At 32.2% G+C, this 144,179-nt stretch overlaps 10 protein-coding genes, 1 non-coding gene and 1 pseudogene across 16 annotated transcripts; 4 read left to right on the top strand and 8 right to left on the bottom strand.

Moving 5' to 3' along the window:
• Positions 1-33,711: 33,711 nt before the first annotated feature.
• Positions 33,712-41,303, top strand: LOC110667740 (transcription factor TCP4). Of its 2 annotated transcripts, XR_009148212.1 has the most exons (3): positions 33,712-36,742; positions 36,849-36,978; positions 40,634-41,303. XR_009148212.1 is itself a non-coding variant. In XM_021828699.2 (2 exons), exon 1 carries the CDS (start codon positions 35,409-35,411, stop codon positions 36,705-36,707), a length of 1,299 nt encoding a protein of 432 aa, XP_021684391.2. In that variant the 5' UTR covers positions 33,712-35,408; the 3' UTR covers positions 36,708-36,742; positions 36,849-37,214. The 2 variants fall into 2 exon arrangements, 1 of the variants encoding a protein (XP_021684391.2); XM_021828699.2 differs by lacking the exon at positions 40,634-41,303 and having other exon boundaries at positions 36,849-37,214.
• On the bottom strand, positions 40,392-44,672 carry LOC110667756 (protein IQ-DOMAIN 10). 2 transcript variants are annotated; one of them, XM_021828721.2, is made up of 6 exons: positions 44,437-44,672; positions 43,799-43,863; positions 43,509-43,682; positions 42,199-42,426; positions 40,990-41,103; positions 40,392-40,901 (listed from the first exon to the last, which is right to left on the bottom strand). In XM_021828721.2, exons 1-6 carry the CDS (start codon positions 44,459-44,461, stop codon positions 40,575-40,577), a joined length of 933 nt encoding a protein of 310 aa, XP_021684413.2. In that variant the 5' UTR covers positions 44,462-44,672; the 3' UTR covers positions 40,392-40,574. The 2 variants fall into 2 exon arrangements, with proteins under 2 accessions (XP_021684413.2, XP_021684414.2); XM_021828722.2 differs by having other exon boundaries at positions 43,799-43,890; positions 44,437-44,670.
• Positions 44,673-44,747: 75 nt separating this feature from the next.
• TRNAI-UAU (transfer RNA isoleucine (anticodon UAU)) lies at positions 44,748-44,821 on the bottom strand. The gene has a single exon. It is a non-coding gene; the product is annotated as a tRNA-Ile (tRNA).
• A 14,960-nt stretch (positions 44,822-59,781) lies between these two features.
• Positions 59,782-62,606, top strand: LOC110667654 (uncharacterized). 2 transcript variants are annotated; one of them, XM_021828566.2, is made up of 5 exons: positions 59,782-61,196; positions 61,278-61,391; positions 61,649-61,815; positions 62,004-62,214; positions 62,359-62,606. In XM_021828566.2, the coding sequence occupies exons 1-5, from the start codon at positions 60,618-60,620 to the stop codon at positions 62,377-62,379; spliced, it is 1,092 nt and encodes a 363-aa protein (XP_021684258.2). In that variant the 5' UTR covers positions 59,782-60,617; the 3' UTR covers positions 62,380-62,606. The 2 variants fall into 2 exon arrangements, with proteins under 2 accessions (XP_021684258.2, XP_021684257.2); XM_021828565.2 differs by having other exon boundaries at positions 59,784-61,196; positions 62,354-62,606.
• A 2,373-nt stretch (positions 62,607-64,979) lies between these two features.
• Positions 64,980-65,879, bottom strand: LOC131168942 (sodium/calcium exchanger NCL-like; annotated as a pseudogene).
• LOC131168914 (sodium/calcium exchanger NCL-like) lies at positions 65,876-66,633 on the bottom strand. Its single transcript, XM_058145513.1, has 2 exons — positions 66,502-66,633; positions 65,876-66,404 (listed from the first exon to the last, which is right to left on the bottom strand). Exons 1-2 carry the CDS (start codon positions 66,588-66,590, stop codon positions 66,104-66,106), a joined length of 390 nt encoding a protein of 129 aa, XP_058001496.1. The 5' UTR covers positions 66,591-66,633; the 3' UTR covers positions 65,876-66,103.
• An 8,438-nt stretch (positions 66,634-75,071) lies between these two features.
• On the bottom strand, positions 75,072-77,182 carry LOC110667657 (sodium/calcium exchanger NCL-like). Its single transcript, XM_058145512.1, has 3 exons — positions 76,723-77,182; positions 75,474-75,665; positions 75,072-75,335 (listed from the first exon to the last, which is right to left on the bottom strand). Exons 1-3 carry the CDS (start codon positions 77,123-77,125, stop codon positions 75,136-75,138), a joined length of 795 nt encoding a protein of 264 aa, XP_058001495.1. The 5' UTR covers positions 77,126-77,182; the 3' UTR covers positions 75,072-75,135.
• A 3,182-nt stretch (positions 77,183-80,364) lies between these two features.
• LOC110667741 (sodium/calcium exchanger NCL) lies at positions 80,365-106,519 on the bottom strand. The gene is made up of 7 exons (XM_021828701.2): positions 105,912-106,519; positions 85,465-85,656; positions 84,344-84,525; positions 82,122-82,267; positions 81,745-82,024; positions 81,349-81,669; positions 80,365-80,796 (listed from the first exon to the last, which is right to left on the bottom strand). Exons 1-7 carry the CDS (start codon positions 106,300-106,302, stop codon positions 80,548-80,550), a joined length of 1,761 nt encoding a protein of 586 aa, XP_021684393.2. The 5' UTR covers positions 106,303-106,519; the 3' UTR covers positions 80,365-80,547.
• Positions 106,520-111,731: 5,212 nt separating this feature from the next.
• LOC110667649 (glutamate receptor 2.8-like) lies at positions 111,732-116,153 on the top strand. Its single transcript, XM_058146425.1, has 5 exons — positions 111,732-111,972; positions 113,173-114,416; positions 114,550-114,862; positions 114,954-115,351; positions 115,470-116,153. The coding sequence occupies exons 1-5, from the start codon at positions 111,780-111,782 to the stop codon at positions 115,824-115,826; spliced, it is 2,505 nt and encodes an 834-aa protein (XP_058002408.1). The 5' UTR covers positions 111,732-111,779; the 3' UTR covers positions 115,827-116,153.
• An 8,362-nt stretch (positions 116,154-124,515) lies between these two features.
• Positions 124,516-128,281, top strand: LOC110667653 (glutamate receptor 2.8). 2 transcript variants are annotated; one of them, XM_058145511.1, is made up of 6 exons: positions 124,518-125,038; positions 125,128-125,334; positions 125,419-126,644; positions 126,827-127,136; positions 127,216-127,595; positions 127,697-128,281. In XM_058145511.1, the coding sequence occupies exons 2-6, from the start codon at positions 125,235-125,237 to the stop codon at positions 128,081-128,083; spliced, it is 2,403 nt and encodes an 800-aa protein (XP_058001494.1). In that variant the 5' UTR covers positions 124,518-125,038; positions 125,128-125,234; the 3' UTR covers positions 128,084-128,281. The 2 variants fall into 2 exon arrangements, with proteins under 2 accessions (XP_058001493.1, XP_058001494.1); XM_058145510.1 differs by having other exon boundaries at positions 124,516-125,334.
• A 685-nt stretch (positions 128,282-128,966) lies between these two features.
• LOC110667659 (basic leucine zipper 34-like) lies at positions 128,967-131,827 on the bottom strand. Its single transcript, XM_021828570.2, has 4 exons — positions 130,457-131,827; positions 130,179-130,269; positions 129,861-129,987; positions 128,967-129,576 (listed from the first exon to the last, which is right to left on the bottom strand). The coding sequence occupies exons 1-4, from the start codon at positions 131,101-131,103 to the stop codon at positions 129,419-129,421; spliced, it is 1,023 nt and encodes a 340-aa protein (XP_021684262.2). The 5' UTR covers positions 131,104-131,827; the 3' UTR covers positions 128,967-129,418.
• A 1,097-nt stretch (positions 131,828-132,924) lies between these two features.
• Positions 132,925-137,097, bottom strand: LOC110667742 (homogentisate 1,2-dioxygenase). Of its 2 annotated transcripts, none has more exons than XM_021828703.2 (9): positions 136,698-137,097; positions 136,351-136,581; positions 136,162-136,241; positions 134,958-135,125; positions 134,687-134,862; positions 134,508-134,577; positions 134,253-134,407; positions 133,650-133,733; positions 132,925-133,579 (listed from the first exon to the last, which is right to left on the bottom strand). In XM_021828703.2, the coding sequence occupies exons 1-9, from the start codon at positions 136,952-136,954 to the stop codon at positions 133,535-133,537; spliced, it is 1,266 nt and encodes a 421-aa protein (XP_021684395.2). In that variant the 5' UTR covers positions 136,955-137,097; the 3' UTR covers positions 132,925-133,534. The 2 variants fall into 2 exon arrangements, with proteins under 2 accessions (XP_021684395.2, XP_021684394.2); XM_021828702.2 differs by having other exon boundaries at positions 132,925-133,357; positions 136,698-137,095.
• Positions 137,098-144,179: the final 7,082 nt, after the last annotated feature.

The raw sequence follows: 144,179 nt of genomic DNA, 5'->3' as shown, positions 1-144,179 counted from the left end.
TATTTGATCCTGTATTTTGAAAAATATAATGTTGAGTCCCTGTGTTTTGCATCCGTTAAACTGTTTAGTCCATCAATCAAATTTTTTATTATTCATACTATTCAAACTACTATTTACTCCCTATATTTAAAGAAACTAATTAGTGGATTCCTGTATTTTGAAGAACACTACTATTAAGTCCTTATATTTTAGTGAAACTAATTAATTGATCCATGTATTTTGAAAAATATATTCTTAGATAAAAATATAAATTTTGTTATGTGAAGACCAAATTTAAATTTACTTTTTTTTTTAATTTTTAGTTCCTTAGACATTATTTTTGTATTTTCTCTGCAGAGAAATAATTTTCTTTGATTATTTAGAAATTTAAGAAAACTAATTAACTTTTTTATGTAGACAGCCTGTACCATTTTTATCAATAGATGAAAACAAAAAGAGAAATAAGGGGAAGAAGGATGTGGGTGCAGAGAAGAAGAAACATGGAAAGAGAGAAAAAAAGAAGAGTAAGAGAGAAATATGGGGGAGAGGATCAGGGTATTTGAGATATAAAAAATAATTATGGGACCAAATAGTTAATGGAGTCAAATTACATATACTAACTAACTTATTTTTCTAAAATATAGGGACTAACTAATTAGTTTCACTAAAATAGATGGACTAAATAATAGTTTTACTAGTATTGACTAACGAAAAAATTAACAGATAAACTAAATAGTTTAACGAAAGTAAAATATAGGAACTAAATATTATATTTTTCAAAATATAGGGACTAAGTAATTAGTTTCATTAAAATACAAGGACTAAAAAATAATTTAGTCAATAGAGTATTAGATGACATGTGCATTATGAATGGGTAAATTACTATTAATTTTAATGAAACTAACTATTTAGTCATGTATTTTGAAAAATATAATAATTAGTCCTTATATTTTGCTTTCTTTAAACTACTTATCCATCTGTTAATTTTTTTTTCCATTAGTCAGTACTAGTCAAAGTACTATATAATCCATCTATTTTAATAAAACTAATTATCTATATTTTGAAAAAACATATCTATTAGTCTCTGTAATTTGACTCTGTTAACTATTTAGTTTTATAGAGATTTTTTATACCTAAACTACCATAATCATCTTCCATTCATTTCTCTTTTATCTTCCTTATTACTCTCTCTTTTCATGTTTCTTCTCCTTTACACTCACACCCTTTTCCCTATTATTCTCTCTTTGATTCCTTAAATTTCTAAGTGATCAATGAAAATCATTTCTCAGTAGAGAAAACACAAAAATAATATCCAAGGATTTGGAATTTTAAAAAAATGTAAATTCAAATTTAATCTCCACATAGCAAAATTTCTATTTCTATCCAAGAATATATTTTTCAAAATAATGTAGTTTTCAAAATACATAGACAAACTAATTATTTTCACTAAAATAGATGGACTAAATAGTAGTATTTTTTAAAATAAATAGATCAACTAGTTAGTTTTCTTAAAAAAGAGGAATTAAATCATAGTTTGAATAGTATGAATAACGAAAAATTTAACAAAGAGACTGAATAGTTTAACCGAAGCAATACAAGGACTAAGTAGTATAATTTTCAAAATATAGGGATCAAATAATTAATTTTGTTAAAATATAAGGACAAAATAGTAATTTTTCTATTATGAATTACAATATATGATGTTAAAAGTGTTGCTTATAGCGGGAGTTTAAGTCCAAATGACCTTTGGAAATCTATATAGAGATCCATATATCTCAAGAAATTTTGATGATTTTTGTTTTTTCTCAAAAGGCAGTCATATTCAGCAATAATATCAATACTTGGCTAAGCCAAGACACAAAGCTAAAAAAAGGCCTGATTAATAGGCAAAATACAAATGAAGCACTAGCCCATAAATAACCCTAACCATGGCACAAAGAAGGTGTACAAGCCCAGCTCACAAAGGGGGAAATGTCGTCATTGGCAAGAAAAGGCTGCCATTAACAGTATAGGGCAATCATTAGATATCTTCACACACTGAGGAAAGCAAGTAAATATTATATAGAGATATGAGTAATTTAGAAATGTTTCATAATATGAAACATGCATGCATTTGATCACTGTGTTTATCCGAGATTAGATAGAAAAAAAATGTTACAAAATTAATATAATAATAAGCTCCATTGACATGTTTAGGCTATGATCATGATAGTATAAAGACTCCTGGGCCCAAGAGCAGCAAAATCCAGCAACTATATATAAATACACAAGTGGAATGTGGATTCCAGGTTGTTGGGGGTGGGACAGACACATGGAGCTGCAAAGACAGAACATAATAGAGAAAAAAAGAAAGAAAACATATGTTAGGCTAATGCTAAAAGAAGAATTGGGGCCAGACCATTTCTGTGTCATTGTCCCACAGCACATGACAATGAACAAGCAGCTTGGTTTGAGAGTTACTTGCATACAGACACCTTTTCATAACGAGCCCTTAATTGCCAACTGGTAACCCCACTAATTTCTTCCTTGCTTTCTCTCTTTGAATGAAAATTTTGATTGCATTTGAAGAAGTGGGGCCTTGATTGGATTTTGGCTGCATATAATTATTTTACATATGAGTTGTGATGCACAATAAATGAATTGGAGAGGAGAAAAATTAGAGTTTTAACCTAGATATAACCAAACAAAACTCTCTAAAAAATCAATGAATTTTAACTCAGTAATCAGAATCAATTATACCAAAACATAAATATATATATATATATATATATATATATATATATATATATATATATATAATGAAGTATATTGTTTTGTTGTATAACTTTCATAAAAATAGAGTTTTTCTTTACACCTTAAAAAGTTCATAAAGTCATATATTGATGTTGATCATGAAGGCAAGACTTGTATCAATTATGACATGTTGAATTTAGTTACCAATCAGTGTGGAAATTTGACAAGAAATTTCTTCAAACTTGACATCTATGGGTATGGCAATTCACATATAGAAGAAGTTAAAATTACTTAGTTTAGAGGCTACGCTACGCTACACTTCGGAGATGAATTTCTGGAGACAGCTATTGGATGGTTTTATTCCTTATCAACTTCAATTTTAATTTTCAAAATTTCTGGTTGTTAATTGCTAGATATAAATGGCCTAATTAAGAGCTCGAAAATTATTGATGTTGTCGTCATAAATTAAAACCTCTTTATTTTTGCTAAGTCAATATTTATTATCACAATCAAGTTAAAAAAAATCACTAATTCAATCGATTCAAGACGTCACAGTCTTATAAACAACTCAAAATTAAAGTTCATTGATATTATCATATTATTCATATATGTTGGAGCCAGCATAGCAAGTAACCTCCATATAACAAATCAGTGATCGATGATTCTCTGTATAGCTAACAAAAAGAAAATACTTTGCGAATACTTTATTCATTTTCAGGATTGTGATACGTTTGAAATGGTCATTTCCACTGCTTTCTTGCTTAAGATCTGGGCAAGATGGCATATATCTCATAAAGGAATTAGGTTATTCTCTCAATAGTTTAGATCAACCTCGTAGAACATGTTCATATCATATATTTCAATGATTTTATATATATATTACTTATAAGATGTTGGGGAATGTTGAATTGCGGTTTATGTGGTTTGTTGCCTTGTAGCGTGGAGCTGGGGGCTATGTAGTGGGCTGCATCAATGTGGAGTTTACTTTTCTTTCCTTGGGTGGAATTTGTGTTTAGTATTTAAGCATGGTTCTTGTTGTTTGCCGTGCTGGGGGCTTGTTCTTGTCTCCTTTAGCTTGTTGTTTGGAGTGCTTACATAAGGTTATTTAGGTCCTGTATTTTGTGTCTTGGTGTATTGTTTCTTCTTGATGTTTTTCACTTAGTATTTTTCTCTTTAGGTTGGATCTTTGGGGTGACCTATCAACAGGAGTTTAATTCAAAGATTCTATACTAAGTTTTTCTTGATTATAAATTTATTAATAAAAGTTTTTGCTCATAAAAAAAATTATAAAATGGATAACCACATTAGTAAATGATGAGCATGCTCTCTATTCCATTATTATAGTTTTATGAACCACAGAATAGATATTTTACTTCTTTTTTTATGAATCTTCTATGGTGTCATCTTCCACTAAGCCAAATTTTGATTATTAAAAGGGACTCGTCATTATTTTTATTTTTATTTTAAAAAATAAATTATGAGATAATATATTAATTCACGTTTATATATATATATATATATATATAAAGAATGGGGAAAGTGTAAAAAAAAAAAAAAAAAAAAAAAAAAATGAGAGAGTGTCTCGCTACTGGTGCTGCTTTTTCCTGGATAGATATACAAATACGAAATGGTTTCTTGGTTCTACTGATTTTGTTGGATCACGAGCCCTGCTTCTGTGAAAGGACAATGGAGTCCTCAGCTTTTTCAGCTTTACCGTTCTTTATTTTTTATTTATTTATTTTTTCACTTTCTTGCCAGGAAACTAAAGAGGGTAAGTTGTCTAGCCCAATGATGCGGTGGTCTTTTCTTCTTTTTCTTTTTAAAAAGACATTTACCATCAACTTAGCCTTTTACGCGGCTTCGAAGATCAATTTTCCTCCTATATTTTAATGGCGATCAATCAATTTTTTTGTCTTTTTTAAGAAAAACTTATGTTTAGGTATACGATAATTAAAATTAATGGTTGATTGTATCCAAAATTATAATAAATCTCACATATCCTTTAAAAAAAATCTCACATAAAATTTTTCCTGCTCTAAATTTAATAAATTTTCCCTGCTCTAAATTTAATTAATTGAGTTCAATTTGCATGCGAGTCACGTTGTATTTGCATATATATAAATTTCAATTAATACAAAATTTTAATTTATAATACAAAATTTTTTTCAACATTAAAAGTATTTTTAATTTACAATAATCAATTTTTCAATTATAAAATTTGTATGACTTTATTTTAAAAAAATAAATTGGCTTAAATATCTTTCAATACAAATTAAATCAACTTGTCTATTGATGCATGCATTTTAGATCATCATTTAGGTGTAATTTTTACACATAATTTATCCTTGTTCATAGCTATTATTATAGATATTAGTATATATTTAGTCAATTTTATAATTTTCACATTTCTTAGTTTAATTTTTGAAATTTCTTTGTTTTGTAGGTTAAATTTAGAGAAATTTGATGTATTTTGATCAGAGTAGCCATTTGAAAGAGATTAGAATTGAATTGCAAAAATTTTTGAAGTTGAGTAAAAAAATGGCCGAGAGCGACACAACCTGCAGCACAACCGAATTAGCTTATGTCGTTTTTATTGGAAATGGCTGACGTGACATTTTCGTTACTCTGACTTTTTACCTCACTTTCTCTGGAACCTTCCCCCTTTTTACCCATTCTAGGGCAGACCCCTAACCCATATAAAGTCTCCTTTATCATTTTCTTTCCATAGGGAGGAAGGGAGGCATTTTTTGGCAAGATTAGAAAGAGAGAAGGAGGGAGCACGGGATTCATTTTTCCAGCAGCAGCAGGAGCACGTTTCTGCACTTCTCTGCAGCAGATTCTTCTGCATTTTTCTGGGTTTTTCTATTCCTTAACTTAGATTTCCATTATTTCTTCATTTATACATTTGGGTTTGTCTTGAAACTATGAATAGTGAGTAGTTGTTTGAGATTCTAGAGATGGGTTTGTAAATATTGTTTTGTGTTGTGGTTTTGAACTGATTTAGCCATTTAAATGAAGATTGTTACATTTTGATTTATTGCTTGTGTGCTTATTGCCTTGCTTGATGAATGGGCCCTCATTAAGTTAAGCTTTAATCCTTAATAGATGGACTGAAAAGTGAATATTAGGGATAGATAATCTTGCAATAAACTTTATTTTCTTGGTGTTAGAGATAAGCTAAGAGGATTAAGGGGAGCTTTCTAAAATCAATTAGAGCATTAATTGGGTTTTTGTTAGATTTGAAATACCGTGAAAACAGGGTTTGATTTAATGAAAACCAACTTTGAGATGCTTGAAAAAGGTTTCAAAAATTTAAGAATTGATTTCCCTCAAAATTGCAATTATCATGTGTTTGGCTAAATTAGGGATAAACCACATGCAAACAATATTGAAAAATCTAATCTCTAGAATCACTTTAATTTTTATTGAATTTAGATTTAATTCCTCTTAATTTCATAAATAGCAATTTCAATTTAAATTTTGGTAATCTAGTTTAATTAATTTAGTTAATTGTTTGATTTAGTTTAAAATTCCTCAAATACCAATTTTAATTTCAAATTTCATTTTACATCTTTAAATTTTGTCATTCTAATTAGCCTATACTTTTATTTCCAATTTAAGCACAATTCCCTATGGGATCGATATCATTTTTAAAACTATACTACTGTGGCCCGTGCACTTGCGGACAACACACAGCCACCATCTATCAAAGTTTAATTTAGTAGCTAAAGAATATTACTTTTGTTAGGTTCGAATTCTCATCCTCCTAATATCTTAATAAGAAAAAAAAAATTCAAAAATCTTCCTCACCTATAGGCTCTCTCTCTCCATTCTCTCGTGTCTCTTCTTCGTCTACCCAATCCACATTATAAGAAATGTTAGATTTAACAGTAATTTACTTTAAAAGTATAAAATTTACTGTCATAAATTTATAATAATAATATATGAATTATTGAATATTAGTATCAATAATAATATCAATTGCTATCATGTATTTTTTATGTATCATTAAAAGTAATTATTCATATTGTTTATTATATATTGATTTTATAGGAACAAAATAATTTTGTTACAAAACTTCTGCTGCTAATTCTAATATTTGTTGCAATGCTAGCCCTTTGTTCTCCACCTCTACCCCTTTACCTACCCACCATCTCCATCTCTTTCTTTAGACTAAAGTTGACCATAATAGCTAGTTTTATTATACTAACATATCTAATTGTAATTAACTTAACATTTCAAATTAAAATTGTTCTAATTTCTTCTTCTGACAAAGTGATTAAGGTTCCGTTTATTTCACGGAAAATATTTTTCTAAAAAATATTTTTTCGTATTTTCTAGTATTTGAGAGCATTCAGAAAAATTGATCAACGCAAAATATTTTCTTGGTCAAAGAAAAAATAAGTTATTTTTAAGAAAAATGACTTTCATTTTTTAAAAGAGGAAGTCATTTTTCGTTTTCTAAATTTTAAAAATTTTATTAAGATGTGAATACGTTTATATATACATAAAATAAATAAATTTCATTAATTTACTATTACAACTAAATAATGAAAAATATTTAAATAAAAAATATTTTTTTAAAAATATTATTTATGAAAAATATTTTTCATATACAAGTCATTGTTAACATTTCTTCTTCTGATGAAGTGATTTGGATGGAAGAGATATCTTCCTCTCTTTTGCAAATTGCTTTTCATAATGTAAATGACTATTTAATTTGTTTCAATGCTATCAGTTTGGTTTGCACTAAAAAAATAAAACAAAATAAAATAAAATTGTTCCTTCAAAATATGAAAGAGCTTAAAAATAAGTAAAATAGCCTCTGCTAAAATAAAAGAACTTAATTATAAAATTAAGTAACATTATTTATCCTCGACAAAAATTAAGGGCATAACAATAAATCATATACATACAACTCCAATATATAGAAGAAAGTTTATAATTTCGAAAATTCTTACTTCGATCAAATTTATTATGGATCTAAAATATAAATATGTGTGATTCATGTATTAAATAGGTAAATATTACTATACATCTTGTATCTTAAATTCATGATAGATCGAATTTAGACAAAAAAAATCTTTATAATTATATATTTAATATTTACTATTAATAAATAAATCAGATGTTTTGTTCCATAATAATGACCATTATATATGGTTCAACATTTTATGTTTGTTTTTACTTCCTAAATTGTATTTTCTATAATTTTTTTTATTTTGTTAAGAATTTTACTTATCATAAAAAATTATTACAAAAAGAAATCTTTTTCGCGAAATATAATTTAATTGCATACTTCTAAATTTATATAGTCAAACATTGTAATTTTCTTTTTAATTTCAACATATGTAGCCAAAAAAGCAACAAATTCAAATATTAACTAACCAAATAGAGTCTAGCTAATTGCAAATAATTGAAAGAGCTTTTCATTGCTTGGTCGATCAATTTTGTGTCCCTATTTAATTATTTCAAAATTCAAGCAAATTGCAAATTGAATAAGAATTTATGATTTTTATGAATTCTTTTAATCTCTACGAAGAGTTGCCCGTAAAAAATTGTCACAATTTTACCCACTTACTAAATTTGTGATGTTCTCATCACAATTCATGCTATATTAATATTGCTATGTTATTCTGTATTATATTTTAATATTGTAATTTATCAGTATTATAAATGACTTTATCTCGTATTTATATACGAATAGTCCTTTTCTCATAAATCCACTAGCTCCATATAATTTTTTAATCTAAAGCGAGTTGATATCAATTACAACACCCTTTCTCTTCTTTATGTCCAAACAAATATGCTACCTTACCACTTATGTAAAAATATATATTTATAAGATGAAAATTCCAAATTAATCTTTAAATAATGAAAAAGACAACATCATAAATATATAATTTAAAACTCCAATAATTGCTGCATGTGCACATAAAATTATTTCAATAATGCAACAAATGCAATGTCGTTTTCAAACTAAAGTTCTCCAACCCTGCCAGCATTATTCAGATGGCAAATTGTACCTTCTGTTACGATTCAACCAATACGCATTTGTTAATTTCTACGTTGGTGAATAATAATCTGAAATTCAAAAATGCATTTTTATATAGAAGATGTGAAAGTAATATCTATAAAGAGAAGTAAAATAACTATACAAAAAAAATTAACTCTATATAAAAATAAAAAATAAAAACTCCAAAAAGTAGATATGTGACAATAGATATGAGTTTATTAAAAAATAAATCAAGGAAAAAAAAGAAAAAATTATTGCTGATTGATAATGATAATTTTAAATTAAATTAAAATTTAAAAGCTTAAAAGTGAAAACGGGGGAAGGAGAGAAATAGGTTTTTTTTTTTTTTAATTCTAAAGAAGCTATATCTCTTATTTCATAATACAATTCCACCATTTTTCCACTGGAATGATTTTGAGTGCGTACTTTAAGCAGAGGATGATGGAAAGAGGTCACAAAGGAAGGAGTCACTGAAATCTGATGATTAGATTAGATTATTCAACTAATTTACTTGGTAATGTTCTCCGACTATCACCAATCATTTGGCCACCGAGCAAGATTTACACATTATATATGTATGTTGCATGCTATGTGATGTTTAGTAACACCGGATATCATGGATGGATGACACGTGGATTGGTGTCAGAAGGTATAAGAGTTGCTGTATGTGCAAGGAGATGGTATATGGACAATCCCCATGTATCTGATCAATATCCGAAATGATAAAACTAACTGGTGCAAGACAAAGAAAAGTTAGAAGGCTAATAGGGTGTATCTCTCTGTAACATCCTCACTTTTACAACATTCGGAAAAATATTTAAACTAAAGTGAAAAACCATAATTAACTCAAATATTAATAAGAAAAATTTAGAAAAAATTTTAGAAATAAAATACAACCAAGTTAAATGAGTCGGTGCCCTAGCGATGGGTAACCTAGTAAGAAGTTGCGGTTCTCGCAACTAGGAGCCCTAGACCCGGGGGAAAAATTATGAAATAATTAGTGGGACTCCAGAAAAGGGTCATTGAGGTTTTTATGGCATTAGAATGCCAAGAAAATACTTAAAAATTTTTTTCAATCGGTACAGATAATTTTGGCTCGTTAAGCCAAACGAAGGGCATTTTGGTCATTTCGTCTTCAGAGATGATTTTTGGCCAACTTGTCCAGTTAAATAAATAATTTATATAACATAAAATATGAATAAATGTTGTTAAAAATTTAATTGAAATTAAATAGACAAGAAATTGAGAGAAAATGAACTTATGACATCATAATGATGTCATTAAAATTTTTCCAACCAATCCAATGTTGACACATGGTATAACTTTATTTAAAAGAGATAAAATGAGCTGAAAAATGAAAAAAAATCAGACCCTTCTCTCCCTATCTTCTTCTTGCGGTGACCTCTCCCACTATAGCCACCATTTTCAAGCTTTTGATAGCTTGATTTCCCTAGCTTTTGTCCTTCTAAACCCCATACTCCCAACACAAAAAAGTGTTCTTACATCTTGGAGAGTCTTTTGGGAGCAAAAAGAAAAAGAAAACAAGAACCCTAGCAAGTGGGAGACTTCACTCCATTAGAGGTTAGTGACCTAATTTTGGTTTTCAATTCAAATTCATGTTTAAGGACTTGAATGAGTGTAAATTACAAAGAAAATTTGTTGAATACCATTTGTATGCCAACCCATATTTTTGGCAGCCTTGGTTAGGGTAAGATGGTGATGATTTTTGTGAAGCTAACATGGTAGTGTGGCTGCCCTCAATATGTATCTCTTTAGTAGATTGATGAAATGCAATGATAAAGCATGATTTGTAATGTTTGAGTTAGGGTTTGGGGTGGAAAATGGGACTTTGATCATGTGATGATGGAAGTAGGTTTTAATGATCAATTAGTGACCATTTGGTTTGGTTTGAATCAAAAAATGAAGTGAATTGTGTAGTGGGATTTGGGTTTTGTGTGGCTGCCCTTGGTGACCTGCAGGACTGGGCATGAGTCCAGCAGGTTTGAGCAGCAATAACTTGAATTATAGAGGTTCAATTAGTGCAAGGCCAATTAGATATGAAACTAGACACATAATGGCACAACTTTAGTGAAGAAACCATGCCTAGAAAACTAAACCAAGTTGACCAAAAGTTTGCCCTAATCCGGGTGACCTGCATTCTGTCTGAGCAAAATGACTAAATGAATAGTGTTTAGTCATTTGGCCATAACTCAGTGTAGAAAGGTCCAATTGACCTAAAATTTTACCAGCACCAAGATGAGATATAGATCTACAACTTTCATGAAGAAACCTAACCCAAATTATGACCAGAACATATTCAAAAAGTGAGTTACAGTCACTGTTCCAAGTACTATAGATCTGGTCAGTCCAGAAATTCTGGACAAAATTTTAATCCGGCCAGTTATGGTTTTTGGGCCATAACTAGAGTTACAAAACTCCAAATGGAGTTATTCAAAAAAGGAAATGCAACTAGACAAATTAAGGAACAACTTTTATGTTGATCATTTTACCAAATTCCCACTACAAAAATGACTAATGGAACAGTAAAGACAAAGTATGAAAATTGAAAATTTTGTCCAATTAATATTAAGTTTAGAAATGGTATTGGTAACCAATACCAACAAATTTAGAATGCAAAATATGGTATGTTGGGAGTATTAGAACCAATGTACCTATTTTCTATGGAAAAGTCAATATTTTAGTTGACTAATGAAATAAATAGTAACACTAAAACTTGAATTTCAAGAATTGTGAAATTTAAAAATGTAATATGCCCTAGTATACCTAACAAGGTTGGTTTGGATAGCTTGGCATGCCAATAGGGTTCTGTTAGCAGTACTGCATATGGCTTTATGCCATTCTGTGTTTCATGGCTTCCCATGCTATTATGTGACATAATAGCCTTTGGCTATGTTATTTAAGTTGTTACACTCGGGTTTTATCCCTAATGATTATTACAGCTTATTAGCTGTTCTATTGCACACCGGAAGACACAATGTGACCGATGGTGTGATGATCCGAGGTACTTAGTACCCAGTGCCAGTTTACCCATTTATCCAGTCCAGTCAACTAGTATGGGTTGCTCGGGCAATGATAATAAATTTTACCAAATTCTAATCAAATAATACTGCAATAAATATCAGAAATTAAGTCTACCAAAAAATGTAATCATACATTCTGCATACTTATTTTTATTTTATTTTATATTGTCACCACTAAGCAGAATTGCTTAGCGCGTCGCTTTTGCCACAAGCAGGTACTAGAGACCTAGCTGGGGAGCCCAGCAGACATCAGACAGGGTGAGCCTTCAGAGCTACATCCGGAGTCTAGAGTCACCTCATCTCTGTAGTGCATATGGTAGGACATTAGGATTTTGGATAGCATTTTGTATTTTGTATTAGTTTTGGGATTGTAACTATAAACTCTTGAAATTATTTGATGATGTAAATATATGAAATTTCATATTATTGAAATTTTCTGTATATTATGTTGAGAAATATTATGAATGTGCTTCCAGTAATGAAGTAAAAAGAAAAATTTCTAAAAAATAGTGTTGTGATTTGAGATTGAGATTTTGAGATTGACTTGAAATGTGTATAATGGAGTTTGGATTTGGAAATTATATTGGAAGTGTTTTTAAACAGTTGGAAGTTTTTCCAATTATTTTCTATAAAATTTACGAAAAAATTCAGATTTATCAAAAATTGTGAATAAATGAATTAAAAAGGATAAATTGTAACTAAAATATAAATTAGTGCTCCGGCACACTGAGTGGCATAACTTGCTCGGCTACACTGTAGACGGGTAAGGGGTGTCACACTCTCTGTTAGCACTCTTGCTTAAATTAGTGGATGTCGAAGGACAGGTAATGAAAGCAATAAAAGTGAAGGAGAGAGTTAGGGTTCAATTGAATTACCTCAAACAGGTGAAGCTTTAAATATTGACCATTGACTTAATAGGGGAGTGTCAAATGTTGTGTTACGATTACTAGCTTAGTTGTAGTGTTCAATTTTAACGGCGTGATGCTTAGGGTTTTTCTCTAATCAAGTATCACATCTCATTTATTATAGCGATTATTGTGTCAGTGGTGATGTGTTTGCAGCCTGTGTGGCTTAATGACTATTTAGCCATTTAATGCCCTTGTCTCATAAGTAATAAATGACTCTTCATCTTTCAGTGAAAGCGTTTTACCTTCCAAATGTAGCTTAGCAAGACAGGCTTTCGATACCAATCAGTATCCCTCTCGAAGCGCTAGTAGTTTTCTTGCCTGATCTATCAACCCGTATAACCTCTCACCATTCGTCTAGTTTGTAATATTCGTACATGGACATAGTATCTATTGATTCATGTATATTTTATGTCTCATAAAAATCTAGATGTCGTTAATCTAAAAGTTGAATCCTTTTAAGTAAACCCACAAGCACCCAATGAATATTTTATTTGGTGGATCCTCACAACAAGATTAACAAGAATACATTCATATAAACAGATAAATGTTGAGGCGTTTTGAAGAGTGATAAATCACTATCTTGAAGGTATTAATTGCCCCCACTAAATTATTGCAAGGTTATGGCAATATACATTTAGGATACAATAAAGTCTGAAATCTACAGACATCAACTTCTAAATATTTTCCTTTAGAACTCTTTATACGAATCGAATTTAGAAAGACTAGAAAAGAAGAAGAAAAAATAGAATTAGTATATATCTGAATTGAAAAAATCATTCATATTTTTAGAGAATGAAAAGTTATGACACATTTTTCTAAATATACACATTTGTCTATTTCCAATAGATACAGCTGTTTATTTAAATCGGTATATCTTCCAACAGATATGATTATACTTGTTTATTAAAAGATACATCTACTTGTTAACAAATACATCTATTTGTAATTTATTTATAAAAATTAAAATAAGATAATTATTTTATTTCACACACACACGTGTCAAGTGCCATAATAAAATAATATATATATGATTCTATATATCTTTTCATTTTTTTCTTTTCACATAGTACAACAATGTGACAATTCTTTCTCTTTTTATTATCTAATGTACGAGCTATTTATAATAATTTTTCACTTAACTTGTATTGTTAGATCCCATTGTTTCATGCATAATAAAAATATCTTTCGATTTAAACTTTTCCTTAGTGTAAGCGGGTTGATATCAGTTATAATACCCTTTCTCTTCTTTATGTCCAAACAAATATGCTACGTTACCACTTATGTAAAAATATATATTTATAAGATGAAAATTCCAAATTAATCTTTAAATAATAAAAAAGACAATATCATAAATATATAATTTAATAGTCCAATAATTGCTACATGTGTACATAAAATGATTTCAACAATACAACAAATGCAATGTCGTTTTCAAACTAAAGTTCTCCAACCCTGCCAGCATTATTCAGATGGGAAATTGTACCTTCTGTTACGATTCAACCAGTACACATTTGTTAATTTCTATGTTGGTGAATAATAATCTGAAATTCATAAATGCATTTTTATATAGAAGATGTGAAAGTAATATCTATAAAGAGAAATAAAATAAGTATATAAATAAAAAAAGAAAAATAAAAACTCTAAAAAAAAGTAGATATGTGACAATAGATATGAGTTTATTAAAAAATAAATCAAGGGAAAAAAAAAAGGAAAAATTATCGCTGATTGATAATAATAATTTTAAATTAAATTAAAATTTAAAAGGTTAAAAGTGAAAATGAGGAAAGGAGAGAAAGAGGTGGATTTTTTTTTTTTTTTAATTCTACAGAGGCTATATCTCTTATATCATAATATAATTCCACCATTTCCACTGGAATAATATATTTTGAGTGCGTACTTTAAGCAGTGGATGATAGAAAGAGGTCACAAAGGAGTCACTGAAATCAGATGATTAGATTAGATTATTCAACTAATTTACTTGGTAATGTTCTTCAACTATCACCAATCATTTGGCCACCGAGTAAGATTTACACATTATACATGTATGTTGCATGCTATGTGATGTTTAGTAATACCGGGTATCGCGGATGGATGACACGTGAATTGGTGTCAGAAGGTATAAGAGTTGGTGTATGTGCAAGGAGATGGTATATGGACAATCCCTATGTATCCGATCAGTATCTGAAATGATAAAACTGACAGGGTATCATCTGAAAGGCAAAGAAAAGTTAGAAGACCAATAGGGTGTATCGCTCTGTTAGCACTCCTACTTAAATTAGTGAATGTCGAAGGATAAGTAATGAAAGCAATAAAGGTGAAGAAGAGAGTTAGGGTTCAATTGAATTACTTCAAAGACGTGAAATCTTAAATATTGACCATTAACTTAATAAGAGAATGCCAAATATTATGTTACAGTTACTAACTTAATTATAATGTTTAATTTTTTAGCGTGATGCTTAGGGTTTATCTCTAATCAAAGTATCTCCTCTCACTTGTTATAGCGATTATTGTATTAGTAATAATGTGTGTTTGCAGCCCGTGAGGCTTAATGACTGTTCAGCCATTTAATGCATTTGTCTCATAAGTAATAAATGACTCTTCATCTTTCAGTGGAAGTGTTTTATCTCTCAAACGTAGCTTAGCAAGTCGGGTTTTCGATACCAACCAGTATCCCTCTCAAAGCTTTAGTAGTTTTCTTGCCTGATTGGTCAACCCGTATAACCTCTCACCATTTGTCACGTGACCCTTTCTACTCTTTGAATAAGTCTAAGTAATTGATTTTTTGTTTTATTTGTTAATTAGTTGCCCTCTTTGCTGCTGTTGACTAGCAGAGTTTACTTCCATGTAAATAGCTATTCTGTTAGCTATACTGCTATTTAAGTGAATGAATAATCAAGTCCAAGGCAGGGAGAAATAACTTAAACGTTCTTTTGACGTTGAGGCCTTGGTTTCCTCCACTAAACCTACTTTACTTTTTTTTTTTTTTTCCCTTAAGCTCATATCAGAATAGGTTCAAGAAGTAAAAAACAGTTTGTACCAAAGTGGTATCAGAGCTCGGGAATGGACCAGAGAGTGGAACAATTAGAGCAAGTGGGAGGGAATTGCGAAGCGTCTAGAAGAGCTTTTTTCCCAACTGAATGTGCGAATGGATCGGTTAACTTCCCAATCTTCTCAAGGGAAGGGCATCGATTCGGATACAGCAACTCCAAAATCCAGGATACGACCTAACAGTTCCGGGGCTACCTCCTCTTATACGCCAAAGATGGTTAAATTGGACTTCCCACGCTTTGATGAAAAAGAAGATGCCACGAGTTGGGTTTGTCGCAGTTCTTCCAATTTCATCGAACCCCGATGAGGATAGAGTGGAAATAGCTTCCTTCCACATGATTGACGCCCAATTGTGGTATCAAGTCTTGTGAAGGGAAAATCCTTCTATTACTTGGGACGAATTTAAAGAGGATTTTACTCACGATGCAGCGCAAATCAACTAATGATTTTTGGTGAGTTAGCGAAATTACGCAGCAGGCAATCGTCAATCGACGTTGATTTGAAAAGCGCTAGCCAAGGTGGGAGATCTATCACGAGCTAGGCGGTGAGTTGTTTGGGTTGGCCCCTGCGATTCGGACAGACGTTCAAGCCAATCGGCGAAATCTTTATCGAAGCCATTGCGCTTGCTGTTTGAAGCAAGAAATTCAGGAAGGGATTCTCCGCCACTCGCACAATGCATCAGGCACCACGTCAAAGCCCAACTAATTCTCCTCAGCCGGCTACTGGTAACATCAAGAGACTGACTTGGGATGAGCTCAACGAACGGAAGAGATTGGGTCTGTGTTTCAAATGCAATGAGAAATTTGGGCTGGACATAGGTGTAAAAGCTTTTTCTATTCAAGTTCTTGAAGATAGCGATGATGATCTTGACATGGAAATAGAGGAGCACGATCCTCTGAAGAGATACCACCATCTCCTTACATGCGATTCTGGTTTTGAAGGACCGAAACAATGAGACTTCTGGAGCAGTTGAGAAATTGAAGGAATCATTCTTGTTGATTCGGCAAAGACTCATAATTTTGTGAGTGAAAGTTTATAAAAGAGCCGGGATTGAGCCGACTAATGCAAAGAAATTGAAGGTACAAGTAGCATCCGGGGAGGAATTAATAAGCCCAGGTAAATGTACACAAACACAAATACTCATTCAAGGAAGCACAGTAATTGTTGATTTGTACATTTTACGATGAGGGCTATGATGCGGTTTTAGGGACTCGGTGGTTGCGAACACTCGGTCCAATAATTTGGGATTTTTCAAACTTCTAATGGCATTTTTCGAATGGGAAGCATGTAATTTGGCTCTCAAATTCCAGAAAACCAGTTGTGTCGGTGAACACATGGAGCGACTTGTGAAGCTTCAAACGGGATTCCTATTGCAAATTACGGGAGTACACAATCTTGTTCAACGTGTTCCGCATCCCGAAATACAAGGTCTGTTGGAAGAATTTAAAGGAGTTTTGGCCAAACCAAAGGTGCCACCACAACGCCATGACCATAAAATTCCAGAAGACCGAACCGATTTGGTAAGACCTTACCGTTACCCCCATTATCAAAAATCCGAGATTGAAAAGATTGTGAAGGAGTTACTTACTGCTGGGATAATTCGGCCAAGCCAAAGTCCATATTCTGCCCCTGTTTTCTTGGTGAAGAAGGCAGATGGATCTTGGCGAATGTGCGTCGATTATCGGGAATTAAACAAAAATACGATCAAAGATAAATTTCCCATTCCTATTGTTGAAGAGGGATGAACTTGAGGGTGCTCAATTCTTCACCAAATTGGACCTCAGATCAGTTATTATCAAGTTCGAGTTAGCCCTCCAGACATTGGAAAAATAGCTTTCCGAACTCATCAAGGACATTACGAGTTTCTAGTAATGCCCTTCGGCCTCACCAACGCTCCATCAACGTTTCAGTCTTTGATGAATGAGGTATTCCAAAAATATTTGAGGAAATTTGTCCTTGTGTTCTTTGATGACATACTTATCTACAGTAAAACTTGGAGTGACCATATTCAACATTTAAGAATTGTATTTTCAATTTTGCAATCTCATCAATTATTTGTAAAAATTGAAAAGAGAAAGTTCGTACAAAGGGAAGTTAATTACCTTAGACATGTTAAAACTAATTGTGTAGATAATGTAGATCAAGCAAAGATAGAAGCTAATCAGAATAGGCCAAAGCCTTCATCACTGAAAGCTTTGAGGGGATTTCTGGGGCTGTGTGGTTATTACAGGAAATTTATTCAACATTTTGGGAAAATTCTGGTCCTTTAACCAACATGTTGAAGAAAGATGGGTTTCGGTGGTCATCCGCGTACGCGTAAGATGCATTCAATAAATTAAAAGTGGTGATGATGGTGCTCGATTTTGGCTCTACCGAATTTTAGTAAACCATTTATAATTGAATGCGATGCTTGGCTCGCATAGCGATACTTATGCGAGACGCCCAATTGCTTTCTTCAGTCAAGCTTTACATGGTAAGCACCTCCTTCTATCTACTTATGAGAAGGAAATGTTGGCACTGGTTTTAGCTGTGTAGAAATGGCGATCATACCTCCTCGGTCAGAAATTTATTGTTCGGACTGATCATCAGAGTTTGAAGCACTTGTGGAATCAAAATCACCATAATTGGTTGATGAAATTAATGGGGTTTGATTTCATTATACAATACAAGGGAGGCAAAGACAACATTGTTGCCGATGCTTTGTCTAGAAGGGAGGAATATGAGACTAATGGCGGGCAAGTTTTTGCAATCTCTTGTCCAATTCCACACTGGACAGATTCAATTAAGGAAGAAACTAATTCTCTTCCAGAATTGAAAGCAAAGGTGCAGCAAGTCCAAAAAGGAGAGGCACTGGGACCCTGGGAATATGTAGATGGCATCTTATTTTTCAAAGGAAGGATTTATTTGTCTAAAAATTCAGCTCTGATTCCTGATATTATTGAGCAATTCCACAACAGCACTCATGAAGGTTTTTTCAAGACCCTCCAGAGGATAAGGTCCACTTTTTACTCACCAAATCTTAAGAGTAAAGTGCGAACCTTTATAAGGGAATGCGATGTCTGTCAGCGACACAAAGTTGAAAACACTCTTCCGGCCGGGCTGCTACAACCACTTCCAATTCCTAACAGAATTTGGGAAGAAATTTCTATGGATTTTATTGATGGCCTACCGAATTCCAGTGGCAAGACTACCATATTTGTGGTCGTGGATAGACTTTCAAAATATGCCCATTTTGTTCCCATTTCCCATCCTTATACTGCTGTGACTATTGCTCAAGTATTTTTTGATCACATATTTAAGTTCCATGGAATGCCACTGTCCATTGTGTGCGATCGTGATCCAGCTTTTACTAGTTCATTTTGGAGTGAATTGTTTGAGCTCAATGGTACTGATTCAATTTCGCTTATCACCCACAAACCGATGGGCAGACAGAGGTGGTAAACCGAACATTGGAGATGTATCTCAGATGTTTTACAAGTTCCAAACCCAAATTATGGACTAAGTGGCTGTCGTGGGCGGAATATTGTTATAATACAAGTGTTCATTCTGTCACCAGAAAAACTCCATTTGAGGTAGTTTATGGGAGACCTCCACCTGTATTGCTTTCATATGTTATAAGGTTGGAACAAGAGTGGTTGACCGTGATCTTTGTGATTCAAGAACTCAAGGAAAAATACAATGGCCCAAAATCGAATGAAGCAAGTCTATGACTTAAAGCACCAAGAGAGAGAATTTGTGGGTGATTTAGTGTTCCTCGATGCATCCTTACAAGCAGAGGACTCTTGCTTTGAGAAAGAGTTACAAATTAGCGGCCAAGTATTATGGGCCCTTCAAGGTATTACAGAGAATTGGTGCTGTTGCCTATAAATTGGAACTGCCGGCCGGAACCAAGGTACACCCTGTGTTTCATGTATCTCTTCTCAAGAAGCATGTTGGAACTAAAAGCACAATACATTGCCATTCTTGGATGATGGTGGTGAATTAATTCCGCAACGTAAGCTATTTTAGGCAATGAGAACCAAAAGGAGGAAGCGAGAAGTCTTGATTCAGTGGCACAATTTATCTCCAGCTGAGGCAACTTGGGAGGAATTAAGTAAGATTAAACAGAAATTTCCAGATGCTTCTCTTGTGGACAAGAGAGTTGTTTAAGGGGAGGGGAATGTCACGTGACCCTTTCTACTCTTTGAATAAGTCTAAGTAATTGATTTTTTGTTTTATTTGTTAATTAGTTGCCCTTTTTGCTGCTGTTGACTAGCAGAGTTTACTTCCATGTAAATAGCTATTCTGTTAGCTATACTGCTATTTAAGTGAATGAATAATCAAGTCCAAGGCAGGGAGAAATAACTTAAACGTTCTTTTGACGTTGAGGCCTTGGTTTCCTCCATTAAACCTACTTTACCTTTTTTTTTTTTTTTTCCCTTAAGCTCATATCAGAATAGGTTCAAGAAGTAAAAAACAGTTTGTACCACCATTAGTCTGGCTTGTAGTATTCGTACATGGATACAGTGTCTACTGATTTGTGTATATTTTATGTCTCGTAAGAATCCACATGTCATTAATCTAAAAGTCGAATATTTTTAAGTAAACCCACAAGCACCCAATGAATATTCTATTTGTTGGATCCTCACAAGAAGATTGACAAGAATACATTCATATAAACAGATATAGTGACTATAACAAAAAAATATAAATAGATAAATTGCTTATAAAAAAAATATATGAACAGATAAATTAAAGGTGACAACAATAAAGCCCGGTTATTTAATTAAGTCCTAATATTATTACATGGCAGATATTATAATACTAACAGTATGCGAAGGCTTAAGAATAATAAAGCTAAATTTTTTTTTTTTGTGTTTTTTCAATTTTTAGCGTAATTTCATCTAATTTGTTCAATCGATTCTTCAATTTTATTTTCTGTTACTCATAATTCCTCCATTAAACTTAAATAACACATAAACTTCATTTTTAATATCAATATAAAATTTTCACTATTTGATCAAATTGATTGATTTTATTTATTCACTCTTTCTCTTTGCCATTACAAAATCTCGCCGTCATTTAATGCTATTTAATGAAAGTTTAATTAGTGAAAATAAAATTGATAGTTTAGTTGGCAAAAATTAGATAAAAATATAGCAACTTCAATAAAATTACTAAAATTAAAATTTTAGAAAAGGAATCCTATTTCACAATTCGTTAAAGGCCACAGCCAATTCAATTAATAAAATTTATATAGACTAAGGCCTGTTTGGTATTCCTATTGAAATTACTATTGGAAAAAATTTTTTTTTTAAATATACTAGTCAGAGAGTATTAAAAAATAATTAAAAATTAAATTTGATCAGTTTTAATTATAAGAATACTAAAATAATAAAATAATTTTTTTAAACTATTTTTCTATTTAAAATAATACTTTTATTCAGAAAAATAATTTCAGACTTTAAAACTCAATACCAAATAGGACTTAATTTATCCTCCAATAATCACTATTTATATCTTAATTTAGCTAGCTTTCAATGTTTGTAATCTATAACTTCTCTTAAACTTTGCTTAATAAGAATTAAAAATAAAGAAATAAACACATAATAATTAAAATTTTGTAAAAAAGTTTAATAGTCTATTATTATGAATTATCACTTTTTATATGAACTCAAATTTCAAATGAACAGTTAATCAATTGAGAACACGTTTTTGTTTTTCGCTCTTCCATTTAAATATCACTATTTTTATCATTGTTTTTTTGTTTTATGAGCACTTGAGATAATAGTGGGAATTGTTTTCAAAATTTATTAGACACTTTTTTTTTTCAATTGTTATAAAATTTAGATCAACTTTGTGGATTGACCTAGTGAACTAATAATCTGAACATAATACCAAGTTGGTTTTTTCATTGAACTAGACAAACAGTACACTTGAAAAAAATCAAATGACCCGGTGATTAAACCGATAATCTGTTAATCTAAAAACTCATTGACCTAATTGACTTAAAATTTTTTAAATTAAAAATTTTTAAAATATTAATTATGTTATTTTAATATTAAAAAATTTAAATTTATGTTCAGTTGATAAATATTTAGCTATTATCTTTTTTTAATAAATATTTAGCCATTATCTTTTTATTTATAGTAGTACAAGAAATTTTTTAAAATGATATATTTATTTTCATTGTTAATATATAATTAATATTTTGTAAATATTAAGAAGATAGTTATTCATTTATAAAATTATTTTTATTTTATATATTAATTATAAATGTCGAGAATAAAAAATTTTAAAAATTTAAATATTTTTAATATTTTCAATATAAAATTTAAAAATATTATCAAAATATAACTTAATAAAAGTTGAAATATTCATTTTAAAAATAAAATTTAGTTGATTAAACTTTTATATTATTATTTGAAATACTTAATTAATACATATTTAATTAATTTTTTAATTATTTGAAATACTTAATTAATATATATTTAATTAATTTTTTAATAGCTCACCAGTTGAACTGTTGATCTACTGGTTAAACACTTTGGTCCCTCAACCAATTTAATTTCCATATCGGATTTAAAAGCTATGCTTTTTTCTCTATAAATTTTAATTTTTTTCTTTATTTTTAATTCTTATTAAATAAAGTATAAGATAAGTTATAAACTACAAACAGCAAATACTAACTAAATTAAGATAAATATTAATTATAGAACAATATTAACTAAATAAATGTTAAATTTGTTTATATAAATTTTGTTAATTAGATTGATTGTGACATTAGCGAGTATAGTCTTAGAAATTGGGGTTGCCTTTGGGAAAAAAAATTAAAAATTATTATTATTATTATTATTATTATTATTATTATTATTATTATTATTATTATTATTATTATTATTATTATTATTATTATTATTATTATTATTATTATTATGTCATTCGGCTAAATCCAAACAACAAACCTTCTCTTAACATTATTGTTTCTATCACGCATATTGGTCTTTGTTTTGTCTTTGTCTTTGTCGTTCCCATTTAATGTTAATTAAGATAAGGAATTTAAGGTATGAATTATATATGATTGGTCAACCTTCAACTGAAACATAACCTCATCAATGACATCAAAATATACAGACCCAGCTACTGTCTTCCCATTATATGTTCGTTTCTATTTTGGTCGTCTTCATGGGTAACATTCAACTATTACTATAAAATATTATAAAGACACTTGATTAAATTTATATATATATTTTCCAAAAATTTACAAATAAAAGAAATTTAATGATATAACACAACTCGATTTCTGAACCAAATGATAAGCAGTTTAGATATTTGAGTTTGAAAAAAAGATTGAATATTTATAAAAAACAGAGTTATTGGTTAAGAGTAAAGTGATCGGTTAAGACACAAAGTGTTTGAATAAGACATTTGGTGTTCAAACAGGTCACAAGGTGTTTGGGTGAAATGGTTGTTCTGACAAAAGATAAGTGTTCGGTATAATTGAAAAGTGTTCAGACAAGAAAGAATGATCAGGTATGTCTTAAGAATCGATTACACGCTAAAAGTATGTTTTATATTTTTATTGGAAATATAAGACATATTAGGTAACAGCTCCGCAAAATACGGAGGAAAATGAGCTAATATGAGCTAGTGAAATTCTGAGTAGAACGAAAAAGATACTTTTCTTTACTCTATAAATATGACTCATAACAATACTCAAGATATGCAATTTTACACTTGAATTTATTTTAGTATTTGCTTTCTCCTTATAAAGTATTTCTGATCTTGAGGGTCAAAATGGGCTCAATTAGGCCATCGACCTCACTTCCTCACTTCCTTTTTCTGTTATCGGCGATACTCAGATCATTCTTCAACCCGAGAATTGCATGCAACATTACTTAAATATAAATTTATGTTTAAGTTAAGAAATTCATTTACCATTAAATTTAATCTATGAAACAAAAAAATTATTTGTTGCATTACTCACGTGATTTGTGCTCTAAAGGTAGACATTCTTGTTTTGTCGTTTTGATGAAGAGTTTCCACTCCTATGTTGCTATTTGTTTCTAGTTATGAAGTTATCGGTATTGCTAATTGACAAAGGAATCAAACATTGTGTAAACGTCATTTACACCAAAAAAATTCACTAATTAATTAAAAAAATTTGACATATAATATGTAACTCTAAACACTTACTCAAACACCCACACGTCTAAACTCTTGCAAGTGTTGCTTCATTTAGCAGTCTCTCTCATAGTTATTAAATTTGAACTGAACCAATCGATTAAACTAGTGAACTAGTGAATTAGTCCTCAAATTGATCTAAGTTTATAATTGAATCAGATAAGGAAGTGATCTAGCATGACCTGATTGATCTGGCGGTTGAACCAGTAAATCGATGTGACCTAGTTAACCCGAGCGGTTTAATTATTCAATAAAATCTCTTTTTTTTATTTTTTTTATTTTTGGTATAGAAAATTAAACTTAAAACCTCATAAAAAAGTCTTTAAAATCAAAATCAATTGAGTTAACTTAATAGTTATGTGTTTTTTATTTTAATATATCTATTTTTTAATATATACTTAATATTTCATAAATATTAAAAAAAATTATGCATTTATAGAAAATTTTATGCATTATATTACTTGAATAATTTTATGTAAAATTTAAAAACACTATTAAAATTTATTAATATAACTTAATAAATTTTAAAGTTTTATTTTAAATAATTAAAATATAATTAATTATATTTATTTATATTAATAGGTGTTATATTTAATTAATTTTTGATTCATTTATATATTTAATTAATTTTTAATGACTCACTGGTTGAATTATTGACCTATTAGTTGAACCACAGATCCATTCATTCGGATCCTTCACCAGCCTTCGGGCTGAGTTTAATAATGCTGATCTATCCAGCAATAAAACAATATACTGCATGAAAAAAAAAAACTAAGAGTAATTTATGATCATTTATGTGGTTTGTATATAATTATTGTTTAGTGTATTTAATTTTAATTTAAAATGATTTAATTTCTCAAATTTAAAACTTTTAACAAATTATATCTTTCAAATCTTGTTTGATTGGAGTAACTAAGCTTAATAATTTTTTTGCATAAAAATAAAAAAATATATATTTTTATGATTTAAAAATAGAGCACAAAAGATAATTACAAATCAATATATTATATTTTTAGATAAATAAAATTAAGTACTCATATAAAAAAAATAATATAAAAAAATTCAAAATATTCAATAGTGTTAATAGAGCATGTAAATTGGCCAATAGGAAAGTTGTTTACTTTACTCTTTGACTTTATACGAACCCTATCATATAACATTCAAATTTAGATATCCTACCAAAGGAAAGATTTGCACCTTGTAGAATACTCCTCTAACCAAAAAACCAAAATATCTCAACAATATAAAAACATAATAACCACATTAAAGGATAGAAAACACCAAACTCAAGATCTTCCAACAAAATTAAATATGACGATTTATTCATTTAAAATCTATTAACAGTGATATATTTGAGTAGATTTGCTTAAATCTGTTTCAAATTGACTTGGAGTTATCAGAGAAAAAAAAAAAAAGGTGAAGAATTATTAGCCCAAGAACTTTAATTTTTCAGAAAGTTCTAAAATTTTGCTTGTTTTTATTGGTCACATAAGTCAAGACTCTCACTTCTTTAACCGTATAGCAAATAACTCACTCTAACCTAACTAAGTAACTTCTTATACTTTATAAGAAGTGAACTTTCCAAAATAAGCCATTTAAGCCAAACAAGGTCTCAATTCCATTTAAGGCTTGACTTGCCTCGCCCTGAACTAGATCAAATTTCTCCAAACCTGATTTGTGCGAGGCGGGGATGGGAAGGCCTTCTCCCCACCCTGAAACCCCGTAACCCGCATTACATAGTAATATATTATTATTTTTTATCAAAAAATAATTTATTTTTATATAATTGTATATTTAAATATTATAATTTTAACAAAATACATAAATATATTATTGAAATAATGTGTAAAACTTGCATTTCTAATTATATTTTATTTTTAATAAATAAATTTATATTATATATTGATAAATTAAAATGAGAAAAAAAATAAAAAGAAAATTCTCTACGGGGAAACCCACCCGACCTTGCACTCCCACAAGGAATGCTCAGTCCCGACTCTAAACTGCTATGGGATGGGGATGAAAGCAGAGATCTTCGCCCCTGACCTATCTTATTGCCATTCCTAATTCCATTTAAAGAGCCTGTTTAGTTTAGCTATTAAATGCAGCTAATGACTGATAGCTAATAAATGATAATAACTGATTTATATTAAATATTTAGTAAAATTATATTTAACTATTATTTTTATTTTACTACTAAAATAAAATATTATTATTAATTTATTATATCTTATAAATTATTTTATTATTAAAATAAACATATAATTTGTCACGATCCAAATTCTGGGCCAGACTGGTATTAGGACTTGGGTCAACATAAGGCTCCCAAATCTCGTAGTAAGTATAACTATTCTCTAGCCCAACCTTAAAGCCCACATCCAAGCTCATTTTCAAAAAATTAACCAGACAGAATCTGGCCATAACCTAGTCCATCCAATGGAGAGTTCTCAACTCATCCGACTTGTAATTATAAAATATACAAATTTGGAAAGCTCAGCTCACCCTTACAATCCTCAATTAATAATCTTTTACAGCTCCAAATCAATAAAATATTTTTAGCACATGCGGAGTTTTAGAGTTTAAATCAATAATATAACATAAATATAAATACAGGAACTAGTAGACCTGCGAGGAAGAAAGCAGGTAAGTCACAAAGAAAAGCCCTCCTGTAGCCTAAAAAAAAATGGTGAGCAGGAGTGAGCGTTTGACTCATAGAGTAAGATATTGATTTTACATACAATTTCTATAACTATCTAAATCTAGTGCATCCGTAAGAATGAAATATAACATCTTCACACAATTTAAACAAGTCAAGTCATAATCACACCAAAGGTAATCTAGAGTACTCACACACCCGTGTGTCAAATCTATACTCACACATATATATATGGGAGTTGATCCCCTATACAACTCTCTTAGCTCCAACCTCTGCTAATGAGATCAACTCAAAGCTGAACTTTTTCTTAATATCCAAATGTGAGGGCCAACGAGATCAACTCGAGCTGTGCTTATCGTGACTTATCCATAATAAAGATTGGGTCCCAGCGAGTCAAGCTCCAGCCACGTCTACCCGTCCTACCCATATCCATGTACACACCACATGCACACCAACTCACACACGCGGCTCTAGATCGCTACAAAGCAACAACCATAGCAATGTTATCAAATACAAATGCAATACAAGGCATGCCTAGCAAATAACTATGTACATATATCTATAAGTGATATATGAACATGGCTTGAATATATAATAATATTAAAATAGTAAAATCAATATCTACTCACAGTACTTCACAAGTCACTACAGCAGCTGAGCGGAGGAGTAAGGCTGGCCCAGCTCACTCAAACAATTACATTACAAACTGATCAATATTTACTTAAAACAAAACTTTGAAAGAGTCAAAAATAGCCTAAGTTTTGTCGAAAAATTGACAGAGTTTCCTCTGTACCTAGAACTTATCCAACCTGAACAAGGGCTTAAATAACACTTCTAACTTATACACCTCAATCCATATCCCATCAATATCATATGTCCCCTCCTGGGCCCTCCAAAACAGGCAATACTCACAAAATTAAAAAATTATATTTTAGTCCATAAAACTAACATTTTATAAAAATCATTCAAATGAGCTCTAAAATTGTGTCCCGCTATCCTTAACAATATTATAAAGCTAATGCAAAAGAAATTATAATTTTCTAACTACCCATGAATATTTTATGAATTTTTATTCTAAATCCGACACCAAGTAAATGAAGAAACATAAGGTTCGGGTTTACCTATATCAATTTCGATTCTTGGAACGCGACTAGGGCGTCTGCAAATGGTGGGGAGGACCGCAATTCTAATCCGATTCTGAAACATCTCCAGCAGCCTATCCATCTGACTCAAAATTGTAGATTTGGGCGTCGGTCGAATTTCCGCAAAATGAATGTACTATGAGAAGCCCATACTACAAGGGGTTAGAATATAATTTTTACAAAAATAAATAAGCTCAATTAAAACTAGAAAAAACACTGCGAAATTCGCGGGACCCATCAAATTTTCAGTGTCAAAAAATTTTAAAATTTATATTATCGCGAAGCTCTCATCGAATGCAACACGCTGGTACTCTAAGAATTTTTGTGGGGTTCCCTATTTATGATAAATTGAGCCCAAAATTCAAAAGAGGCTAAAACTTTCCGAGCTAAAATTGGACAATCCACTTGATGAAAACTTCTAATCTTGGTGTCGATGGAAAGCTCTCGAGGAGTAGAAGGTATTTGGGAAAAGACCCGATTCGATTGGTGGCCAGATCAGCCAGATTTGGCCTTGGAAGTTGAAAAGCCGTGCACGCGAAGAGGAGGACTTTGGCATAATTTTCTGGCCACCTGGGACGTCGGCCGATGGCTGGGAGGCTTGGGGGATGTGCGCTGGTGATTGAGGAAGGAAGGGACTGGGGCACGCGGTGCAAGGGAGTAGAGAGGAGAGAGAAAACGAGAGGAGAAAGAGACTGGTCAGGTGACGCTCAAGGGAGGAGAGAAAGAAAAAAAAGAGAACCGGTCCAATTAGACCAGTCTGATCAGATTCGACCTGTCCGATCCAATCGGTTTGATTCGATCGATTCGATTCAGGATAATCAAAATTAAATTTTTACTCTGTCTTATGACCGAAAATGAGGCTCGAAAATTATAAAAGAATTTCAAAAAACTCAAAAAGTTCGTAGAGTTCAAATATATTTTTAAATTTATCACGTGGTTTTTAAATTAATTTCTAAAAATTAATGAAATTTATTATTTAAAAAAAATCAAATCCGAGTTTTAAAATTCAAAAAATTTCAAATAATTTTTTATAATATTTTAATATAATAAAATATTAATATTTATATATAAAATAATTATTTAAAAATTAGAGGTATTACATAATTATTAATTTACTATATTATATTATTTATTTTATTATTAAAATAAATATATAATTATTGATTTATCATATCATATTATTTATTTTATTTTTAAATAGAAAATGTAACTATAAAATAATGCATTATTTAATTGTGCTTAAAATATATCTTATTTAAATTTACAATCATAGTAAGTAACATTTATTAATAAAAAAAATTAATAATAATTATTGTTGAATTTGCACGTTGTAGCCCTAAACTGGTCGCGTGCGCGCGCGTGTATATAATCTGACCCTGAAAAACAAGCTCACAAAATTAAATGATTTGACTTAGTAATAGGCTTAAAAAAATTGCTATGTGTCATGTTATATAAGACACTTGCTTAATAATTTGTCAAATGACACTCACCTGGCTATTAGATTTTAATTAATCTAAAATTCAATTCATCTTTTTTAATTTTAAAAATTCATATATTTCTTTTACTTTTTTTTAATGCCTGTTTTACTTTTACTTCTTTTAAATATTGTAAAATTTTTATTTTTACTTTTTTTATTCATTGGTATATATGAAATAATTAAAAAATAATATAAGTAATTTATTAGTAATTTATTAATAATTAAACTTTAAAAATTTAAAATTGAAGGGTGTTTATAAATAATTTATTTTTTAATACTTGAAAATAAGTTATTTTTTATTTCTCTTAAATATTGATTATAAATATTGATTATAGATTATTAAAATCTCTCTCTTTTTCATCTATTTATATCAATAATTTAATTGTTCTCTATTTTTTAAATACGCATAATTATATTTTTAATTATTTTATGATGTTGTATTTTTCAATTCCATTAAATTTATGTCCACTAGAATAGATTGTTTTTCATATACTTTAAAAATAAATGTTCCTGTAAAAGATGTAAAATTTAAAAATCAAATAACTAGAACAAAAAAGTATACCGTTTACTATATAACTTTTATAATTTATATAGTTAAATAAATATTGTTTTAAAAAAATATAAAATATTATATAGAAAAATGATAAAAAACTTATAATTAAATGAGGGTGTATATATTAAATTAAAAACAGTAAGTACAAAATTACATGCAATTTTTTTTGTGCTTTTCTCTGTATAATTTGTCTTATTTTATTATATTACCCTATAAATCAACTAAGCTCAAACTACAAGTTTTCAGAGTTTGAACACAAACCTCCATAATATTTCCATTCTTGTTCTCTATGCACATCATTTTTTAATAATAATAATAATAATAATAATGTATATTTAAGTTAATTAAATAAACAAACAACATTTTCTCTAATTTTTTTTTAGCAAGGATCTTATCAATGGTTAGGTGTATTTGATTGACAGATCTTTGTTAACAGGCTACATGGCTCTTGCCACGTTCCACTACCTCGTTTTCTAATTTGATATTAAAAAATATAGGGTAATTGGATAAAAAAAATTAAATATTTATATTAATTTATGTTTATATCTATTATTTTTAATTTTGACAATAATATCAACATTGTTGAGATTTATTATGATTATATTCAATCGAGTGAAATTAAATTTAAAAGTTAATGATAAATTATAATATATTATTAATAATTTTATTTAATTAATAAATAAAAATTTTTGAATATAATCATAATTTAATATAAATATTTAGTATTTATAGTTTGTTGATTAAATTTTATATTTAAAAATAAATTTTATTTTATATTTATTTTAATTGAAACTTTATAAAAAATATTTTTATTATTTTAATTAACATAATTATTTTTTGAATCAAGTCAAATAAATTTATATATTTAAATATAAAATATAAAATTAAATTTATATATTTTTACAAAGTAATTTTAAAAATAATATAATGACAAGAATATATAATTGAAAAGAATATATTCCACATGAATTATAAAATTCATTAAATAAAATGTATATTTTATATATAATTTATTTTAATTAATATATGTATTTTATATATGAATACTATAATTCATGATAAATTTATTTTAAATATAAATTTTTTACGCTGATTTTTTTTTCTTGTTCTTTCTTTTTCCTCGTGAAAAGAAGTGTAAAACATGAATATTATTGCAAAGAGATTTCTTTTTTTTTTTTTTGAATTAGAATTTAAACTCATTAGTAAGTCATAATTGCAAAAAATTCATATGTAAAAAATTAGATCTCATTAATGGGTTTTTCAAAAATTTAGTAAAAAATTAATGAAATAAATATGTTTAAACCGGTCTATCATGAAATATAATACACATTAAATAAAATATACATATTAATTAGAGTAAATTATACATAAAATATATATTTCACTTAATAGATATTATAATTCATGTAAGATATATTATTTTTAATTATATATTCTTTTCAAAATTATTTTGTAAAAGTATTTGAATTTTTTTTATATTTTATATTCGAATATATAAATTTGTCTGCCTTGATTGAAAAGATAATTACGAAAATTGAAATTAATAAATATTTTTTTAGTATAAAGTTTCAATTAAAAATAAATATAAAATAAAATTTATTTTTAAATATAAAATTTAATTAATAGACTAAAAATACCAAACATTCATATTAAATCACTATATCCAAAACTTTTACTTATTAATCAAATAAAACTTTCGGTACTATATTGTAATTTATCATTAACATTTCAGATTCAATTTCACTCTATTCAATTTCACTCTAGTGATAGGAAAATAGTTAGTTTAGATGGAGTGGTACTGTCTCAAAATAATCACTTTTAATATTTCGGCTCAGTCGTTCAAGTAGATGGGGGATGTGAGAAGGGTGTTAATCATAGGATTAAAGCCAGATGGTTGAAGTGGAGACGTGCCACGAGAATTTTATGTGATCGTAAGATTCCCAAAAAGTTGAAAGGAAAATTTTACTATACAGTCATATAATCGGCCATGTTATATGGCAGTGAGTGTTGGGCACTAAAAGAGTCTTTTTTGTCTAAAATAAGAGTTACGGATATGAAAATGTTAAGGTGAATGAGTAGTCATACTAAACTAGATAAAATTCATAATGAGAGTACTAGAGAAAAGATAGGGGTAGTGCCAATTGAGGATAAATTGAAAGAAAAAATATTAAGGTGATTTGATCATATGAAGCGTAGACATGCGGAGCCTCCAGTTAGACAAGTAGAGCACATTAAGTTAGAGAATAAAAAAAAAGAAGGGATAGACCTAAACTGACGTACAACATGACCTACAAGTATTACACATTTTCGAGTATTTAACCCAAAATCGTTTAGAGTGGAGAAAGAGAATTCATATAGCCGATCCCAAATTTTTGGGATAAATATTTAATTGAGTTGAGTTGGATATAACTGTGACAGATCTAAAAGATGTATCAGTCAAAATTAAAAGTTATAAATATAAATGTGAATTGACATAAATTTTTGGTATTTTTTATCCAATTGGCCAAAATATAATATAACAAAGAAAAATTCTGAAGCCATTTAGAACTCTTATTTAAGATAATTATTTTTTTAATTAATATAATTTAAATAAACCGAATAATATCTATTAAAATTTTTACATTTTATACTTGAAAATAATAAAAATAAAAATAAAAATATATATTACGTTAAGTCTTAAAAAAGATTTTAATAATTTATCCTTGCTAGCCATTTGGCAAATGTAAATCATTTCATTTGAGTTTTCTTGTTTAATTTTAAAATTATGTTTTTTCAAAGGAAAATTATGTTAAATAAAGAAAATATTAAAAACTCGAATTCAATTTTAAAAGTATTAAAGTGATGTTCAATAATTTTGATAAGCTGATATTAAAGTCGAATCCCATTGGTAGAGCTGGTTATGGTTTTGTTGGTATTCAAAATGAGATTATCTAATTTATAATTAAAATTAATAAAAATAGATTAAATTTAAATCGATCAAAATTGATTTTGAATCAAATTAAAATTAATAGATTTGATTTGATAAAACTTAATTTTTATTTAAAAAAAAGAAAAATTAAAAATTTCAATTATTAGTTTTTATCAAAATTAGATCAAATTAATTGATGGTTAATTTCATAGTGCTCCAGTCATCTTTAATTTTGTGAAATCTTGAGTTTACGTTTCAGTTAAAGTCATTTCCGCACACACACATATATTTTTTATAATTATATTTATATCCTCTAACTAAAGATTACATGATTAATAAATAATTAAAAATATATTATCTAATATGCTTAATCTTAAATTATATATAATTTATAATTAAATATTATATAATTTAAAAATAATTAAAAAATATATTATATGATATATTATGTGATAATAATATACTTTAAAATTTAAATATTAATTCAATTATAATTTTTTATGAAAATAATTTTATAAATTATTTTAAAAATAAAAAATTAAATCAAAATTATAATAAATTGAATCAAAATTGAATAATTAAGAACTGTATCGAGCTAAAACTGAAATAATAAAGAGCTGAATTAGAATCATACTAAAATTTTAATTTAATTTTGATCCCTATGCAAACCTGATTTGAAATCAGAATCGATACACTTCCAATTAAAATTATGGTGGAATCTCTTATTTGAAAATTCTACAATACTCCTTGTGTATGTTCCCCCTATTAAAAAAGAAAATAATAATCCTTCCTGAAATAAGAAGAAGAGTAAATTCAACATAATTACTAGTGAGGATGTACATGCATAGTCAAATTAATAAACTCTCTTTTATGTTTCATTTATTTTACAGAAAATAATTTTTATATTTTCTAGAGTTTAAGACACTTAAAAAATAGGTCAATAAAAAATATTTTTTAATAAAAAAATTAATTTATTTTTAAACAAAATAATTTTCTTTTTTTTAAAAGAAAAAATTTTTCATTTTAATATATATATATATATTAGTGTAATATTATACTGAATAAAGGGAAATATTTCTTAAAAAAAAAAAAACTTCATGAAAAATATTTTCACAGTCAAATTACTTTCAGGAAACAAATGGGTCTTAGAAATGATATAATGCAAATTAATTTTAATCTTGCAACTTCAACTGGCGATTCCGTACTACACCGAACCACCAGCCAGGTCTGCCACGGGCAGTTCAATAATGCAGAATGGAGGTATGCAAGAATTTTCCTCAAAAGAACATTGATATCATATGCTGCCTCAGAAAAAGAAAACGGGAAAAAGGACAGACCTTAAGATGCCATGTACAAAAATCCAAGAAACCAGAAAAAGATGGATTGCGAGAAGGAAATTGAGGGAAAAGAAAGAAAGAAAGATGATGTTGTTTCTTTTATGTGAAGCAAGAGAGAGGGCAGAGAAAAGGCCGTAAGGGAGAGTCGCTTTCAAAAGGCGTGGGCAGTGGTGGTGGCATATAAAGGATCTAATCTATCAAGACAATCCAGAGACTACCACCCTGGAACTATAACCAACTATTCTAACTGCTAGCCAAGTGGTAAAAATCTTAAAAGAACCGAATGAGATAGAGATTGTGAAGATAAAGAACAAAGACTAGAAATGAGAAAGAAATGGTTTGAGAGAGAGTTGAAACTTGGAGCTACCTGGCCCTTGATTGAATGAGGAGGGTTTTGGGTTTGTGGATTTGGTTAGGGTAGTACAAAGAACGGCAGGAGCAAGCAGAAGCAGCGGATGCAGTGGTGAGATCACAGAAATCTTTAATCTCTTTTCTGACCAAACACTATTACTATCCTTGTTACTGGTATCATCATCCATAGCTCCTGTCCTAGGTCAAGGGAAATTGAGAATTCCTCTCTTCCCCTGTAGAATTAGTACCCTATACATTTACTGTTCTGTTCTCTAGCACTATCCCCACCTCCCCTGACCTTATTTTCTTTCTAGAATCTATGAAAGTGGTGCAGGAGATTTCCCAAGAAGACGCCTTTTGAGAAATTGGGTGTATTTCTGGGTTTTCTAGGTCTAGTGGGTATTGCCTATATAATCATTTCAATTAGTGCATAGTACATAAAGAGAGGCCCAATTACCAAAAGCTTAGTAGAGAGAGAGAGAGAGAGAGAGAGAGAGAGAGAGAGAAGGAAAGAGATGGGTTAGGTTGCAAATAGAGCGGGAGGGTTCTGAGTTGGTTTTCAGTTTCGGGTGGTGGCGTTGGGTGTCATGGAAGTGGAAATATTGAATGGCCGGGCCTTTTGGGAGAGGCAGCAGCAGAAGCAGGTATCAGAGTGGTGGCAGCAGTTGCACAAGCAGCAAGAGGAGATTAGGAAGCAGAGACAAAGACAGAGCAGTAAAGAAACAACCACCACCCACTAAAGAAAAGTGCCCTCTATTAAAAGCAGGAACAGAAAAAGCACAAGGGCCTGAGTCTGGATCCTCAAAGGAATCATCATCACCTTCACAATTGTCATCAACATCAAGAAATCATAGCGCTAAATTCAAGACATGTAGAGGGAGGAGGGGAAAGAGAGCACCAAGAACAAAAGCACCATTACTACCATCAACAATTACCCTTTCTTCTCCAACAAGGTCCAAACCAACATTTCTATCAAAGATTGGATTTACAACAAATACAAAACCCTCTAAACCCATCAAAGAAACGATCTTGCTTCTCTTCTTCTTCCTCTTCTTCTTCAACCTTCCCGGGGCAGAGCATCGAATATGCAAGAAAAATGGGAGAAAGCCACCAACAAGCAGCTGCATCGTCGAGACTGGGGACAAGGAACACAGGAGGCGAGATAGTGGAGGTCCAAGGAGGCCACATTGTCCGCTCAACCGGAAGAAAAGACCGCCACAGCAAGGTCTGTACAGCAAAAGGCCCCAGAGACCGCCGCGTCCGGCTTTCAGCCCATACTGCAATCCAGTTCTACGACGTGCAGGACCGCCTTGGCTATGACCGCCCCAGCAAGGCTGTTGATTGGCTAATCAAGAAAGCCAAGGCTGCCATAGACGAACTCGCTGAGCTACCCGCGTGGCATCCTACTACTGCAACCACCACCGCCACCACTCAAACTGGCATCCAACAGGATCAGTTAACTGATCAGAGAGATAATCGCCTTCCCATGGAGAATCTTGCTGTCGTAGGCGGTTCTGGTAGTGTCAGTACAAGAACAGTAGTAGCAGCAGCAACCACAATAGCAACAGCAGCAACAATGGGAGCAGATATTCAAAATATGGAGCAGCAGCAACATCTGGCAGAAAATCCCAACAATAGTTCCGGTTTTCTGCCACTATCTCTAGACTCGGATGCCATTGCAGATACAATCAAATCTTTCTTCCCAATGGGTGCATCGGCGGAGACATCATCCGCGTCAATACAGTTTCAGAACTACCCACCAGATTTGCTATCAAGGACCAGTAGCCAGAACCAAGATCTGCGGTTGTCACTACAGTCATTCCAAGAGCCAATTCTTTTGCAGCAGTCACATCATGGTCATACTCAAAATGAACAGCAAGTTTTGTTGTCTGGAACTGCCCATGATCTCGGATTTGACGGTGGGTCTTCTGCTGGGTGGTCTGAGCACCACCAGCATCACTCAGCAGAAATCAGCAGATTCCAGAGAATGGTGGCCTGGAATGCTGGTGGTGCAGCCGAAACTGGTAGTGGTGGAGCTAGTGGCAGTGGTGGATTTATCTTCAACCCGACACTGTCACAAACGGTATTGCCGCCGCCACTGTCGCAGCCGTTTTTTGGCCAAAACCAGTTTTTTTCTCAGAGGGGAACCCTTCAGTCCAGTATCACGCCTTCAGTTCGTGCTTGGATAGATCCAGGAATCACCTCCAATCACCATCAACACAATCAAATCCCACAAATCCATCAGCAACAATCTTCGATATCAGGCGGAGGATTCACCGCCTCCGTTGCTGGATTCTCTGGGTTTCGCGTTCCAGCACGAATTCAGGGCGAAGAAGAGGAGCACGACGGCATCCACAACAAGCTGTCCTCTGCTTCCTCTGATTCTCGCCATTGACACAGCAAAAAACCTCCCAAAATCTCACATAATAGGTGCCCCTAAAATCCACTTCTCAAATTCACAATCTTTTAAAATTCTTATTTTTCATTTCGAGATTATTTTTTCAACCAATCCATTTTGTTCATTTTTATCCTGCAGGTCTGCTACAAGACCAATATAGAGGGAAGAACATGGATTCAGGACCAGTTAAAAGGAGAGATTTTGGTCCATTTGAAATGGTTCAATGGCAAAAACCATAGGAGGAGAAAGATCTGAGTGGATTTTTCAGGTTTTTAGCTTTCTATGCTATTATCCTGTTGTGTTTGTTTCATTTTCATGTTTTGAGGGAGCTTTCAAAGCTCAACTTTGTTTGATCTCTTTGTTGGATTGGGCATATGTGTTTATGTTGCTAATAGTGTTGTGTATGTGATGGATCCTCTATTGTTTTCCCTTCCATTTCTAGGGTGAACTGATAGAAGCAGAACTGTTTTGCATTGATGAAAGAAAATCCTACTTTTCCTTTGCCAGAGCAACCTGATAGGTGTAATCTGGCCTTATTTCAAAAGTTAATCACAAAACAAGGCAGACCCAGATAAACAAATATAGAAAATTTTCAGCAATTTGATTTGAGCTGGTTGTTGCTTTCTTTTTTATCAAAACAATTTTTCCTCTGTTTAGAAATGGTCAATTTATTTTATTTTATTTATTTCTTGCTGATGAAAGAGAGAGTTCCTCAAATGTGACTGTTTTCGTCTGCTGCTTTACTGATTTTTCATGCCTCAACAACTTCCTAAATTAAGCAAAAGGAATTGAAAGAATAACCAATGTTTAACATCTCTATCACTGCTCGCATTTCTGGGAGCATTGAACCACAAATCATTTTCTGTCTACAATGGAAGCTGTTGGCAATGGATTAGAATAGGAGATTTGGATGACTAATTTAGTTGATATATGTGTTTTCAAGTGTCATTTAGTCCATATTTTATTCTGTTTTGCTTTGGCTTTTATTAGACTTGAATGTCAAAGCATTAGGCTAGGGTGAGTTCAACCATAAAAGGGGAAGCAAACGAATATAAGTCAAAATTTATACAAAATTCATGCAGAAGTACTGCCTAGTTAGGAAAAACCATGTTCCCATAATTGGTAAAATTTGAAGTCTCTCGCCGGGATGGTGCTCAAGTGTAATTTTTCAGGACCTGTCCTGTACATGTTTTAGGTGGTCTTTGGATGAGTAGTTGGGGGCCTAATGTTGCTTGTTCAGGGTTTTGTTTGGAATTTTAGGCGGCTCCGACTGGAAATCAAGCTCGAACTCGAGAGCTAAAGCTTATCGGTTAAAAGTTGTGATTTCTAGTAGTTTGTGTTAACCAATCAATGTTTAACTGGCAGACGTCAGTAGCTAACAGCAAAGAGCAGTACAGACAGGCTTTTAGAATTGTGAAGGACGTGAGTTGAAAAACAGCTGCTGCAGGTTGCTTTTCCATTAAGATCATGTAGTAAAAGAATCTAAAGGTCATGTTCTGTAACTTTGATACCGTAATGAATAAGTTCAGATAAATTTAGCAGCAGATAGGCCAAATGGGGCTGAGTGGAGTACATCTGCAGGAGGAACCATGAAGGGGAATGGAAGGAATACAACAAAGCTCAATTATGGAAGAATACAGATGGATACCATCAAATTTGTGCTACTTTGCCACCTGTCTTTTGGTCCCCTCCTTACCCTGTTAATCTCAGTCCCTCATAAAAATCTTTCTCCAGTCTAGCTGGAATTTTTTCCTCCAGGAATAAACCACACAAATATAAAAAAAAAGTGTAATACTTGGCTTCAATTGGGATAGTGACATTTGCTTTTATATGCCGGCTGCTATTGGGGGTGAGCCAACGGCCGATTCAGTTTCCGCTGAAGCTAAATCGAAAAAATTTATGAATGGATTCAATATCAATTCTTCTTCCATCAGGCTTCCTCAATCTTTAGAACACCATTAAAATGCCAAAATTTCAACATTCAAATAACCCAAATGCCAAAATTTCAACAATCAAATAAATGATCAAATGCCAAAATTCTTAAGTTTCAAAGACAAGGATTAAACAAATGCAAAGTATAAGAAATTTAGGTAAATTATAATTTAGTTATTGAGATTTGGTTAAATTAAGTAATTTAGTATTTGACATTTTAATAAATCTACAAGTAAATTTATACAGTTAGAATTATCATTAATTTCCTATTAAATTTAGTAAAAATGACAAAATGTCATTTACTCAATTTTTAGGATGAAAATAATTTAGTCCTAAGATTTTAAAATTTTAGGGACTAAGTTGTAGGTTTAATCAAATTTTAAGGATTAAATTATCAATAAAATAAAATCTAAGAGATTAAATTATTTTCATATTGAAAATAGAGTTAAGGGTATTTTAATTATTTTAACTAGAATTAACGACAACTTAACTTGTATTCTAACTGCAGAGACTAATTTTTATGATCATTAAAAGTGTTAAAAACCAAATTGATTGATTTTTAAATTATAAGGACTAAGTTGTATGTTTAACTAAATCTCAAAGACTAAATTATATTTCAAATTTTATGAATTTTTTTAATAGAGTCAAATGATTAAATTAAAAATTTTAGAAATAAAAACCGAGCTTAACTGAATTTTTGGATTAAATAGATTTGATCGAAATTTTTTTGTTTTATTTAAATCTAATTTTGCTCATCTCTAAGACTCTAGCTGCTACTTCTCTATACCTGACTGAAAAATGCCACCCTAAGAGTATCATTAAATTACATAAATAAACTAGTTAATTAGGCTATGCAAAATTTAGCATGAACTTTAGGGAACTAAAAGGACATTAGTTTAGCAGCTCATCAAATTCTTTATTATTTCTCCAACGAGCTTTGTTCAGCGTAATGAGATTATAAAATTGAAATGCTTCGTCTTTTTCCCAACAATGTGAATATAAATACTGTGGCTTGACGAGGATACGAGGCAGGCACGCATGAGTTGAATAACCCATGAATAGTGATTTTGCAGAAAACTGCAGAGTTTATTGTGTTCAGAGATGCTGGATCTTGTTGGAATGTAGTTTGTTCTTTGCCTAGCTATATAACAATGAATTAGGATGATAATTAATTCATAATAACACAAGTAAACTTCTTTAGTTAAGTGCTTTTAGGATTAAAAATAGTAAGATCACAGCTAAAGCATTTCTCTGCTGGGGTTAGCTGCTCCATGTGAAGCGATTTGTCGATATGGAATGGTCCGAAGTACTTTTTTTTTTTCTTTTTGCATTACATAAAAGAATTGTTTATCGAATAAAAAAAATATAAATTAATAAATAATTTTATTAATAAATTTAATAGATAAAAATAAAATAATATCATCATTAAATAATTATCAATTAATTTGGGTATAAGAAATTAAGAATGTAAAATATGGATAAAACGAAAGGGAAAGGTGATAAAATGGTAATTCCCTTTTCGAAAGAAATGCATAAAATGGTAATTTTCTTTTGGAAAAAAAAAACTTGAAAGTCTGATATTATAAATTAAAGGATTTTTTTTAAAATAAAATTAAAGTTGAGTGATATTGTTAATACAAATTAAGGATTTAAACCATCAATTTATAAATTGAAAATTTGAGTGATATTATTTTGAATTTGAAAAGGCAAGAAGATTTTTGCAAAGTATTTAAGATAATATACAGTAAATGACAGCCAAATCTTTTTTTTTTTTTTGGTAGATATAGCCAAATCAAAGCACATGTTCAAGGGTCTGTTGCCTTATTTTACACACAGCAAGCAAAATTCACACCGACATCAAATGGACAAAACCAGAACAACACAAGATAAAACAGTCTTATGAATCATAGAAATTTGCTAAGCTATAATCTTTCAACTTGGAATCAATGAACGAGATGAGCTAACAACTGTACTATTGGCTTCTTGTGCAGCTTGATTATCAACAATTGTGTTGGACAGTTTTTTAGCTTTGGTGCTCACCTTCCCATTTGACAAAGCAGGCTTGGTTGCGAGTGTTATTTTCATCTCTGATTTGCTCACTTCCACACTCTGGACTTTCTTTGGGTTAGTAGGCTGAGCATGAATCCGAATCTCCCATGGGCGAGCAGCGATCCAACGCTCCTTCCAGCTCCAACCCCAATTTTCCTTGCCAATGCTGTAATATGCCTGGCCGAGATACTGGCTAGGATTGGCTCTCCACTGCAAATCAAAATGACTTACTCTGACCTTCAATAGAAACATAAGTTAAAAGAATCAAGAGTGCAAAAACATATCACAGATGGTGAACCTGATGAGAGAAGGCATATGCCATTGCTCGCTCACGCTTAACTGCTGCTTCTTCTCTATGTTGGATCCTGGAGAGGATTTCTTCCATGGTGTCAGAGCCTCCACACCATTCTACCTATGAGACAAGTTAAACCTACAATTAAGAAAATGATGACTAGGGTTCCTAAATTGTAGTATTAATAGTTCAGAAGCACTTCATTGCTTTTCAAATCATACATCGAAGGAACCTTTGCTTTCCCAAGGAAAAAACAAAAAATTATTGCCAATGCACCTTGGTCCTAAAACAAGCTTAACAATATAAGTTGAGAACCCATACTGCTGCAGTCTCTATCAAGTTTAGGCCCACTAACATGTGCAGCTTAGCAATCTATATGCTTTAATAACCAGTTCAACCTCTCCCAAACTGAGACAATAAAAGTTTAAAAGAGCATTGAATTTGCAGGCCACCATCCTTCATTTCAGATTTGGTACCCCACTGCTTTGATTTCTGTTAGCTGCAGTGATGGATGCCAAGCAATTCACAACAATTCACAATTGAATTTTCTGCCCAAAGAGATAAAAGCTAGAGGACATGTCCCGCTTTTATGGGGATCAATCCAGCCAAACAGCAACTAGCCTACTCAATATGGGCCAAATTCTCATTGATGACTCATATAGACTCCCTCCTCCTGCATGCTTTTGTTTAATCATGCTTTTCCTTTGCAGTTCAAAAAAAATAAACAAACTAAAGGAGCCTTCAGAAGCAATTAGATGACAACTGCAAATTTTCCTGCAACTCCGATTTTTGAACTACCTGCAGGACTAACTATCAATGCAACAAGTCAAACGTGTCAATTTGAAGCAACTTAAAACCTGTCAGCAAATCATGTTTTGGCAAAAAATTTGCTTTGCCTAAATTTTGGAGTTGGCTTCTTAAATATGCTTACATTCAACTTTTAAGCAACGGCATGTGTTGGACATTCAATATAAGCAAAATGGAAAGAAAGTACACACTCAGTGCCCCAGAAAATTTGTAATGAATGTAGTTTTCATGCGGTCTCCAAAACGCTCAAGACTTATAAAGATCAATCCATTAGCTAAAGCATGGCGATTTTTAACTAAAAGGGCTCCCAGGAGACAAGAAAGACTGGTCAAGTTTGGCAGCATGTTACTATTTAATAAATTAGGCAATGAAAGCTATAATGCCAGGTAGGTAATAGTCAATTAGTACCTCCAGCTCATGGAGCTTGGCCTCAAGTTTTAGCTGATTTTCTAATTTCTTTTGCTTAATCCGGCCTTCCGTGACCATATGGTGCCTGCGAGCTCTAATCTGAGCTTGTATATTGTTCCATGAGTGTATATAGCTCAATGCGCTTGAAGCTTGCTTTTGAGTATCATTGCAATGAATCAATACATTAAATCTCACTGCTCCTTTCAGACGGCGCATTGTTTTTTTTGCCTGAAAAGGATCCAACCAGATCATTATATTTTACAGATGATACAAAATTCCATCATGACTGAATTATGGAAAAATAAAATGGCCATTAAATGATATTACACAAACATGATTTCAAAAGGGTTACAAGAATCATTGTAGGTGTTACTAGGAAAGTAAATGACTTAAACAGGACAATTCAATGAAGTCGTTCTTCATATCAGTATGCATAAGTGTTCTTCATATCAATATGCATATATACATAACATAGGATAAAGTAATAGACGGTCTCACTTATTACTCTAAAAATTCTAAAGTGCGCTAGTGTTAGCTATTCCAATGAAACATTTTGTCCCACAACACCTCACATAAAGGGATGAGTAATATTAAGACCAAGTCATAATATGAAGATAGGGAAAAGGGATTTGGTTCTATGAGGGAAAACAACGCTAACAAAACCTAGACACAATGAATAAAAAGAATATATATACTTAAATTTAGCGTGATATAAATTATATTACAGAACATAACAGGGATCAGAAGCATCTTCCTTCTCCTAGATCAATTTATGAATCTTTGACATTAAGTTGTGGTATAGCTGCATTTACCTTATTTATCCTGTTCAGTATACTAATAAGTTCCATTTAAAATGCATTTAGCCATCCAATATCTATTTGTGCCCAAGTAGAAGCTAAGTGAACCCATGGATCTGTAATCTGAAATTTTAGATTCTCAATTATCTGGATTGACAAAATGTACAGTTTACTGACTATGAGCTTCACCAGAATTAATCTGCATGCGGTAACCATACAAAAGAACCTAAATTTTTTCTTTGCTAGTTTAATAAAGCATCGAAAAGCAGAAGATGACATTCATGCTTTTCTCCTAATACATTTCGGATCATATTAACCACATTTGATAATAAAATGACAAATGTTACCTAATGGCCTCTCCTCTATATTTCTGGGGACATATAGTTTAACACACAATTTAACATTCTATGCAGCATAAAATAATCATCCATTTGTGGGGGTGGGGGGGTTTGGGGAGAATATGCCATTGGATTACTAGTTTAATGTTCATATTCACACACTGATTAATTTTACCATATAAGCTCGAAAGGCAGTTTGAATCCGAATAGCGGCTTTGTGTTCAGCTGATATTCCAGGAACACCATTACTTCCCTGTGACCTCCAATTGGCAGGAGCAGGACTACTCGACTCTATATGAGCGTTGGAACTTCCCTCAGACTCATTTGTTTTTTCATTAGCTGAGTGTACCTGTCTCAAATAGGTGCTTCAGCTAAATTAGATTTTTTTTTCGTAAGAAAAAAAAAAGCAATAACACTGGGCAGCTGTGGCCCAATGTTACAGAATTAGAATTCTCAATAACATACCTTCACTCTTTTGGACCTATCTTCTTTGTTTTTCCTCAGGCTAATAATAGACCTAAAACAGTCTCCTGAACCCATTTGTATAGATCAGGATGCTGATGTTTTAGTGCAGTAGTGACCAATGTAAAGTTGTAAACATGCCACAAGGAAATGTCCACACTGATTAGAATTCATTTCATGTTCAAGAAAAAATTGTAGAAACACATGGATGAACGAGAAAACTGAAAAGCTTTCATTTTGAAATCTTTGTTGCTCTGAATAATATAATTATCAAGTAATAGAGACTAGCTTTCTTCCCTACAATTTATTATGTTTTAGCATTGCTAAGGTTTCCCAGAAAAAGCATTTACTGAGTAAATCACGTTTTAGCTTCAAGCATAGCAAAAATGCAAGTATTATAAATTTGAACCAATACACATCATTACCAAAAACTTATTCCATAACCCAACTAAACGACTCCAATACAAATTGGATAATTACAGGGAAAAAAAGAAGAAAAAGAGGAAATATCAGAAAATTCACTACAAAATTAGGAAATTAATAATATAATAATGTACCCACTAGTCAGTTAAACATAATAAAAACTACCACAACAAGAAAATGCAAACAAATATGAGGAAGAGGATGGGAAGAAAAAATACCAAAGAAGAAGCAACAGTGAACCATTTTCCTGACTGGTGATGATGGGTTTGAGAAGAGGAGTGGGTAGAAGCAGAAGTGTATAAGAAATGCCAGAAAGAGAAAGGGGGTTCCATAAGTGACAACCCAACTAAACTGAAGCTGGTGTTTGATCTTATGGAAGGTCAACAATCAACTTCAAGCAAGGCTTGTCATCAGTTGCTTCCCAGACCTCCCATTCCATTGGTGCTCAGCCATGATCCGGTGGTTGATGGGCCATATCGTATCAGCAGAACTAGATATTTGATGAGGGGGAAAAAATTTATGGAAAACTTGGTCCCGGCGGGGCTCGAACCCGCGACCTTCGGCTCATAAGACCAACGCTCTAACCAACTGAGCTACGGGACCCTTTGAACTTTATTCTATACACTAATTATCATAACAAAATATTGTTCATAAATGAAATATCCATTACTGAAATTAATTTCCTCGGATGAGAGAAATATCAAATATCTGTAGAAAAACAAATTTAAATGAAATAAATGATCATTTATAACTATTATAATTGGCACGTCACCCATGTACCTGATCTAATCCATTGGTGGAAGAGTTAAACAAAAGCAAGAAAAGAATTTGGTAAGAGAATCTTATTAGCAGATCTTAAGATGGGGAGTCCTCATATTTTGTGCATCTAACAAAATCTTGGCATCATAGGTTAGAACAAAAGGAGGTAGCAGTGGTGTGTCATGGAGGCTCCACCATTTATCCTTAAGGGACAGCGGTGGTGGTGGTGGTGGCTTGGTTTATTGAAGACACAAGTTTTGTTTTCTTTCCAGTAAGTTAGAGGTAGTTTCTTTTAGGTAATGTGGGCCCTGTTAGAAGGGAAATGATGGTTTTGCTGATCGGGCATAGCAGAAATAAGGCTCCAAGTCTCAATCTAGACTCCCACTTTTTTTTTTTTTTTTTTTTTGCAAAATTGAAGTTTTGCTTAAGTGTGATTATATATATATATATAATATCATAATCTATTTTTAAACATGTACCCTTATTTCAAGTTTTTTTCATTAGTTTATAATATTATCATATTATAATAAGGAATTTAACCATATAATTCAATCTTGTATTACTAGCTAGAATATAATCATAATTTATTGTATTCTTGATTCTTGATGATGTGTGGTTTCACCTATGTACACAAAAACATTTGAGAATTGGAAATGTCTAGCCTGTGCTAGAAATATATTCCAATGGTTATGTCAGTAAATACGAAATCGGGTGAAACATCCGATTGATATTTTTATACATGGCGGAAGGTATAAGTTAACAATGCTCAATTACTTGGTAGGCAGGTGATATTATTCTAATTGAATAATATAATGGAGTACATATATCAATAGTGATTAGATTGAATTAAGTAATTTATATCATGTCATAATAGAGTTTTGAGCATGTAGGAATATCTAGAGTATCCTCACGCTGATGTATTGGAAAACCTTGATATGATCAAACGAATCATAGGAACATGTGTCTCACAATCGAGACTAAAGGGCTGCTTGGAGTTAGGATATGAAGGATGGACCCAAAATTTGGGTCTCTTAGAAGAGGAATAATTTTCATATGTTATTAGATCCCTATAGCGTCAATTTTAATTGGCAATTTGAGTTTTGATCATAATTCTCATAAGTTTGAATTTCAAAATACAATAATGTGAAAAATCATACCTACACAAAATAAAGAACATAAAATTTAACGTGGTTCAGTGTAAGCCTACTCCATCAAATAAATCTACTATTAAGGAAAAATAATTACAACCACTAATTATTTTTCTCACCCTCAAATCACTCAAACAAAACTCACGGAATTCAACACACCTCAATTCAACACACCTCTTCACTTCGTGAGCTCTCTACAATACATTTCACATAATGGCCAACTAACTATTTATATATATAGGCCACTAAAACCTAGTTCTTTTAGGACTCTAATTATTAAACTTAATAATTTAAATTCTACTAAAACTTCCTAAACTAATTATACTTCATAAATTAATTATACTTCTTAATTCTAATTAGACTTGGACTCTAACAATCTCTACCTCCAAGTCAAATGAAATTAGTCTTCACAATTTCTGCAAAAGTCAATTTTCTCTTGGGTACTTCTTTGCACTATTGATTGTTGATGTTGCCTCTTGCTTCCACTTGCATTCTTTCAATCAATGTGCTGCTTTTTTCAATCAATGTGCTGCTTTCCAATTTATAGAGATTCTTTGTACCAATCTTCTTACCCTTCATGATCACAAGATTACCTCGGCTAACTCTCATGACTCCACCATGAATCAAATACCTATAATCCAAAGAATCCAATTTATCCAAGGAAATTAAGTTCTTTTCAAATTTAAAAATATATCTCACTTCATCGAACACTTTTACTTGATCACTATACAACTTGATCTTCACTCTTCCAATACCTTCAACTTCCATCTTATTCCCATTGGCTAGCTTCACTTTTTCTCCTTTCTTTTCTTCAATCACATCAAACCACTCTTTCTTTGAGCAAATATGGAATGGACAAGCAGAATCCATTAACCACTCATCTTATAATGGATCTTTTGCCTTTTCCTTATCATCATCCATATTCAAACATTCCCCATCAGCACTATCATCCATTGCAATTGCAGTAGTTCTTTCTTTTTCTTTTCTGCGACTCCTTTTGAATTATTTAAACTTTGCAAGATCTTCCTTCATCTTCATATAATGGTATTGAATGTGGCCCTTTTCATGACAGTAGCAGCATTCTCTATCTTCATGGTCTACTCATGGTCTTGAACTCGATCTACTATTCATTCTCCAATTATTTCCATATGAATTGCTTCTACCACGATTAGAACCAGTAATAAAAGCTCCACCTTCATTGCTACTATCCATCTTCTTGAACTTCTCATCATCCAAGATAACTGCGGTAACCTCCTCTACCTTCAAAGTCTCATTTCCAACTGTTAGAGCTGTCACCAAGCTTTTATAAGAGTGTGGGAGAGAGGTTAAAAGCAAGATGGCTTTATCTTCTTAATCAACCTTCACACCAACACTAGCCAATTGGGTAATTAATTTATTAAAAATATTAAGATGATCCCTCACATCAGTACCTTCATCCATTCTGAGTTGGCATAACTCCTTCTTCAAGTATAAGCGATTTGTGAGTGATTTTGATATGTACAGGCTCTCTAATTTCTTCCACAAAATAACAGGTGAGGTCTCCTCTAAGACATTGTACTTCACATCTGGGGCTAACGTCAATCTAATCGTACTCACAGCTCTTTGTTGAAGCTCCTCCCAATCATCATCTTTCATGGTCGTTGGTTTCTTCTCGTTCAATGCTTTAATTAATCCTGGTTGCACAAGGACATCCTTCATGGTGCTTTGCCATAAACTGAAATTATTTTTCTCATCGAACGGCTCCACCTCAAATTTTTGTGCTCAGCATCTTTGATATCTCGAACCAGGCTTTGATACCACTTGTTGTGAAAAATCACACCCTCACAAAATAAAGAATACAAAATTTAACATGGTTCAGTATAAGCCTACTCCAACAAACAAATCTACTATTAAGGAAAAATAATTATAACTACTAATTATTTTTTCACCCTCAAAATCACTCAAACAAAACTCATGGAATTCAACACATCTCTCCACTTCGTGAGCTCTCTACAATACATTCCATATAATGACCAACTAACTATTCATATATATAGGCCATTAAAACCTAGTCCTTTTAGGACTCTAATTATTAAATTTAATAATTTAAATTCTACTTAAACTTTCTAAACTAATTATACTTTCTAAATTAATTATACTTCCTAATTCCAATTGGACTTGGACTCTAACAATATCCTCTCATTTGTCAATTAGTGGTGTGATGATAATCATAGCATACTATGAGTGAGGCTGAGATTATGTTTGTTGTTAATGATACTCTTTCATGAAGATGCTTATTTCAATAAATGCCTTTGCAATAGCTTTTTGTGACAATGCAGTTCAACTGAATAGTATTGTCTGCTTTGGCTCATTTGACATCACGGATTTGTCCCTTAGATCTTTCTTTCAGGCCTAAAAGTGCATTATCTAGTACAGTGGTCCCTCTTTTTGTAAGTACATTAACTTTTTGCTCTCTTTTTTCTATGTGGCAATTTGGTTCATTCCTGTCCCCCTTGGAGCAAAGAATCACTTTCCTCACAAACTTACAGATGTTACAGCCTTATAGGCCCATCAGCTTCCATCCTATTTCATCTCAAAATCAATACTGGGGGAGGTTTGACTCTAATAGCAATTATGACAACCCATTTTAATTGGATAATATTGTTTGCTTTGGCCCACTTTGTTTTATGGTTTTGTCTGTTGGACACCTTCTTTAAAGTCCAAAAGCATGCTATCCAGTGGAGTGGTCCCTTCCTTTATAAGTATCTTAACTTTCTCCTCCCTTTCCTCTGTGAGAATTCGATTCATTTCTACCCCTCTCTTTTGGTCTTGGAGTAAAGAATCAGTCTCCTCATGAACTTATGGGATGCTGCACTCTTGATGTCATGACCCAACCTATGGGCCGGACTGGCACTAGCACCTAGGCCAGTCTAAAGCCCCCGAGGCCCGTAGTAAGGCTAACTATTCCTTAACCCAATCCTAAGGCCCATTTTAAGCCTAATTTTAAGAATTCAATCGGACAAAGTCCTGCCATAACATGGACCATACAACAGGGAGTTTTTGACTTACCGGACCTGTAAGCACAATATATAATCATTTGGGAAGCTTAACTCACTCTCCACATACTCATAATATCATAAAATCCAATGGGCGCTCAGCTCTCTCATCCAATCCAGTCATGCATGCATTTAATGTTCTTACAAATTCAACATAATATTATATTATAGTCTCCAAATTGATTAAAATACTCCTAACACATGTGGAGTCTAAAATTTTGGCTAAATTATACAAAATACATTAGATATTACTAATTGACCAATGAAGAAGAGGAGCAGGTTAGTCACAACAAGTAATCCTCCCGTAGCCTGGAAAAATAAGGTGAACAGGAGTGAGCGTTCGACTCAGAGAGTAAAATACCAATTTTAACTACAATTTCTATAGCTACCTAGAGCTAATGCATCCTAAGGAGTAGAATGTAACACCATCAAAATTTTTATACACATCACATCATAACGGTAAAAAGGCAATTTGGAGCACTTACACACTCAATAATGTTCAACAATACATATATGGGAGTTGATCCCCTATACAGCTCTCTTAATCCAACCTCTGCCAGCGAGTGTCTTTCAAGCTGGACTTTTGCTTGATAAACCAAATATCGGGGCCAGCGAGATCATCTTGAGCTGTGCCTACCCCAATTTATCCATAAAGGACCAAGTCCCAGCAAGTGTCTCTCAAGCCGCGTTGACCCGTCCTATCCATATCCAATACCACACACTACACACATGCTAACACACGCACACTGCTCTAAATTACCATAAATAACATCCATGGCACTTCATCAATTAAGAATGCAATATAAAACGTGCCTAGTATTTAACTACATAGATACATATTTATAAGTGATGCATGGGCATGCTTGAATATATAATAATATTGAAATTATAATTAAAATTAATATTTTACTCACAGACTTGAACCGAGGTCACTGTGGTGGCTGGGTGGAGGAGGAAGGCTGTCTCGGTTCACCTGACAATTTCATTACAATTATTTAATATATTTGACTCAATACAAGTTTAGAAAAGACCAAAGACATCCTAAGTCATGCCAAAAATTCTATAGAGTCTCTCCTATACTTAGGACCTATCCAACCTGCAAAAAGGCTCAAAATGCACTTTTACATCTATAAGTCACACATCCACAACTCAATCACATCACATGGCTCCTTCTGGGCCTATCCAAACAGTCAACAACTATAATTTGAAAAATTACAATTTAGTTCCTACAATTAGCCCTTTTGCAAAAACTGCCCACATGAGCTCTAAAAATTCTAAAACTTTGTCTGATGTCCTTAGCAATATTATTAAGCTAATGCAAAAAGAATTATAATTTTCTAACATACCATGAATATTTTATAGATTTTTAATCGAAATCAGGCACTAGATAATTAAGAAAAAGTAGGGTTTGGGTTTACCTATGCCAATTCCAACCTTGGGGGCGCGCCCAGAACGTCTGAAAACGATGGGGTAGCCTATAATTTTGATCCAATTCTGAAACTTTTTCGGTAGCCTGTATGTTCGACTTGAAATTGCAGACCCGAGTAACTATTGAATTTCCACGAATTGAAAGTACCTACGTGAAGCCCACAACACGGGGGTTAGTATAATTTTTATGGAATTTTCTAAACTCATTTAATGCTCGAAAAATTGCTGCGAAGTTTCGCAAGACCCACAGAAAAATAGTGTCGAAAAAATTTGAAATGGGTATTGCCGCGAAGCTCTCGTCGAGTGGAGTACTCTGGTACTCTTGGATTTTTGGTGGGGTTTACGGTTTTCGATAAATCTAGCCCAAAAAGTCAAAATGGGCTAAAACTTTCCGAGCAAAAATTGGACAAACCACTCGATGGATTTTTGTGTTCTTAGTGTCTATGAAAAGCTCTCGAGGTGTAAATATGTTTTGGGATAAGACTTGGTCCGATTGGTGGCCGGATCTGCCGAAATTAGCCCGAGAAAATGAGAAGTCGCGCGCACACAGGGGAGGAGTTTTGCGTGATTTTTCGGCTGCCTGGAGGCCTTCCGATAGCAGGGGAAGGGCGGGGGAGGTCGCCGGGCTACTGGGAGGGGTGGGGAGGCGGTGGCTGGCGCAGAGGGAAAGGGAGGAGAGAGAAACGAGAGGATGAAAAATGGCGTCGGAAGGAGAAAGGGAGAGGGAAAAAGGAAGAAGAAAGGACCGGTTCGATTCGATTCGATCAGTCCAATTTGATTCGGTTCGATTCTGCCAGTTCAATTCAGGATACCCGAAATTGAATTTTTATACTGTCTTGAGACCGAAAATGAAGCCCAAAAATTCCAAAAAAAAATTCTAGAAAACTCAAAAAAATTCGTAGGGTCTAAATATATTTTTAGTTTTACCACGTGGTCTTTAAATAAATTTTTAAAAATCATCAAAGTTTTATATTTTCAAAAAATCAAACCTGATTTCAAAAATTGAAAAAATTTCAAATAATTTTTCAAAATTTAAATAAAATAAAATATTAATAGCTACTTATAAAATAATTAATTTAAAAATTATAGGTGTTACACTTAATGTGTTAGGCTATAGTGAAAGTCATTAGCCTGAACATTTGAGCCAGTATATTTGTGTCAATGTTTGTCTTAAGGGCCTAAGTATTATTATTATTATTATTGTTGTTGTTGTTGTTGTTGTTGTTGTTGTTGTTGTTGTTGTTGTTCTGGGCTTCATTTAGAACAAGGATTGCTTTCTCTATTTCTTCAATGGGCAACCTATCCTCATTGTGTGGATTGTCTAGAGTAGGAGATGGTAGTGGTGTTGTATTGTTGTGATTGTCCATGGTAAGGATCGGGTTACAGAAGCTAGGTCCATCTCACCACGCCAATCGATGATAAGTGATCCTCAATTATTTATGTTGTGTAATTGAAGTCATTTGCGAATACAAAGAGACTTGAGAAAAGAACGCCTAGCTAGTAGTCTATGCTAGGGATCCATTCTAATTGTTAAGTCAATAAATATGAAATCTAGTGAAATATGAATTCACATAAAACTTTCAATTGATATTCATATCAAGAGGAAAAACTATATAGTGCTCAACTTACGTAGCAGGTAGATGATATATTTCTAATTGAATAATACCATAAAATGCATATAATGATAGTGGGTGGATTGATTTAGATAATTCATATCATGTCATAGGAGAGTTGCAATCATTTAAGGATATCTAGAGTATCCTTACGCTGATAGAAGTGAGAGAAAATGCGTTTGGTATGATTAGGATCATAGGAACGTATGTGTCAAAATCAAGATCAAAAGGTTGCTTAAGGGTAGGATGTGAAATGCAAGCTTAGAGTTCGAGTCTGCTATACAGAAGAAGCAAAATTTTCATATTTTATCAATTCTTATATTAAATGAACAAAAACTAATTCCCAATCAAAGTCAATTTGTTGATATTCTTTTACTTTTAAAGTTATAGGTTGCTGAGAAATCATGAGTTTGAATCTTGTCATTATTTTTATTGTGAGAGTTAGTTTATATTGAAAATTATTAAAGGGAGAACGCTACATCTCATTTTGTATCCCATTAATTATTATTTTATACATTAAACTTTCATTGAATAAAAAAAACAAGAGGTAATTTTTGAAAAATTACCATCTTTGGAAAATGAATGGTGTATTCTTGAATAATGGAAAAACTAGTCAAGGGTATATGTGGTAAACTAAGTGAGTTGGGAGAGTTCAAATTTATGTCATTTAAATTTGAACCATTTCATGTCATAGGTTGATTTGAGTTATTTCTCGATTTGATATGCATGAAATACTTCAAGTCAAATTTAAGTTATTTTGCATATTACAAATTACTTTAGGTTAACATGTTAATTTTTTTAACTAAGTAAAATATTTAATTCGTGAAAATAATAATAATAATATATATATATATATATATTAAAAAATAAATTTGACTTGATAAAAATTAAAATAAATTGTTGTTGATTAAAAAAAATAATGAATTCTGAACATTACGAATTATTGAACTTAAAATATATTAATGGCCTAAAATTAAAAATCTGTCTAATTTTTCTCGAACTTAATTTTGTTTTTCAAATCAATCATGAAAAATAAATTTAATTAAAATTATAGATTAAATAAAATAAATGACATGGTTTTAATTTATGAGAGATATTATATATATATATATATATATATATATATATATATATATATATATATATATATATATATATATAATTTGAATATGATGAGACTATAGCAAGGGAGGGATTCTAATAATAGCAATGGGATTATGAGAATAAAACCATTAAAATTTTCAAATTGATGAAAATATTATAAGAAAAATATGTTGCTAGACTTTTGTTTGATAATTTTATTCAATAATTTAAATTTCAAAGAAAAGAAATTAGTGATTGCGGTAAAATATGATTAATGGAGAAGAAGAGACCAAGAGACAATGATATTTTGTTTTTTTTTTTTTTAAAAGGATTTGTGTTTTACTATATATTATTCTTTCAAAAGGGTAGTAAAAAATTTAGAGTTTTTTTTATATATAAAATTACTGATAAATTCCTACACAATTTTAAAATATTAGGAACCAATGCCCCATCAAAATTTGATATACAATTATAAAAAATATTAATTTTTAATAAATTACCACTATATCTATACCCTAAAAATTTTTAAAGCCTAGTGCCCTAGAAAATTTATATGGCAATAATAAGAAATATTGATTTTTTGAGAAGTTACCCCTATACCCTAAAAAATTTTGAAAACTCAATGGCCTAGTGTCCCCTTAGCCCAAACATGGCTCCGTTCGCTGCTGGGAAGTATATTTTTTGGTAAGGACTCTCCTTTCAGTGGGCTTGGTCATGGTTAATTCCTTTGTGGTTGCTTTGATAATCTTTTTGCTTATCTAGTTGGGTTAGTTGGGTTATGGGAGGAGGATGGCTCCTTCTCCTCAAACTCTCTACTACTTTAGAGACTAGGGTTTCTAGTTATTAGGCTGGGCCTAGTTTCTTGATTGTTTGGGATGGCCAATTGAACTTTATTTTTGTGAAGCTTCAGTTTTTATAGCTGGGCTAACGTTCTATTGAGCTTGTACTTATTTACTTAGAGTGAACCATCGGGCTTGAGCTTAATGTTGTGGTTTGAAGATCCTTTTAAATTCTTTCTATGTATTAGGCTTAGTCTCTTTTTTCTCCTACAAAATTACTAACTATTGATTAAAAAAAAGAGGATACTTTGGGTAATCTTAAATGTTTAAAAAGATATTAAACGCGCATTTCACAACTTGGCCAACCATTTCCCATCAACAAGAGATGACACCTATCCCATTTCCATAGACACAAAGCAATTATAAATACAAGAAACAAATAGTAAGGATCTGAATTACTAATTCAATCTTTATCTTATGTCTTTTACTTCTTTAGAACTTCAGTTCTCTTGACAACTCACTAATTTAATCATTGGATATTCATTAGTGGGTGGAGAACTCTATCCTCAATGTAACATGTAGATCTACGCCCATGAATTATTTTTACTCCAACAACGTAGTAAAAACCTACAAAGTAAGGAGACCATGTAGCTTATTGTCATTTTATTAAGCCACAAAACATGGGATTTATATCATAACCCTGTTTTATTGGTTGAACCAATACTATAATTTGAACCAATATAAAGTCCCGTAACCATTGTTCCCAAATCAATAATCAGGCCCAAACTCAAGGCCCAACATCTAACTTAATAATAAGTCTTAAAAAATCTTCATGTGACATTAGGATTTAAATGGACATGTAGGAAGTGATAGACAAGGTTATGGCATACGACTTAATACTAGCAAATACCTAATATATAAAAAGAGAGTCACATTTAGTGATTTTCAAAAGTGGGCAACATAGAAGCAAAATTGACTTCCTCTTAACCAGAAAGACAAATAGAGCTCTATGCAAGGATTGCAAGGTCATTCCAGGAGAGGCTTTAACAAGTCAACATCGGCTGGTGGTCTTGGATGTCAAGTTTAGGAACAATTCAAGTAAGGTCAGAAGAAATAGTGTAGCTCGAATAAAGTGGTGGGAGTTCAAAGGAATAAAGCAAGTGAAGTTCAAAAATGAGCTTCTCGAGTCCAAAGTATGGAAGCTAGATATGGAGGCTAATGATATGTGGATACAGATGGCATCAAAGATTAGAGAAGTAGCTAGAAAAGTACTTGGAAAGTCTAAAGGACATGGACCACCCTCAAAAGAGAGATGGTGGTGGAATGAGAAAGTACAAAAGGCAGTGAAGAGAAAAAGGGAATGGTATAAGAAATTACCTAAATGTGATAATAATGAGGCATATGAACAGTACAAGATAGCAAAGAAAGAGGCAAAAAAGGCAGTTAGTCAAGCAAGAGCACAGGCCTTTGAAAAGTTATATGAGAAACTTAGAACTAAAGAAGAGGAAAAAGATATTTATAGATTAGTAAGGAGGAGAGAAAGAAAATGTCAAGATCTCAATCAAGTTAGGTGCATTAAAGATAAAGAAGGAAAAGTGTTGGTGAAAGATGAGGACATTAAAGAAAGATGGAGAAATTATTTTAATGATCTCTTTAATAATAGTCAAAATGGTAATAGCGTGAATATAGATTATAGAACAATAGAAAAGAATGTGAATTATACTAGAAGGATTAGATCTTTAGAAGCAAAGAAAGCACTTAAGAGAATGAAAGTGGGTAATGTCTGTGAACCTGATGAAATACCAATTGAAGTGTGGAAGTATTTGGGAGATATGAGAGTGGCATGGTTAACTAAATTATTTAATAAGATTCTAAACTTAAAGAAAATGCCTGATGAATAGAGAAAGAGTATTTTAGTACCTATTTTTAAAAATAAGAGAGACATACAGAGTTACTCAAACTATAGAGGAATTAAACTCATAATCCATATTATGAAGTTGTGGGAGAGAGTTGTAGAGCATCGACTACGTCATGATACTTCTATCTCTCTCAATCAATTTGGTTTCATGCTCTGTCGTTCAACTATGGAAGCGATCTTTCTCATTAGAAGCTTGATAGAGAAATATAGAGATGTGAAGAAAGATCTACACATGGTTTTTATTAATTTGAAGAAGGCTTATGATAGTGTTCCAAGAGAAGTCTTATGGATTGTGTTAGAACAAAAGAGGGTATCTATTAGGTACATACAAGTATTGAAAGATATGTATGAAGGGGCAACTACTATTGTGCGCACAATGGGAGGGGACACAAGAGATTTTCCGATCTCAATTGGGTTACACCAAGGATCAGCCATAAGCCTTTACCTTTCTACATTAGTTTTAGATGAATTGACGAAACATATACAAGAGAGTATTCCTTAGTGCATGATGTTTGCGGATGATATTGTTCTGATAGATGAGACACGATAATGAGTCAATAGAAAGCTAGAACTTTAGAGAAGTACTCTAGAATCAAAGGGTTTTAAGCTAAGTAGAACGAGGACAGAATACATGCATTGCAAGTTCAGTGAAGGCCAAATTGGTGATAGGGAAGGAGTTAGTTTGAATGGAGTGGTACTGTCCCAAAGTAATCACTTTAAATATCTAGGCTCAGTCCTTCAAGTAGATGGGGGATGTGAGGAGGATGTTAGTCATAGGATTAAAGCCGGATGGTTGAAGTGGAGACGTGCCATGGGAGTTTTATGTGATCGTAAGATTCCCAATAAATTGAAAGGAAAATTTTACCGTACAACCATACGACCGGCTATGTTATATGGTAGTGAGTGTTGGGCACTGAAAGAGTCGTATGCATCTAAGATAAGAGTTGCAGAGATGAGAATGTTAAGATGGATGAGTGGCCATACTAGACTAGATAAAGTCCGTAATGAGAGTATTAGAGAAAAAGTAGGAGTGGTGCCAATTGAAGATAGGTTGAGAGAAGGGAGATTGAGGTGGTTTGGTCATGTGAAGCGTAGACATACGGATGCTCCAGTTAAACAAGTAGAGCATATTAGGTTAAAGGATAGAAAGAAAAAAAGGGGTAGACCTAAATTGACTTGGAGGAGAGTAATACAACATGACCTAGAAGCATTACATATTTCTGAGGATTTAATCCAAAATCGTTCAGAGTAGAGAAAGCGAATTCATATAGCCGACCCCAAATTTTTGGGATAAAGGCTTAGTTGAGTTGAGTTGAGTATATAAACAAATTAACTTAACATATTAAAATTAACTTTTTATTTAAATATTTTTAAATTTCAATTACTAAAATCTTATTTTATATTAAAAAATAATTATTAAAAAAATAATATTTTTAATTAAATTTTCTGTTAAATTAGAAAAGGGTTAATTATTTTTTAAAAAATTATATAGATATATATAATCACTAAAAAAATTATTTATGAAATTTAAATATTTATTTTTAAAAACGTTTATATATTAAAAATTTAAGAATCATAGATTAAAACACTTATTACTTGAGCAAAAAAGTGTCAATCCATTGAGAATTGTTGAAAAGTCCATGCAAGCCCATCAATTAATTTTACTCCATTGATGCAGTAAAAATGTACAAACTAAGGAGATCATGTAGCTTATAATCGCTTTATTGAGTCATAGAATATGTGCTTTATATCACAATTCAACTTTATGGCCAAACCAATATTAAAACTTGGGCCAACATAAAATTTTATAATTTTTTTTTATAATTTATAATAAATTTCACTGTTTCTAAACAAATAATTAGGCCCAAACTTTGGGTCCAATATATATTTTTAAGCTTTCAAAATGCCTTCACAAGAATGTGACACCTTACTCAATAAGATGGCTTAAAAATTTTCACGTGGCATAATTTTTATTTTATATTTTTTTTTATTTTTATATAAACAAATTAACTTAATATATTAAAATCAACTTTTTATTTAAATATTTTTAAATTTCAATTACTAAAATCTTTTTAACACTAAAAAAATAATTATTAAAAAATAATAATTTTAATTAAATTTTCAGTTAGATTAGCAAAAGTGTTAATTATTTTTAAAAAAATTATATTAATATATATATAAAAATAATTATTCACTAAAAATTATTTATAAAATTTAAACATTTATTTTTTAAAAACATTTTATATTTAAAATTTAAGAATTTTAATAATGATAAAAATCAGTGTATGATATATTTGTGCTATTTTTTTTATTCTGTTTACTTTTGTTGGTATATAATAAATAATTTAAAAAAATAGAAAATAACTTATTAATCAACCTATTTCAAAATTTAAAATTAAATTATATATTGTCAAATACAAAATTATATCAATTACTATTAAAAATTTATATATTAACACTTAAAATAAAATCAATTTTTTATTTAAATATTTTTAAATTTTAACTATTAAAATATTATCTTATCCTAAGAGTTAATTTTAAAAAATCTAATATTTTTTAATTAAATTTCGAGTTAGATTAGAAAAAAATAAATTATTTTTTAAAAATTATCTTTAAATGATTATTCACTAGATAATTATTTATGAAATTTAAGCATTTATTTTACAAATATTTCTTACATTTAAAATTTAAGAATTTTAATAATGATAATTTAAAAATCACTACTAATATATGTTTTTTGCGTTGGTATAAGAAATAAATCAATTTATTTCAAAATTTAAAATTAAATGATATATTATCAAATATAAAATTATATCAATTACTATTAAAAAATTTATATATTAAAAGTTAAAATGAAATTATAATTAATTAAAAATTTTATTATTAATAAAATTTTATAATATAATTATAAAAATATAATATTTAAGTAATTATATATTAAATTATATTATTAAAATAAAATAATAAAAAATCCATGCAACTTCCAATTAAATTTGAATCCATTAACAAATTGTAGATTATTCTAGATTAAAATATTAATTTTTATAAATTTAATTTTTAGTTCAAATTTAAAGTTTATCCAATTTGATTTTAATTCTTAATCATTTAAATTAAAATTAAAATAAAGTACAAATCATTTTAAATAAATAGAGATAATCAAAATTTGCGAGCTTGTACATATAAACTTAAATTTTTTTTTTCTTTTTGAATATATTTAATTAAAGTATAGTAGTTGGTGAATTGAATTCATGCAAATATTTATATAAAACAATGAAAGGGACCCACAATGAGGCCCAAAGCTGCAAAGCCAGCAAGAGATATCCCAAAATAAGCAAACAGGAAAGGTGATATCAGGTTGGTATACTGGCTCCAACTCCTTAAAGAAGCGACTCAAACACACATTTCCTCTAGAAAGAGAAAATAAAACCAGCTTAAAGTTGAATTACATGTACTTACTAAAAAAGTTTAATTTAGATATTTTTACTTTTTTATTTAATTTAATTTAAAATTTTTAATTAAAGTTTAATTTAATTCAAAAATTTTAAAAAATTTGATAAATTCAACATCTTAATTTTTAAGATTAAATAAAAAAATAAAAAAATTTAATTTTAAAATTAAAAATTTTAATTTTTTTTATGTAAGTCAAGAAATTAAAAAAATTTAACATATACATTCTAAATTTTAAACTAAATTAAAAATTTTAAATTAATTTAGACATAAAATTAAAAATAAATTAAATTAAACTCTTTAACAAGTACAAGGCTAACACAGAGACGTCATGGGAGTAGTTCTAGCATTCAAAACAGGGGAGTGGAGCGAGGTTTTGGCCGATAAATGAGACACAAAAATATATTCATAGTGCTTTAGATTTGTTTTTGTTTGCATGGTTTTGAGAATTTTTTTTTAATAAAATTATTATTATTATTACTAATTCTTTATAACCAAGAAAAACCAAAGAGCTAGGGTTGTATTATTTTTTTTTTTTTGCTTAGTTTGTATTATTTTTATTTTCCATCAGACAGAAGAGCAACTGTGGTTGGAGAAAAATCCGAAGCTTTTTCGCATACTCTCTCTCTCTCTTCAATCTTTTTGCTTAAAGGTTGGCTAGGCAGGTGGATTTGTTCCTCTGCTCTCATAATGATCATATACCGATCTTCACTCTGTAGCCTGCGAGATTTTTGGTAATCTTTTTTTTTTTTTTTTTTTTTTAACTTGGTTCTTAAAATTCCTCTATATTTTGTAGTTGTAATCTGTCATTTTGATTTCAAACTCTGCCTCCTTGAAATTCAAGATTTGGGGTGTGTATATCTCTCTCTCTCCTAATCTTTCTATCCTGCATAACTTCCTTTAAATTTTCTCTAAATCTTGTTCTTCAAAACAGAAATTGCCAAGAAACAATAGAACCAATACTTGTATTTCTTTAAAACTTTCCTTTTGTCAAATTTAAGTTTGGTTTGTAATATCTTTCAAGTCTTGGTGTTCATAACGAGAGAGGTCCAAGAGGATCCAAGAAATTGAAATAGTGCATATCTGGCATGCAAATCAAGTTTTGGATCTTTCTTTTACATCTTTTGCAAATAGGTTTGGATTCTTGAAAAATTCTTGCATTTACATAATTAGATGGAAGATAACAGAAATGGTTCAAGAAGAAGAAACCCCAAAGTGTAGCAATAGTAATAATAGTGGTGGTGGTAGATCATCCAAGAAGCAAAAGCAAAAGAAAGTCCCACAAAGAGGACTTGGTGTGGCACAACTAGAAAAGATCAGACTAGAAGAACAAAAGAAAGATGGATCTATGATATTGACATCAGCATCAACTCCTATATCATCACCACCCAAGCCTTCAAATCACTCAGCATCTGTGCCAATACCAAATTATCAGTCTTATTCCACTTCCTCAATCCCCTGCCCTTCTGATATCTCATCCCCAAATTCAATACTTAGGCCTCAAAATACCGATATTTTTAACTCAAACACAATTCCATTTGTCAATTCTTTGGGTTGGCAATCAGTTTCTGTTCAAGGGCATGGAAATATGCCTAAGATTTGGAATTCTTATGACTTTGATCTTGAAAAGGAGACTACTTGTGGGATTGATCCTGGATTGGCTTTCAGGTCCAGTTTAAATTTGCCCTTTGAATCCAATTCCATTTGGCCTCTTCCTAGCTTGACGCAAAGAGTACAATATCAGCAACCTCCTCCTCCTCCTCCAATGGTATGCTAGAACAATTCTTATCTCAGAAAGTTAATTATTGTATTTTTTATTTTATTTTGTACTTTTATGGAAATGATGTAGGTAAATGTCTCATCAACAAGTTCATCATCATCTCTACAAAATTTGCATATGGAACTCCCTTCAAACCAAAGCTATTATGGGAACTATACACCTATTTGGCCAGCGGAGGAAAAGGTGAGTTAAACTTGTTTGTAATTAGTTTTTCAGCTTACAATAAATTAATTCACTGCTAAATTTTAACCAGAAAATTTCTTCTTTGAAATTAAAAGTTTTTTTTTTTAATTTTAATTAGTTCATATTTTTATGATGATAATAGGTTATGTGAAGTTACTGTTGCATTTATTGAAATTAGGATATAATCTAACAAATTAGTTGCTCTTTTTCATTTTTAATTTTTGTTAATTGGTGAATTTGGTTAATATGTATTATAGATGGTTGGCATGAAGAGGCCATATCCATTTGCCCTAGACAACCCTCCAGGGCCTTCTTTCCCCAGCAAGTTCCCTCCTATTGTTCACCCCATTGGCAGATCAGATGAATCATTTTCATTTGGCAATGCAGGCACATTCAATTTCACTCTTGCCAACCCTAATTTCAGGTTTACCTTTATTTGATTTTTTCGCCATATTTCATTCTTTAGTTGGATTAGAAGAAGTAAACAACTAAGCGTGTTACTCCCAATGTGTAGCTCAACTCTACATGTATCTCTATATAAAGAAAATCATTATGGGATTCTGTATATTAGCGTTCAATTATTAATTATTAAGCCTATGTTTTCTTTTTCAGAGAAGGCCCTTTATGTTCTGATTCAATCTCAGAGCCTAAGCCGAATTCCAAGAAAATCGTCAAAGAAAATGCGGTTTCCAGGGGAGATTTTCTCACATTAGGCCCTCCGACAACTACCTTGACATGTCAAAATTCCAAGTTGGAGCCACCTTCAGCTTATCTTGCCTTACATAACTATGGAAACTTAGATTTTGATTCACTACCTTATCAAGTGAGGATGAACAACAACTATATATATATATATATATATATATATATATATATATATATATTCCCCATTTCAGTAACCTAATTTTTATAAACATTAATTTTATCTATAATCATATATGTTTTTGATGATTTGTTAAAAGGGTAGCATGGAAGATCCAACTGTTGAACCAGGACCAAGCGTACCAAATGATCTTCAGCCTTACTATAGCTTCCTGCCACCAGCAATTATGCAAATTGGCCCACCAACAAAGACCACTAGCAACTGTAGTGGTGGTGACGCAGTGGAAAATGTTGATCTCAATTTGAAGTTGTAAATCATTAAACTAGATTTTTTCTGTATCATTGGCAGACCAATTGTTTCTCTCTAGACAATATAACAAGAACTTGTTAAAATCTTATTGTCTTTTTATTTTTCTTCTGCAAATAGAGTGATATTACATTAATAATATAGTTTAGATTCAAATAATTCTTTCTTGAACACATGCAAATTTACACATGTTAAAATTGGATGAAGTGTGAAAGAGGCAAAATTTGGATGAGAAAGCTGAAGTGTGAAAGAGATCCCCTAGAGATTGCAGGGTAAGAAAGAAAGGAGAGAAGAAAGGGAGAGCTTGTTTATTTATTTATTTATTTTTGGTGGGTTGTGGCTTTAGGCATTGGGGCTGAATGATTTTGGGATTTTGATTTTCTTGTTTGGTCTGATTGGTGAAAGAATGGGTAAGCAGTGATGGACTCGTAGATGTTGTGCAACAAACTAACGCATGTGCGATCGTGGGATCTGGTCATGCTTTGTCTTGTTTTTGTTTTGGTGGGCTCCTCTATGTTTGACGTTTGCCATTAGCAATTTTTAGCAAGGCCATGTTCCAGTAATATATATATATATATATATATATATGTCGATATAAAAGTTTAGATGATGGGATGTAAACCAGTCCAGTTCAGGGTATAATAATAATCTCATTGAAATATTTCATGAAGAGGAATGGTTGGTGATAAGAGGGATGGTCGGTCGAACTTTCAACAAAATGAGAATGCTGAATAAATCTTATTAATTAAATAAAACCTTGTTGATTTTTTTTTTTGTTTACTTTTCATGTTTAGTAATTTTCCTTAGAAGTTTACAAAATGCATAATATAACATAAGGAAATTTTACAAAAAAAATATAATATTAATTAGTTGAAATTATAATTAAATTATTGTTAAAAAATTTATTAATTAAAAAATATTAAAAATTGATATAAATTTAAATTTGGTGATAACTTTACGGCAAAACTAATTTAAGGGCTGCTATAACAGACTCTTAAACCACCATTGATGCAGATCAAAGCTTTGAAACGATAAATATGGAGCATTATTGCTTGAAAAACTTTGGATAAGAAATCTTTACATTGCACAATCAAGATTTGCATATAAGCTCTTGGCAGCCCCATTTTATCAAATTTGAAGGGCAAAGTGGTAAACAACCCATTTCACCTCCAAATCTAGTTCTTGAAAGACAATAATCCACAAACTGGGTATATTTCTTCATGCTTGGAGGAAGACAACAAAAAGCTGGAGAAGAGCAAGAAAATAACTAGGAAAAAAATAAATAAAAAGGCAAAGATTGGAAAAAAAAAAAAAAGCACCAATGAGTTTTAACTTTGAAACTAGTTGCATATAAAGGCGTTGTTCGATAATATTAGCTACTCTAATAATTGTTAACTGTTTTAGTAATTGTCAATTGTTTTATTAGCTTAATTGTTATATATTAATTGTTAGTGATTAACTGTTTATATAATTATTTAAAATAGAAGTGTTCTGTAAAAATAACTGTTAAATATAAAAATAGTTGTATCATATTGTTAATTCTGATCAAAACATTCGCTTAATCTCTAAAAGTTAAGAATAGTAACTTTTCATAAATTATTTGCTCGACTTCTAAATATTATATTATGTTCTAGATAGTATAAATAAGAGTAATAGTATTTTAATTATGGTCAAAATACTAAACGTTATTTTAAAAATTATTACCGAAGAATACTAAAAAATAAAGAGGGGACATTACTGGTTAGAGATGGTGATTAATTCGAAAAAAATTTAAAAAATATCCAAATTTAATTCATTTGTTAATTACTAAAACTTGTTAATACTTCGGTTCTAATTTTTCTACTGATGATAATTTTATTAATTGATTAATTGTCAATATTAAAATTATTTTTTAAATGAAAAATTAGGAGAGTGAGACTCGAATCTGAATCTATCAAATCAGTGATATGATTTTAGTTATTGCACTAAACAAGGCTAGACAATATTAACCATTTTATTTATTATATGTTATATAATTTTTTTGAATGAAAAATTTTCTTTATTTAAAGGAAAAATATTAAGTGATAAGAAAGAAAAATAATTTTCTACTACTAAAACTAATAATAGTAAGAAAATAAAAAAGCGAGAAATTAAAATTCTTTTTCTTATTTCATTTTCAAGACCCAATAAGAAAAACTCTTAAATACTATAGCATCAAATAAAAATATATCCCGAAATCTTTTTATTAAGTAAAATAAGCATATTTGTTTAAGAGTTTTAAACTTTCAAATTAAACGAAGGAAGTTTCATTATCTCAAACAAAATAATATAAAAGGTATTAAAGTGTTAATACAATATTTTTCAAATTAGACAGAGCCTAACTAGTCTCTCCATTTTGTTTAAAGCTAGAGCGAAGATTTTACATATTGAGCAGGAACTATATTCAAGCATCAATAAGTACACTACCAACATAGATCAAACTATGACCAACCAAAAACAAAATGAAGAATGCAGAAAAGAGCTATTGAGAATGGGTAGAGGAGGTAAGCCATGAAGTTGTCCACAGAGGAAATGTTGTGCGAAAGCTAGCAAAGGCACCCATCACAATGCACACGATAAAAATAATAAGCACTTCAGATGAGAAGTTCCATGTCAATCCTCTAAAATAAACGAGGGCCAAAAATACTGTTAAGCATAGTAGATTCTTCACAGTTATCTTCCCATACATCTGCAGCAAACAATCAATTAGTTATTAGTACTCAAGAATAAGAAATACAAAAAATCAAGATGAAGCAGCAAATGATAAACAAACCTCAGAAAATGTTAATGAGGCATCTCTCATCTTCCTATGGCTAGCGCACCTAATTGCTGCCACAGCATCACCTAAGTTGGTAGCCAAAGGTAGTGCAATAAAAGATACGAAGAAAGAAAGAACATGTGTTGCACTTGAAAAGCTGTCAATGGCATTCACCAGAGGATCTGCAAATCCAGCTGCAATAATGGCTCCTACGAACAACAACACCACTGCTTTGATGGTGTCCCGTCTGGGGTGTTCAACATCTTCAACGTTCTCATCACTATTATCAACTTCTCCTTTTTCTTGAGGTCCCAATAGGGCATGCTTTCTCTTAGTTTCCTGTCCATGAATTAGCAAAATTAACGTCGCGGCGCCCTTGTTCGGTATGTTATTTGTTACTTCCCGGAATATTATATTTTCCAGGAAATTGTGTTGAGGAAGTCCAACTCTCCCTGTTTGGTAAATTACTTCTCGTACAAACAGGAAGTTGGACCATCCAATTTCTTCAGCACTTGGGTGTGATAATGCAAATCAAACAAGCTTACTTCCCAGAAGCCCTACATCCTGAATCTACTTACCGCATTCCAAAACACTGGTTTATAAAAAGAGTTATCATAGCGTTAATTAATTAGTACTCATCAAATAAAAATAATTAATAATAGTAAATTTGTCCATCGCATATCCATGGTTAGCCGAGGCTGCACTTGTTTGCTTTGCCTTTTCAATCCATCTAGAAATACCACTTGTTTAAGTACGTTACCAACAGCAACATCCCCATAATAAATCATAACCCTAGAATTGTAAGAACTAGCTAGCTAGAGTCATCACAGTGCTACTTACCCAATGAAAGTTTTCTATATACGTGAATGGCCGAGAGCAAGGGCCAGTCGATCGCTTTGCCTCTTCAATCCATTTGGAGATACCATGGACGAACTCACGACAATCAATATAATTATCGGGATTAATAGTATCAAAATCTTTCATTATTTTTTCCACAGCATCATCCCTATCGAAGTCAATCTCTTCAAACCGAATTCCTAAGATCAACGCTTTTAACTCAGAAGCTGAGAGTCTACCATCATGATTCTCATCAATAACATGAAACAACCTGTAAGGTAATGAAAGTCAACATTTACAGCAGTTAATAGATAACAAGCAGTACAGAAAAACAGATAAGCGATATTTTGAGGGTTAAAGGAACTGACTTTCCCATTACATCTTCGTTAGGTTGACCATCATCGCTCAGGAACCTTCCCAAAGCACGCTGTCTTAAATGTTTCAAAATTCCAGACATCACATGTTTGTGCTTTGCATAGGCAAGTCGTCTCTTCTGGACCTTGGGCCGAAAGACCTGCCACAATTACAAGTGAAAGAAGATTATCAAGGATGAATGAGGAAAGGAATTCTTTTTTTTTTCCTCGACGTAGATCATTTCATTAAACATCATTTTGGCAAAGATGAAGAAACTATTTTAGAATCTGATAATGTAGGAAGGCATTAAGTACATATCATCAGCCTTGACTATTAGAGCTTAGTCAAAGAAATGACAATGCTGTTGAAAAATCAAACCATATTCTATTATGTGCAAAATATTAGCAAAACTATTAGCTGATTTCAAATTCCTGCACTCCTTTTAAGTCCCATATGAGTTCCACATCAATTCAGCATTGGAGAAAAATGCTTAATATATGATTCTGGCAGTCCTCCCCCATAAAATGCCCTTTAAAGCAAAACTAAACCCGGTTCATTTTATCAATATGGTATTAGAACCTACTCTAATACCTATGTTGGGCCACCAACAAATGTCAATGCATTGAAGATGCCTAGAGTAATAAGGACGGGCCAACTATATAATCATTAAAGAACTGAGATAAACAACAAAAAAAAAAAAAAAAAGAAAGAAACGAGAGGATTCTAAATATCAATAGAAAAGGGAGAATAAATTGTAGTGAGAGTTTGTTATATTCGATTAGTTAGTTAGCTTATTGTGTTGTCCAGCTGGCACTTGTATTCCTGTATAAGGACATTCACTCTTCTAGTTTTTGTTCATTGAAGTCAACTTTAGTTCATTTTGCTCTATCTCTCTCCCTATTTGCTCACATGGTATTAGAGCGGCAAAGATAAATCTGAAATTTGAGGCAGTTATTTTTTCCAGCTTCTTTTTCTGCTTTTGCTAAGCTTTTCTCAACTATTGGTGAAATAGTTCTTTCAGTCATAGAGGCAAGAACATATCAAGTTTCAGCTAGAAATCATGTGGAAGGAAGGAATCAATTTGCAGGAAGAATGTGATGATGAATTTGAGCGCTCGATATGATCCTATGAGCTTGCAAGGCTTGGACATTCTAGGTATGGTTTTAGTCACAGTTCCTTTAACAGGTAACAATTATTGCTTTTGGAATAAAGCTATGAAGATTGCTTTAGGTGCTAAACAGGAGATAGGGTTTATAGATGGAACTATTAAAGTTCTAGAGGAAGATTTTGATAAGTATGAAACTTGGAAAAAGTGTGATTTCATGATGGCTTCTTGGATACTGAATTCAATATCCAAGGAGTTAGCCGAGGCCTTTATATACGCCACATCTGCTAAAGAGTTATGAGATGAAATTGAGGAAAGATACAGAGAAAGTAATGGTCCCTCATCTTTCAGATTCAGACGAAAATTAATTCAATGATACAAAATAAAGCACCTGTGTTTATGCATTTTACCAGACTAAAGAAGCGCTGGGATGAACTTGCTAGTATAGAACCTTTGCCGACTTGTACCGGTGTTGCTAAGGAAATTACAGAAAATGCTAATAAAGGCAAGCTGATGCAATTTTTTAATGGGCTTGAATGATGGTTTTGACTAGGCTAGGAACCAAATTTGGTTACTAGATCCTTTACCCTCTGTTAATAAATCCTATTCTATGATACTAAAAGTAAATGCACAGAAATAAGTTACTGGTTTTTATGTTGAGCCAATTGAGTCAGTAGCTTTACAATCACAGTCACAAGGTTACAAGAGAGATAAGAGGAAGACTGCGAAAAGGAAGGGTTATTGTGACTATTGTCATCAAGACGGACATGTGAGAGATACATGCTTCATTTTGCATAAATATCCGGATTGGTTTAAGAATAGAAAGAATTCACAAGTTGCTGGCAATGCTTGTTTTTAACAGCAGCAGCAGCAGCAGCAAACAAAATTTTTTCCTAAGAATACAACTTGTAACGTTTGCAACAGCCTATACAGCAGAGACATCTCTTGAGAAAGAAGTTCCAACCGGTACAAATAGAATTGAGGAAATAAGTGCCTTACTTGGTACTTTACAGCAAGAAGTGCAGAAGTTAATGAAGGGAAAGGCTCCTGTTGTAGCCTCAACTATTTCTTAACAATATTTACTAGGGCAGGCTGACTCTCAGTTTGGCGGAGCTCTTACTCATTCTAGTGTTAAATGTGCTAGTACATATGTTGGTTGCGCATGGATCATTGACACAGGGACCACAGATCACATGACCCAGACCAAAACTTTTTGTCCGCCCTTACAAATATTATTGTCCCTATTTCTGTTCATTTACCAATTGTTCTTAAATTACCAAATCTGGAAATGTTTCTCTCTTTATCCTTAACTTTCTTTGATACTTTGTTTATAATTGGTTTTCATTATGATATTTTGTTTGTTCATAAGTTGCTTTCCACTGTTCTAATGAATGTTATTATTCAAACAAACACGTAAATATAAAGAACACATATAATCGCACGTTCACACAGTATAGAAGAGAGAAAAATAATAACATAAGATTTACGATATTTGATTATAAGGCCTACGTTCACGGGCTAAACAAGCGAAAAAATTCCATTATAATGAAAAAGAGTAAAATATAATCATTCAAAATTCTTAAACCATAACCCAATATGTTTCTTAATTATCTTATAAATCTATCAAAAAATAAAAAATACAAATACTGTAGAATACTCTATATTACAACCATAGACCTTACTTTTTATTCTAATCAGGTCGCTAAATGAAATTTTCGAGTCGGATCATAACTCGGATCTGTGAAAACATTCAAAATTCATGCCGCATAAAAATAACAATTATTTTAATAAACGCTTACTTCTTTTTTTTTTTTTTTTTAAGGGACCTGAGGACTGATTCAATAATGGCAGTAGGGAAAGTGATTCATGGCATATACACATCAGAGCATTTTATTTTTTGCCTTCTATAATTGATAACTGTTTATCTGAATTTTCAATTGTACCTTCTATGCTTTCTTTGAAAAACTTTAGTAGTCAAAACTCTCATTCTTTTCAATTCACTCAAGCAGAATACTTTATGTAACATACTAGATTAGGGCATTCTTCCATTAACAAGATAAATTATATTGCCGATTTTCAATTTTCCAAGACTGATAGTTTTATATATCCTTTATCTAAGCATCACAAATTACCATTTGCTGACAATAAATCTCATTCGTCTCTTCCTTTTGCCTTGTTACATGTTGACTTATGGGGACCTTATGAAGTCCAATATGTCACAGGAGCCAATTATTTTTTAACAGTGTAAATGACCATAGCAAAGCTACTTGAACTTATATGTTATAGTCCAAAAGTCAAACATTCAGGAAAACACCTTAAAACAATTTATTTAATATGCAAAAAAAAAAAAAAAAAAACCAATTTCACGCTTCAATTCAAGTTATTCGTACTGATAACAAGGGAGAATTTGTTAACCAGTCCAGTAAAATAGTTTTTTGCTATGAAAGGCATTGTTCACCAACTTACTTCCCCGTACACTTCACAATAAAATGGAGTTGTGGAAAGAAAGCAAAGGCACCTCTTAGACACAGCTAAAGCATTTAAAATTCAAGCTCACATTTTTTATAAGTTCTTGTCTGAGTGTCTTTTGGTTGCTACCTACGTCATCTATAGGCAGGCCACCTGTTAAGAAATCACGTTGGAAAACCCCATATGAACTTCTTCACAACAAAAAACCATCTTATGATCACCTTAAAACTTTAGATGCCCATGTTTTGTTGCCAATGTTTCACCCTTTAAAACAAAGTTTTCTGACAGATCTATTAAGTCTATGTTCAATGGCTATTCTTTTATTAAAAAAAGTTACAAATCATACAATTTGGACAAAAATTCTTTCTTTGTCATTAGAGATGTACTCTTTTTTGAACATATTTTCCCTTTTCAGTCTGTAACATCTAATCTTGAGTCACTTGTACTTCCTGTTTCTTCATATGAAGTTCCTTTTACTCTCAATTCTCTTTATGATTTTGATCATATTTCTTCTTCACCACCTATTCCATCTACCATTCCTGCATCTTCTATTAGTCATGATCCACCATTATATCCTTCAACTTCTAATTTCTCAACCTGTTTTCAGAAAATTTAGCAGGCAAATTGTTGTAAAATCACACCCATACAAAAAAAAAAAAATGTAAAATTTAACGTGGTTCGACGTAAGTCTATTCTATCAACAAATTCACTACCAAAGGAAAAATAATTACAACTACTAATTATTTTTCTCATCCACAAATCACTTACAAATTACCTCACAAGGCAATCAAACAATGCTCACAATTCAATGGACTAAATTGCAACTATCCACTCTGTGAGCTCTCTACCATATAATGGCTAATCAACTACTCATGTATATAGGCTATTAAAAAATTAGTCCTTTTGGGACTCTAATTATTAAATTTCATAATTTAAATCCTACTAAACTTTCTATTTTATCTAATCTCCTAATTTCAATTTAACATGGACTCTAACAGTCTCCATCTTCAAGTTAAATAGAATTAGTCTTCAACACTTATGCAAAAGTCACTTTTCTCTTATGTACTTTTTTACACTCTTGATTGTTGATATTGACTCTTGCCTCAACTTGCAACTTTCAATCAATGTTTTTCCTTCTAATTCATAGAGATTTTTAGTACCAATCTTCTCATCTTTCATGATTAAGAGAATACCTCAGCTAACTCTCATGACTCCACCATGAATAGAACACCCATAACTCAAAGATTCCAGCTTAATTAAGGAAATGAAGTTCCTTTCAAATTTAAGAACATACCTCACTTCTTCAAACAATTTCACACGATCACCATATAACTTGATCTTCACTCTACTAATACCTTTGACTTCCACCTTATTTCCATTGGTTAGCTTCACTTTCTCTCTTTTCCTTTCTTCAATCACATCGAACCACTCATTCTTTTAGCAGAATGGAATGGCAAGCAGAATCCATTAACTGCTCATCTTATAATAGATCTTTTATCTTTTCTTTATCATCATCTACATTCAAACATTCACCATCAATACCATCATCAATTGCAATTACAGTAATTTCTTTTTTTTCTTTTTCGTGACTCTTCTTAAATTATTTAAGCTCTACAAAATCTTCCTTCATTTTCATAAAATGGTATTGAATGTAGTCATTTTCATGACAGTAGTAGCATTCTCCATCTTTAGCGTCTACTTGTGGTTAAGACATCAATCTATTATTTCTTCTCCAATTGTTTCTGCATGGGTTGCTTTTACTATAACTAAGACTAGCAACAGAAGCTCCACCTTCATTGCTACTACTTTTCGTCTTAAACTTCTCATCATTCAAGATAACTATAGTAACCTCCTATACTTTCAAAGTCTCATTTCTAACTGTTAGGGCTACCACCAAACTTTTATAAGATTGTGGGAGAGAGGTTAAAAGAAAGAGGGCTTTATCTTCTTCATTAACCTTCACATCAACACTAGCCAATTGGATAATTAATTTATCAAAAATATTAAGGTGATCCCTTACATTGGTGCCTTCATTCATTCTAAGTTGGTACAACTCATTCTTCAAGTACAAACAATTTGTGAATGACTTTGACATGTACAAACTCTCCAATTTCTTTCACAAAACAACTGGTAAAGTTTTGTCTAAAACATTGTACTTCACATCAGGGGCTAACATTAATCTAATCGTACTCACCGCCCTTTGTTGAAGTTCCTCCTAATCATCATCTTTTACGGTCGTCGGTCACTTCTTGTTAAAAGTTTTGATCAATCTTTATTGTACAAGGACATTCTTCATAGTACTTCCATAAACTAAAATTATTTTTTCCATCAAATAACTCCACCTCAAATTTTGCATTCACCATTTTTGACATCTAAAACCTGGCTCTGATACCACTTGTTATGAAATCACACCCACGCAAATTTTAATGTGGTTCGGCGTAAGCATACTCTACCAATAAATCCATTAACAAAAGAAAAAATAATTATAACTACTAATTATTTTTCTCACCCATAAATCACTCATAACTTATGTCACAAAGCACTCAAACAATGCTCACAATTCTATAGACTAAATCGCAACTCTTCACTCTGTGAGCTCTTTATCATATAATGACCAACCAACTCCTTATGTATAGGCCACTAAAAAATTAGTCTTTTTAGGACTCTAATTATTAAACTTCATAATCTAAATCCTATTAAACTTTCTATTTTATCTAATTTTCTAATTCCAATTTCACTTGAACTTTAACACAAATAACTAAACCTATATGGTTAAATAATTTTATGTAGATGGCTACTACACAATCCCCTTTTACTATTGCATTAGTCCATTTTGGCTATTGGAGAAAATTTGTCCTTATAGTCAATGCCCTCAACTTGATTATATCCCTTTGCCACCAACCTTGCCTTGAACTTGTTAAAGGCTTAGTTGAGTTGAGCCAAAATGGGGGCTGTCCGAATTTTTATTGCACTTGCTACAACTAAGAAATGGCTCATATTTCAAGTTGATATTAACAATGTGATTTTCACATGGGTATTCGATTGAAGAAGTCTATATGTTACCAATATAGGGATATGCTAAAGCCTTGCCTGCACAGGTTTGTTTGCTCAAGAGATCTCTCTATGGTCTTAAGCAAGCTTCTAGATAATGGAACATTGAATTCACCAACCTTTTTTTTTTTTTTTTACTTCTTTGGGATTTTCTCATTCACAACATGACCATTGCCTATTCACTAGGTTTACTGCTACTGAGTTCTTAGCTTTACTCATTCATGTTGATGATGTTATCATTATAGGCACCTCTATTGATGCTATCGATGATGCTAAGCACTCACTTATGATAAATTCACTATCAATGCCAAGCATGCTACCAGTTCTCTACCTACAGGCTTCATCTTTCTATTGATAATGGTGATCTTCTTCTAGATCCTAATAAGTTTCAAAGACTCATAGGTCGTTTGTCATACATTAATCTCACTAGGCCTGACATTAGTTATGTAGTAAAGCATTGAGCCCGTTCATGTTAGCTCCTAGCAAGCCTCATTCGACAACAACTATTCATGTTGTAAAATATCTAAAAATCCTGTCCTTAAAAGTGTTTATTTTTCCTTGTCAACAACAATTTGCAACTCATGCTAGCGTTTTAGCTTGAAACTCGACTTGAAATAGAAACAAAGCATGGGGTGCTTTTCTAGTGATTGGAATTACACTGAGGACTTGTCCAATGTTGAGGAGCAGTTTGGTGGTGGTGGCATGTGAAAAGGAAAGGTGATGAATGGTGCTTTAATGGAGGGAAAATGTGGATTTAGTTCCATTCAAGTTCTTTCTAAGAACCAAAATCGAACTAATCATAGTCAAAATTTTTGTGGTCTCTTTTTTTTTTATTATTATTTCAATTTAATTCAGTTATTCGTTATTTTGGTTTTAGCATAATTCAATTTTTAGTTTTTTTGTCCAATTTGGATTTGATCCAGTTCTTAATTCTTGAATCATCCTTTGAGTTTTAAAATTAGTTGTTATTTGATTTTTTATATTTTTTCCCACAATATATCTATAATGTATTAAATTAATATAAAATCTATAAAAATTACTTATTCTATTATCTTAAGTTCTATATATTATATTAATTTAAAATAATTAATAACTATTAATTAATACTTACATACACTTGAGTTCAAATACTAATATTTGATTTCAAATACTAACATTTACTTCAAAATAATCTCATTTTTACTATTAGAATAGAAAACCAATTATAATTAACTTAATTTTTGCTAATTCAAATTTATTAATGTGTAATTATTAATATACAAATAAAAGCCAATGAGATGTATTCTTGAACATAGTTTATAACTTATTCTTTCATAACTTAATTATATAGTTATAATGATATGTATATTCTTTGGTTGGATGGGATTTGGTAAGGCTGAGCAGAATTCGGTTCAAATCAAAAAATCGAACCGAACCGAGTCAATTCGGTTCAATCAGTTCGGTTTTAAAATTCAATCGGTTCGGTTCGGTTCGGTTTTACATTATAAAAATTTCGGTTATTTCGGTTCGGTTCAGTTTTGAAGAGAAAAAAATAAGTTAAACTGAACCGAATCAAATAGTAATTTATATAGTCAAATCAAATTAAATCGAACCGAATCGATTTTTGAATTGATTTATTTTTATGGAAAATTTATGAATTATATTTAATTTTATATATATTAATTGTTTAATTTCATTGATTAATGGTTAATAGGTTCAAACTAAATTAAAATTAGACCAAATAACTTAAAAATCAAGTCTAAATTAAAAAATAATAAAAAATCAAACCGATCGGTTTAAACCGAACCGAAATAGAACGGTTTAGTTCGATTCGATTTTTCACCCATTTCGGTTCGGTTCGGTTTCTAAAATTTACTGTTCAATTTTTATAATTTAATTCGGTTCGGTTCGGTTTGAACCGAATGCTCACCCCTAGGATTTGGTATAGTTTGAATTTTAGTAAAAAACAAATTAAAACAATAGCATAAATTTGGTTTGATTTTATATTTGCAATGTCCATTTTTCTTATATTATTTATATACAATTAAATAAAAAAAATTACCTGGTAAAACGAATAAGAAATCAACATTAAGAGAGAGAGAGTCAATTCGAGCAACTCTGCTATATGCCTTATTGTATTTGAATGCGAAATCTGTGGTAATTGAGCAACAATAAGTGGGATGATAGATGCAACCATTATCATTGCACTGTAGCGTGTCCAAACATCAGTACTGACACCGCTGCCTGCAAGTGCAACCATGGAAATTTATTTATTAATTAATTTAACAAGACATTTTTCTAGTTATAAATTAATTGATTTACTACAGTTTAATTGTATAAATTAACCTTCAGAATGCTAAACTAAAAACAAATGTACCCTACCAAATAAGTTGAAACCCTTTGTGTCGTTTTGATCAATTGCAATTGAATCAGTCTCCCCAATATTGCATTTGCCAGCAACAATGCAGGAACCCCAAACAACCGTAAGAAGTGTGACGCTAGATCCTGCCAACAATCCCATTCCTACAGAGACTTGTCTCTCTGCAGTCGTTGTATTTCCAACAAGTCCTGACGCTGCATTCATGAAGTCAAAAACAAAGAAAAAATTATATATATATATATATATAAAATTTATTTTAATACTTAAAAACTTTTAGAAAAAAAAAATCACATTTATCATCAAGCTAATATTCATTAATTTAAATATATAATCTCTTATATTATGATTAAACGGTGAAATTAAGTGAATATTTTATCATATAATTATGAGGATTATTATGTTCTTATTATAATTAAACTTGACTGTAGATTTATACTTGATTCAATCAATCAGATTGATTTAGATTCAAAGAGTAACGTGGGGTTTGGATTTAACTTAAATTAATTTTTTTTCTTATAAAAAAATATTTAATTAAAAAAAATAAGCGTAAGGTCCTAGACCTGGCCAAGGCCGGCTTTGGGCCCTTGGCTAGGTTGAACTAGAATCGGCTCTTGAATAATCGACTCGAATTAGTTTTGATTTATTTACAGTTTTAGACTGGTTTCAGTCTGATGTTAAAGCGGTTCTGATTCTCGTTTCTTATGACTATAGTTACGATTGGAGCTGCTTTAGTCCATTTTAATATGGTTTCGGCTCAATTTCAATTTTGATTCTAATTCAAATTTACATAAGTTAATTAACTTAAAAATTTTATAGAAACTGTCGTATTGCATATTTAAGAATGTTCAAGAATTATAGATACTCACGATTATCTATCTAAGTTAGAAAAATATTAGAAAAAATAGAAATTTAAAATTTTTAAATCAAACCTAAAAATTTAAAATATGTTAATTAATTTCAGAACTACATAAAAATTTGAGAATGGTTTAAGAATTAAAGAAGCTCAAAATAACTGTATCATATAGGAAAAATTAAAAAAATAAAATAAAATTAAGCCGATTCCAGTTTGAAATTACCAGTTTAAACCGGCCAGTTTAAGTTCTGATTCAAGAAAGGAGCAACTGTAATCAGCCCGCGCCTTCGGTCCCGGTCGGTTCAAGGACCGGAACGTTGACCCGTTCTAAGGGTCCTATCTAATCTGATCAATAATTCAGCTTATCCAGTAAAAAGTGGAGAGCAAAGAAATATTACCTAGCACAAGCATTGCATCAGAGAGTTCTCCGAGTTGGGGAAGCAACAAGCCACCAACAATTCCAGGCCCCAAAATCCGATTCAAAATCTCGCAACCTTTGGTCAAAGACTTGGAAGCTAAGAAGAAAAGGTATCCATACCCAATTATCAAAACGAAATTGCCAACAGCGCTGGTACTGCAAGGCATGAACCCATAAGCCTGCTCACAGCATTTCGTGCAAGTCCAGTTGCCATTGGAACTCAAATTTGAGGGAACGGATTGCGAGTGGACGGTGGTGATGAGAAGCAGTAAAATACTGAGCAGAGTGAGATTTTGTATATGACTAGGCATATTGATTTGGTTTTGGATTGTTTCAATTATCAGACTAGAATCTCTTTCTGGAATGGTGTTTTTATGTTCCATAATTTGTATACATAGACTTGGAAGAAGTCTGTCTATCTCCAATTAAAGAAGTTGGTCCTACTGCTCTTGTTTGTTTCTTCATCTGATTTTCACATGCCTGCTTTTTCACTGTTTAACTTAATCAAGTTATATATATATATATATGTGTGTGTGTGTTAACAATAATTAATGATAAAATATAGTTAAAAAAGATAGAAATAAGATGCATTAAAATTATGATATAATCACTTAGTTATATTTTTTTTTAATTATTTATACTTATGATTCTAAATTTAAGAATTTTTGCGATTATGATTCATAAACATAAATATAAATTAATTTTATTTAAATTTTTTATATTAAGCATTCCTAAACTAAAAAGTCACACATTAATGGTATTAATAAGCCTATAAACTTGGTTTGATAAACACATATTAATTATTATTAATAATAAAAATTTATATTTTTTACAATTATAATTCATAAATATAGACGTATATTAATTTTATTTTATATTAAGTATTACAAAATTAAAAAGTCACATATTAATTAGCAGTAATAATAAGACTAATAAATTTTATTTAATATATACATATTAATAAATATTACTGATAAAAATAAACAAACGTGTTATTATTATTATTGTTATTATTATTATTATTGAATTTTATTTTATTTAATATATAATATTAGAAATTAATTATTATTAGTGATAAAAGTATTATTGTTATTATAATTTATTTATATATTATATATGTATTTTATTTAATTTTTTTTGTTAATTATTAAAAAACTAAAAATTACATACTAATTAGCGATTGTGTGCAATGTTATTAAACCCAGCTCAAAAGTTGACCTAGTGAAGGGACTGAGTGAATGGGTTAGTGGTTCAATTAGTAAGTCACTAAAAATTAATTAAATATATAAATTAATTAAATATAACCCTATTAATATAAATAAATATAATTAATTAAATTTTAATTATTTAAAATAAAATTTGTAACATTTATTAAGTTATATGTAATAAATTTTAATAGTGTTTTTAAATTTTATATAAAAATATTCAAGTAACATAATACATTAATATATAATTCCCTTTTTAATATTTATGAAATATTTAGTGAATATTAAAAATAAATATATTAAATTAAAAAACACATAGCTACCAACTTAACTCAATTGATTTTGATTTTAAAGAATTTTATAAGATTTTGAATTTAATTTTCTATACCAAAAATTAAAAAAAAATTAAAAAAGATATTCTATTAAATAATTAAACCGACCGGATTAATCATGTCACACCGGTTCACCCACTGGGTCAACTAGGTCACGCCAAGTCACTTTCTTATCTGATTTAGTTACAAATCCGGATCGTTTGAAGGTCGATTCACTAGTTTAACCGGCATGTTTATTCCGAATTTAATAACTATGGTTATATATATATAATTTTTATTAATGATAAATGATCCACTAAAATGGGAATAAAAACTTATTCTCTTAAAAAAATTACATATTAATTAATAATAATAAGATCAATAAATTTTATTTAATATATGTCAACTATTATTAATGATAAAAACGTATGTTGTTATTATTATTAATCAATTTAATTTTATTTAATATATATTATAGATTAATATAATTAACGATAAAATATATTTTTTAATTATAATTTATAAATATCAATATATTTTAATTTTATTTAAATTTTTATGTTAAGAATTAAGAAACTAAAAAGTCAGATAATTGTAATAATAAAATAAATTTTAAATAGATAAATGGAAAAAAAAATTAAATAGAGTGTCATTTGTCATTTTTAGACCAACTTATTTTAAAAACCAATTTTATTATATTTATTATATAAATAGATTATATTTTGCAATTGGTAAATTGTCTAATTTGTAACAATTTTTTTGCTGTGCACAACACGGAGAGGAGATAGGCATGTAAGAGTTATTGACTTTGCATGTTAAATTACATTTTGATCTTTAATATTTTATAAAATAACAAACATGTTCTTATATTTTTAATATATATATTTTTAAATCTTCTATAGATAATATTATGAAAAAAATATTTTTGATTTTGGAGTCATTGAATATTTGATTTTAATTTTCAATCGAATTTTTTTCTAATATTGTAATTTTTTTGAAGGTAAAATATAAAGGTGGAAGGAACACGACAGAAAGAGAGGGAAGATAAAAGAGTATAGAGAGAATGACCAAAGTATAATTTTTTGTATAAATTTCAGGGAGCAAATTGTAAAATTCCAAAATTTTATTTAAGTCTCTGGACAGGCACATGTATTACAATGCCAAGAATTAGGGCAAATAGGACGAATTTGCTAATTTCAAGGTACAAATGACCTAATTTTTGTGTTTTATACTTAATTAAACCTTCTTCCTAATTTGGAGGTCAATTTGACTTTAATCCATTTATTCTATGATAAGTTATTATTTAGTTACTATAGTTTATCAAAGGACAAAATATCAATTTGGCCTTTATATTTGACCCAATTGGACACAAAAGTAGCACTTACGTCAAATCGACAATAAACTGGACAAATTGGATAGGACTGGCAGATTGAAATGAAAACTTACATTTTATTGTTTGATACTTTATGAAAATAACAATTAAGTCCTTACTTTTTTCAAAGAATTTTTAAATAAATTAATTTTGGTGTTGGAATTATTGAATATTTATTGAATTTGTTGATTTTTTTTTTATTTTCAATTTTAAGGTGAAATTGAGCAACTAAAAAAATGAATTGATGATTTTTTTTTTTAATTCTAACTTTCAATTGAATTTTATTTTTATTATTTTGAGGTTTTTTTGGGAGGAAAGCACAGAGATGGATAGGGCATAGGAGAACAATTTGGAGATAGAGAGCATAGAGATTAGAAGAACCAAATTGTAGCTTTAATAAACTCTCAGGACCAAATTTAAAATTCAAATTTTCATCTGAATTTGCCAAGTTTAGTGTCAATTTGGTTGCAATAACTAAATGTTGATGCCAAGTAAAAGGACTAAACTGGCCCTTTATCCATTTATCACAATTACTGAATTGGTCCCTATGGTTGGGGTCTCCTTTGGGATTTTGTCCTTCTAACAGAGGCATTGCAATTTTTCAAGGACTGGTAGTTTTGGCTTCAGAATTGCGTAGTCCACCCAGACCTCTTTGAAGTAAAGTATGCTTTTCAAATTTTTTAACAGGACAAAGTATAATAATAATAAGAAAAATTATTATTTGCCTCCGGACATTTGATATAATGCACTAATCAAGCCTTATATTTTCAAAGTCACATAATTTAATTCTTCATGTTTAATAAAGTCTTGCTCCCTGGCAAGTTCTCATCTTGTACATACAAAATATCAAGCAGGAAGCCAGCACCCTCCTAAAGTGCAACAGCAGAACCCACACAAAGATTTTAACTTGCATGAACCTATGACCAACCAAAAATATAATCAAGAACATAGACCAATGCCAGTGAGAAAGGATAGAGGAGGTAAGCCAATAAGGACGTCCAGAGAGGGAATGTGTTGCGGAAACTGGCAAAAGCACCCATCACAATGCACACGATGAAAATAACCAGAACTTCAGATGAAAAGTCCCATGTCAATCCTCTGATATAAACAAGCGCCAAGAATACCGAAAGGCAAAGGAGATTATTCATGGTTACTGCTCCATATAGCTACAGCAAGGAAAACATTAGAAGTTAGTAGTTTGCCCAGAGGCAGATTATTGATATATAAATATGATTGCCCAATTTTGATATATATAGATCTCCTAACACTGCAACAAGATAGGTAACCAAAGAAATTAGGAGATCTAATTGCTTAGTTTCAACTTCTTAAAATTAAACCTTAAAAACTATCCTCATTTCAGCTGTATCCATTAAGTGATTTTCCCTTTTATTTTCTTCATCTCTTGAGAAAAGGGCCATGGTTGCAGATCCATGACCCGTACCTAGAAGTTTCTCTACTGCCAACAGCATTACAATAAACCATAAACTGCCAACAGCAAGTTTATGGAAACCAGTTGCATGTTCATAATAGAATTTAGTACATTCTCTTTAAGACTCAAATTAAGTTCTTAACTACTAGCTTAAAATAACAGTAACTTAAGCCAGAAAATTTGGATTAGCAAATGTCCTTTGAGTTTGCTATTAATTTAGGTGACAGTCAATCCATTTTTTAGAGAATTACAAAATACAAACATCAAGAGGAGCAAATGAGAAACAAACCTCAGAAAATGTTAATGAAGCAGTTGTACATGTCTTCCGGCTAGCAAAGATAATTGCCGACACAGCCTCACTAGAGTTGGTAGCCAAGGGCAGTGCAATAAAAGAGATAAAGAAAGTAGGAATACTTGTTGCATCGGAAAAATTGTCAACAGCATCCACCAGAGGATCAGCAAATACAGCAGCAATAATGGTTCCTAATAACAACATTAATACTGCTTTGATGGAGATCCACTTGGGGTTTTCAACACCCTCTACAACCTCATTGCTTTGATCCTCCACTTGATCCTCAAGCCCCAACAGAGCATGTTCCCTCTTTGCTTGCTGTACATGAATAAGTAAATAAATCATAAACCTAGAATTGTAAGAACTAGCGAGAGTCATCACAGTGCTACTTACCCGCTGAAAGTTATCTAAATACGTGAATGTCCGAGAGCTGGGGTCAGTTATGACTGCCCCTGATCGCTTTGCCTCTTCAATCCATTTGGAGATACCATGGACGAACTCATTACAATCAATATAATTATCGCGCCTAATAATATCAAAATCTTTCATTATTTTATCCACAGCATCATCCCTATCAAAGTTAATCTCTTCAAAACGAATTCCTAATATCAGCGCTTTTAATTCAGAAGCTGAGAGTCTACCATCATGATTCTCATCAATAGCATGAAACAACCTGTAAGGTAATGAAAGCCAACAGTTACAGAAGATAATAGATAAAAAGCAGGACAGAAAAACAAATAAGTGACATTTTGAGTGATAAAGGAACCTACTTTTCCATCACATCTTTGTTAGGTTGACCATCATCAGTCAGGAACCTTCCCAAAGCACGCTGTCTTAAATGTTTCAAAATTCCTGACATCACATGTTTGAGCTTTACATAGGCAAGTCGTCTCCTCTGGATCCATGGCTGAAAGACCTGCACAATTATATGTGAGAGAAAAATCAAGGATAAGGCAAGGAATTCTTCAAAATAAATCACAGGAGGTAAAGTTAAAATCTGATAAGGTAGGAAGGCATTAAGTACGCAACATCTGCCTTGACTATTAGATCTCTTAGACATAGAAATGACAATGTTACATTAAAATCAAACCACATTATCTATGCTGTCCAAAATATTAGCAAAATTATTAGCTCATTCAAAAGATTCCTGCACTCCTCAACTTATACAATACATTGAAGACATCTGCAGAACTAAGGATGAGATAAACTATATAAGCATTAACAAACCTAGAGGAACATAAATATCTCTAGAAAAGGGAGAGTAAGAATATTTAATATCACAGATTCAATAAGAATTGAACTGGGATTAAATTAAATATAATATTTATTAATAATATTAATAAATTTTATGAAATATTAAGCTAAATATAACCAAATTTCAATATATTAGAAATTGTGTTGACAATTAATTTTAAATTAGATGTAATAATATTTTATAATGAAAAAAATTGTTGAATTAAACAATTAGATATTAATAGTAAATTCACTTGTTATGCTAACAAAGATAGAGTGTCTTTGTTATTATTATTATTATTATTATTATTATTATTATTATAAAATAAGTTTTAGTCGTTTAAATTGTAAAAAGACGAATAAACATAGAGGGGGAACATAGGAAAGTTGATACAATATACTTGTGCATCAAAGTCATATTCCCATCTCCAACCAAATGTTTGTAGCTTTCTAAACACTCCCTTCTATTGTGGGTACAAATTCCACAATGGAAAATAAATTACCAAAATTTTTAAATTGAATGATTGCTTGATTAGTTGGGTTGGGTTGTGTTGACATAATATGTTTATTAAATTGGTGATACTGTGTTTTTTTTTTGTGTTACTTGTTTATTAAACATGTTTTGACATGTTCATGTTCATGTCAACCCATTAATCTGAATGCTGAAACCCAAACCTCAACAAATGCTTTAAAAAAACAAAGCAAACATATAAAATAACAAAATTTGTGGTTCACACTTTTAACATAGAGCCACGTCCACAGGTATGATTTTTTAACTATCATCAAATATAATCAATAACTACAAGTTCAAAACTATATCACCGTCAACCGAATTACATCTAAGAAAACCCCCACAAAAAACTACACAAATACATTAGTTAGTCCCATTCATTCTCCTCTACACATGACGCAATATATTTACTACTGCAACACACATTGGGTATTTTCAACTATAATAAACAATATTTTCTTACTCTTAGACTATACCCTTTCTCTACTATAGGTTAAAACTTCTCTCCCTCTATTGAACTACAAGGGCAAGTGACACTCTCCTCAATGGGCAAGAGCCTCTCTACAATGGGCGAAAGCCACTCTCCTCAATTGGTAAAACCCTCTCTATGGGCAAAAGCCTCATTTTGTAGGCTAAAAGTCAAATAACTTTTCCATGAATATTCCTAATGTTAGTCCACTCAATCATAATCTAATTAAAAATCCAATTCTATTTAGGAATAACATCATAATAGGAATTCTATTTAATTTAGGAAATAATCATACATTCTATTGAGGAATATTTCTCCTCAAAGATCTCTTCAAATCTTACGAAGATTATGAGTCATAAATCTAACAAACACGAATTCCAACCCTAAACAAAATGCTTCCACTGAACCAAACTACTATAATTGAGCTAAAATCAAATGCATGTTTGCATTTGACAATGTGTAATAGACTTATTTAATAAAAAATTTAGGCTAAAGATTATAACTAAAAAGTATAATGTTAATATTTTTAGCTAGAAATAGGAAACTGAAAAGCTCATAAAAAATTTGTACTCATTTTTTTATTAATAGTGGGTACAAAGTGCATAAAATTAATTTATAGAGTTGGATTTATTTAGGAAAAAAAATGTTTAAAAAGTGAACAATATTGGTGGTTTAATAAAAATTTAATTGTATTTCTTTGATCTTTTTGGAGGAGAAACGAAACTTTTGGCAAAAAATAATTAATCCAGATGCCTGCTAAGTGCAATAAGAAATTGTACCTGATAAAGGCAATAAGAAATCAACATTAAGAGAGATAAAATAAGCACAATCAAGACTGCTAAGTGCCTTCCTGAAGCTGAATGGAGGAGTTGTGTAAGTTGAACAACAATAAATGGGATAACAGATATAACCATTATCCTTGCTGCATAGCATGTCCAAATATCAGTGCTAACACCGGTGCCTGCAACCATTAGCATTTCTGGAGTGTGAGGGCATTTACCAAATTTAAGTAGATATTACATTTTGTATTTGAATGGGTAATATTTCAAAATGACATTAATTTAAAGAGAGAAAATCTAGATTTTCAGCATCTAGCATTCATAAATATGTAGAATGTAAACAACACATTCTAAATTTTATTCTTTCGACACTTTCCATCTTCTCTGCTCATTGTGTCTTTATAATATTTGACATTTCAGATACCCCAGTTTAACTCTATGCAATAATTATCTCTCTATACCTTCATCCTTGCTCTCTCGTTGCTACTGCCTACCAACCAGTAGCTCACTCAAAATATTTTTCTCTACTTATTCTTTCACTACTTGATCCCAACTGCCATCAAAATGTATAAAAGATACCTTATTACATTTTCATTCAAGCAATATAAGAACGTTTTCCCCATAATTCAAATTCCTCAAATTTTAAATAGCCCCAAAATGCCATTAAAAAATGTCTCAGCAAACGTAGATGCTAATTTTAAGATTCCACGCTCCCAACAGACCTAGCTCTTTGGAGAAATATCCTGATAGCCTCATAGGCTTCACAATTTTTTCATAAATTTGTTGCTCAGTATTATCTCTGAACTTGCACTTGGCAGAGGCTTCTAGTTTGACTTGGACAATCATGTGATCAAAACAACAAGGTTTTCCAAGTTAATTATGTTTTACCTAATCCTAATACTTGATTTTGTAAATTTTTCAATGACTAATCAAAATATCTAAGAAATGCTACATTCCTCTTCATGACTTTAACAAAAAGGTCAGTTTATAATCCTAGTTTTCTGAAGCCCAAGTGAGCTGGATCTTTACTACAACTACTTTGTGTTTATATGATTTGGGCTGAACATTTTTTTCAATCATATATATACATATTTCTGTAACTTGCAAGAAGAGTAACATACCAGTTAAGCTGAATCCCTTTGTGTTCTGTCCATTTATCGCAACAGAATCTGTCTCCCCAAGGTCACATTTGCCAACAACAATGCAGGATCCCCAAATTACGGTAACCAGCATGACAGTTGACCCAGCCAGCAAGCCCATTCCAACAGAGACCTGGCTCTGAGCTGTTGCTGTACTCCCAGAAAGTCCAGATACTGCAGAGAAAAGGGAAGGATCAATCAAGAGAGAGAAAAATAAACAATACATATCTTAATGAAGGTATACTTTAAAGACTTACCTTAGTTTGCTGATCCAACTAATCCTGTATAATCTCAATTGATTGTAGTTAGCATAATTTTAGGATCTGATTTGATACACTAGCTGTATATATAGCTATGTATTCTCAAGGAGAAATCTAATTCAATTTTCTCATTCAATCTTTTTTTTCATGGTATCAGAGCAGGTTGTAAAGTCTTAGCTTGTTGAACCATGGCAGGAGATGATTTGAACAATGAAAATACGAAGGTACTAGAGAGTTGGTCACGAGTGTCAATCAAAACAAAGCACTTGATACCACTTCTCCATACTACCTGCATCCATCTGATTATCCAGGACTGATTTTCGTCACTCAACCCCTTAGTGAAAATGGGGATAATTATTTTACATGGAGATGCAGCTTTTTGAATGCACTGTATTCCAAAAACAAAGGAGGCTTTGTGGGCTCTAGATTTGCAGTAATGGATCCAGTGCAATGCGATTGTTCTCTCTTGGCTCACTAACGCTTTAGCGAAAGAGCTTCAACGAAATGCTGTCCATGCAGAAAAGGCAAGGGAGATATGGCAGGAATTAGAGGAAAGATTTATGCAAGGAATAGCTCCAAGAGTCTATGAGTTGAGACGTGTTATAGCACTTTTGCAGCAAGAAAAATTATTTGTTTCCTCCTAGTACGGAAAATTGGAAGCCGTTTGGGGAGAGTTGCAAGGACTCAGTCCAGTAACCTGTCTGCACTTGTGGTTGTACATGTGGAGCTGCAAAACAAATGCAGAACATGCAGGAAGAAGAAAAGGTCTTTGATTTTCTAATGGGACTTGATGAAGAATATACCACAGTGCGATCTCAAATATTAAGCATTGATCCATTGCCGAATCTTGGAAGGGCATATGCTATTTCTGCACAAGAAGAGAAACAGCGTTTAGTTGTTGCAAATCGGGCTCTTGTGATAGAAGCAGCAGCCTTATTATCTGAAAGAAGTGATACTCGATCCAAGAAAGTTGAAGATGAGAATCGCAATCGATTCCCACCTTGTGTGCACTATGGAAAAACAAATCACGGCAACAATTTTGTAGAAAGAGATGATTCTCCTTCATTTCAATTAATCTGTACATGGGTATATATATACAATTGATTCCTATAATTGTGTTCTACTAATTAGGAAGAAATCCTAAATAAGAAATCCTAAATAGGAATACAGAATACAGAATATACAGAGAAATAATATAGTGATTGACTTTCCATAACACTCCCCCTCGAGTTGGAGCATAAATGTTAATCATGCCCAACTTGTTACAAATGTAGTCAATCCTAGCTCCATTCAGAGCTTTTATGAAAATATCTCCTAACTGCTCTCCAGTTTTGATGTGTCCTGTTGAGATGATCTATTGTTTAATCTTTTCACGAATAAAGTGACAATCAATCTCAATATGTTTGGTCCGCTCATGAAACACAGGATTAGAAGCAATATGGAAAGTAGCTTGATTATCACACCACAATTTCGCAGGCAGGGAGGTCTTAAAACCTGTCTCATCTAGTAATTGAAGTATCCACATTACCTCACATACTGATTGTGCCATGGCTCTGTATTCGGATTCAGCACTAGATTGAGAAACTACACTTTGCTTCTTGCTTCTCCAAGACACCAAATTTCGTCCAACAAAAACGCAATATCCAGTAGTTGACCTTCTGTCAACCTTAAATCCAGCCCAGTCGGCATCTGAAAAACATTCAACATATGCCCATGATTACCATATAGCAAGCCTCTTCCTGGAGCGCCTTCAGATAACACAAGATTTGTTCCAAGGCTTCCCAATGAGCAACAGTTGGGGAAGACATAAACTGACTTACCACACTAACGGCATAAGCAATGTCAGGACGAGTGACTGTAAGTGTAAGGTAGTTCAATTTTCCTACCAATCTCCTGTATCTCTCTGGATCTTCAAACAACTCACTATCCCCTGCTAACAGTTGTAAAGTTGGAGTCATTGGTGCACTACAGGGCTTAACACCTAATTTTCCTGTCTCTGTCAATTGATCGAGGACATATTTTCTTTGAGACAAGAAAATACCCTTCTTACTTCTCATAACTTCGATACCCAAAAAATACTTTAACAATCCCAAGTCTTTGGTCTGAAAATGGGTTTGGAGGAAGGTTTTAAGAGATGAAATACTTGCAGAGTCACTCCCAGTGATGACAATGTCATCCACATAGACTACCAGGAGAATTAGACCAGCCTCAGATTGCCTATAAAATACTGAGTGATCACACTTACTCTTTTGCATACCAAATTCCTGTACTACTTCACTGAATCTCCCAAACCATGCCCTAGGACTTTGTTTCAAGCCATAAAGAGACTTCCGAAACCTACAAACTTTACCCAACTCCCCCTAAGCAACAAACCCAGGTGGTTGCTCCATATACACCTCCTCCTGAAGATTATCATGAAGGAAAGCATTCTTGATATCCAATTGATGCAGGGGCCAATCATATGTAGCTGCTAAGAGATAAACAAGCGAATAGAAGTAAGTTTAGCTACAGGAGAAAAAGTGTCAGAGTAATCAACCCCATATGTCTGAACATATCCTTTTGCTACAAGGCGTGCTTTTAACCTAGCCACAGAACCATCAAAATTTACCTTTACTGTAAATACCCATTTGCAACCAATAGCTTTCTTACCAGTGGGCAAAGGCAACAGTTCCCATGTACCATTAGCATCTAAAGCTTCCATTTCCTCTTTCATAACATCACACCAGTCAGGATGAGACAATGCCTCACCAACAGTATTAGGGATAGGAACAGAGTCTAAAGAAGTAACAAAACACCGAGAACAAGAAGATAATTGATTATAAGAAACAAAAGAAGAGATAGGCTAAGTACATGAACGTTTACCTTTACGAAGAGCAATGGGTAAGTCTAGATCAGAATCATGATCAGTATGAGGTACAGGATCTCCTAACGAAGTAGTCGGTGGAGAATCTAAGTCAGGAATCTCCAATCTCCTGGAATAAACATGAACAACGGGAGGTCGAGTAGGTCTAGAGACAGAAGGAACAGATTGTGGGTCAGGACTAGAGATTGATTGGACAGTATATATTAAGAGATCATCCTCCTCCCCCTGACTCTCATACACAAATGATTGAGGAAAAAATGGAGTGGACTCAAAAAATGTGACATCTGCAGAAATAAGATAACGATTAAGAGTAAGAGAGAAACAACGGTACCCTTTTTGGAGCCGGGAGGACCCAAGGAAGACACATTTGATAGATTTTGGATCTAATTTAGTAATTTGTGGACGAACATCACGCACAAAATAGGTACAATAAAAAATACAGGGTTCAATAGGAAATAAAGATTTTGTAGGAAACAAAGCAGCATAAGGAATATCCCTATTAAGGACAGAAGACGGCATACGATTGATAAAAAAAATGCCGTAGAAACTGCATCCGCCTAAAAGTGTTTAGAAACTTTCATCTGAAAAAGAAGAGCACGAGTTACCTCAAGAAGATGCCAATTTTTTCTTTCGGCCACGCTATTTTGGGATGGGGTATCCACATAGGAAGACTGATGAAGAATGTCATTTTGTGTCATATAAGACTGAAATTGTGCTGAAAAGTATTCTTTGGCATTGTCACTTTTTAATATGCGCACAGAAATATTAAATTGAGTTTTGATTTCATTACAAAAGGCACAAAAGATAGAAAACAATTCAGAACGATTCTTTATTAAATATAACCAGGTAACACAAGAATAATCATCAACAAAAGTAACAAAATAATGAAATCCAGTTTTAGAAGTAACAGAATAAAGACCCCAAACATCAGAATTAACTAACTCAAAAGGGGATGAAGCCCGTTTATTGAATCTAGATGCAGAAGGCAAACGATGATGTTTTGCAAACTGACACGACTCACATTCTAGTACTGATAGAGACTGAAATTGAGGACACAGCTTCTTCATGGTAGACAAAAAAGGATGACCCAATCTACAATGAGCTTCAAGAAGTGTTAGGGTACTAGAGCAAACAAGCGACCGCGGTACGTGATTTTCCAGAATGTAGATACCACCTGACTCGCGTCCTCTACTAATAATTTGTTTCATCATAAGACCCTGAAACAAACACTGGTCAGGAAAAAAGAAAACAGAACAATTTAAGATACGAGTAAGTTTACCAACAGAAAATAGATTAAAAGAGAATTTTGGTAGACACAAAACAGAAGACAAAGAAATTGACGAAGTCGGGTTCGCAGTTTCAAAACCCATGACACAAGAAGTAGAACCATCTGCTAAAGTAACAGTAGAGGAAGTGAGATTAGACTGAAAAGCAGATAGAAGACTAGAATTACCTGTCATGTGATCTGTCGCACCAGAATCAATAACCCATTTGGATGAGGAAGACACAAGGCATGTAGTGGATTTACCTGACTCAGCGATCGCAGTGACAGGGGAACTGGTAGGCTTTAGAGATGCCTGATACTGGAAAAATTGTGCAAAATCCTCTGCAGATACCAAAATAGTTTTCTCAGAGGAAGATACTGTAGAATTCTCTGCTGCCATATTTGCCATCTGTGATCGCTGATTTTTTCTCTGAAGTTGCGGACAATTATATTTTATATGGCCAGGCTCATGGCAATAATAACAAATGACTCCTCTTGAGTCCTGATTAGAACTAGCCTCTCCATTACGCTGATTACTTCTATTGCCTGTAATTCCTCCTCAACTTCCTCTTCTATTACCCTATTGTCCATTTGAATTACGGCTAATAAGAGCACTACTGGCAGGCTGTAAAGATTGGGTACTCTCTGTACAAAGGACCCGTGTGAACGTTTCATGCAAAGAGGAAATCTCAGAACTGTAGAGAATCTGAGATTTAGTAATCTTATATTCTGAAGGAAGGCCTGCAAGAAAACTCATAACAGTCAGTTGCTCCCGTTAGGCCTGCTGAACTTTCACATCAGGACTAAAAGACAACAATACATTAAGTTCCTCATATACCCGTTTAAAATCCATAAAATAAGCCGTGAGAGACTTATCCTCTTTCTCAGCACGGTAGAATGTCTTACAAACATCATAAATATGGGAGATATTCCCTTTACCAGAATACAGAAAATCTAAGTAATCCATCAATTCCTTAACAAATTCACAGTGATTAATTAAACTAATTACCTCACTATGAATCAAGTTCCAAAGTTGCAAAAACAACCGAGCATCCTCCCTTAGCCAAGTTTGTCGTGTGTCATCAGTGGGTGGATCTTTAGTAAGGTGATCATCCTTATCAATGCTACGCAAATAGACCCTAATAGTCTTACTCCACTCCAGGTAATTCGAATCATTAAGTTTGTGTTCCATGATCTTAGTCATCACCGAAATCACATCAGAAATAACATTCTTATTGTCTGCCATTTGTTGAGACAAAGAAAACTAACCGAAACGCTAATCCAAAGTGTTTATAGCAGCAAAATAATCCAAAATCACAAATCAAGCAAATACCGAAACAGGATCTGAGAGCCAAACCTCAGAAGTCCTTTAATGGTGTACTGGATCAAGCAACAGTACACAGTGGTGGAATGAGGGGGTTGAGGCGACGCCGGCGATGTTGATCGGGGTCGAAACGGCCGGTCGGCGGCCAAGGTCTCTCCTAAGCTGGGTGGTGAGAACAAATAGTCACCCTAGATTGATGATCTGCTCTGATACCATTTAGAAAGAGATGATTCTCCTTCATTTCAATTAATCTGTACATAGGTATATATATATACAACTGATTCCTATAATTGTGTTCTACTAATTAGGAAGAAATCCTAAATAAGAAATCCTAAATAGGAATACAGAATACAGAATATACAGAGAAATAATATAGTGATTGACTTTCCATAACAGATTTCTGTTACAAGGTGATTGGTTATCCTTCGGATTGGCACCAACCTGGAAAGCGAAATAACAGACAAGGAAAGCAAGGAAATCGTGGATATACCCAGCAACAGTGGGACAGCAGTACAATGAACAAGACAACCTCCTCAGGAGCAGCTTTTACCACTGTCGTAGATGAAAGTGAGTCTCCAATTCCAGGGCTTACTTCTGCACAACATCAACAATTATTGGCTCTATTAAGTGGGCAAGATGCAGCACTCAACAAACCATCAGTAAACATGGCCATTTCATCAAGCTTTTCTGGTAAGACAAAAGATGCATGGATAATTGATACCGGAGCCACACATCATATAACAAACAAAATTGAATCTTTGTCAAATATGATTCCTAGCTCAAATAGACCACCAATTCAAATTCCTAATGGAGAAATGGTAACAGTAGAAGCCTTGGGACGAGTTGCTATTGATAAAGAATTGGCTCTTAAACGAGTACTCGGAGTGCCTAATTTTTGCTTCAATTTATTATATGTCAGCAAATTGACAAAAGATTTAAATTGTTCATTAACTTTCTGGTCAAATTCTTTTGTCATACATTACTTACACTCAAGGAGGCTGATTGGAGTGGGTAGAAAGAAAAACAGTCTTTATTACTTGGAGCCATTGAGAGGAGGGAAGGCATTAGTGGCAAGGCACACTACCACTGCAAGTTTATGGCATTGTCGCTTGCGACATCTACCAATGAATAAATTATCTCTGGTTCCAGATTTACATGTTTCTTTTGATAATGGGGACAATTCAGTTTATGAAGCTTGCTACAAAGAAAAACACACGAGATTATCTTTTCCTATTACTATGAATAAAACAATGCATGCTTTTGATTTACTTCACTGTGATATTTGGGGACCACATAGAATCAAGTCACATTTTGATTCACATTATTTTCTGACGTTAGTGGATGATTTCAATCGAGTAACATAGGTGTTTCTCATGAAGCACAAATCAAAAACCAAGAGATATGTGTTACAATTTTTCAATTGGGTTGCAACCCAGTTCAATGCAAAAATTAAAATTTTGTGAACAGATAGATAATGGTCTGGAGTTTACTCATGGAGAGTTGCTAAAATTTTATTTTGACAGTGGAATGGAGCATCAGACTAGTTGCACATATATGCCACAGCAAAATGGCGTAGATGAACGCAACATAAACATCTCTTGAAGGTAGCACGTGTTAAAATATGTACCATAAATAGTTAGGATATGTGTATCTGTAGTGATTGTATGAATATATTTAGGTGCTAAAATCATGGCTATAATTACGTATTTAATTAGGATTGTATTTCCTATTTAGTTGTCCTGTACAGATTATAAATTGACACCATTGGCTTGAGGGAATAATCAAGCTCTTCAATCATTCTCAATATTCTTCTTCTGTTCTATTTTCTCACAAGGTATCAGAGCCCCCGGTGAGTCTGATTTGAAATCTGAAACAAAATCCTCATAGGGAGGAACTTTTTCTCTTTTTTCGGTCACTTTCTGGGAGTCCATGGCTGTCATAGCCTAGCCTAGTGGATTACCCAGCCCAGGATCGGCCTCTACACTGACCTCCGGTGAAAGACTCCAGTACACACCCCTTCACGCGCGGTCAGCCCGCCGTCACACGCGCCAGTGCGTGAGCCCTCTCCGGCAACCGTCTCTCGCCAACGCTTCTTCCCGTCGACTCGCTGACCTTAGACGACCTCAATCACGCTGGTCCCGTCACCTGTTTCTCACTTTTTTAACACTACCTCTTCATATAGTAGGCTTTTCTAACGTATTTCTAAGCAACATTTCAGTGTGCTTCTCTTGCCAACATGTCTGAGATTGAGGAGTTCTCCAATACAACCTCCAACACAGATTCTGAGATTCTCACACCCATAACCAACACAGGTTCTGAGATTCTCAAACCTATATTTTCTTCCATTGGTAATTCACCAGCTATTACTACTGTTAAATTAGTAGAAAGTCAAAATTATGTCTTGGGCTGCATCAGTGGAATTATGGTTTATGAGGCAGGGGTATGATGACCACTTGGTTAAAAATGTCATAGATATAACTTTAACAAATAGAGCTAATTGGACTAAGATTGATGCTCAATTGTGTAGTCCATAGTTGTTAAAGGTGTGCCTGAGGCGCCGTCAAGCGATGGAGGCTCAGCTGCCTGCGCCTTAAAACTGTCCAGGCGGGTGACACTGAGAAGGCGTTGCCTAGGCTCAAGGTGCACCTGCTCAAGCGCATTCGAGCACGCCTCAGTGATCCTAGCGCCCTATTTAATGAAGGGGACGTTTATAACAGCCCCACTCCATCCCGACAGCAGAAGTAAAAAAGAAAAAGGTCCCGACAGCAGAAGTAAAAAAGAAAAAGGTGAAAAGAAGTTAAGAAGAAGAAGACAAGAAGAAGAAGAAGAAGATTATAGAAACTTAGCTGATCTCTACATTCAGGTTTGTTATTCTTGACTTCCTCTTCCATTTCTTGTTCCTTTCTTCCTTTCTTTCTTTCTTCCTTTCTTTCTTTCTTGCTCATCATCAGCTTCTTCTCCATCTTCTTTTCTTCCGTCTTGGTGGTTCTCAAGCCATGGCTGCTGCTTTCTTTATTCTTTCTTTCTTCATTTTTGCTGGTTTTCAAGCCATGGCTGCTGCTAGCATGCTTTTTTCTTTTCAATTTTCCTCCCGTTATGCTGCTGAAATTTTCAGTGATCTAGGGTTTCACCTATGTTGTATCTGCTGCTTTTTCTTTGCTCTTCTTTTCTTCATTTTTGTTGGTTTTCAAGCCATAGTTACTGCTAGCATGCTCTTTTCTTTTCAATTTTCCCTCTGTTATGCTGCTGAAATTTTCGGTGATTTAGATTTCACTCCTGCTGCATCTGCTGTGTTTTTTTTTTTTTTTGTTGAGTTGATTTTTTTTTTATTTGACAACACCAGCAGCTGCTTTGTGCTTTTTGATGACACAAGTTGCTAGTTGATGACAGATTGCTTATGCGCTTTCTTTTGCGATTATTTTCAATTCTCTGTTCAACATTTGGCTATTTGTTGATTGCCTCTCACATGTAACCCACTAACCCTTAATTTCTTATATCTTAAATTATAATAAAGAGCAAAAAGACAAGTGAAAATTAACATAAATATATAAAATGACAATAAATAAATTATTTACTATAAAATACAGCACAGCAGTAATGAATGGGTGTTTGTTGCAAGTTGCAACATGAATGATATATTGATAATTAAGTTATTAACATATTGATAATTAACATGCTTTTTACTGTAATAACATAAATAAATAAAATAGTTTAATGGGTGTTTGTCGAATGTTCTTTATTGAATATTTCAAAAATTATTTACTATAATTTTTACTTCTTGAATACAAATATTATTTGAAATGACAATTGAGTGGGTGTTTGTGACTTGTATGTGAGTGATAAATTGCTTTGCTAAACTTGCTATGCTATTGATATAGAGAGTTGATATTTCTTGTTTGGTTGTAAAAGATGGACATTGGAACATCTTCTACTGCCATTGAAGATAAAAGTGGCAATAATAGAAAAGATCCGGCTTGGAAGTATGTGCATTTATTAAAGCCACCAAATACCAATGATCTTGTTTGTAACTTTTGTAATAAAATTACAAAGGGAGGGATTTACTGAGCTAAGCAACACTTGGTTGGGGGACATCGCAATACCACCATGTGCAAAAGGTGTCAAGCACATGTATGTGAAGAAATACAAGACTATATGTTAAAAAAGGTTGCAGCAAAGGACTTTGATAAAACTTCTTTTCCTGATTTTGAAGATGTTGAGAGGATGGGTGATGATGAAAACGAAGATGAAATTGGTGCAAACATAGAAGTCCCACAGCAAAGAAGTAATAAAGTTGCAAATATGAGAAAGAAGCCATGGACAAAGGGTCCTATTGATGTATTTTTTGCTCAAAATGCAGAAAGGGCAGTGAAAGATAGGAAGAATGCAAAGTTGAAGCAAACCACCATAAATAAGGCATGTAAAAAGGAATTGCGAGAAAAGGCATGTAGGTATATAGCTCGATGGATGTATGATGCGGCAATTCCTTTCAATGCTGCTAATTATCCAAGTTTTCAAGTGATGTTAGAGTCTGTTGGACAATTTGGTATTGGTTTGAAGGCACCAAGTTACCATGAATTGCGGGTTCCCTTGTTGAATAAAGAAGTTACTAATGTGAAGAATGAATTGAAGTCCTATGAAGAAGAATGGGCAAAGTATGGTTAATCTATAATGGCAGATGGTTGGACAGATAAAAAGCAAAGGACTTTAAATAATTTCTTAGTGAATTCTCCAAAGCGAACAGTTTTCCTTGAGTCTGTGGATGCTTCAGAGTATTCAAAGACTGGTGAGAAGATGTTTGAGCTGCTTGATAGAATTGTGGAGCGTGTTGGAGAGGCTAATGTGGTTCAAGTAGTGACAGATAATGCTAGCAACTATGTGCTTGCAGGTAATTTTAAGTTTTAATTTTTATTAAATTATTTAAATTTCATTTTAATTAACAATTGTAGTAAATAAAAACTTCTCATATTCATTTTGTTTTTAGGAAAGTTGTTACAAGTCAAGCATCCACACTTGTACTGGACTCCTTGTGCTGCCCATTGCTTAGATTTGATTTTAGAAGACATTGGGAAAATGCAAAAATTTCATAACACAATTAAAAGGGCAGTGACAATGAATGGCTACATTTATGTTCGTCCAGGTGTGGTGAACATGTTACGGCACTTCACCGGTAAAAGAGAACTAATTAGGCCTGCTGTCACAAGATTTGCAACTGCTTTTCTCATCCTTCAACGCATACATAAGCACATGACCAATTTGAGAAAAATGTTTACTTCAGAGGAATGGACCACAAGTAAGTAGGCAAAAGAGCAAGCTGATAAGAAAGTGACTAGTATTGTCATGATGCCTAGTTTTTGGAGTACTATGGTGTACATCTTAAAGATATTTGGTCCATTAGTCCATGTGCTTCGATTAGTTGATGGTGAGAAAAGGCCTGCAATGGGATATATTTATGAGGCTATGGATAGGGCTAAAGAAGCAATTGCAAAGTCATTTGGTGAAAAGGAAGAAAAATACAAGGCGGTGTTTGAGATCATTGATAAACGATGGGAAAGCCAACTCCACCAACCTTTGCATGCAGCTGGACATTATTTGAATCCTGAATTTTTTTATTCAAATACTCACATTGCTGCAGGTGAAGAGGTTATGACTGGTTTATACACAGTTCTACAAAGGTTGATTCCAACCCAACAAGAGCAAGACAAAATCATGAAACAACTACTTTTGTATCAAAATAGTGCTAGCATTTTTGGGATGCCTGTGACAATTAGGAATCGAACAGCAATATCTCCAGGTAACATAATTTTAATCATAACCATTTAATCTTGTCTTGCAATTTTTTTTAATCATGATTAATATGCGTTATTTTATTAATAGCTGAATGGTGGAATGCTTACGAGCTTCAACTCCAGATTTGAGAAATTTTACAATAAAAGTGCTTAGCCTCAATTGTAGTGCATCTGATTGTGAGCGTAATTGGAGTATCTTTGAGCATGTAAGTAACAAAACATGTCTCTTTACAATTATACTTTTAATTTATTCTTTCTTAAAAATTACTTATTAAAATTGTTATATTTTACAGATTCATAGTAAAAAAAGAAATAGGCTAGCTCAACAAAGATTGAATGATTTGGTGTTTGTGAAGTATAATCGGGTATTAAGGCGCCGATATGATGCACGTCACCACATTGACCCCATTTCATTGAAAGACATAGATGATAGCAATGAATGTTTGATGGGTCAAATGGAAGAAGAGTTAGAAAATGATGAACTTGTGTTTGAGGATGACAATTTGACTTGGAATGCGGTTGCTGAAGCTATTGGAGTTGAAGAGGATGCCTACAATACTAGATCCGAGAAAGGAAAAAATATAGCATCTGCAGTTGCTTCAAGATCTATGTCAAAGCATAAAGGAAAGCCACCATCTAGAGCTGATACTACTTTACTTAGAGAAGAGAAATCTTCTGAAGAAGATGAAGATATTGATTTTGAAGAAGATGAGTATGAAGAGGACGAAGCTGAAGGGGAAGATAAGGAAGATCTTAATGCTGCTTTTGATATAGATTGAAGTGTAGTGAACTAGTTATTTTGTAATTAGTAATTAGTACTTTAGTTTTGATTACTAATGCTACACTTGAAATAGATTAAGAAGTAAGTAGTTAACTAGTTATTTTGTATTTAGTAATTGGTACTTGACTTTAGTTTTGATTACTAATGCTACTCTTCATATAGATTGAAGAGTAGTTAACTAGTTATTTTATAACTAGTTATTTTGTAACTAGTTAACTACTTTCTTTCTTGGATTTTGATTACTAGTATGACTAGTGTCTATCATGTTAATATGTTAAGATTGTGACACTTTATATTAGTTTCTTAAAATAAAGTAGTACATTTTTATTCTATTTAGATTGCAAAATTATTATTACCTTATGTTTATTAGTTATTATTACGTTTAGTTTTATGATAGTTGAAATTTGATGGAATATTTATATTTTTTTGAATTTTTTTTTATTTTTGCGCCTCTCTTTGCTCGGGCGAGCGCCTTGCGCCTTGCGCCTAGGCTCCAGGACCCTTGGCGCCTTGGTGCGCCTTGGGCCTTTAATAACTATGATGTAGTCTCTTGTGGCATTCTCTAGACCCAAAATTACTTAATATTTTTCAGTCTTGTAAAACCTATTGCAAAGTCTGGACTAAAGCGAAAACCTTATATACAAATGATGTGCAGCGGCGTATTTATAAGGTAGTATCAAATATGGTTCATCTACAGCAAAATCAACAAGATATGTCTAGTTATTTGGGACAGGAACAATCACTGAAATATGAATTTAATTCTATCATGCCATGTACTAATAATATTTCTGAGTAACAGCGAGACAGGTTCTTCATGGTTTTGGCATTGATTAGGCTAAGACCTGACCTTGATTCTGTTAGAAACCAGATATTAACTAGTCCGGTTGTCCCACTCTAGAGGATGTGTCTGCCAAGCTTCTACGCATCTCACTCAATAAAAATAATTTCTTCGGAATTAAATCTTTAGTTTTAGCTGCACAAAGTGGAAACCAACCGAGACGGTACTTATCAGAGAGGCAAGGGTAAAAGGCTCCATTGCACTTATTGTAAGAGTAATCACACTCAAGACACTTGTTGGGCCCTTCATGGTCGATCACCACGCCCCATTCAATCAAATAATATGGGCCGATCAACTGCTCATATGGCTCAATCCGGTGAAAATGGTATTCTTCCATTACTTGATGGAAAGGATTAGGTGTCGGATTCTATCTATTAACTGGGGCTGATTACAAGGAGTATTTGCAATATCAAACAGCCAAACAACAATCTTCCAGCAGTGCTCATTTTGGTAATTCCTTTGCTTGTCTAACACAGTTTTCGCTCACTGGTCCATGGATCATAGACTTTGGTGCTTCTGATCATATATCTGGTAACAAAAATCTTTTTTCATCTCTATTTTCTCCTTCGGTTTTGTCTAAAGTTACTTTGGCTAATAGTTAAGGGCATAGGAGAAGTAAAAATCTTTCCATCTATTCCTTTAACCACAGTTTTATTCACTCCATAATGCCCATATAATTTAATCTCTATTAGTAAATTGACTAAAAATCTCAATTGTTCTGTCACCTTTACAGCTAACTCTGTTATTGTGCAGGACCAGACTACGGGGAAGATGATTGGAGTAGGATGTGAGTCACAAGGGTTGTACCATCTTTCTACTTCAATTTCTCCGGTTGCTCTTGCATCTACCACTTCCACTGATCTTCAGGTCATCCGACTCTTGCCAAATTGCAAAAATTAGTTCCTACTCTTTCTAGTTTATCTTCTTTTGAATGTGAGTCCTGTCAACTTGGGAAACAAAGTCGTGTTTCCTTTCTCAAGCAAGTCAATAATAGGGCTAAGTCCATGTTTGAAATTGTCCATTCAGACATCTGGGGTCCAAGTCGTGTCAGTACAACTTTAGGATTTGATTATTTTGTTACTTTTGTTGATGATTATTCTCGTTGCACTTAGTTATTTTTAATCAAGACTCATTCTGAATTATTCTCTATATTTCAAAAATTCTCTACTGAAATACGTAATCAATTTGATGTTTCTATTAAAATACTTCGTAGTGACAATGCAAAAGAATATTTGTCTACTCCCTTTACTCATTTCTTATCTTCTTAGGGTATTACTCACCAAACTTCATGTGCTTATACTCCTCAACAAAATGGGGTTGCCGAACGAAAGAATCGTCATCTAGTTGAGACTGCCCACACTTTACTCATTCACCATAATGTTCCTCTTCGTTTTCGGGGAGATGCTATTCTTACTGCTTGTTACTTAATTAATCGAATGCCTTCTTCTGTTTTGCAGAATTAGAGTCCTCATTCCATTTTGTTTCCCGACCAAGATGCCCATCAATTGTTCCTGCGTATATTTGGTTGTATTTGTTTTGTTCATGATCACACTCCTGGCAAAGACAAACTTCAGCCCAAATCAATAAAATGTGTCTTTTTGGGATATTCTAGACTTCAAAAAAGTTACAAATGCTACAATCCGCTTACAAATAAATACTTTGTATCAGCTGATGTAACCTTCTTTGAAACATCTCCCTATTTTTCCTCCAACATTACATCCAAGGGTTTTATTCCCACTGCCTTACCAGTTCCTACTCTTCCTCCACCACCAATCAGTCCACCACCTTTACACGTCTACTCACGTCGTCCTCATCCTCCCACTAACACCATTGATGCTCCTTTGCTTGATATAGGTACAACACCGGCTCCTGGTGACTCTCGCCCTCCTTCATCTTCACCTATTCTGATCTCGCCTTCAACAGACGATGCTACTCCTCCCATTGCCATCCGAAAAGGTATTCGTTTGTCTCGAAATCCTCATCCTATTTATAATTTTATGAGTTATCATCGTTTGTCTCCTTCCTACTATGCTTTTGTCACCACTTTGTCTAATGTATCTATACCTTAGAGAAGTTTTGGAACATCCAGGACGGTGTAATGCAATGGTTGAAGAGATGACTGCTCTCCATAATAATGACACTTGTGAAGAAAGATATACACATGATTTTTATTAATTTGGAGAAGGCTTATGATAGTATTCCAAGAGATGTCTTATGGAGTGTGTTAGAATAAAAGAGGGTATCTATTAGATATATACAAGTGTTGAAAGATATGTATGAAGGAGCAACTACTATTGTGCGCACAGTGGGAGAGGACACGAGATTTTTCGATCTCAATTGAATTACACTAAGGATCAGCTATAAGTCATTACCTTTTTACATTAGTTTTAGATGAATTGACGAAACATATCCAATAGAGTATTACTTGGTGCATGATGTTTGCGGATGATATTATTCTAATAGATGAGACGCGAGAAGGAGTCAATAGAAAACTAGAGCTTTGGAAAAGTACTCTAGAGTCAAAGAGCTTTAAGTTAAGTAGAACGAAGACAGAATACATGCATTGCAAGTTCAGTGGAGGCCAACTGGTAATAGGGAAGGAGTTAGTTTGGATGGAGTGGTACTGTCCCAAAGTAACCACTTTAAATATCTCGGCTCAGTCTTTCAAGTAGATAGGGGATGTGAGGAGGATGTTAGTCATAGGATTAAAGCCGGATAATTAAAGTGGAGAAGTGCCACGGGAGTTTTATGTGATCACAAGATTTCCAATAAGTTGAAAGGAAAATTTTACCGTACAGTCATATGACCGGCTATGTTATATGGTAGTGAGTGTTGGGCACTAAAGGAGTCGTATGCGTCTAAGATAAGAGTTGCAGAGATGAGAATGTTAAGGTGGATGAGTGGCCATACTAGACTAGATAAAGTCCGTAATGAGAGTATTAGAGAAAAGGTAGGAGTGGTGCCAATTGAGATTAAATTCAGAGAAGGGAGATTGAGGTCGTTTGGTTATGTAAAGCGCAGATATATGGAGACTTCAGTTAAACAAGTAACATTAGGTTAGAGGATAGAAAGAAAAAAAGGGGTAGACCTAAATTGACTTGGAGAAGAGTAGTATAACATGACCTAGAAGCATTACACATTTCTGAAGATTTAACCCAAAATCGTTTAGAGTAGAGAAAGCGAATCCATATAGCTGACCCTAAATTTTTGGAATAAAAGCTTAGTTGAGTTGAGTTGAGTTGAGTAGAATGGCCATGATAAGTTCATTTATCTCATTGTTTATGTTGATGACATTGTTATTACAGGAAATGATTATGTTGGGATCTCAAAACTCAAACAACACTTGTCCAGTCATTTTCAGACTAAGGATCTTAGGAAGCTAAAGTATTTCTTGGGGATTGAAGTGGCACAATCCAAGACAGATATCGTTATTTCTCAAAGGAAATAAGCTTTAGATATACTGACAGAGACAGACATGTTAGACTGTAAACACGCAGATACTCCTATGAATCTAAATGTCAAACTTATTCTTAGACAGGGGAAGCCATTGGAGGATCCTGGTAGATACCAGAGATTAGTTGAAAAAGTCAATTATTTTACAATCACACGCCCAAACATCTCATTTGCTGTAAGTGTGGTCAGTCAGCTCCTTCAAGCACCATGTAGTAGTCATTGGGATGCAGTTATTCGGATACTCATATATATTAAAGGAGCTCCAGGACAAGGCCTATCATATGAAAACGGGTCATTCACAGATTATTGGTTACTCAGATGCAGATTGGGCAGGTTCTCCTTCAGACAGACGGTCTACTTCAGGATATTGCATTATGATTAAAGGTAATTTGATTTCTTGGAAAAGTAAGAAGAAAGATGTGATTGCTAGGCCAAGTGCAGAAGCAGAATATTGAGCTATGACTTTAGCAACTTGTGAACTTATATAGTTGAAACAACTTCTCCAAGAGTTGAAGTATGGGAAACTTAAACAAATGCAGCTAATCTGTGACAATCAAGCTGCACTTCACATTGCCTCTAATCTAGTGTTTCATGAGAGAACAAAACATATAGAGGTGGATTGTCATTTCATCAGACAAAAAATTGAATCTGGGTGTATTGCCACTAGCTTTGTTAGCTCAAATGACCAATTAGCAGATATACTGACAAAATCTCTCAGAGACTCTCGGATTGAATATATTTGTAACAAGCTTGGAGCATATGATTTGTACGCTCCAGCTTAAGGGGGAATGTTAAGATATATACCATAAATAGCTAGAATATGTGTATCTGTAGTGATTGTGTGAACATATTTAGGTGCTAGAATGATTGCTATAATTACGTATTTAATTAGGATTGTATTTCCTATTTAGTTGTCCTGTACAAATTATAAATTGACACCATTAGCTTGAGGGAATAATCAAGCTCTTCAATCATTCTCAATAATCTTCTTCTGTTCTATTTTCTCACAGCACTGATGTTCCAAGCAAGTCTACCTAAGACGCTTTGGGGTGAGTGTGTACTAACTGTTGCATATTTAATCAATCGCATACCAGTAAGTGTTTTGCAAAACAGAACGCCATATGAGGTGTTGCATGGAAAGAAGCCAACATATGCACATCTAAGGAGCTTCGGTTGCCTCTGTTATGCGCATGTGAATAATAAAATACACGATAACTTTGCTCTTCGAGCCAAACAAGGCATCTTTGTTGGATATCCATATGACAAGAAGGTATACAAAATCTTTGACTTGGAGAACAAGATGATTTATGTCTCCCGAGATGTTGATTACTTAGAAGAAAATTACCCATTTGCGCATATTTCAACAACAACCATTGATTCTCCAGTTAATATGAATTCTTCTGTTGTTGCTGATACTCCTTTCAGTGCGTTGGAACCATATAATTCTATTGGCAGTGTATCCAACGCAGATGACATAACCAGGGCTTGTCAACCATTGGAAGGAGTTGAATTAAGTAATACTCAATCAGTTGCTCTAAGTGAATCAACGTCCATTTCACATGCTGAATCAGACTCTCATATGCCATCTATGTCCACAGCAATACCATCTTCAGCTAGTCACATATCAGAAAATTCAAATGATAATGCTCAAAATCCTTCGAGTAAAAGGCAGAGAAAAGTTTCTCATTTACTATCAGGATATCATTATACTTTGCCTCCCTCTCTCACTCCTTCGGATGACCAGACTGCCTCTCTCACTCCTTCGGCCAACTCGACGGTATATCCTCTCTCTCTCACTCTATTTCTTATTCCAAGTTTTCACCCACTCATGCTACTTTCTTATCGGCCATCTCATCAAATGATGAGCCAAAAACCTATCATCAAGCAGTCAAACATCAACATTGGAGGGATGCTATGACAAGAGAAATTTTTGCTTTGGAAGCTAATCGCACTTGGACCTTGCAATCATTGCCACCAGGAAAGAGAGCAATTGATTCCAAGTGGGTCTATAAAATCAAATATCGACCAGATGGAAGCATTGAGCGCTATAAGGCGCGTTTGGTTGCAGAAGGGTACACTCCAGATTGAGGGAGTTGATTTTCATAAGACTTTTGCTCCCATTGCAAAACTAGTCACTGTCCGATGCTTGCTAGCCGTTGCTTCAATCAAACAATGGGAGCTGCATCAACTAGACATCAATAACGCCTTTTTGCATGGTGACTTAGAGGAGGAAGTATACATGAAAGTACCTCAAGAGTTTTCCAAACAGAGGGGAGCACCGTGTTTGTCGCTTGCGAAAATCTCTATACGGTAAGCATCCAGAAATTGGTATAAAAAAATTCACCACTGCCTTACTTGCTATTGGGTTCCAACAATCTACAGCTAATCATTCCTTGTTTATTTTTTCTGGTGGATCCTCTTATGTTGTTGTACTGATCTATGTTGATGATGTCATAGTCACGGGCATTGATTCAGATCGAATTGCAAAATTAAGACGCTATTTCGATGATAAATTTCATATCATGGATCTAGGCAAACTCAAGTATTTTCTTGGCATTGAAGTGGCTTGTTCTCCAAAAGGAATTGCTTTGAGTCAACGCAAGTACACTCTTGACATCTTGGCCGAAAGTGGACTCACAAGTTGCAAACCAGTTTCCTCTCCCATGGAGCAGCAACATAAGCTTTCTCTTGAAACCGGAGATTTTTGTGCCAATCCAGAACAATATCGTCAAATTGTTGGTTGATTGCTCTACCTCACCATTACTCGTCTATATATCAGTTATGCAGTATATATTCTTAGTCAGTTTATGCATGCTCCAAGGAAACCACACTTAGATGCAGCATATCGTGTGTCACGATATTTGAAAGGTAATCCCGGCCAAGGAATACTGCTCCCTTCTAACAATTCACTAGAATTACAAGCATATTTTGATGCTGATTGGGCAGGCTATCCGACAACTCAGAAATCCACCACTGGTTACATCATTTTTCTTGGTTCCTCACCTATCTCATAGCGCTCAAAGAAGCAAACAGTAGTTTCACGCTCCTCGGCCAAGGCAGAATATCGAGCAATGGCCACTATCACTAGTGAAATTATCTGGCTTAAAAGCTTATTACAAGATCTCCATGTGTCTCACATATTTCATCGATCCCTTTGTTTTGCGACAACCGTGCTGCTATTCACATTGCTGCTAATCCAGTATTTCATGAATGCACGAAACATATTGAAATCGATTGCCACTTTATCCGTCAACACATTCAGACCAAAGTCATCACTCCAACAGCAATTTCATCCACTCATCAGTTGGCAGACATCTTCACCAGTTCGCTTGGGCGCGACCATTTTCATCAGTTACTGGTCAAGTTGGGCATTTCGCAACTGCATGCTCCAACTTGCGGGGAGTAATGAAGGTATACTTTAAAGACTTACCTTTGTTTGTTAATATGTATAATCTCAATTGATTGTAATTAGCATAATTTTAGGATGTGATTTGATACACTAGCTGTATATATAACTTTGTAATCTCAAGAAGAAATATAATTCAATTTTCTCATTCAATCTTTCTTTTCATATCAGTCAGAACCCAAAAGTTCTGAAGTAAAATCTAGCACTGTAGAGTAGTAAAAATTAGGCAAGAAATACAGGATAAAACAAAGACAAATAAAAATTAATATTTGATTCTTAAAGTAGTAACATTTAGGACTGCAGCTGAATAAAGTTGAATAAAAATAATAGACAAAATTCTAGGCAACCTAACAAAAGGGAAAACAGAAAAAAAAATTAAATTCACATAAAAACGAATCGAATAGAATAGAATCAGATCGGATCAAATCGAATCTCTATACACTAATCGCATTACCAAGGATGAGCATAGCATCAGGAAGGGCGCCAAGCATGGGAAGAAACAATCCACCAACGATTCCAGGGCCCAACATCTGAAGCAAAAGCTCGCTACCAGTGGACAAGTAGGTAGCAGCTACGAACATTAGGTAGCCGTACACAATGATCAAAAACAAGTTACCAAGCACAGTGGAGGTACAGGGCATGAAGCCATAGGTTTGCTCACAGGATTCCTCAGCAGAGAAGGGATTGAGAAGGATGTAAGGCGGGGTCCGGAGGGAGTGGAACCCATCAGAAATCAGATCGGAGGACTGAGAAGAAGAGAGGGGCCGGGAATGAACGGCGGAGGGAAGGAGGAGGAGGAGGATCGGAAGAATAAGGAGGAGGAGGTGGGGTTTGTGAGCAGGCATGGTTTGTGATGAGACGAGGACATAAAGAAAAGGAGAAAAGCGGAAGATGAAGAGACAGTTCACAGCTGGGTTGAGTTCAAGTAGAGCTGTTGAAGATTTGCTAAGAAAAAGAAAGGAAGCTCTCTGCTCAGCTGAGGTCCGGTAGTGTGTCCCGTGGATTGATTGTGAAAGGTCGGAGAAGGGAGACCGTTTGCAAGGACAACAATTTAAACTGGACAGCGATTATGACATTTTGTTTTATTGCTTTCCGCCTTTTCTACAGATTTACTCTGCTTTTAAATTATAAGAAAAACTATTATTTCTCAAAAAAATTATTATTTAACCTATTTAAAAAAAAATTAATTATTTATCGACTACATTTTAAAAATATATTATTTAATTTTTTTATTTTTATTTTATTAACTAATAATGTCAATTAAATTATAGTTTAATTTTTAATTTTATCATAATTAATTAATTAATATTTATATTTAAAAAAATATATGAGCTAATTTTTATTATTTAATTTTATTAATTTTTTATCTCTTTAATTATATTTTTATACTCAAATTATTCTTATTTATTCATTTTTTTTCTCATACATTCTCTTATTTTTCTCATTATATTTTTTTCCTTTATATCTATCTATACTCTTTTATCTATAATCCTCTCTTTATTTTTTATCTTTTTAAAAAAAAATATTATAAGTTATCGTATAAAAAAATTAATTAATTCTTCTAGATAATCAATTTGATAATATAAATTTGATTTTGTATGAGAATAAATTTAATAATTATTAGATTAAATATTTATTTAAAATTTATACAAAAATTAATTAAAATGTAAGTAATAAATATATAAATTTATATATAAATATTTAATTTAATAATTATTAAACTCATTCAGTTTAAGCTTTTTATAGCTGCACCATGCGATAATATAAAAAATAATTTTTTTAATAGAAAAAATTTAAAAATAATACCTACAAAATTAAATAAAAATATTTAAATAATTTAAAAAAATTTAAATTTAAATTTTATCCTCATATAATAAAATTTTTATTTTTATTTTGGAATATATTTTTTTAAAATATAGAAATAAATTAATTATTTTATTAAAATATAAAAATATAAAATAATAATATTTTTAAAAATATAAAATAATTAATTAATTTTATTAAAATAAAAGAGTATGCAATGATTTGATTTGTATTAAAATAATTGATTAATAAAAAATTTAGAAAAAGAGGCTAAAAAATTCAACAAAAATGAAAGCGGAATAAAGTAATTAAAAAATATGTTTTGTTAAAATACAGTAAATAAATAATTAATTTTATTAATATATAAAAATTAAATACTAATTTTCCCCCCGTAATTACAAAATCTAATCGCGCACATCACAACTTACTTGTGGCAACACCTGTACCTGAACAATTAGCGGCTTGTGACGGTATTTGGCTTGGACCTTTTTGGCTTTTGTAGTGTAGTTTTGCAGAGGCTAGTGTTGTCCAATTTTAAATGATATATATATATATATATATATATATATTTTTTTTTTTTTTTTTTTTTTTTAAATAAATATATCATAATTTAACCCTCAAAATTTGATAAAATTATAATTAGGTTCTTCTATTTTCAAAAGGTCAACAATATAATTTTTCGGTCTAAATTGAACTCAATCAGACTGTTAATCACCTGAGAAATGACAAAAATACCTTCAAATAAGAAATTAATTTCTCCTCAACAGATTTATGCATTCTCTCTCCCTCCCTCCCTCCGCATGTCTTTCACCTAGATTATCTTTCTACTCCCTCACTTTTTAAAATCTCTCATCCATAAATATCAAGTATAATGCGTGTTTTTTGTTTAATCAATGGGTATAATTATTTTATATATTTCGTTTTCCTATCATTATTAAAAAAAAATAATTATACATTCATTTATATATTTTAATTAATATATTTAAAAATATTTTTTTTAATAATAATTTGAATAATAATACCAAACGCAAAAAAGGTATGCATGCCTCAAAGGTCAATTGACATTTGACAAGGTCTATTTGTTAGTTCACCTAACAAGCTCATTTCTAGATAATCTTATATTTCACCTTCTTCCATATGAATTGACTTTATTGATTAATAATTTAATCAGAGTAGTTCTAAATACTAAAATTAAAAAAAAAATTAAACAGTTATTTATTAGAATTAGAACTTTCCAAAAAAAAAATTGCCTAAATTTATTATTTTTTTTCAATTAGCTCATAAAATGGCGAATTTTCATTATAATTAATGGCTTAATTAAACCAAAATATAGCCCATAGACGTCAACATAATATATGCCTAATTCGTAGATTCTCTCGTATAAATAATAATATTTTATTCTTACAAAGGAGCTATTCTTTTATATTTCTAGAATTAATATGTCGTAATGCCATAGAGAGTTAGTCGGGCCAAATTTCTGTAAACCAAGTGTTCATTTTAAACCATTGAATGATAATTATAATGATTGATATCTTTGTTTGTGATTGTAGGTAATTTAATGGAATAAAGCTTAATTTGTGCCTGTATTTATTAGGAGGTATAATTTAGTATAATTTTAATTTTAATTTAATTTTAAATTTTTTTATTTATGCTCAATTTAATTTAAAATTAAAGAATGTGTAACTCATCGTTATTTGATGTGTGAGTTATTTTTTATTATTTTTTTAAATATTTTTAACGTTAATTTATAGTTAACTATTTTTTAATGTTAATTCAATAATTATAATTAGTTAATTTTATTATATTTTACTTTTTTAATATTAATTAATAATATGAAAATATAAAAGTAAATTTTTATATTTTTAATATTATTTAATTATAATTTTCTTATTTTAATTAATAAATGTAAATGTAAAAATAATGTTTTTTTAATTTAAATAATTAAAATTTATTATTATCGTAATTTTTATTTTAATTAATTATATGAAAATAAAATATATATTATTTTTTAATTTAATTAAGTATAATTATTATAATTTTTATTTTAATTAGTTATATGCAAATTTAAAAATAATATTTTTTTTATATTTCGTTTTAATTAATAACATTTAATAATAAAAAAAATAATATCTTTATATTTTAATTTAATTAATTATAAAATAATATTTTAATTTTTAAAAAATAAAAAATAATTAAATATTAATAAATCACTTATACCAAAGTTAAAAATAGCTAGACTAAATTGAATCTCCAAATAAATATAAGAGATAAATTTAATTTTATTCTGTAATTTATTCCAACCACATAAATTTTTGTTTATTTTTTCCTCAACTCCTTATCACTATTTTCTCATATTATTTTAAATTTTATTATAGTATCAAAGTAATCGAAATTATATTTGTCTATAATTTTTACGGCTACCATTTGAGCAAAGTAAAACATCATCATCTTGTTTACATCTTCTTCTTTTTTTGCTTTATCTTCATGATTTTCCTTGCTAACAAAGAAAAACATCTACCAATGAAAAGAAAAGAAAAATCTATCATTTGCATATTCGTATTCTTTCTTTCATCATCAAGCAAGAAATTAGTGGGTGGTTGTCATTTTCATCTTATTCATCTTCAATCTACTCTTTATAGCTGCTATGCTATGAGGATGGGCCCAAAATATATTAATAAACCTTTGTTCCTCATTTGATCAATCAAATGAAAAAAATATCTCTATTCTTTTGTTGTATTCTAAAAAACATTCTATTGACGCAGTCAACATCACTATCCCCAAGCCTCAATCTTCTTGATCTGTTAACATAATTGCAACAATCCTTCGGCACCATGCTTAATTCTCAGACCCTCTAGCTTGTAAAAGTCTTATATTTTTTGCTTGGCCTTGTGCCAGAAATGTTATGAGTGTCAATGAGAGAAAGTTTATCCCAGTCTTAAATTTAGCTCAAATATTTTATTTCAAATTAATATGAGACAACACCTTTCTTTCTATTAAAAGAGATGTGGTATTCAAATAAAGCGTTAACAATGACATGATACATACCAACCGTTGAAGCTCAATCAATTTCTACTTGCACATTCTGCTAATTTTGTTCATCAATTACTAATTGCTTTGCGATTAACATCTTCCCCTACTCGAACATCCTCGGCTCCATGTCATTCTATTGAAATTCTTTTTCATTCCTCTTACACTTCATCAATTTGCTCAAATTCACTATTTTTTGTCTCAACTTTATTGCCATCTTCATATCTTTGCTCTATAAGAAAATTTCAGCAAAAACATCATGCATCCACTCTTCTATCTAGATCTTTCATTGATGGAGAAAATAAACTTGGCAAAGTCATGTTTATTTATATTTTCTATTTGTTCTAGAAACGTGAATGAAGATGTTTGATGATCTCTTCTGTGTTCAAAACAAGTTATTTAAGAGATTAATTGGAAAAGAAAATGTGTTTATTAATTGTTCTTTGCTCAATATATAATCTAAAGGCAATAAAAGCAATTGAAGGGGAAAAAACATATGTCTAATTCTCTCCAAAAACAAAGAAGGGCATTAAAAAATTTTCAGAAAACCCTTTGACTGCAATAAATATGGATTATTTAATTGATTTTCAAGAGACTCTAAGGCTTGCTTAAAACAAAACAAGCCAAGACTGGAATTCGTCAAATTAAAGAAGTGAAGACAATACTCCAGTGGTCTCCAGAAATTTAAAGACTATTTGTAGCTGCAGGACTAAATGCCAAAGTTCCAGGATTCAAGAGTCCAGAGATTCTCTAGTATAAATGAAGCAATGACTCGACTTATGGTCTAGCGTCTTGTAAAGTCTAATGAATCCAGAAAGGTTTACGCGTACACCAAGGGACAAATCCTAACAACATCTTCTTGTTGGTCTTCTTCTTCTATATGCGTGCCTTTCACATATAAAATGTAAGTTGGAATCAGTCAAATTTTCTTCTTCTCCCTCCTTTACTGATGATAAGAATGCATGACTTTACGTGAATGTTAATAATTTTCACCATAATAATAGAAATAATTGATGGATGAATTAACGGACTAATCAAGCCAGAGTCTATTTGTTTAATAATAAATTAAAAAAACTTCCATTTAATTTTTATTTTCATCCATCCAAATATAACATAAGAATAGTTTCCTTTGAATATAATTTACGCGCGAGAGGCTTGCATGGAAATTATAGTTCATCTCTCCTAAACCCATTCAAACTCTGTCTTTGAAATGTAATCGACACTGAGACTTCAATATTCCAGTACTAGACTTCGTCAATGATAATGACAGGACTTGGAAATTTGAGGCTTCTTAAATTTGGATCAATACTATATGACAAATAATTAAATAGGATCAATTATAAGTCTAAAATGTGACCTAGGTCAATATATGTTATATATATAAAAGGTATCATCTCCGTTTGCCAGTAATTATTCATATTCAAACCAAATGGATACTTATAATATTCTCTCTTTAGGTGTCTTAGTTTTCTTGATAATAGCACAGAAGGCAATGGCTAATGGGGTTGAAAAGACAACAGGGAGAGGCATCATGGGTGCAGTGGTAGATGGCAGTTCACGAATAGGTAAAGAGCAGAAAGTGGCAATGAAGATGGCAGTCAGGGATTTTAATAACAGCAATAATCAAAGTTTTTTTCTTCAAATCCAAGACTCTCAGGGACAACCCCTTCAGGCAGCTCTTGCAGGTAACATTTATTATATTGACACTCATTCATACATACCTTGCTATTTTTTACTTTTTTTTTTCTTATTTAGTTCAAATTTGAAACCTTACCCATTTAAAGATAACTCTATTATTATTGAATTAAAGTTCATTGATTATTGATTATATACCTAGCTCCTTGAATTTTAATGCTGAATTTTTTTTTCTTTTATATAAGCTGAACTGCTTATTTATATTTAGCATTATATTTCTGCTTATTCAATCTAGGAAGTTACAATTTTTAAAACCCATTTTATAGGAGCTGTAGAATATTTAGGATTAAAGTGTTGAAAAGAGTAGATCGAGTTTATTATATTTCTATTACTCATTCAGTTTTTGATTTTTATTACTCATTCAGTTTTTGAAATTTAAGTACATCACATACACAATATTAAAATAAAAAACATAATATAGAGTTAATCCCTATAAATATAACTCGATTAATTATCATCATCATCACTGTGTATTCAAAACACTATATCCTGCCAGTTTAATCATAGTTCGCAAAAGTGGTCAGATCAGGTCGAAGGTGAGACAAAAGACCTATATGAGAGAAGGATATGTTTGGCTTTTAAAAGGTTGTAAATACCAACCGACCAACAACAGAAAAAACGCTATTCTTGATTTGACTCAATCAACTCAGGAAATTGCTTAATTACTTAGAGTAGCTGCTATCAGAAAAGAAAAAATTCTGTTTAATTTAAGACAGCAACTTTAGCTACGTTCCGTAAACCGAAGTCCTTATGCCGATCGTGCTCCACGCATAACTGCTACAACTGCTATATTCTTTAAGCCTGAAGGTACGCGCGCTGCACATTCCTTTTAGTAAAGATAGGCCGCGAACCAAGTCAAGACTAGGATCAAAAAGCACTATACTAATAGTAAAGGGTCGGACCAACGTTCGAACAGGGAGACTTCAAAAAGGTCAAAAAAGATAGTGCGAAAAAACATTCGTATATTAAATAAATAAAATTTATATATTTATATAAATATATTATACTAATATTTTTTATAATTAATTATAATGACACACTACACCATACCAATTATTTTTGTATTTGAAGTCCTATAACTATTAGAACATATTTCTTAATTAATGGTAAATACTTTAGAGATTTCTTTTATGAGCACATTTGCGATTAGCTTAGTTTAGTTGATATATATTACGTCGATTAATTTGCAGCCCAGGAACTTACTGATAGGCAAAAAGTACAAGCCATACTAGGACCACAAAGGTGGGAAGAAGCATCACTAGTTGCAGAGGTCGCTAGCCAAGCCCGCATCCCAATTATTTCTTTAGCTGATGCAACTCCAGTGTGGGCAACAGAACGTTGGCCATTTATGGTTCAAGCCTCGTCCAACCAGGACTTGCAAATGAGAGCTATTGCTGCCATTGTTCATTCATGGGAATGGTATCATGTTACTGTAATTTATGAAGACAATGGTTCTTCAATGGTTGAAGGTATACCTCTTCTCTCAGATTCCCTACGAGAAGTAGGTGCAGAAATAAGCCGTCTTTTACCTGTCCCACCTTCTGTTTCTTCAATGGTAAAGGAACTAGAAAAGATTAAACAAGATCATTGTAGAGTCTTTCTCGTTCATTTGTCAGTGCCATTGGCTATACGCCTATTCCAAAAGGCGAATGAAATGGGGATGATGAAGAAGGATTATGTATGGATAACTACAAATGCCTTTACAAGTCTCATCCATTCTATCAACACATCTACCTTCCCCTCAATGCAAGGAATTGTGGGTGTCAGGAGCTATTTCCCTGATAAAAAGCCCCAGTTTCAAGACTTTGATAAAAGATTTGAAACATTGTTTGCTTCAGAATATCCAGAAGAGGACATTAACAAGCCGGGAATTTACGCTGTGCAGGCCTATGACGCTGCATGGGCACTATGTTTAGCAATGAAGGAAAGCTATAGCAAGGATGGACAACACTTGTTAGGTAACATTTTGACAAATGATTTCGACGGCCTAAGTGGACAGATTCATTTTATTAACCAAAAATTAGCTCCAGCTGATAAATTTCAGGTCATTAATGTAGTGCATAGGAGATATACAGAACTTGGGTTCTGGTCAGACAGATTAGGTTTCTCAAAGAGCGTTCATGAAGGATCTGCATACAACTCTTGTATGAAGAATTTGGGGCATATTTTTTGGCCAGGAGACTCTGAAAGCACTCCTAGAGGATGGGCTATTCCAACAAATTCCAAACCACTTCAAATTGGGGTTCCAAACATGTCATCTTTCAAGCAATATGTGAATGTTGTTCATAATCCAATAAATAACAATAATTCTTTTGAAGGATTTGCTATTGACCTCTTCAAAGCTACTGTTGCAAGCATGCCATATTTTCTGCACTACAAATTTATATCTTTTCAGGGAACCTATGATAATTTAGTGGAGCAGCTTCATCTTAAGGTAAGAGATTCATCTTAAAATATCATACTGGTTAATTTTATTTATTAATTGTCTTGTTTTCCTTTCTACTAATTAACTGTGTATGCTTAAATGTACGTGCACATCTACTTGGATTTTTGTTCATCGAAAGCAGAAATTCGATGCAGTGGTTGGAGATGTGGCGTTAGTCGCTAGTCGTTGTGAGCATGCAGAATTCACGTATCCCTACACTGAATCAGTTTTAGTGATGATAGTTCCAGTACAAGCACGAACCTCCAAGAGAGAATTGTTATTCATAAAGCCCTTCACAAAAGCTATGTGGGCTTTAGCATTGGCTATAAATCTCTACAATGGTTTTGTTGTTTGGATGATAGAGCGAAACTACTGCCCTGAACATAGAGGCAGTGTCCTCAATCAAATTGGAATCATGATTGGATTGTCTTTCACAACACTCTTCTCTTTGCAAGGTAAACTCCAAGCACTCTTTCAACCCAGTCATAAAAATAAAAATGGAAATTATCATGGATTGATCGATGCTTATTTACTTGATCATGTTAGGGGAAAAACTACATAGCAATCTATCACGGATGGCAATGGTGGTATGGCTGTTTGTGGCTCTAGTCATCACACAGACCTACACAGCTAACCTCACTAGCATACTCACAGTGACAGGGCTTGAACCCACAGTAGCTGATGTCCAGTCACTGCAGAACAGCAATTCCATGGTTGGATATTGCAGGGGTAGTTTTGTCACAAGATATTTGACAGAAGTCTTACGCTTCCGCTCTGAGAACCTCAAGAGCTATAAGTCACCAGATGAATACGCTCAGGGCCTTAGAAGTCGAGAAATAGCAGCTGCTTTTCTTGAAGCTCCTTTTGCCAAATTATTCCTGACAAAGTACTGCAATGAGTTTATTGCAGCTGGGCCAACCTACAAAGTTGGGGGATTTGGATTTGTAAGTCTGCAACCTTGCCATTGCTTAACTTCTATAAAACTTAAAATTAAAAAATGAAAAAACTCAAATACCTTAACTTCTCAGCAGTTCAATGATTAATGGTAACAATTCTTCTCAGGTATTTCCAAGGGGATCACCACTCGTACATGATGTAACAAAGGCACTGCTAAATGTATCAGAACATGGTAAGCTGCAAGAGCTGGAGAAAGCAATGCTTGCTTCTGAGAAGTGTGTGGATGTGAAATCAGAAGATGAAATTTCCAGCCTTAGCCCCAGCAGCTTTTGGGTACTCTTCATCTTGACAGGAGGCACATCAACTGTTGCTCTTGTCAGCTATTTAATACAGAGAAGAAAGATGATCTGGAGATTGATCTTGGCTATAATGATAGGGAAGAAACAGCTCTCTAGGAGGAACAGTAATGTAGAAAGTCCAGCAAATTCTGTTGGAATTATAGAATTTAGCATGCAACCCTAATAACTTCCAGAGGCAATAGTATTTGGTTGTAAATGAAGCTAATAGATGAATTCTTAACATTTTGTGCCCAAGTTTAGGACTAACCTTATACTTCTGTAATTCACTTGAATCTTCGGGCATGTACACAATAGTTACAGGTATATAAGCATACACCATAAAGATTAAATAGTGCAATGATCCAGTGTTTGTTCTTTTAGCACATATAAAACAGTTACAAGTAACCGAGAGTTGTGAACTTCAAGAACCAGAAAAAGCCATGATTGGTTCTCAAAAGTGTGTAGTAGATGAACAGGAATCATCAGAAGAAGATGAGACTTTCAGCCATAGTCCCAGCAGCTTTTGGATGATTTTCGTAATTAATTGAGGCACATCAACCCTTGCTCTCCTCATCATTTTGTTTGTTACTTTTGTGTGCACGATAGTTCTTCCTGAGGGCAGTCCATAAATCAAGTAAAAGGTCTTTTCAGGAGATTAGAGTTTAATCACTCACATTTATCCTTTAAAAGTATTAATCTCAATAATTCATATATTGTCTCTATTTAATTAATTAATATTTAACGTCTTGCTTGATATAAATGCAGCAAATAACAGTACTATTATAATTAACTTCTCACACATTTTTACATTAAAAAAAAGCATTTTATGAATTAAGATAAATTATACACTTCCAAGGAGCATAACAATATATGAGAGACCAGAGGAAAAGGTAAGATAAAATATTGTTGATCCATCATCCATGATCATGATGTAACTATAAACAAATATAATTATTTCTATTTAAATTTTTAATTAATATATATTTTTAACACATCAAAAATTTTAAAATAAATATAGAAAAACAATAGTGAGTATCAATTTTCTTTTTGGGTAAATAAAAGAGTCAAAAGGTTAAAAAGCAAAGAAACACATTACATCACAACTCACTCTAGCTAAGCGTATAGCAGACACCTCAAACATCATGAATAAGTCAAGAACTAACACTCATTAGAGGTTGATCAAACACAAGCACACCAAGCTGAAGAGCTGTAGCATATCCAGCAATCCAGTCCGCTTCCTTGTCGACATGGTGCACCCGAACTGCCCAGTCATCATTGCATATGGCTCTTATCTGGATCACTAGCGAAAGGAGGACTTGTTAATCCATTAATAAGAGATACAGCTAGGTGTTGAAAGAATGATTCAAAATGTTGATGGCTGATTTTTCGGAGCATGAGTTTTTTGATGTTTTTTTGTTTTTGGTTAGGGGGTCTTAGAATGATTTATTATCTGTTAGTCAACATGTTAGTGGTCAGATATATTTGGCACTAAATCAGGTCAAGGGTTTATATTCCTATTTTTTAGTTTTTCTGTTGTTCTCTTGATATTATTTAAAGTTGTGTACTGTGTCTCTTTTTTGAAACAGAGAGAGAAATAAAAATCAGCACTACAAGTCTTTTGCTTATCTTTCAATATTTTTTTTTTATTTCTTTCTTTACCAACAGTTGTGGTATCAGAGCTATACAAAGAAAGAAAGCCCCAAAAGTAACCAGGTTTCGGTCCTCTCTTTTTCTCAAGCACGGGAAAGAGAAAAGTAAAAAAAAAAAAGGGGGGGATTTGAGTGGTGAGAGACATGAACCAGCAGAGAGGTGAAGAAAACCCCAAATTGAAAGGAAGCCATGGCAAGCAACGGAACTAGCTCAGCAGCACAGCCCTTAATTCCAATCTTCAAAGGTGAAAAATATCATCTTTGGAGTCTCAAAATGGAGACATTGTTCAAGTCTCAAGAGCTATGGGACTTGGTGGAGAATGGGTATGAAGAACCGAATCCAGCACCTGTCGAACCTGACCAGTGATTGAGAGAAAATCGCAAGAAGGATGCAAAGGCCTTACTGCTCATCCAATCAGCATTGGAGGATGAAATATTTCCTCGAATTTCAGTAGCTTCTACCTCCAAACAGGCATGGGAGATTTTGAAGCAAGAATATTTGGGTGACAAGAAGGTAATTACTGTAAAATTACAAACTCTTCGTCGTGATTTTGAGACTCTAATTATGAAAGAAAAAGAATCTGTGCAAGAATTCTTATCTAGGGTGTCTGGGATTGTCAATCAAATGAAGTCTTATGGTGAAAATTTAAGTAATGAAATTGTTGTGAGTAAGGTGTTAAGGAGTCTGAGCTCAAAATTTGATTATATTGTTGCTGCAATTGAAGAGACTAAGGACCTATCCACTTATACTTTTGATGAAATGATGAGTTCTTTGTTAGCACATGAAGCTAGACTTGGCAGGTCCCATGAAAAGTCTGAGGAAAAGGCCTTTCAGGTGAAGGGGGAGTCTTCTAAGGGAAAAATAGAAAACTCAGCAGTTCATGGCAGAGGCAGAAATGGATTTTGTGGACGAGGTCGTGGTAGCAACAGAGGTAGAGGTCAATTTGGAGAACCATGCCAATACAAAAGCTCAATTCAATGCAGGTATTGCAACAAACCGGGCCACAAAGAAGCTAATTGTTGGACCAAACAGAGAGAAGAACAAAAGCAAGCAAATTTTACAGAGAAGATTGAAGAGGAGAGCTGGTTGTTCATGGCTCATTCACCAATTCATAATGATGCCAACAGTAAAGATGTATGGTTTTTAGACAGTGGATGCTCCAACCACATGTCTGGAACCAAATCATTGTTCAAAGAGCTTGATGAGTCACAAAAGGGTGAGGTTCGACTTGGAGATGACAAGCAGATGAAAGTTGAAGGAAAAGGTACAATTGCCATTAAATCTGTGCAAGGTGATGTTAAACTCCTCTATGATGTACAATTTGTGCCTAGTTTAGCTCATAACTTATTGAGTGTTGGACAATTGATGACTAGTGAATATTCTATTGTATTTGATGGTGATCCATGTATTATTCATGACAAAAAATCTGGTCAGACCATAGCAACTATCCATATGACACAAAATAGGATATTTCCTTTTGATGTTTCAAATGTAGTGGGTAATGCCTTAGTTGTTAAGAGAGATAATGAGGCTAATTTGTGGCATTTACGTTATAGGCATTTGCATTTGAATGGTTTGAAACTTCTGAGTCAGAAAGAAATGGTTGTTGGCTTACCGAAAATTGGTGAACTTATTTTCTGTGAAGGATGTGTTTATGGAAAGCAAAATAGGCGGTCATTTCCTATTGGAAAATCATGGAGGGCATCTGATTGTCTTGAACTTGTGCATGCTGATTTGTGTGGGCCTATGAAAACAGAGTCACTTGGTGGAAGTCACTATTTTCTGTTGTTTACAGATGATTATAGTCGTATAAGCTGGGTTTATTTCTTGAAATTCAAATCTGAAACTTTTGAGAATTTCAAGAAATTTAAGGCATTGGTGGAATAGCAAAGTGGGAGAAGCATAAAAGCACTTCAAACTGATCGTGGCGGTGAATTCTTATCTAATGATTTCACTATTTTTTGTGATGAAAATGGCATTCGCAGGGAACTAACAACACCATACACACCAGAATAGAATGGTGTCACGGAGTGAAAAAATCGGACGGTGGTAGAAATGGCCAGAAGCTTGCTGAAAGCAAAAGAACTTCCAGACCAATTTTGGGGAGAAGCAGTTGCAACAGCAGTATATCTCCTGAACATCTCACCAACAAAGGCAGTTCTGAATCAAACACCTTATGAAGCTTGGATGGGTAAGAAGCCTCGGGTAAGCCACTTAAAAGTTTTTGGTTGTGTAGCATATGCTTTGGTTAATTTTCGTTCTAAGCTTGATGAAAAATCTGAGAAATGCATTTTCATTGGCTATAGTCCTCATTCCAAAGCATATCGTCTATATAATCCTATAAGTGGCAAAGTGATAATTAGCAGGGATGTAGTGTTCAATGAAGAAGCAGTTTTGAAGTGGAATTCTGACAAAGAAGGCATAAAAAATCAAGTGTTAGGAGATTTTGAAGTAGAACAACCAGCAAGTTTAACCCCTTCATCACCCACAAGTTCAGCTCCTTCCTCACCCGGTGATAACAATGCTACAAATTCTACTAGTTCAGATTCTCTAGCATCCAGTCCCTCCACCAACAACAGTGAAACATCACCAAGAAAATTCAGATCTCTTAGAGAAATTTATGAGTCATGTGATTTTGCCTTTTTAGTCACTGACCCAACTTCTTTTGAAGAAGCTGCAGAACAACCTACCTGGCAGATTGCTATGACAGAGGAGATGCAAGCCATTAAAAAAAATTCAACATGGGAGCTAGTTGATATTCCAGAAGGAAAGAATGTTGTAGGGCTGAAGTGGGTGTTCCGAACAAAGTATAATGCTGATGGAAGCATCCAAAAGCACAAAGCTCGACTTGTGGCGAAAGGATACTCACAACAACAAGGTATAGATTTTGAAGAAATTTTTTCTCCTGTTGCTCGTTTTGAAACTGTGAGAATTATTTTGGCATTGGCTGCTCAACTACAATTACCAATGTATCAATTTGATGTGAAGTCCGCTTTTTTGAATGGTGAGTTAGAAGAAGAAGTGTATGTTTCACAACCTCCAGGCTTTGTTATCAGTGGTAATGAAAACAAAGTCTACAGGTTAAGAAAAGCTCTCTACGGACTAAAACAAGCTCCTCGGGCTTGGTATAGCAAGATTAATTCATTTTTCCATGATAAGGAATTCATTAGAAGTGAAAATGAACCCACTCTTTACTTGAAGAAGCAAGGTAATGAAGATTTTTTGGTGGTTTGCCTTTATGTGGATGATATGATTTATATGGGTTCCTCAAAGTCCTTAATTGATGATTTTAAGTGTTGTATGTGGAGAAATTTTGAGATGACAGATTTGGGCATGTTGCAGTATTTTTTGGGACTAGAGGTCATGCAAAGTGATAATGGATTTTTTGTATGCCAAAAGAAATATGCTGCAGATCTTTTGAAGAAATTTAATATGGCAAATTGTGAAGTGGCAGCCACACCAATGAACATCAATGAAAAACTACAACGTGAAGATGGGACCGAGAAAGCCAATCAAACGCTGTTCAGAAGCTTAGTTGGTGATTTAAACTACTTGACACACACTAGACCTGACATTGCTTTCTCTGTGAGTGTTGTGTCCAGATTTATGCATAGCCCTACGAAACAACACTTTGGAGCAGCAAAAAGAATTCTTCGTTATGTTGCAGGAACTCTGAATTATGGTATTTGGTATTGTAAAGTGCCAAATTTCAGATTAATTGGTTTCACCGGCCCAGGCAGGATGTTTAGATGATCAGAAAAGCACTTCCGGCAATATTTTCAGCTTTGGTTCTGGAGCAGTAACATGGAGTTCAAAGAAGCAAGAAACAGTAGCTCTGTCATCATCTGAAGCAGAGTATGCAGCAACAACTTCAGCAGCACGACAAGCTTTATAGCTCAGAAAACTTCTTGAAGATTTCAGTCTTGAGCAAAAGGAAGCTACTGAAATATTCTGTGATAATCAGTCCACTATTGCAATGGCAAAGAATCCTGCTTTTCATGGCAGAACTAAGCATATTGATGTACATCATCACTTCATTCGAAAGCTAGTAACTGATGGTAAAATAGTGTTGAAATTTTGCAGTACTAATGAGCAAACAGCTGATGTTTTTACAAAATCACTTTCCCAGGCCAAGCATCAGTTCTTCAGATCACAGTTGGGAGTATGTGATTTCGAATCAAGGGGCAGTGTTGAAAGAATGATTCAAAATGTTGATGGCTGATTTTTCGGAGCATGAGTTTTTTGATGTTTTTTTGTTTTTTGTTAGGGGGTCTTAGAATGATTTATTATCTGTTAGTCAACATGTTAGTGGTCAGATATATTTGGCACTAAATCAGGTCAAGGGTTTATGTTTCTATTTTTTAGTTTTTCTGTTGTTCTCTTGATATTATTTAAATTTGTGTACTGTGTTTCTTTTTTGAAACAGAGAGAGAAATAAAAATCAGCACTACAAGTCTTTTGCTTATCTTTCAATATTTTTTTTTATTTCTTTCTTTACCAACACTAGGGAATTGTCTGCCTCTACCAGAAGCCTTGAAATCCCAAGAACTTTAGCCAGTTTCAACCCCTTTAAAATACCCCATAACTAGCAGCTAACGGCTAATAGATACCCAGATTGGCACCATACCCCTTATACCACCTCCCTTGACTATCTCGCAAAACACCCCTGTAGCAGTAAAACCACCAACTCTCCTAGAACCATTTGAATTCAGCTTAAACATCCATCAGGTGGGGGATACCAGCAAACTGAAGCATCAACTCGCATAACTTGTTGCTTATAATTCTGTTTCACCTCATCTGCCGCCTTCTGAAAACTATGCCCACTTTCAATAATATTGATTAAATCAATTTAAATTCGTCTTATCTAAAATGATTTGTAACAATATTAAAAATTTCTTGAATCCAAAGAAGCTAAATAATTGAGAATTAACCCAATATTAAATATGACACGATTCAAATTTAATCCATGTAAATTTATTTGAATAACAAAAGTTTTAATTTAAATATTATTTTTTGAAAGACAAATTAAATATTTAATTTCCAACTTGAGGGAAAATATTATGACAGTATCCTGCTCTGTGGTTGGAATATAATAAATTTTTAATCTGACGAAGAGTCTTGCGCTAAAATGGAAATCATTAAACAGCAAAATTGGAGTAAAAAGACCTACATTATGGCAATTACTTAGATGATGAGTTAAGTTGACTTCTTCATTCAGAGGTTGGATTTGAATAGTAAGAACTTACCTAAATAGCATCTTCACCCTATTATGATCAAAGCCAAAGTCAAGATCAAGATATAATATATATCAACTAAAGAATTTTTGAAGCATTAATCAAATAAATTCAATCGCATGACTTTCGATTCTTTAATTAATAAAATATTAAGAAAATTCACTTATTAATTAGATTAATTTTGAGTTATTAAAATCTTAAACTCTAACTTAATACTATCAAATAGCAATTTTCTTAAGAGTAATGACATTCAGGGAAAAAAAAATAATATATATTGAAAACTGGATTCCAAGAAACTTGCAAATGAGATTAATTTAGCTGGTAAGATTCATTCAACACTTTCATTAATTTGAGAGTTTGAGTCTTATCAATTATCTTTTTTGATAGGCAATATGTAAACTCTATTGTAACGTGAAAAAATAATAATTTTTCATAAAAGCTAATGATTTAGTTAATTGAGGCTGGGAAGATGCTTAGAAAAATTCTTGGTGCAAGAATTTGATGTTGGTCAAGCTGTGGAAATATCAAATATTCTCAAAAATTTTCCTTAGAAACTCTAATGCATGCAAGCCAAAAAAACAACTAACTAAATTAAATTTCAATTCGGAAACCGAGTAAAAGTAATCTAGAAAGATTAAGATTCTTTGTGACTTGCTAGAACTGACTTGGTCCTCCTATGACTATTCGCATGAAGATTCAATTTCCTAGATTAACGTCGGTGCACAACATTAATTCATTCTTTTTGAGGCATTGCTTCCCATTTGTGGGGAGTATGAATTGGATTATTTTGGTAAAAGTGAATTTAATTTGATTATTTTTATCAATAATTTTAAAAAATTTTATTTTTTAATTATTAATTTGATTAATTTTAATTTAATAATTAAATTTTCATTAATTAATATATTAATTTAAATTATTATTTTTAAATTTTATTAATGATATTTAGCTTGTAATTATAATATTTTTATAACAAATTATGTTTATTATTTTTTATAAACAAAAAAATTATAAATATATTTTATTAATAATTAATTAATAATGTAAAATACATAATATATTTTTTCTGCAGTTCAATTATAATCAATAATTAGGCAAATATTTTTTATTTTAATTAAATTCAGCTTTTTTCAATTTTTAATTTAATTCAATTAATATTTTGAATGAATTAAAAACTCAATTAAGTAAAATTTAATTTAATTCGATTCAATTAACTAAATAATCACCCTTAAAAAATAAAATGTCAATCTCTATTTGTAAAGTTATTAAACTACTATCATCTACATCTAGTTACAAAATATACAATATTATATTAAAAGTGTTTGGATCTTTTTATTTTAAGGTTTTAGGTTTATAAATTGGATTGAATATTATATATGGTATCAAATTAAGTCCTACCATGATTTTTAGATAAGATTCACTCAAAAGAATAAAGAAAGTCATGCGTCAAAAAAGGTGGTAATCATAAGAAGGGAGGAAAGTCAAGCGCATGAAAGTAAGTTTTTCAAAGTTGTGCATAGTCCTCGTTAATTTGGGCGGTTCAAGTAAGGCACAAGCTGCTGCATTAATCCTACGGGGAAATTCCAAAGTTGCTTCCCATCATATCAAATTTCTAATTCTGATATTGTTCTTTAGCTACCAAATAACAAATATTTAGTTGAAATAAGAAAATTAATTTCATGGATGCATACTGACCCGTTCGTCTTATTTGTATGACATTCTAATCATATTTTGCTTACCAGTTCAAAATTTTCTGTTGTCTTTGGTTCACATTTGCCCTCTAGATGTTTGTGTTTTGGTCTGTTAGGGAAGAAAATATGTTCATACAAATTTTGCTAGCATTAGTTTTAATAAAACTTCTCTGGTAAAAATGCTTGTTATGCTTTTCAGGGCCTTCTTCCTTTGATAATTTTGAAAATTCGTGTGTTTGAGAGCTAGGTCTATCCAGTCTGGGCTGGTTCTGGTTCCCAGTAAATTTCGGGTTCGGTTCAATTTTTAACAGTTTTAGTTCCAATTCAAAAATTTTTAGTCCACGAATAATTCTGTTTAAACTGAACCACTGGTTTTGATCCTGCTTCGGCTTAGAGCCAACTGAAGAGAACCGAAACTGGCAATTTATAGCTGGTCCGATTTTGATTTAGATCCTTAAATTATTGACCCAAAACAATTCTAAATTTGATTCAAACCAATTTTGATTAAACCAGCCCTTGACTGGGTCTAGTCTGAGCAATTCTGTTTATTGTACTTCTTAATGCGACAATTGCGCTTAGGGTTGTTTTTCTCTTTCTACTTCTTGCACTTTTAAATAAGAAAATTACTTGATTACATACAAAGCATTACATTAAAAAAACACTTGAGCACAAAGCATTACTTTATTTTTTTTTTTGAGAATACAAATACTACTATTCTTGATGTCGACCCGAGCAAAGAAAAGAGGAGGAAAATCTTGATCTTGACCAAAGACTATACGTGTTTATATATATTGGAGAGTGCGCATATACATAGGAAAAGAGAGGTATAGTTTGCCATTAATGAACAAAATGCATACTTTTCAATTTGTCTTCTATTTCTTGGCTTTAAATTTGTTATGTACCCCAAGTGCAGCAGCTGCGGATGGAAGCACCAGGACAAAGCATAGCAACCGTGTTAAAGGCATTATTGGTGCTATTATAGATGAGAGTTCTCGTATTGGTAAGGAAGAAAGATTAGCTATGGAAATTGCAGCGGAGGATTTCTATAGCCACAGTAAACAAAGTTTGACTCTGCATATACATGACTCTCAAGGGGATCCCATCAGAGCAGCTCTAGCAGGTAAGCAAGCATTATTTTTAGTAGAATTGGATAAATACTTGCAATATGATAAACTAAAGCAAGCTCTTGTATTTGCATATACAGCTAAGGAACTTATTGACACACAAGAAGTGGAAGCCATTCTAGGATTGCAGACTTGGGAAGAGGTGTCAGTAATTGCTGACACCAGCAATCAAAGTCAGGTTCCAATTCTTTCTTTTGCTGACACTATTCCAAAATGGGCAGCAAAGAAATGGCCTTTCCTACTCCAAGCTTCACCAAACAAATACGATCAAATGAAAGCCGTTGCTGCAATTGTTCAGTCATGGAATTGGCATCAAGTAACTGTATTATATGAAGATTCTATGGCAGGTGGAGTCATACCGTATCTCTATGATGCCCTGAGAGAAGTAGGTGCAGACATCAGGCAAATTATAAGCCTTTCTCCTTTTGCTGCTGCTTCTTCCTTGTCTGAAGATCTTGAAGCTCTTCAGAGAGAGCAGTTTAGAGTCTTTATTGTTCATGCTTCCTTATCATTGGCTGCACGCCTATTTGAAATAGCTAACAAATTGAAGATGATGGAACAGGACTATGTATGGATCACTACAGATCCCATTACAAGCCTTGTCCATTCAATTAATGCCTCTATCATCAATTCAATGCAAGGAATTGTAGGAGTCAAAAGCTATTTCCCTGAAACAGGGCAATGTTTTAAGGATTTTTACAAAAGATTTCGCAGAAGATTTAGCACACAACATCCTGAAGAGGATAACAATGAGCCAGGAATTTTTGCAGTGCAGGCCTATGATGCTCTCCGGACAATGGCTCTAGCAATCAATGAAACTAATTTTGGGGGCCAAGAATTGCTTACCAAATATCATGACTTATCTGGAAAAATTCAGTTCATCAACCAGGAAGTGGCTCCAAAATATACATTTGAGATCATCAATATAATGGGAAAGAGTTACAGAGAACTTGGGTTTTGGTCAAATGGCTTTGGCTTCTCCAAGACCATTGGTAAAGGTGCTAATTACACCTCTTCAATGAATGATTACCATGTTTTATGGCCAGGGGGACCTCGGGATACACCAAGAGGATGGACTATACGAACAAGCGACAACCCACTAAGAATCGGTGTCCCTACAATGTCAGGCTACACAGAATATGTGAATGTGCAACAAGATCGCTTGGGAAATAATTTATCTTTCACTGGCTTCGCAATTGATGTCTTCCATGCTACACTAGAACGCTTGCCATTCTGTTTGCCGTACAAGTTCGTTCCATTTAATGGAAATTCTTACAATGAGCTGGTGAAGCAGATTCATCTAAAGGTATGACACGAACTTGGTCATTCTGCTCAGGTTCTTGTGATCCTTATTTATTTGGGGAAATTGGATTTTATCTTTTTCTGCACTAATCTTCTAAACTACAATCATCTTCTATAATTACAAATAATTTTGTGAAAAATCTGAGACTAATCACTATATTTGGAACTTTAATTCCATGCTGCCAGAATTTTGATGCAGTAGTTGGAGACGTGTCAATATTTTCCAACAGATATAAGCATGCAGAATTTACTCATCCCTACACTGAAACAGGATTGATGCTGATAGTTCCCACTCGATCAACATCCTGCAGTGCATGGTTATTCATGAAGCCCTTCACAAAATCTATGTGGGTGCTAATTGCAGCCATAAATATCTATAATGGTTTTGTTGTTTGGTTGATAGAGAGAAATCACTGCAATGACCTCAGAGGCTCCCTGCTAAATCAAATAGGAGTCTTGCTTTGGTTATCCTTCACCACTCTTTTCTCCTTGACTGGTAAGAAGAACTATTTTTCTTTTATTTTCCTTGCCAAAGCATTTAAGAAAATATAACCGACTAATGTTATTTCATGTAGGGGAAAAATTACACAGCAATCTATCAAGAATGTCAATGGTAGTGTGGTTGTTTGTGGCACTGGTCATAACACAGACTTACACAGCAAACCTTGCTAGTGTGCTCACCGTCCAGAGGCTTGAACCTATAGAACTAAATAACAGTGCAAAAGTTGGATATTGTACTGGTTCCTATATCAAAGATTATTTGGTTGATGTTTTAGGTTACGATCAAAACAGGTTGCGGACTTATTCCTCAATAGATGCATATGCTCAAGCCCTCAAGAACAAGGAAATTGCTGCTGCTTTTCTTGAAGCTCCTTTGGCCAAAGTGTTCTTGGCAAAATACTGCAAGGGCTTTGTGAAAGTTGGGCCAACATACAAAGTTGGAGGTTTTGGATTTGTAATATCTCTTTCCTTCCTTGAAGAATCCAAGTTATTGCACTACTTGCTATATAAAACCTTGCAAGAAAACTAATTAAGCATTTCTGATTTCTGCTTCAGGCATTTCCGCGAGGATCTCCATTATTAGCCAGCATGAATGAAGCTCTACTGAAGGTATCAGAAAGTGGAAAGCTACTAGAGCTAGAGAACAGCATGGTTCCATCAAACCAGTGCAGGGACAGGGATATCGATTTGGATGATGAAAATCCCAGCCTTGGCCCCAGCTGCTTTCGAATACTCTTTATATTAACTGGAGCTACATCAACACTTGCTCTTGTCTCCTACGTTTTGCTTAAAGCTAATTCTATGCTGAAACACAAATCAATATGGAGACTGATGTTGGCTGTAATGAAACACTGGCGCTTTCAAAAGAAGCATTTCACTAGAAGAGTAAGCAATGCTGAAATCCATGGAAATTCCCCTCCAGATGCATTACACCCAGTTTAGATATCAAATTTAAAAAAAAAAAAAAAATTCCACTTTGTACATTATGAATTTTATTTAGCACTATGTACAAAGTTAAAACAGGTGTATATATCTAAAATAATGATAATAATCATACACTGACCTTATTAAGAATTATGTTTTCCTTTTTCCTTTGTGATGGAAATATATGGGCAACTCAAAGAAAACTAAGTTTCAGGATCCTGAACCATTAACTAGCATTCAAGGCTTAGTTTTTCTGGTTTAAGAAGTTGGATTTAGGAATATTACAGAATACTCCCAGTGAACATATAAGTAATGCTCTCTTCTTTACAGAAAAGTGAATCCTCCTTATAATATAGAAAGTAGATCTCATATAATTATGAGAAATAGTATACCGAATACACTTAATAATCATTCCATATCAACATGCTTGCTTTCCGGTACCCATTTTTTTTATACCCATTACTAGCAGGTTTAAACACCAAAGAGCTAGGGCCTTTGAAGGAAGCATATAAGTGAAGAGAAATCAGAGAATGATTCAGGCTGCAAATCAAACGAGTTGAGCTCTGGTAACCTCAACCTCTGCTCATTTCTTCATAATGAGATTCAGCTTAGCATTTTCGATTGGTTCATTCAGTGAACACAAATTAAATTCAACCCTGGCTTATTTTGGAAGAGTTTGGGTAAATGATAGTGGTCAATTACTAGAGGTCCACAGTCAGCTTTCATTCATTAAGGGTCAGTGCAGTAAACTCTTTATATCAATTATTTACAATTAACAATTAGACTGTTGAAGTATCAGTCAAATTATAAAATTATTACTAATATAAAATTTGGAGTGGAAGTACTCAAGCAACAATTCATGAATTTCAAAAAAGAAAGAAAAAAAAATTACAATTTTTCAAAAAAAAAAAAACAAAAGGTGAAAACATTAATAAAATAATCAAATCATTATTAAGCTCTCCTTAACCCTCAGTCAAGCCTATCCCATTTCCATGTATCCAACACTTGCACAACCTCAATCCAACCCCAAAACACCTGCTTTCTAATTTCTATGGCCCCACCAAAATATTTATATCATCAGCAAAAAATAAGCCATTTTAATCATTAAAAATTAATAAAATAAAGAAAAATATCAAACCAACCCAAGAATATTAAAAAAAAAATTGTTGTTGTCGCCACCCTATCTTAGCAATCCAAGTGCCAATGTCAAACTCTCTAATTCCAATCTCACAAGCTTGTCAGGAGCCCCACTCTAAAGAGACACATCACGTGATATCCCAGGTGAGCACCAGATCAAATCAATGGCACCGTAGCTTCTCATCCACTAGTCTACTACCCTCCTTTTCTGTTTTCTCAGTTCATGAGAAGCTCCTCCTTGTCCGCATGCTGCATATGGTTTGCTGCTGCTCCATTGCTGTTATTGTTGTTGTTTCTGTTCATCTCCTTAAGGTTTTGTTGATGATACACTTGCTGTAGTCTCTCTATTTCCTTCTTCAATGCCTCTTGGTGAGCTGCCATAAATTGGAGACGGATACAACAGGAAAAAGGGTAAAAAAAAAAAAAAAAAACAATAATAGTGAAGTTAAACATAAATTGGTAGTTAGTATTGCATATCTTACTGTGTGTTGGGATTCCCATTAATTAAGTGGAAAACAGTTTTCACAAAGAAATCATATATATATATATATATATATATATATATATATATATATATATATATATAGTTCATAACATCAAACAAGGTGACAAAAATCTTGATTATTTATTCAAATTTGCAATAATGAATTTCTCTTACCATCTTTGAAAATCTTTTCTTGAGCCAAAGCAGCAATCCTTTGCTTTAGAGCACTATTATCAACATTCAAAACCAACCTTTGATGGTCCAGAAATGCTACTCTTGGTGACAATGCGGACACTTCCGTCTTCAATTTACATAAATTAAACAATTTTCATTAAAAATTAATTATTTTACGTAAATTTATCTTCAAAATTATAAAACAATACATAGTAAACATACCAACATTTGTATGATATTATCTTATAGAAATATCAAGCAATATATAAATATTTCGATATGTAAGTGATTGAAAAGAAGCTAAAATAATTAATGTACCTGCAATGTCGTGACGCTAAGTTCAAGCTCTGAAATGTATTGCAACTTCCTCACTCTTGACCTTTGAGCAGATTGACGATTTGCCAAGATTCTGATAATATAAGATTGAATTTTCAACCATAAATATAATGGTAATATCAAATAAAAAAACATTACAACGTTTTACATTAGGATTTTGCTGAATTGTTATCCACATGCAACCCTACATAACCCATAATTAGACTTCTCACTAAGAAAGAATTATCAAGTTTAAGAATTTTACTACGAAGGTTAATTACCTCTTAACCCTCTTAGGATCAATAATGATAGGGTCACCATTAGAAGATGTGAGAGGCTGTTGTGTTGGTGGTTCTTGCTTGCATGAGCTCTCCACCTCCCCGGGCTCAGCCTTGGCCAGTTGCTGCTGCTCATTTTTTTGTTGATGTTGATGATATTGTTGATCTAACCCCACCATTGGTTTCTCATCATTGTTGCTGTTCTGATCGGACGGCGTTGATGGGTTCGACGAGGATGGTGGTATGGACAACGACATGTTGTCGGAGAACATGGACATGAGCTGCTCGTCGTCTAGCCTGTCGAACCCATGATTGCCGGAGATGAAGGCATTCGGGGAATTATGATTATTATATTTATTATAATTGATGTTGTTGTTATTTGTCTGTTCATTGCAGTCTTCGGCCAATGGCGTTGCACTTATCTCGAGAAATGCGATGGAATCGCTTATAGAACGGCGGTGGACGCCGCGTCTGGCGGACGTGAAGTCCAAGAATTCATCAACCCAGGAGGGTTGACGGGTGTCAACAACAACGGCGGCTGCAGCGGTGGCGCTGGTGTGAGTATTGGAGAGATAGTTAGACATTGTTTGATGAGGAAAAGGAGGCCAATTTGGAGTGATAATAGGTATTTTGGGAGGTAATTGAGCCATGCTATACTCTCAAAACCTTAAAAGCACAGGTAGATAGATAAAACTGTGTGTGTGTACATATATATAAATGTAGAGCAGGATAATATGGGGAAAAAAAAAATCAATATCCAACAACTGAAAACAGACCAAAGAAGGCAAAGGATATAACAATCTAAAAATGATTTGGAAAAATCATCGGCTCCTTAAAAAACTGAGTAGCTAGGATACATTGAGAAAAGAACTAACTATAACTAATACCAAGAAAAGAATGTAATGATAGAAAAGCTTGGAGATATAAACTAATACCACTCTAAATATGGAAGAAATGAAGGAGATATGAACTATGTGAGAGAAGCAAAGCACTGGCAAGAAAACGACATCATGATGGGTTTAGTTACATGCCTTCATTTTCCTTTCTCTGAAATTTTTTTTTATTGGGTAAAAAGAAATTTTTTTTTAAAGGTCCAGAGGTGTGAGAGGTGGAACGGAAGAAGGATGGTGGTGCCGGTGCTGGTGGGTCACATGGGGGGGGTGGATTAGGGACAGCTAGAAACAGCTGGGATATTGGAGAGTCGATGGTTTTACTGGAAAGTCGCCAGTAGTAGTAGTTTAATTATAAGTAGAGGAATCAGCCAGTTCCACCACGTGCAGAGGTGACCCCTCTTCTTGGCATCAACACATTCTACATACTATATAGTTTATTCACTAAAGTTTTGGATATGTTATTCTATCTTCTGTCTTTGTTCTTCTGTGTGTACGCCTTCATAACCTGATGATTTCCATTGTGGAGGATGTAGGATTTAAGGGAGTATGAGCTGTGAAATAAAGGAAACAATAGCAAGAATCATGTCCTCCTTCCCCATGTGAACTGTTGGTAAGAGCCCACCTTTCTTCGCTTTGTCCCTAAATCAGACTCACATGGAGAGGGTATGTATCCCTTTTTGCCTCTCTCTTAATGCATAGAGGTTTCTTGGTAGCTTCTATCATCTCTCATATGTTGGCATGTTTATGCTTTTATTATAAATCAAATTAAAGTACTTAGACAGTATGATTATTGATTAGTGAAAAGATGTTATGTACCCTTGCTTATGTGAAAGTTTGTCATAAACAAATGTCATTTCGATGCCCTTATTAATTTCTTATGTAATAATAATAATAATAATCAGCACTTGATAGATTTAATTACACTTTGCTCAATAAATTTTAGAAATATTATAGCTTTATATATATATATATATATATATATATATATATATATATATATATATATATATATATATTGTAACCATATAAATATATTAATTTTTCCCAGACTTCTTACCCTTTTGTCATCCCTACAAAGGCATTGTTGCAGTTTGCACGTGGAGGATAAATGGAAAGGGCCTACTGACTAAGGCTACTTGTGTGTTTTTTGAGATAATAGCATGAATAAAGGACCAAAAAGAGAATGCTTTAACTCATTACTATAAAGAGGCAGGCACCTCTTTCCACAGTTCCATCCATTTTCAAACTGTGTCTCTCACTTTACAAAAGACAAGTGTTCACAATAAAACTAAATGGACCATGTTCTATTACTCAATTTTCTTGCTTTTATCAGATTCAACTGGTTGATCAAATTACTCAACACAAATACGAACAGAAGCATGTTACAGGCCACTTCTGAGTTTAACCTTTCCAAGCTCCTACTTCAGTGATGAATTCTAAACCTGAGGCTGAACCATTCGCTTGAAAAACAATACCAGTCCCAAGTGATCAAGTGTCTGCAACACTTGCCATGTAGAACACAGTTATTTGTACATGTCAGAAATGACTGTTATATAATTCAGAAACGAAGCAGAAACGGACGAAACGGACATTATATGCATTATTCAATATTCATGGCTCAGTCGACTAATTACAAATACAGAAGCTTACTATTTCAATGTTTGCCAACTTGAATATATATTTCTATTCCTTTCTTATTATTGCTTTATGTGCATACATGCTGGACAATTGAGCAGCAGAGCTCACGCCCAAGATTTATGTTTGATGACCAAATTGAGCCACGTTACTTTCAATTTCCCTGATGTCCATTTTATATACCATTGCTCTTAGGATCTGCTCCATGTGAAAAATGGGATTTGAGTCCAATCCAACACTGGTAATAATCACGATCCACAAATGGGGACTCAACTGCCCACAGGCAGATTCTGGGGATTAAACATGATTCAAACATGAAAGCCATTGTATCGGTGATTTTATATGGGACTGCATCATTCCCGCGTCCAATGGTAGTCTGTGAAGCAAATACAGTGTTTTTAGATCATGACAGTTTGCTGAATTGTTAGACAGTTAAACATTTTGAAATGCAGCAGTGTATGGACATTGAAATGAGAGATACTTCTTAAAATTTATACTAATCACACAAAAGAAACTATTGATTTAGATTAGCACCACACCCCAAGAAAATCATTTAGCAATATGAGGTTTCTACTGAATTCATCCATCGTCTGAGAACCTGAAGGAAGAAAGAGCCCCAATAAAAAATGACTGCAATTAGTGAATGAAGCTATCTAAAAGACTTCTACCTCATATGTCTTCGTATCAGGACCATGTGGAGTCATGCAGCTATGAAGACTTGCACCACCTGGGAGGAAACCATCAGCTTTTGCCTGAAAATGAAGCACAGAGAAGAACAATATGAATCAAGTCTCCCTCTGTCAGCAATATTTTAAGCATTGGCATAGAGAAATCTCAAGAAGCCATATAATTGGAAAAATGTTTTGCCTTTTCAGTACCCCCCAAAATCCATCTGACTGATATCATCATCATGGTTACAGGTCTAAACTCTAAATTATCAATTGTCTATGCCCATATAATTAAGTAATAGCTAAAATGTATATTGTACAATATTCTGTGCATTAGTAAATTAACTTTAAAACCCAAATGGTAATTTAGGTATGACTCTCCATAACAATATTTGCATAAAATTCTTTCAAGAACCGAAACCCAAATAGAACCAAACCGTAACCTAAAGTACTGAAGAAATGAACTGAAACCGGAACCAAAATATCAAAGAACTGAACCAAACTGACATTGCAAATTCAGTTCGGTTTTGTTTCTTAGACAGAAACCAAATTGGAACTGCACACCCCAAGGCTTGATTATAATAAATGAGAACAGTAGTTCACCTCGTATGCACCATAAATCAGGCCCATAAATTCACTCATACAATTGCGATGGTAATATGGAGGTCGGAAAGTATGCTCGGCAACCAACCACCGGGGAGGAAAAATGACAAAATCAAGCAATGCCACTCCAGGCTTATCAGTTGGTGCTGTCAGAACTGGGATAAATTGCAGACTTTCAATTAATAGCTGAAGCACTTTTTACACAAAATGATGAAGACTAGGAAAGTGAAAACGTATGGATACCACATCATCTACCTGTGTTTATTGATGGATCACTATGATCAATCAAAACAGTATTATAGGGGCAAAACTTTTTGAGATCATACTGCAGATAAAAATCAGTTGTCAGTTTCAGATCAAACAAGCGCAAAATGTCTATACATCCAACATGTTAAAAACTAGAATTCGTACGTACTACAGTAGTGTGCACTTACTTTATATGGAACATAATTACCATGCCAGGCAACTACATTGAAGGGAGAAAAATCCTGTTTTGCAGTAAATAGTTCTCCACCAAACTTTTGTATGATAGTGTATCCAGGACAAGAACACTCCTCAAACCAGGCCTTGGGAACAAGAAAATCCCTTGAAGCAGCAAGGCCATTAGCACCTAAATACAACAAAATCATATCCACTTTTGTACTCTAAACATATATAATGAGTCTATATTGTTCTCTAGCAACATCTGCATAAGAGATTAGTTACCTATTGGCCCAAGATCAGGAAGCTGAAAATGGGTACCAAAAATCTCAGCAACATAACCACGTGATGGGCCATCTGGCAAATCTACAGCAAAACGGAACCCTTGAGGTAAAACAACAATTTCACCAGGAGAGACTTGCAGCTTTCCACATTCGGTAGTTATCCATAACCCTGTACAACTAGGGAAGAGTATCAGTAATAATATCTCAAGTTTTTAATTCTCAAGCATGTCATGGTAAATAATGCATTACACATGCACAAGGAGAAATTAGAAAAATAAAGTTCCAGTAACACATGAGATATAAGACGCTATCAGATTCTGAGTAAGCAACACAAGTAACTAATGAGGACACAGAAATAGACACATGTGATTTGGAAATTTAATACAGTGTTTGCACACCAAAACACAATAGAAGGTAAAGCTTGCACAAGAATTGAGGAATTTATTAGCAATATCATTTCAACTTGCTTGGGCATGTTATCATGTTAGCATAAGAATTTAGAAATCTTTTGGCATCAAACGCATATAGAAGTATGTTGAGGTGGCTTCAACTTGGCATGTTAACATGCCCAGCCAAGTTGAATCTAAAGCCTTCCAACCCATTTTGATCCTCTTCCTTCAAAATGGCAGCATGTTTGGAAATTAGGCAGCTTTGATTGGGCCTTAGTCAATAAGTCTAATTCCCAACCTCCCATTCTTGTAAGCATGCCAATTTAGCACCAATTCAGCATAAACAAACATCTCAAGGTATGATTCCTACACCTGAATGCAATTGCTACCAATTACAAATTATCTGATAAAATTGAAAATTTTCTCAGAGTTAAGGATTTATGGAACCAATACCCCTTACTAGTATTAGAGCTTTACACACCATAGTCAACAAACTTCTTTTAACAGAAAACAGAACAAGAACATTTAGCTATTTGAACTCCAGACTCCAGAGTCTCAAGAGTTTTAGCCAATGGTAAATTCAATCATTGTCCTCCTACAATTATCCACTACTTCACAAATATACCAATCCATACAAAGGTGACTTTGTTTTATCTATTAAAAACATGAACCAAACAAGAAATCTGTTCACTCTGCACCAATTAAGAACATGCTAATCTTCATTGTTCATACCATATTTCTTAAAAATTTAAACCAAATGTAACGAACTAAAAATTCGCTGTTTAATAGGAAAATCATGACTGCTAAGTCACTCACTTCCTTGCTGGGGAACTATCAAGAAGTCACCATCAGCATTGCAGAAAGCACAGTTGTCCATTGATTTGTTAGCTGTGTACCTACACAAGAATATATATACTGCCTGTTGATATAAAAGCGTGCAGAACCGACATAATTCCATTTATAAACAAAAGATAGTGAACAAACATTTTGGAAAATACCAATTACATGTGAATAGCATATCCATGGCGAAGAAAGGAGCTACCAGCCCCACAAACTGTGTAGAACCCATCAACAAAATCAGTTGGGGAGTCGGGGATATCCACAGGCTTCCACCGTAGCTGAGTAGGCGTTGTACAACTGTTTGTCTTGTCAAATTCGCTCACTATCTTCCCATGACTTGGAACCCGTGGCATAAATGGCTCATGGGTAACCGATGGTTTAATTCGATATAGCCAACTTCCCAAAAAAAAAAAAAAAGAATCACTAAACCAAGCCACGACTAGATTGGATGGGGTTGATCAATCTTGTTCCATAAAGCATCAAATAAAGAGGGAAAGAAAAAAAAAGGGAACCTGCGTTGATTAAGCTTGCGAGGAGAAGTGAAAGAGGACCCAGAGATCTGCTCAGCATAAAGACCATAAGGACACACGAGCGGGCTATTCTGGCCAGCAGGCAAAGCTCCAGGGATGGCCTCAGACTCGAAGCTGTTGGCAAATCCTGATTGGTAATCGCAGTCATCAAAGGGGAAATCACAGCCATCGGATTTTGTGACGACTTGTTGGTGGCGGTGGAAGTTTGTGTTCTCCGTGATTGTTTGAGTATTCTCCATGATTGAGCGAGTAAAGGAAATGGTGAATCTGGTAGGTGTTGATGAGAAAGATATACGGAAGGTGGCGAAGAGAGAAAATGGAGGAGGTGGTGACGTGGCATGAGATAAGTTTAGCGGTACTAGGACAAGTCAGCATCTCCCCTCGAGAGTGGTACTTCATCTAAACACGGAATATGGTAGACGATTATGCCTTTAATCAATAAACTAACTCAAATTACATATATTTTATTTTTAATAAATCTTTATTATGAAACTTTAATTAAGTTGAAAATGTATATATTCAAATGCTGGTATATTATAATGAATAACAAAAAAGAAAAGGATTAGATTTATGAAATATTATTTTTAATATTATGAAATTTAAAATATTTTTTCAATTAAGATATAAACTTATAGTAAAAGATTTTTTTTATTAAATTCGAAACTTAATATTTTTTAAAAGTATAATAATTTAAATTTAAATAATTTTTTTAATATTTTTAAAGATTTTTCTTTTTATTTTTTCGTTGATTTGATAATAATAATAATTTTTTATATATTTTTTATTGATGTTTGATTTAATATTAAATATTATATTAAATCTATCTTAATTGCATTTATCTAATCTAATAAATCGGAGATGAGGTGAAATGGATTAGAGTAGAGAGAGAGAGAGAGAGAGAGAGAGAGAGGTCAAAAGGGGAATGAGCATTAAAAATCGTTTGGTCATAATTGATGTTATTAAATGGAAATGATTCATCCTCTTAAAAAAAAATGGAAATAATTCAAAAAATTAGTGCAATTCCTTATTTATATATATATATATATATATATATATATATATATATATATATATATATATATATATATATATATATATATATATATCTCTCTGAAAGTGCAATTGCTTATATATCTATTTATTACCCTCTCTGTGACATAAAAATAAGCTCAGTTTTTTTTTTTTAATTTATCTTATAATGTAGTACTATTTTTAAGAAGAGACTAATTTATTCAATTTTTTATTGTACACCTATTTAATAGTACCTCAATCAGTAATTATATTCCATTAATCAGCTCATCAACATTTAAACAAACTACTTTTATCACTATTTATCAAATACATTGAAATAAATAATTTTTTTATTCATATACAATACTTCATTGTATAATGTTAGTCAATCCTATTGTTAATTTATTACCTCGGTTATTGTATTAAAAAATTAAATTCTGATTAGTGTGAGTCATGCGGCGTGATGCAAAAAAATTATCTATTAGGATCGTATAAAGTGTACCAAGTAATGCGCAGAAAAAATGATACAGAAAAGATGATACAGTCATATCAGTCTCACTTAAATATCACCTCCTTAGATAGCATTTTCCTAGACATACAATTTATATAATCTTAATAGAATCGAGTCTGTTGATAAGTACAGTCTTTCTATAATATTACTATGGTATTAAGAATTTATGCCACAAATGCATAGATAGACAAGAGTCGCCACTCGAGTAATAACCAGGATATATTCATTGTTTCTTGTAAGGGACATTTGATTGAGACATTAATTTTTGAAGGAACAACCCAAAGGACTTGATTGATATACCCAATTTTTTAATAGGGTCATAAATAATAACTTACTCCTTATAGAGATTTCACAACCGTCATCACCATAACTCAATATCTAAGTTCGGGATACTAGGCACGCAAGGAGAATGTATTAAGTATCCCTTACGCCTAGTATAACCTTTTAATTTGAGTGTCAGCACTTTACTAATGTTTCTAAAAGTCTTATTTATTATTCTTTTATCAAACTTTTTACTTAAAAAATATAATTTCTGAATCTGCACATGCAAGTAATTCAAACAAAAGTTGTTTATAAATAATTTTTATGCATGAGTACTCCCTATCTATGGGGTTGCTAAATTAAATTAAGTGAAATTTACCGAATAACTAAAATTAATATATTATTGACAATTTGATTTTCACATAAGTTCAATTTACAATCAACCATAAGTTTTTAATTAACCTATTTTATTTTTTTACTAAGTTACCCTAAAGATAATTAAACTAAATAATTTATGTACATGTATCATTTATTCTAATAAATACCCAAAGGTTGCAAACAATTACAACCAAAAATATTATTTCTAATATACTAATTTATTTTACAATTTACCAAGTATTTCATTAAATTTAATTGACATGCTAAACATAGGTTAAAATACAAATAAAATTGATTTTAGTAGTTATTGATAAATTCCTATTATTGCTATATATTACATATAAAATTATTATTTTAAGAAAATTTAAGGGGTACATATCTTTTAATTATTACAGTTGTCATTGAAGTAAGCTACTCTTAAATAAGGACATTATTTTCTACTATGGCAAGTTAATCTTTATTTTACTCCCGTTAAACTCCACATAAATTTTACGCAATTATTGCCCTTTTTTGATACTTATCTTCGGTTATTTACCAATTTATTTTTTAAAAATGAAATAAATATTACAATTAAAATTTTAGTTACTTACAATATAGACTTATAGTCGGTCAAAACTATATAATGATCATAGGTCCATCTAACTAATTCTAACACTTTATAATATCATATTACATCATATAAAATATTAAATTAACATGCAAATATAAGTTTCTATCGAAGAACATTAAATTACAAACATATATGTTAATTTCAGATTTTGATAGATTTACAGTGTTTTTGTATTTGAATTTGTAAAATTAGTTTTATATATATATATATATATATATATATATATATATATATATATATATATATATATTATACAAAAATTCTAAAAGCATGAAAAGATATCATATCAAATTATAAATTTATTATCTAGTCTAAAATCTCTATATAATAATTTACAAAAATTATGGTTCACCACTGTTATACATCAAATGTAGATTTTCATTACTTTTTTAAAATTAATGTATCTCACAAACTATAAAAGACATTCATATGAAACTAATGAAAAAGATAGACAAGATCTTGAACTTATTTTTAGAATCAAGAATTGCGAAAAAATATGAAGAATTGAGGGATATATTGGCAACAAAATTTGGTTATCTTAAAAATCGTAGATAAAAGATACCCTAATTTTAAACAGCCATAACTCTCTTAATTCAGAAACTTTTTGTATGATTTTTCAGGCTAAAATCATTAAAATTTCATGAAGAATACAAATATAATTTTTATACAATTTTTAAAGAAACATAATCACATGAAAAATAATAAAAAACATGAAAATAACAAACATATGTAGAGTTGTAAGTTCTCCTCAAATCTATCACATGAACATGAATGTTATGTACATATGAGATTATCTAAATGCATATAAATATGAAATAACAAATATATAACATATTTCTTGAATATTCATAATTTAAAACACATACTTTAAAGAATTTCTAAATGTTTCTTAAAGAAAAATGAAGAAAAAAAGAAGAAGAAAGAAGGAGAGAGATAGAGAAAGTATAACGAACTGAAGAGATTGAATGAGAGTTTTTTTTTTTTTTTATTGTGTTGTTCTCTCTCTCTCTTCTCCCCCCCCCCCCCCTCCTTTGTGTGTCTCTTCTATGAGGTATTTATAGGATTTAAGTAAAAAAATTATATAAAAAGTTTATGTAATTCCTGAAAAAGAAGATTTAAAGAGTCTTGAAAAAGAAAATTTCCGATTTAATTTTTATTTTCTTTAAAAATAAACAAGACTTGTAGGCTTTTATTTATTTAATCAAAATTTCTTATTGCGCCTTGTTGGCCTTAAAGAGTCTAATTATGTCCAATTAGGTTTTTTTTTGTTTTTAATAAAATAAATTTGTAAAATTAAATTTAAATTAAATTAAATTTCATTTAAATTTAATTAAACATTTTTTACTTTTCAAAATTATTTTCTCCAAAAAGCATACCATATATATTATTATATATTTCACAGTTATATAATTTTTTTATTATTACGGTCTCAATACATATGCCTACAAGGTCACACAGATAAGGTCTAAAATTAGTTTCAAGGATCATTAATATAAGGGTATAATAGGGAAAAAAAGGAAAAATTATAATTAAACCATATTAACTATATTTTTTCTTAGTCTATGAGAAAATCAAACTAAGCCTATAAACCATATTAACTATTTTTTTCTTAGACTATGTGAAAATCCTACTAAGCCTATAATTCTGGGACGAAAGGAGCACTAATTTGGCATTTGTTAAATAAAAAATATATTTTTCATCTAATATTTCACAATATTTTATGTAACCTTACAGATTTCTACGTAATATTGATACTTTTTTATATAAAATTAGTAATAAATAAGCATATCTAATGAATATTAATAAATGCCATATTGCACTTATTATAACACTGATTAATTCAATAACTAATATTAAATTACCGATAAGAAACACATAAAGACACGTGACAAAGAGAAGGATCTTTCAGTTTTAATATATTTATAGTGCAATTCAGTTTTAATCTAAAAGAAATATGTAAAAATTGATTCTGATTTATAATAACCTTTTAAAATAATATTTAATATTTTAACTCTAATCAGAATAATTAATATTACCTAACAGCTACTAATATCTTAATTACATAATAATAATAATAATAATAATAATAATAATAATATAAAACATTCTTAAAAAATTTTATAAAAAAAAATAAAAAATTATGCCATTCTAATAAATTTCTTTATTCAATAAATCACTCTATTTATATCTCTCTCTTTGATAAATCTCTCTTTTATTTCTCTAAGTATCTATCTATCCATCTAGGGGTGGCCACGGTTCAGGAATCGCCAGTTACAGTTCCTAAACCGTCGGTTTAGGTTCAATGAAATCATGAACTTGAACCAAACCGCCAGGGGATGGTTTGAAAGACGGTTCCTGAATCGCCAGTTCCGGTTTGAGCCCCGGTTTAAAACAGTTTAAAGGGCGGTTTGAAAAAGAACGGTTCAAGACAGTTTAGAGGACGGTTTGGAAGTGGTTTAGGGATAATTTAAGTGTAGCTTAGACAAAAAAAATTAAAAAAAAAAATTTTATTGATTCAAAACTTAAGTTATATTTGTAAAAATATTTTAATTTTTCTTAAAAATCTTTCAATCAAAATAAAATAAGAAAAAAAAAGAAAGAAAATAATTTATCTTTAAAAAAATTTAATAAATAAAGACTTAAACCTAATTAAAAAACTAGAGATGAAATTAATTTTTTTTAAAGAAATTAGCAAAAAGTGTATGAACTTAATTTTGCCTAAATATCCCTTTAGGATTTAGAGGAATAAAATTTTCTAGTTCTATTACTTGCCTTTTTTTTTTTTAAATTATATAATAATTGATAATTAAAAAGTATAAAAGAGAAAAAGAATTAAAATAGAGGGTATTGGAAAGTTTATTGAGGATTTAAAGTAATAATAAAGTAATTGAGATATTATTAAAAATTTCAGTAAGTATATAAAATAATAAAGTAGGAAAATTGAGAGAGTATTGGAAATAAAAATGAGTGTAGAAAATAATTATTTAGAGAATTTGAGAAAAATTGAAAAAATATTAAGAATTGAAAAAAATACAGGGAATAATTGTGTAGAGAATTAATGATATATATAAATGAATTAGGAGTGAGGTAACATATTTATTGAATTTTTTTATATTTAAATCGCCGGTTTAATCCGGTTTGAAATCGCCGGTTCAATCCGGTTCTAAACTACCAATTCACGGTTCTTAAAAAATATGAATCTAAACCAAACCGCAGAAAGAAGGTTTCGGTCCGGTTCGAAGCCAGTTCCGGTTTTAACCAATTTTGACTGGTTCAGTTCCTATTTAAAACCGGACCGTGGCCAACCCTATATCCATCCATCCCCCTCTCTCTCTCCTTAACAAATCTCCGTGTTTTTTTTTTAATAATAATAAATCTCCTTATCTCAATGATATATCTCTTTTTCTCTCTCTCATAAATTTGTTCCCCTCTCTATCTAATAAATCTTTGTCTCTCTATCTAATAAATCTCTCCTCCTCCTTCTCTATCTGATGAATTATGTTTGTATCTTTGATACATCTTTCTATGATAAATATCTCTCACTCCATGTAATAAAGCTCTCTTCCTCTACATTTGATATATCTCTCTAATAAATTTTCATCTCTCTCTTTCCAACTATCTCATAAATCTATCTTTCTATATAATAAATTTCTCTCTCTCTCTTTCTCTCTGATAAATCTCTCATAAATCCATCTCTTTTTATGATAAATTTCTCTTTGTGCATCCTTTTTTTTTATAAACTTTTGTCCATCCTCCCTTAATTATTTTTTTTTTAACCTTTTGTAATAATTTTAATTTTACTTCCGAGAAAAATAGAGAAGTGAGAAAAATAGAGAAGTCAGAGTTAATCATGGTTAACATAATACATATTTTTTTTTATATAATTTTGAACTATTTAAATCATATGAAACTTAATCATAATTAAAATTTATTTGCCAAAATGACGTCGTCAAACAAATAATGGAGGGTTACAAAAATGTATTCTCCCCTCTTTTTTTTTTTTTTAAATTAAATCCAAAAAAATACACACACATAATACAAAAAAAATTTATTATATACAATTACACCTCCAGCCAACTGCTTACTAAAAATTTTCCCCTCTTCTTCTTTTATGGCGTTCTCTTTCGATGTGCTTTAGAAATAGAGATAATGTTGGAATCTCAAGGACCTGGCCGGCCCTCCAAAATTCCTATAATTTTTAAAAGATTACTAACATGTAAAATATTATAATATTATATAATTATTTTTAATGTATTTTTATTGATTGGCACTAGAAAATAAATAAATATATACTATTGTAACTTAATTGTGTTTGAATTTTTATTTAATTTCTTACTTTAAATTAGGAAAAATCACAAATATTTCTACTAATGTGTGCATATAATGTTAAAAATACAATTTTAAACTAATGCTCTCTATTCAATTTATTAGTTGTTCATATTTCAAATATTTTATTATAAATTTAAAATTTTCCTAATATATTAGTAATATTTTAGTTTATTTTTCTAGTTATTTATAAATTAATGTTAGATTCATTCATTAGAAAATTTTTGAATTCTTAATCATAATAGAATTATGGGAAAACATCAAATAAGCATATATATTTTCAGTTAAGGGTCAAATAAGTTCAAAATTAAGTATTTAGTTAAATAATTTCTTGTACTTTCTTATTAAGATCAAATAAGTTTATACC

The sequence above is a fragment of the Hevea brasiliensis genome, chromosome 4 (assembly GCF_030052815.1).
Source record: "Hevea brasiliensis isolate MT/VB/25A 57/8 chromosome 4, ASM3005281v1, whole genome shotgun sequence".
In the NCBI taxonomy this organism is placed as follows: Eukaryota; Viridiplantae; Streptophyta; class Magnoliopsida; order Malpighiales; family Euphorbiaceae; genus Hevea; species Hevea brasiliensis.
Note: the sequence above shows the minus strand (reverse complement) of the source record. Positions and strands in the feature narration are given on the sequence as shown.

Coding starts and splice junctions, on each gene's coding strand:
- LOC110667740 (XM_021828699.2), top strand. CDS start 35,409: ATGGGAGAAAGCCACCAACAAGCAGCTGCATCGTCGAGACTGGGGACA.
- LOC110667653 (XM_058145510.1), top strand. CDS start 125,055: ATGAACAAAATGCATACTTTTCAATTTGTCTTCTATTTCTTGGCTTTA. Junction 125,335..125,418: donor CATCAGAGCAGCTCTAGCAG/GTAAGCAAGCAT, acceptor TTGCATATACAG/CTAAGGAACTTATTGACACA. Junction 127,596..127,696: donor AAGTTGGAGGTTTTGGATTT/GTAATATCTCTT, acceptor TTTCTGCTTCAG/GCATTTCCGCGAGGATCTCC.
- LOC131168914 (XM_058145513.1), bottom strand. CDS start 66,590: ATGTCTGGAATTTTGAAACATTTAAGACAGCGTGCTTTGGGAAGGTTC. Junction 66,405..66,501: donor AACGAAGATGTAATGGGAAA/GTCAGTTCCTTT, acceptor ATTACCTTACAG/GTTGTTTCATGTTATTGATG.
- LOC110667659 (XM_021828570.2), bottom strand. CDS start 131,103: ATGGCTCAATTACCTCCCAAAATACCTATTATCACTCCAAATTGGCCT. Junction 129,988..130,178: donor TTAGCGTCACGACATTGCAG/GTACATTAATTA, acceptor TGTAAATTGAAG/ACGGAAGTGTCCGCATTGTC. Junction 129,577..129,860: donor AGAAAAGATTTTCAAAGATG/GTAAGAGAAATT, acceptor AATTTATGGCAG/CTCACCAAGAGGCATTGAAG.
- LOC110667654 (XM_021828565.2), top strand. CDS start 60,618: ATGGTTCAAGAAGAAGAAACCCCAAAGTGTAGCAATAGTAATAATAGT. Junction 61,197..61,277: donor CTCCTCCTCCTCCTCCAATG/GTATGCTAGAAC, acceptor GAAATGATGTAG/GTAAATGTCTCATCAACAAG. Junction 62,215..62,353: donor TTGATTCACTACCTTATCAA/GTGAGGATGAAC, acceptor ATTTGTTAAAAG/GGTAGCATGGAAGATCCAAC.
- LOC110667741 (XM_021828701.2), bottom strand. CDS start 106,302: ATGCCTGCTCACAAACCCCACCTCCTCCTCCTTATTCTTCCGATCCTC. Junction 84,526..85,464: donor AAAGGGATTCAGCTTAACTG/GTATGTTACTCT, acceptor TAATGGTTGCAG/GCACCGGTGTTAGCACTGAT. Junction 80,797..81,348: donor CTTCATTAACATTTTCTGAG/GTTTGTTTCTCA, acceptor TCCTTGCTGTAG/CTATATGGAGCAGTAACCAT.
- LOC110667649 (XM_058146425.1), top strand. CDS start 111,780: ATGGCTAATGGGGTTGAAAAGACAACAGGGAGAGGCATCATGGGTGCA. Junction 114,417..114,549: donor TGGAGCAGCTTCATCTTAAG/GTAAGAGATTCA, acceptor CATCGAAAGCAG/AAATTCGATGCAGTGGTTGG. Junction 114,863..114,953: donor AACACTCTTCTCTTTGCAAG/GTAAACTCCAAG, acceptor TGATCATGTTAG/GGGAAAAACTACATAGCAAT.
- LOC110667742 (XM_021828702.2), bottom strand. CDS start 136,954: ATGGAGAATACTCAAACAATCACGGAGAACACAAACTTCCACCGCCAC. Junction 136,242..136,350: donor CATGGATATGCTATTCACAT/GTAATTGGTATT, acceptor ATTCTTGTGTAG/GTACACAGCTAACAAATCAA. Junction 134,578..134,686: donor GTAATTATGTTCCATATAAA/GTAAGTGCACAC, acceptor TTTTATCTGCAG/TATGATCTCAAAAAGTTTTG.
- LOC110667657 (XM_058145512.1), bottom strand. CDS start 77,125: ATGGAACATAAAAACACCATTCCAGAAAGAGATTCTAGTCTGATAATT. Junction 75,666..76,722: donor TGATGCAATGCTTGTGCTAG/GTAATATTTCTT, acceptor TCATGAATGCAG/CGTCAGGACTTGTTGGAAAT. Junction 75,336..75,473: donor AAAGGGTTTCAACTTATTTG/GTAGGGTACATT, acceptor TTGCACTTGCAG/GCAGCGGTGTCAGTACTGAT.
- LOC110667756 (XM_021828721.2), bottom strand. CDS start 44,461: ATGGTTCACTGTTGCTTCTTCTTTG. Junction 43,864..44,436: donor TCACTGTTGCTTCTTCTTTG/GTATTTTTTCTT, acceptor AAATGGGTTCAG/GAGACTGTTTTAGGTCTATT. Junction 42,427..43,508: donor CTGCCTTTCGAGCTTATATG/GTAAAATTAATC, acceptor GATCCTTTTCAG/GCAAAAAAAACAATGCGCCG.